The 144,179-nt window shown below is 44.8% G+C and overlaps 2 protein-coding genes and 1 pseudogene across 5 annotated transcripts; 1 reads left to right on the top strand and 2 right to left on the bottom strand.

Annotated features, from left to right (window-relative positions):
* Positions 1–22,979: 22,979 nt before the first annotated feature.
* On the bottom strand, positions 22,980–81,300 carry LOC121269797 (butyrophilin-like protein 8). 4 transcript variants are annotated; one of them, XM_041174757.1, is made up of 6 exons: positions 81,242–81,300; positions 43,533–43,695; positions 40,663–41,010; positions 35,911–36,195; positions 34,111–34,225; positions 22,980–23,435 (listed from the first exon to the last, which is right to left on the bottom strand). In XM_041174757.1, exons 2-5 carry the CDS (start codon positions 43,600–43,602, stop codon positions 34,134–34,136), a joined length of 795 nt encoding a protein of 264 aa, XP_041030691.1. In that variant the 5' UTR covers positions 43,603–43,695; positions 81,242–81,300; the 3' UTR covers positions 22,980–23,435; positions 34,111–34,133. The 4 variants fall into 4 exon arrangements, with proteins under 4 accessions (XP_041030691.1, XP_041030678.1, XP_041030681.1 ...); XM_041174744.1 differs by having other exon boundaries at positions 34,121–34,225; XM_041174747.1 differs by lacking the exon at positions 22,980–23,435 and adding an exon at positions 26,124–29,727.
* LOC121275582 lies at positions 80,315–80,494 on the bottom strand (annotated as a pseudogene).
* Positions 81,301–111,277: 29,977 nt separating the features above from the next.
* LOC121288940 (V-set domain-containing T-cell activation inhibitor 1-like) lies at positions 111,278–143,698 on the top strand. The gene is made up of 6 exons (XM_041207810.1): positions 111,278–111,390; positions 116,777–116,835; positions 128,869–129,216; positions 132,988–133,269; positions 134,856–134,979; positions 139,302–143,698. The coding sequence occupies exons 1-5, from the start codon at positions 111,278–111,280 to the stop codon at positions 134,948–134,950; spliced, it is 897 nt and encodes a 298-aa protein (XP_041063744.1). The 3' UTR covers positions 134,951–134,979; positions 139,302–143,698.
* Positions 143,699–144,179: the final 481 nt, after the last annotated feature.

The raw sequence follows: 144,179 nt of genomic DNA, 5'->3' as shown, positions 1-144,179 counted from the left end.
ACCCAGACTCACTACAGACTGTGTAATACCCAGACTCACTACAGACTGTGTAATACCCAGACTCACTACAGACTGTGTAATACCCAGACTCACTACAGACTGTGTAATACCCAGACTCACTACAGACTGTGTAATACCCAGACTCGCTACAGACTGTGTAATACCCAGACTCACTACAGACTGTGTAATACCCAGATACACTACAGACTGTGTAATACCCAGACTCACTACAGACTGTGTAATACCCAGACTCACTACAGACTGTGTAATACCCAGACTCACTACAGACTGTGTAATACCCAGACTCACTACAGACTGTGTAATACCCAGACTCACTTCAGACTGTGTAATACCCAGACTCAATACAGACTGTGTAATACCCAGACTCACTACAGACTGTGTAATACCCAGACTCACTACAGTCTGTGTAATACCCAGACTCACTACAGACTGTGTAATACACAGACTCGCTACAGACTGTGTAATACCCAGACTCGCTACAGACTGTGTAATACCCAGAATCACTACAGACTGTGTAATACCCAGACTCACTACAGACTGTGTAACACCCAGACTCACTACAGACTGTGTGATACCCAGAATCACTACAGACTGTGTAATACCCAGACTCACTACAGACTGTGTAATACCCAGACTCACTACAGACTGTGTAATACCCAGACTCACTACAGACTGTGTAATACCCAGACTCACTACAGACTGTGTAATACCCAGACTCACTACAGACTGTGTAATACCCAGACTCACTACAGACTGTGTAATACCCAGACTCACTACAGACTGTGTAATACCCAGACTCACTACAGACTGTGTAATACCCAGACTCACTACAGACTGTGTAATACCCAGACTCACTACAGACTGTGTAATACCCAGACTGACTACAGACTGTGTAATACCCAGACTCACTACAGACTGTGTAATACCCAGACTCACTACAGACTGTGTAATACCCAGACTCACTACAGACTGTGTAATACCCAGACTCGCTACAGACTGTGTAATACCCAGACTCACTACAGACTGTGTAATACCCAGACTCACTACAGACTGTGTAATACCCAGACTCACTACAGACTGTGTAATACCCAGACTCACTACAGACTGTGTAATACCCAGACTCACTACAGACTGTGTAATACCCAGACTCGCTACAGACTGTGTAATACCCAGACTCACTACAGACTGTGTAATACCCAGACTCACTACAGACTGTGTAATACCCAGACTCACTACAGACTGTGTAATACCCAGACTCACTACAGACTGTGTAATACCCAGACTCACTACAGACTGTGTAATACCCAGACTCACTAAGACTGTCTAATACCCAGACTCACTACAGACTGTGTAACACCCAAACTCACTACAGACTGTGTAATACCCAGTCTGACTACAGACTGTGTAATACCCAGACCCTCTACAGACTGTGTAATACCCAGACTAACTACAGACCGTGTAACACCCAGACTCACTACACACTGTGTAATACCCAGACTGTCTACAGACTGTGTAATACCCAGACTCACTACAGACTGTGTAATACCCAGACTCACTACAGACTGTGTAATGCCCAGACTCACTACAGACTGTGTAATACCCAGACTCACTACAGACTGTGTAATAACCAGACCTACTACAGACTGTGTAATACCCAGACTCACTACAGACTGTGTAATACCCAGACTCACTACAGACTGTGTAATAACCAGACGACAGACTGTGTGATACCCAGACTCGCTACAGACTGTGTAATACCCAGACTCACTACAGACTGTGTAATACCCAGACTCGCTACAGACTGTGTAATACCCAGACTCACTACAGACTGTGTAATACCCAGACTCACTACAGACTGTGTAATACCCAGACTGACTACAGACTGTGTAATTCCCAGACTCACTACAGACTGTGTAATACCCAGATACACTACAGACTGTGTAATACCCAGACTCACTACAGACTGTGTAATACCCAGACTCACTACAGACTGTGTAATACCCAGACTCACTACAGACTGTGTAATACCCAGACTGACTACAGAGAGTGTAATACCCAGACTCGCTACAGACTGTGTAATACCCAGACTCACTACAGACTGTGTAATACCCAGACTGACTACAGACTGTGAAATACCCAGACTCACTACAGACTGTGTAATACCCAGACTCACTACAGACTGTGTAATACCCAGACGACAGACTGTGTGATACCCAGACTCGCTACAGACTGTGTAATACCCAGACTCACTACAGACTGTGTAATACGCAGACTCGCTACAGACTGTGTAATACCCAGACTCACTACAGACTGTGTAATACCCAGACTCACTACAGACTGTGTAATAGCCAGACTGACTACAGACTGTGTAATTCCCAGACTCACTACAGACTGTGTAATATCCAGACTCACTACAGACTGTGTAATACCCAGACTGACTACAGACTGTTTAGTACCCCGACTCTCTACAGACTGTGTAATGCACAGACTCGCTACAGACTGTGTAATACCCAGACTCACTACAGACTGTGTAATAACCAGACTCACTACAGACTGTGTAATACCCAGACAAGCTGCAGACTGTGCAATAACCAGACTCACTACAGACTGTGTAACACCCAGACTCACTACAGACTGTGTAATACCCAGACTCACTACAGACTGTGTAATACCCAGACTCACTACAGACTGTGTAATACCCAGACTCACTACAGACTGTGTAATACCCAGACTCACTACAGACTGTGTAATACCCAGACTCACTACAGACTGTGTAATACCCAGACTCACTACAGACTGTGTAATACCCAGACTCACTACAGACTGTGTAATAACCAGACTCACTACAGACTGTGTAATACCCAGACTCCACTACAGACTGTGTAATACCCAGACTCACTACAGACTGTGTAATACCCAGTTACACTACAGACTGTGTAGTACCCAGACTCACTACAGACTGTGTAATACCCAGACTCACTACAGACTGTGTAATACCCAGACTCACTACAGACTGTGTAATACCCAGACTCGCTACAGACTGTGTAATACCCAGACTCACTACAGACTGTGTAATACCCAGACTCGCTACAGACTGTGTAATACCCAGACTCACTACAGACTGTGTAATACCCAGACTCACTACAGACTGTGTAATACCCAGACTCACTACAGACTGTGTAATACCCAGACTCACTACAGACTGTGTAATACCCAGACTCACTACAGACTGTGTAATACCCAGATACACTCCAGACTGTGTAATACCCAGACACAATACAGACTGTGTAATACCCAGACTCGCTACAGACTGTGTAATACCCAGACTCACTACAGACTGTGTAATACCCAGACTCACTACAGACTGTGTAATACCCAGACTCACTACAGACTGTGTAATACCCAGACTCACTACAGACTGTGTAATACCCAGACTGACTACAGACTGTGTAATACCCAGACTCACTACAGACTGTGTAATACCCAGACTCACTACAGACTGTGTAATACCCAGACTCACTACAGACTGTGTAATACCCAGACTCACTACAGACTGTGTAATACCCAGACTCACTACAGACTGTGTAATACCCAGACTCACTACAGACTGTGTAATACCCAGACTGACTACAGACTGTGTAATTCCCAGACTCACTACAGACTGTGTAATATCCAGACTCACTACAGACTGTGTAATACCCAGACTGACTACAGACTGTGTAATACCCAGACTCACTACAGACTGTGTAATACACAGACTCGCTACAGACTGTGTAATACCCAGACTCACTACAGACTGTGTAATAACCAGACACTCTACAGACTGTGTAATACCCAGACAAGCTGCAGACTGTGTAATATCCAGACTCACTACAGACTGTGTAACACCCAGACTCACTACAGACTGTGTAATACCCAGACTCACTACAGACTGTGTAACACCCAGACTCACTACAGACTGTGTAATACCCAGACTCACTACAGACTGTGTAATACCCAGATGCACTACAGACTGTGTAATACTCAGACACAATACAGACTGTGTAATACCCAGACTCACTACAGACTGTGTAATACCCAGACTCACTACAGACTGTGTAATATCCAGACTCACTACAGACTGTGTAATACCCAGACTCACTACAGACTGTGTAATACCCAGACTCACTACAGACTGTGTAATACCCAGACTCACTACAGACTGTGTAATACCCAGACTCGCTACAGACTGTTTAATACCCAGACTCACAACAGACTGTTTAATACCCAGACTGACTATGACTGTGTAATACCCAGACTCACTACAGACAGTGTAATACCCAGACTCACAACAGACTGTGTAATACCCAGACTACAGACTGTGTAGTACCGAGACTCGCTACAGACTTTGTAATACCCAGACTCACTACAGACTGTGTAAGACCCAGACTCGCTACAGACTGTGTAATACCCAGACTCACTACAGACTGTGTAATACCCAGACTCACTACATACTGTGTAATAGCCAGACTGACTACAGACTGTTTAATACCAAGACTCACTACAGACTGTGTAATACCCAGACTCACTACAGACTGTGTAATACCCAGACTGACTACAGACTGTGTAATACCCAGACTCACTACAGACTGTGTAATACCCAGACTCGCTACAGACTGTGTAATACCCAGACTCACTACAGACTGTGTAATAACCAGACTCGCTACAGACTGTGTAACATCCAGACTCACTACAGACTGTGTAATACCCAGACTCACTACAGACTGTGTAATACCCAGACTGACGACAGACTGTGTAATACCCAGACTCACTACAGACAGTGTAATACCAAGACTGACTACAGACTGTGTAATACCCAGAATCACTACAGTCTGTGTAATACCCAGACTCACTACAGACTGTGTAATACACAGACTGACTACAGACTGTGTATTACCCAGACTCACTGCAGTCTGTGTAATACCCAGACTCACTACAGACTGTGTTATACCCAGACTCACTACAGACTGTGTAATACCCATACTCACTACAGACTGTGTGACACCCAGACTCACTACAGTCTGTGTAATACCCAGACTCACTACAGACAGTGTAATACCCAGACTCACTACAGTCTGTGTAATACCCAGACTCACTACAGACTCTGTAACACCCATACTCGCTACAGACTGTGTAATACCCAGACTCACTACAGACTGTGTAACACCCAGACTCACAACAGACTGTGTAATACCCATATACACTACACACTGTGTAATACCCAGATACACTACAGACGGTGTAATACCCAGACTCACTACAGACTGTGTAATACCCAGACTGACTACAGACTGTGTAATACCCAGACTCACTACAGACTGTGTAAAATCCAGACTGACTTCAGACTGTGTAATACCCAGACTCTTTACAGACTGTGTAATACCCAGACTCGCTACAGACTGTGTAATACCCAGACTCACTACAGACTGTGTAATACCCAGATACACTACAGGCTGTGTTATACCCAGAAACACTACAGACTGTGTAATACCCAGACTCACTACAGACTGTGTAATACCCAGACTCACTACAGACTGTGTAAAAACCAGACTCACTAAAGACTGTTTAATACCCAGACTCACTTCAGACACTGTAATACCCAGACTCAATACAGACTGTGTAATACCCAGACTCACTACAGAATGTGTAATACCCAGACTCACTACAGTCTGTGTAATACCCAGACTCACTACAGACTGTGTAATACACCGACTCGCTACAGACTGTGTAATACCCAGACTCGCTACAGACTGTGTAATACCCAGACTTGCTACAGACTGTGTAGTACCCAGACTCACTACAGACTGTGTAATACCCAGACTCACTACACACTGTCTAATACCCAGAATCACTACAGACTGTGTAATGCCCAGACTCACTACAGACTGTGTAATACCCAGACTCACTGCAGACTGTGTAACACCCAGTCTGACTACAGACTGTGTAATACCCAGACTCACTACAGACTGTGTAATACCCAGACTCACTGCAGTCTGTGTAATACCCTGACTCGCTACAGACTGTGTAATACCCAGACTCACTACAGAATGTGTAATACCCAGACTCACTACAGACTGTGTAATACCCAGATACACTACAGTCTGTGTAATACCCAGAATCACTACAGACTGTGTAATACCCAGACTGACTTCAGACTGTGTAATACCCAGACTCACTACAGACTGTGTAATACCCAGACTCACTACAGACTGTGTAATACCCAGACTCACTACAGACTGTGTAATGCCCAGACTCGCTACAGACTGTGTAATACCCAGACTCAGTACATACTGTGTAATACCCAGACTCACTACAGACTGTGTAACACCCAGACTGTCTACAGACTGTGTAATACCCAGACTCACTACAGACTGTGTAATACCCAGACTCACTACAGTCTGTGTAATACCCTGACTCGCTACAGACTGTGTAATACCCAGACTCACTACAGAATGTGTAATACCCAGACTCACTACAGACTGTGTAATACCCAGATACACTACAGACTGTGTAATACCCAGAATCACTACAGACTGTGTAATACCCAGACTGACTACAGACTGTGTAATACCCAGACTCACTACAGACTGTGTAATACCCAGACTCACTACAGACTGTGTAATACCCAGACTCACTACAGACTGTGTAATACCCAGACTCGCTACAGACTGTGTAATACCCAGACTCAATACATACTGTGTAATACCCAGACTAACTACAGACTGTGTAATACCCAGACTCACTACAGTCTGTGTGAAACCCAGACTCACTCCAGACTGTGTAATAAACAGACTCACTACAGACTGTAATACCCAGACTCGCTACAGACTGTGTAATACCCAGACTCACTACAGACTGTGTAATACCCAGACTCACTACAGACTGTGTAATACCCAGATACACTACAGACTGTGTAATACCCAGACTCACTACAGACTGTGTAAAATCCAGACTGACTTCAGACTGTGTAATACCCAGACTCTTTACAGACTGTGTAATACCCAGACTCGCTACAGACTGTGTAATACCCAGACTCACTACAGACTGTGTAATACCCAGATACACTACAGGCTGTGTTATACGCAGAAACACTACAGACTGTGTAATACCCAGACTCACTACAGACTGTGTAATACCCAGACTCACTACAGACTGTGTAAAAACCAGACTCACTAAAGACTGTTTAATACCCAGACTCACTTCAGACAGTGTAATACCCAGACTCAATACAGACTGTGTAATACCCAGACTCACTAAAGACTGTGTAATACCCAGACTCACTACAGACTGTGTAATACCCAGACTCACTACAGACTGTGTAATACACCGACTCGCTACAGACTGTGTAATACCCAGACTCGCTACAGACTGTGTAATACCCAGACTTGCTACAGACTGTGTAATACCCAGACTCACTACAGACTGTGTAATACCCAGACTCACTACACACTGTCTAATACCCAGACTCACTACAGACTGTGTAATGCCCAGACTCACTACAGACTGTGTAATACCCAGACTCACTGCAGACTGTGTAACACCCAGTCTGACTGCAGACTGTGTAATACCCAGACTCACTACAGACTGTGTAATACCCAGACTCACTGCAGTCTGTGTAATACCCTGACTCGCTACAGACTGTGTAATACCCAGACTCACTACAGAATGTGTAATACCCAGACTCACTACAGACTGTGTAATACCCAGATACACTACAGACTGTGTAATACCCAGAATCACTACAGACTGTGTAATACCCAGACTGACTTCAGACTGTGTAATACCCAGACTCACTACAGACTGTGTAATACCCAGACTCACTACAGACTGTGTAATACCCAGACTCACTACAGGCTGTGTAATACCCAGACTCGCTACAGACTGTGTAATACCCAGACTCAATACATACTGTGTAATACCCAGACTAACTACAGACTGTGTAATACCCAGACTCACTACAGTCTGTGTGATACCCAGACTCACTCCAGACTGTGTAATACCCAGACTCACTACAGACTGTGTAATACCCAGACTCGCTACAGACTGTGTAATACCCAGACTCACTACAGACTGTGTAATACCCAGACTCACTACAGACTGTGTAATACCCAGATACACTACAGACTGTGTAATACCCAGACTCAATACAGACTGTTTAATACCCAGACTGACTTCAGACTGTGTAATACCCAGACTCACTACAGACTGTGTAATACCCTGACTCGCTACAGACTGTGTAATACCCAGACTCACTACAGACTGTGTAATACCCAGACACACTACAGACTGTGTAATACCCAGACTTAATACAGACTGTGTAATACCCAGACTGACTACAGACTGTGTAATACCCAGACTCACTACAGACTGTGTAATAACCAGACTCACTACAGACTCTGTAATACCCAGACTCACTACAGACTGAGTAATACCCAGACTGACTACAGACTGTGTAATACCCAGACACACTACAGACTGTGTAATACCCAGACTCACTACAGACTGTGTAATACCCAGACTCACTACAGATGGTGTAATACCCAGGTATACTACAGACTGTGTAACACCCAGAATCACTACAGTCTGTGTAATACCCAGACTCACTACAGACTGTGTAATACCCAGACTCACTACAGACTGTGTAATACCCAGCCTCGCTACAGACTGTGTAATACCCAGACTCACTACAGACTGTGTAATACCCAGATACACTACAGACTGTGTAATACCCAGACTCACTACAGACTGTGTAATACCCAGACTCACTACAGACTGTGTAATACCCAGACTGACTTCAGACTGTGTAATACCCAGACTCACTACAGACTGTGTAATACCCAGACTCGCTACAGACTTTGTAATACCCAGACTCACTACAGACTGTGTAATACCCAGATACACTACAGACTGTGTAATACCCATACTCACTACAGACTGTGTAATACCCAGACTGACTACATACTGTGTAATACCCAGATACACTACAGACTGTGTAACAACTAGACTCACTACAGACTGTGTAATACCCAGACTGACTACAGACTGTGTAATACCCAGACTCACTACAGACTGTGTAATACCCAGACACACTACAGACTGTGTAATACCCAGACGCCCTACAGACTGTGTAATACCCAGACTCACTACAGACTGTGTAATACCCAGACTCACTACAGACTGTGTAATACCCAGACTCACTACAGACTGTGTAATAAGCAGAATGACTACAGACTGTGTAATACCCAGACTCACTACAGACCGTGTAACACCCAGACTAAATACAGACTGTGTAATACCCAGACTGTCTACAGACTGTCTAATACCCAGACTCACTACAGACTGTGTAATACCCAGACTCACTACAGACTGTGTAATACCCATACTCACTACAGACTTTGTAATACCCAGACTCACTACGAACTGTCTAATACCCAGACTCACTACAGACTGTGTAATACCCAGACTCACTACAGACTGTGTAATACCCAGACTGACTACAGACTGTGTAACACCCAGACTCACTACAGACTGTGTAATACCCAGACTGACTACAGACTGTGTAATACCCAGACTGACTACAGACTGTGTAATACCCAGACTCACTACAGACTGTGTAATACCCAGACTGACTACAGACTGTGTAACACCCAGACTCACTACAGACTGTGTAATACCCAGACTCACTACAGACTGTGTAATACCCAGACTCACTACAGTCTGTGTAATACCCAGACTCACTACAGACTGTGTAATACCCAGACTCACTACAGACTGTCTAATACCCAGAATCACTACAGACTGTGTAATACCCAGACTCACTACAGACTGTGTAATACCCAGACTGACTACAGACTGTGTAATACCCAGACTCACTACAGACTGTGTAATACCCAGACTCACTACAGACTGTGTAACACCCAGACTCGCTACAGACTGTGTAATACCCAGACTCACTACAGACTGTGTAATACCCAGACTCACTACAGACTGTGTAATACCCAGACTCACTACAGACTGTGTAATACCCAGACTCACTACAGACTGTGTAACACCCAGACTCACTACAGACTGTGTAATACCCTGACTGACTACAGACTGTGTAATACCCAGAATCACTACAGACTGTGTAATACCCAGACTCGCTACAGTGTGTTTAATACCCAGACTCACTACAGACTGTGTTATACCCTGACTCACTACAGACTGTGTAATACCCAGACTCACTGCCGACTGTGTAATACCCAGACTGACTACAGACTGTGTAACACCCAGACTGACTACAGACTGTGTAACACCCAGACTGACTACAGACTGTGTAATACCCAGACTCGTTACAGACTGTGTAATACCCAGACTCACTACAGACTGTGTGATACCCAGACTCGCTACAGACTGTGTAATACCCAGGCTCACTACAGACTGTCTAATACCCAGACTGACTACAGACTGTGTAATACCCAGATACACTACAGACTGTGTAATACCCAGACTCACTACAGCATGTGTAATACCCAGACTCACTACAGACTGTGTAATACCCAGACTCACAACAGACTGTGTAATTCCCAGACTCGCTACAGACTGTGTAACACCCAGACTCACTACAGACTGTGTAATACCCAGAATCACTACAGACTGTGTAATACCCAGACTCACTACAGACTGTTTAATACCCAGACTCGCTACAGACTGTGTAATACCCAGACTGACTACAGACTGTGTAATACCCAGACTGACTACAGACTTTGTGATACCCAGACTGGCTACAGACTGTGTAATACCCAGACTCACTACAGACTGTGTAATACCCAGACTGACTACAGACTGTGTAATACCCAGACTCACTACAGACTGTGTAATAACCAGACTCACTACAGACTGTGTAATACCCAGACTCACTACAGACTGTGTGATACCCGGACTCACTACAGACTGTGTAATACCCAGACTCACTACAGACTGTGTAATACCCAGACTCACTACAGACTGTGTAATACCCAGACTCACTACAGACTGTGTAATACCCAGACTGGCTACAGACTGTGTAATACCCAGACTGACTACTGACTGTGTAATACCCAGACTCACTACAGACTGTGTAATACCCAGACTCACTACAGACTGTGTAACACCCAGACTGACTACAGACTGTGTAATACCCAGACTCACTACAGACTGTGTAATACCCAGACTCACTACAGACTGTGTAATACCCAGGCTCTTTCACTTTCTCAGTGATTCTTTTTCTCGACATCTGCTCTGCATTCTGATATATAGAATAACAGATACCTCTGAGTGAGCTACAGATTGGAATCTAAACTAGTGGTTCATGTGGTTTATATTTGCAGGAACAACAACTTACGTTTTAATAGCTCCTTTATATTCCACAAACGATCTTATGATTCTCTCTCCATTAGAGTTAAAGAATTGGTTCTCCATAGCTTGATTGTCATCGCGCTGCAAGCCTGGAGTAGACAGGCCTCCAAGAACTACCACAGCTTCTGAGTGGATTAAACCTACACCCTTGTTTTCATTCTGCACCACACTCTAACCATCTTGTCAACTGAGCTAAACTGGCCTAAAATGCAAAGTGCTTCCCAGGAGTGATTATCAAACAAAGTTTAAAACCAAATCACATCAGATGTTACAAGGGAAGGTAACCAAAAGTGTGGTCAAAGGAGCATCTTAAAGGAGGCTGAGAGTTTTAGGGAGGAAATTCCAGAATTTAGCTCCCAGACTAAAGGCACAGGCACCAGTTGTAGAGCAATGGAAGCTGGTACTTCACAAGAGTCCAGGACTGGAGGAGCAAAGACATCTCGTAGGTCTGTGGTGCTGGAGGAGATTACAACATTAGGGACAGGCAAGGCCATGGAGTCATTTGAAAACAAAGGTGAGTGGTTGCAGAGGACATTTACCAGGATGTTGCCTGGGCTGGATGGTCTGATCTATGAGGAAAGATTGGAAAGGCTGGGGTTGTTTTCCTTGGAGCAGCGAAGGTTGAGAGGGGACCTGATAGAGGTGTGTAAGATTATGAGGGGCATAGATAGGGTGGTTGGGAAGGCACTTTTTCCTTTCGTAGAGGGGTCTATAACCCAGGAGCATAGATTTAAGGTAAGAGGTTGAAGGCTGAGAGGGGAGTTGAGGAGAAACTTTTCCACCCAGAGGGTGTTGGGAGTCTGGAACTCACTGCCTGAAAGGGTGGTTGAGTCAGAAACTCTCGTAACATTTAAGAAGTATTTAGATATTCACTTGCGTTGCCATTGCCTTCAGGACTATGGACCAAGTGCTGGGAAATGGGATTAGTGTAGCCAGATCTTTGTTGACCGGTGTGGACATGATGAGCTGAATGGCCTCCTTCTTTGCTGTAAATGTCTATGAGCCTATGAGAATTTTGAAGTCAAGATGTTGCTGGACCAGGAGCCAATGTAGTTCAGCGGGTCAAGAAGGCAGCTCACCACCACCTTCTCAAAGACAACTAGTGATGGGCAATAAATGCTGGCCCAGCCAGCGAAGCCCACACCTCATGAATGAATTAAAAAAAAGAGCACAAGGGTGATCAGTAAATAGGACTTGGTGCAAGATCAAATACAACAATAAAAGCAAAATACTGCACATTCTGGAAATCTGAAATAAAAACAGAAAATGCTGCAAAAACTCAGCAGGTCTGGCAGCCTCTGTGGAGAGAGAAACAGAGTTAACGTTCTGAGTCCATATGACTGTTCTTCAGAGCTGAAGAGAGGTATAAATGTGGCAGATTACAGGTTATAAAGCCTATCACATTTCTACTTTTCTTCGAATCTGAAGAAGATACAAGAAGCAGTGTTTGGATGAGCTCAATTTATTGGACACTGGAAGGTGGGAGGCTGGACATTAAAATAGTCAAGAGTAGATAAAGAAGAGTTTCAGCAGCAGACAAAATAATAGAGTTGCCAAGATGGTAATGTTGAATTGCTCACTCTGTCTTTACCTATGGGACCCTAGGTTTGAATCAGGTAAAGGAGGAGTGAAATAAAAATAGTAAGTGCTGGAAAAACTCAGCAGGTCTGGCAGCAGCGGGGGAGAGAGAAATAGGGTTAACCTTAACAGGGTTCAGCTTCCGATGAAGTGTCGTATTGAAATCAAAATGTTAACTCTGTTTCTCTCTCCACAGAGGCTGCCAGACCCGCTGAGATTTTTCAGCATTTTCTGTTTTTATTTCAGATCTCCAGCATCCGCAGCGTTTTATTTTTAAATGATGAGATGATTTGGAATTATGTGAAATGTAATTAGACTATTTCAAGTCTGTTCCTCATCCTTACTAATTTCACAAATGCTGACAAACAGTTTTTATAGAGCTGAGGCTGCACCTCCTCCCAGAAAAAAAGCTGAGAATTCAAAAGTCAACATGGAACTAAAAACTTTGCTGAATAAAGGGTTATGACAGAAGAGACAGTTTCATAGTGACTTAATATTGTTATCGCTTTCTGTTCCATTAGATCACAGGATTCCTATTGGTGTTTTTGCAGCATATTCTGCAGCTCAGTTTTTCCTGTGGTAACTGAAAGGTAAATGATCTCACTTTAGGGGAAGAATAATAATTAGTTACATTGGGAGCGCAGTGGGACATGAAGTTGTCATGGTATCAGCTGGAGTAACAGCAATAAACCTGCAGTTAAAACACCCTATGGAAACAAAACCTGAGCCATATTCCGTTAAAAGGGGCAGTAAGTTCTGAAGATGCAACAATTATATTCTATTGGGGGTTGAGGCTGTCCCACTCCATCAAGAAAATGGTGATACTTTTGGAGTACCATTTTTTAACAAATTGAAGTGTATCGCACATCAGCATTTGAAGGCTCATTGATGGTGAGAAAAATGCATTGGATCCACATGCCAATCTGTCGACTGTGAAAAGAAGTAATTTCAGAGATGCTCAGCACAATACATCCTTTACAACTGGATTTAACACATCATGGGTGAAGATACTGTTGTGAACATTTGATTTCATAATTCATAAGTTTTAGGGAATAACCTTTAGTTCAGGAATTGAATTTTAAAGGTGGATAAGTGGGATTGCAGGAAGGTCTTGTGGTGCAGTGGGTAGTGGCCCTGCCTTTGAGCCAGAAGCTCTGGCTTCAAATCCCACTGAAGGAAGGTGAGTGCATAATGTGCATCCAGACAAGTTGAATATCAAATTGTGTAAATCCTTCCAACACGTGCTAATGGCAGGTGGTAAGAGTGGGGAAAATTCCTGGTCAGCCACTCGGTGGAAAGCAATTGGAGCCTTCTACATTGCTACCTATAGCTCCAGACGACAACATACATGTAAAACTGTATTTTGCTGCAGCAACTGGGATTCCTGGGGGCAGGGATGATGGTGTATGTTGACTGGATGACTGGTGTGGGCCAGGTTGGCGCTAACAGCATGGAGTTCACTCCCCCTTCCGGCTGGGGTGGATTAGGGACCTGTCTCCTTGCCCTGCCTGTGTTAGAGATTGTGGCACTGTGGGTCAGACCTGCCTTCATGCAGAGAACTCAAGATGATGAAACGGAAATATGAAAGCAAAAAAACTGCGGATGCTGGAAATCCAAAACAAAAATAAAAATAGCTGGAAAAACTCAGCAGGTCTGGCAGCATCTGCGGAGAGGGACGCAGTTAACGTTTCGAGTCCGTATGACTCTTCAACGGAGCTAATGAAAAATAGAGAAGAGGTGAAACATAAGCTGGTTTTATGGGGGCACTGTATTCCTCTCTGCAGATGCTGCCAGGCCTGCTGAGTTTTTCCAGCTATTTTTATTTTTGTTTTATGATGAAGCAGAAAACCCTGTTCAAGAAACTGATAAACAGACTTGCAGCAATTAAAGTTCAAAGTGTCACCTGTGCTTATTTAATCAGGTCAGAGTTGAGTGTCAGAAAACTGAAACAATGGATGACACATCTCTGAGCATTGGTAGTGACAGGATGTTTCCAGGACTGTCACTGACCTCATCTCCTCTGGGGATCTCCCTCCCACAGCTTCCAACCTGATAGTCGCCCAACCTCGGACGGCCCGCTTCTATCTCCTACCCAAAATCCACAAACAGAACTGCCCCGGTAGACCGATCATCTCAGCTTGCTCCTGCCCCACAGAACTCATTTCTCGTTATCTTGACTCCCTTCTCTCTCCCCTTGTCCAGTCCCTTCTCACCTACATCCGTGATTCCTCTGACACCTTACGTCACATCAACAATTTCCAGTTCCCTGGCCCCTACCGCTTCCTCTTCACCATGGACATCCAATCCCTCTACACCTCCATCCCCCACCAGGATGGTCTGAGGGCCCTTAGCTTCTTCCTCGAACAGAGGCCCGAACAATCCCCATCCACCACTACTCTCCTCCGTCTGGCTGAACTTGTTCTCACGCTGAACAATTTCTCCTTCAACTCCTCTCACTTCCTCCTAATAAAAGGTGTGGCTATGGGTACCCACATGGGCCCCAGCTATGCCTGTCTCTTTATGGGGTATGTGGAACATTCCTTGTTCCAGTCCTACTCCGGCCCCCTTCCACAACTCTTTCTCCGGTACATCAATGATTACTTCGGTGCCGCTTCATGCTCTCGTCAGGACTTGGAAAAATTTATTAATTTTGCTTCCAATCTCCACCCCTCCATCATTTTCACGTGGTCCATCTCTGACACTTCCCTTCCCTTCCTTGACCTCTCTGTCTCAATCTCTGGTGATAGACTGTCCACCAATATCCATTACAAACCCATCGGCTCCCACAGCTATCTTGACTACAGCTCCTCACACCCCGCTTCCTGTAAGGACTCCAACCCATTCTCTCAGTTCCTTCGCCTCCGTCGCATCTGTTCCGATGATGCTACATTCAAAAACAGTTCCTCTGACATGTCCTCCTTCTTCCTTAACCGAGGTTTTCCACCCACGGTCGTTGACAGGACCCTCAACCGTGTCCGGCCCATCTCCCGCGCATCCGCCCTCACGCCTTCTCCTCCCTCCCAGAAACATGATAGGGTCCCCCTTGTCCTCACTTATCACCCCACCAGCCTCCGCATTCAAAGGATCATCCTCCGCCATTTCCGCCAACTCCAGCATGATGCCACCACCAAACACATCTTCCCTTCACCCCCCTTATCGGCATTCCGTAGGGATCGCTCCCTCCGGGACACCCTGGTCCACTCCTCCATCACCCCCTACTCCTCAACCCCCTCCTATGGCACAACTCCATGCCCACGCAAAAGATGCAACACCTGTCCCTTCACTTCCTCTCTCCTCACCGTCCAAGGACCCAAACACTCCTTTCAAGTGAAGCAGCATTTCACTTGCATTTCCCCCAACTTAGTCTACTGCATTCGTTGCTCCCAATGTGGTCTCCTCAACATTGGAGAGACCAAACGTAAACTGGGCGACCGCTTTGCAGAACACCTGCGGTCTGTCCGCAAGAATGACCCAAACCTCCCTATCGCTTGCCATTTTAATACTCCACCCTGCTCTCTTGCCCACATGTCTGTCCTTGGCTTGCTGCATTGTTCCAGTGAAGCCCAGCGCAAACTGGAGGAACAACACCTCATCTTCCGACTAGGGACTTTACAGCCTTCCGGACTGAATATTGAATTCAACAACTTTAGGTCGTGAGCTCCCTCCCCCATCCCCACCCCCTTTCTGTTTCCCCCTTCCTTTTTTTTTCCAATAAATTATAAAGATTTTCCTTTTCCCACCTATTTCCATTATAAAAAAAACCCCACTAGAGCTATACCTTGAGTGCCCTACCATCCATTCTTAATTAGCACATTCGTTTAGATAATATCACCGACTTTAACTTTAACACCTATGTGTTCTATTGTACTATTGTCGTTGACATCTTTTGATGATCTGCTTCTATCACTGCTTGTTTGTCCCTACAACCACACCACCCCCCCTCCACCTCTCTGTCTCTCTATCTCTCCGCCCCCCACACACACACCTTAAACCAGCTTATATTTCAGCTCTTTCTTGGACTCGAACTCAAGTTCTGTCGAAGGGTCATGAGGACTCGAAACGTCAACTCTTTTCTTCTCCGCCGATGCTGCCAGACCTGCTGAGTTTTTCCAGGTAATTCTGTTTTTGTTTTGGATTTCCAGCATCCGCAGTTTTTTTGTTTTTATAACAGGATGTTTATCGCTATTTCAGTGAGGCATTTAGATTATTCAAGTAGTCCCCAGATCAAAGAAGGTAAAAGCACCTTTGTAAACAAGGGTGGTTTCTATGTGGAACCAGCAGGTCTGGAAAGAGGACCGTTAACTTCATTAGAAATATAAATTAATCATGCGGGTCACAGAATCACAGTTTGTTTTGAAGGTAAAAGATAATTCATTTACATTTTTGCTTGGACCATGCCATATTGCCATGGAGATGGGCTTTTCAGTGGGTGGGGGGTGATAGGGTGAGGTGGAACCGGGTTAGGAATTTTCCTTTTTCTCAATTCATTGGTGAGCATTTGCTCACAGAAACAGATAGTCAGCAATCAGCATGGTTGGAGCTTGGAGAAGGCAGAGAGTCTGTCAGAAACTGTAAAGTAGCTGTGGGATCCAGAGCAGTACAGGAGCTGTGGGAGCAGACTGGGACAACACAGCTGCTGTCTATCTATAGCAAGAGACAAGGGGCCCAGAGGTCGCCAGGAACCAGGGGTATCCATGATTTTTAAATCACTGAGGGTGAAAGCAGTGAGGCCCAATCTCGGACCTGAGGAGCCCACAGCTGTCAGGTTTTGTTGGAAAGCTGGGGGGGGGAGTCACTTATTCAAAAGCTAATGGAAGAATCCCTGTGAAATCTTGTATCTCAGAGAATAGCTGGAACACTGAGGAGAAATCAAAGTGAATTCCAAAAAAGAGAAGCGAATGAACCCTTGTGATGTATTAAGTGAAATCGTGGGTGGTATCAGGAAATAAAAAGAGAACTGGATTTATACTCTAAGTTTTGATAAATTATACTAGTGTCCTTGCTTTGCTTATTTTTTTGTATAAAGTTTATTTTTGTGTAAAAATGTAAAAATCTTGTGTTGCAGCTTATTGGTTAATCGCAGGCTGTTTGAATTTCTTTTTAAAAGTTAATGGTCTCCCTTGAGATCATAACAATACCAGATAGGATGGATGATGACAAGTTAGGCAATCTTGTTAGACTCCTCTTTTGAATGAGTTAGGAGCAGTTGAGACTCACATACAGATCTGGGAGCTAGAATACATCGGCTGAATAAAATCCAATAGTTGGGCACATATTCCCATAGCTTTCCACTTCCCCATTCTGAAAGCCTTACAACAACTGGCTTACAAGTGTCTCTATAACTTTATAACATTCTGCAATTGTGTAAAACAACAATCTGGCACACAGGAACAGAACGTGGACTATACAGAATTTATAACATCTGAAGCCCTCACAGTTCCTACTGTGTTTTGGTCCAAATATTCAATAACATCCCTAGCTGTGTCACTCTTTTTAAAAATTCTCACCCTTGTTTACAAATCCCTCAGAGATCTCACTTCTCCAACCTCTGTAATTTCCTCCAGCCCCTACTAGAGATCTGTGCTTCTCCAACTCTGGCCTCTTCTAAATCATTCATTTCTATCACTCCAACATTGGTGACCATGGCTTCAGCTGCTGAGGCCCAAAGATCTGCAATTCCCTCCCCAAACATCTCTGCCTCTCTTGCCTCCTTTAAGATGTTCCTTAAAACGCATCTTGTTGACCCAAGCTTTAGGTCATCTGACTTAATATCACCTCATGTGTCTTGGTGTTAAATTTTGTTTTATAATACTCCTGTGAAGAACTTTAGGATGTTTAACTATGTTTTTTGCTATATAAACAGAAGTTGTTTCAATGTTATGGGTAAGATTGTGCTAATGTTGCTTTGCAGGGTTCTCTAACTGCACTTCATCCGTTTACTGATAGGGGTTCAGACTATGTTCTCCCTTCACTTACTGCTGTGAACATGTGTACTGAGCCCTCCACGGGGATACCCTGTTTATCCTGGCTTTACTGCTTGTTGGTCAGTTAATGAACACATCACCTGCCTGCAGCATGTCGAGTTCTGACCATAGTTAACAACACAGCTACCATTGAGCCCTGGGCACAATATAGGAACTGAACTCTGCATGTATGTGTTCAAAATGTTATACCATCAGCATCAGCATCAATCCAACCACCCTTCTGTCAGCCTTGGTGTCTACTTGGAGTACTGATGCACGTATTGAACTCTGTGCCCAGCTGAATCACAGAATTGTTATAGTGCAAAAGCAGGCCATTCAGCCCATTGTGTCTGCACTGGCTCTCCAATGAGCAATTCACCTCGTTTCATTCTCCTGCACCCCGCCCCTCCCCACCCCATAACCCTGCACGTTCTTCCTTTTCAGATAACAGTCTAATTCCCTTTTGAATGTTTCAGTTGAGCCTGCCTCCACCACATTGGCAGGCAACACACTCCAGACCTTAACCACTCGCTGTTGTGAAAAAGTTCTTTTGCATATCACTTTTGTTCTTTTACCAATTAGTTTAAATCTGTGCCCTCTCATTTCCGAACCTTTCATGAGTGGGAACAGTTTCTCCCTATCTACTCTGTCCAGACCCCCATGATTTTGAATACTTCTACCAAATCTCCTCTCAACCTTGGCTTCTCCAAGGAAAATTGTCCCAACTTCTCCAATTCCCTGGAACCATTCTTGCAAATCTTTTCTGCACTCTCTCCGATGCCTTCACATCTTACCTAAAGTGTGGTGCCCAGAACTGGACGCAATACTCCAGCTGGAGCTGAACTAGTGTCTTGTACAAGTTCAACATAACCACTTTGCTCCATGCCCCTATTAATAATAAAATGTGAGGTCATGCACTTTGTTAGGAAGAATAGAGGCATAGACTATTTTCTAAATGGGGAGAGAATTCAGAAATCTGGAGTGTAAAGGCACTTGGGAGTCCTAGTCCAGGATTCTCTTAAGATTAACTTGCAGGTTGAGTCGGTAGTTAGGAAGGCAAATGTAATATTGGCATTTATTTCGAGAGGACTAGAATATAAAAGCAGGGATGTGCTGCTGAGGCTTTATAAGGCTCTGGTCAGACCACATTTAGAATATTGTGAGCAATTTTGGGCCCCGTATCTCAGGAAGGATGTGCTGGCCTTGGAGGGGGTCCAGAGGAGGTTCTCGAGAACAATCCCAGGAATGAAAGGCTTAACGTATTAGGAACGTTTGAGGACTCTGGGTCTATACTCGATGGAGTTTAGAAGGATGAGGGGGCTCTGATTGAAACTTACAGAATACTGAAAGGCCTGGATAGAGTGGACGTGGGGAAGATGTTTTCATTAGTAGGAGAGACTAGGACCCGAGGGCACAGCCTCAGAGTAAAGGGAAGACCTTTTAGAACAGAGATGAGGAGAAATTTCTTTAGCCAGAGAATGGTGAATCTATGGAATTCATTGCCACAGAAGGCTGTGGAGGCCAGGTCATTGAGTGTATTTAAGACCGAGGTAGATAAGTTCTTGATTGGTAAGGGGATCAAAGGTTACGGGGAGAAGGCGGGAGAATGGGGTTGAGAAACTTATCAGCCATGATGAATGGCGGAGCAGACTCGATGGGCCAAATGGCCTAATTTCTGCTCCTATGTCTTATGGTCTTATGGTCTAATAAAGGCCAGGATACTGTATGCTTTATTAGCCGCTCTCTACTAGCATATCCTGGCATCTTCAATGCCTCATGCACATATACACTCAGGTCCCTCTGCTCCTGCACCCCCTTTAGAGCTGTACTCTTTATTTTATATTGTCTCTCCATGTTCTTCCTACCAAAACGAATCATTTCACATTTCTCTGCATTGAACTTCATCTGTCACCTGTCTGCTCATTCCACCAACTTGTCTATGTCCTTTTGAAGTTCTACACTGTCCTCTTCACAGTTCATAATACTTCCAAATTTTATGCCAGCCACAAATTTTGAAATTGTGTTCTATGCTAAGATTGAGATCATTAATATATCATGAAAGGCAAGGGTCCAAAACTGACCCCTGGTGAACTTCACTACAAACTTTCCTCCAGCCCAAAAAATATCCGTTAGCCACTACTCTATTTCCTGTCACTCAGCCAATTTCATATCCACGTTGCTCCTGTCCCTTTTATTCCACGAGCTATAACTTTGTTCACAAGTCTGTTGTGTGGCACGGTATCAAATGCCTTTTGGAAGACCATGTACACCCACATCAACAACTCCGTTACCTCTTCAAAAAAGTCCAGATGTTAAATATGAGTTTCCCTTAAGGAATCCATATCAGCTTTCCTTAATTGACCCCCCATTTGTCCATGTGACTATTAATTTTGTCTCAAATTATTGTTTCTAGAAGTTTCCCCACCACCTAAGTCAAACTCACTGGCCTTTAGTTGTTGGATTTATCCTTACACCCTTTTTTGAACAAGGGTGTAACATTTACAATTCTCCAGTCCTCTGGCACCACCCCTGAATCTAAGGAGGGCTGGAAAATTATGGCCAGTGCCTCTGCAATTTCCACTCTCACTCCCCTCAGTATCCTTGGATGCATCTCATCCAGTCCTGGTGCCTTATCAACTTTTAAGTACAGACTAGCCTATCCAACACCTGCTCCCTATCTCCCTTCTAGTGTCTGAATTATGTCCTCTTTTACCATGGTCTGGGTAGCATCTTCTTCCTTGGTAAAGACGGATTTAAAGTATTCATTTACTATCTTAGCTATGCCCTCTGCCTCCACATGTGAATACCTCTTTTGGTCCCTAATCCAACATACTCCCCCTTCTATCAACTTATATTTATGTGCCTATAGAAGACTTTGAGATTCCATTTTATGGTAGTTGCCAGTCACTTTTCATACTCCCTCTTTGTGACCCCCCCACCCCCACCTAGGAAGCTCTGGATTTGTTCAGCCTACCTTTCCCTTTTAAGGGAACATACCTTGACTGATGTCAGGATCTGATCATAGTGTCAACATGGGTATCAAACTATGCTTCTGATCCCTAGTTGTAAGCATTTTTAAAATTTGTTGCTGGTGTTACTGGCTGGGCCAGCATTTATTGCCCATGAGCATTTAAGAGTCAACTACATTGCTATGGGTCTGGAATCACATTAAGGCCAGACCAGACCAGGGTAAGAATGGCAGATTTCCTTCCCAAAAGGGAGGGCATTAGTGAACCAGGTGGGATTTTTCAACAATGGTTTCATGGTCATCATTAGGCTTTTCATTCAAGGTTTATTATTGAATTCAAGTTCCACCGTCTGCCGTGGTGAGATTCACCCGGGCTCCCCCAGAGCATTACCCTGGGTCACTGGATTACCAGTCCAGTGACAATACCATTATGTCACCGCCTCCCTTCTGGAAACAATAATTTGAGACAAAATTAATAGTCACATGGACAAATAGGGGTCAATTAAGGAAAGCTGATATGGATTTCTTAAGGGAATCAAGCTCTCTGCCAGTGAATATCATGTCGACTTTTCAGTCATACATCCAGATTCAGCAAATGGAATCATAGTTTGATACCCAACATGATCAGACCCCAGTCTCAAGGAGATAGATGGGCGGATAGCTCATTTACTATTGCATTCAACTAATCAGAAGAACACTGCAGAAACTCAAGTTATTGGGACAGTAGAGGGAGCTTTAAGCTGTATTTCACCTATTGTGTGAGGGAGTTTGATGCAGCAAAGTGCGGGGAACCTTTTAGTACAGTAGGACAAAGTTCTGAAAGGACTTCTTAACCACATGATTGAGCCCCACTAGACTTTGTTGATTCTAAACCATTGACATATAAGCTCAGGCTAAATGATAGCTAAATACCCAGATGCAGATTGAAGACTTGAGAACTGGAAAAACTCTGCAATGGATGATAAAACTATAAAATTCACCTTCTGCAACAAGGTTCTGGAACCAATGCACCCCATAAAAACTGGGACCAGGAATCGATTGATAGTATTTTATTATTATTCATAAATAATTTAAAACAGTTTGATTTTTACACATTAAATTGGTTTTAGTACAATTCAACAACCGGTGCTGACTTATAACTTATTTCAAGGCACAACAGGTTAGATTTAAAGACAATGAATAAATCTGGTCATGGTGGCTGAGAATATTGGGAGATATCATCCAGTAACCAGAGGGGAAAAAAGGGGTTGCTCTGTTATAGATGACTCTCCAGCAAAGGGTGAGCTACCTTCACCTCCTTCACAGATTCTCTTGATTCTGGTCTTGACTACCTCCAGGTGAGACGACTCTGCAAATAGAGCTACAGCATTTCGCCAGCTTGAGGGCTCTCTGAATTGCTTAGTGTTGAGTAGTTCAGCTTTCTTCAATATTCCTAATCTTGCAGCTTTTCCAATCATTGCTTGGCCTATTATAACTTGGAGCCAAGGCCCCTAATACAAAAAAATTTGGCACTTGTAGAGAGTTGAGGAATACACAGAACGTCATGTTCAACCTTTCAACAATCATTGACGTGATCTCCTCAGGATGGAGCACAACACACCACTGATCTTCCAGCACTCAGTTTATAGCTGCCTGCTGTTATTTGGCTGCTACTCAGTGTACAGATTACTCATATCTATCATATTATGTCTAAGATCAATGTGTATGTGTGTGTTGGACTGACAAAGCAAACTATTTCCTGTGGAATTGTATTGGAAGCCAAATTCCCCAAAACTAGGATTGAAATGTTGGAAGATCTGTTCAGTCACTGCGGTTTTCATGACGTTAATCACAATTAGGAACTCTTTAGTTAATCGGGATATGACTCTAATCTGATTCAGTAATATTGCCTAATTTTTAAAAATTCATTCATGGGATGTGAGCGTTGCTGGCTAGGCCAGCAATCATTGCCCATCCCTAATTACCCTTGAATGCAATGCCACCATGAAAGCACCCTATAACAGACAAGGAAAGGATTCAATCCCTAGGCCTGTCCAGTACTGGAGCATTAACCCAACCCATACTATTTGTGCTTAATTGTGTTCATGGGCACTTAAGTGAAGCCATGAATTTAAAATAGTTTAAGTTTATATGGCCATTAACAACAACACCTTTGTCATGTAGCATGTGACAACAGTCTCCAAGAAAAGCCTCGACAGTGCTGGTATGGCAGTTCTAGTAAATCTATGGAACAGCAAAAGTAAACTAGTTTCCTCTGACAAAATAGCAGGATTATCATGAAATCAAGGAACAGGGAGGAGAGGAAAATTGAAACTAATCGGCCTTGGATTAGATTAACCTTCCTATTCCTCACCAGCCAGAGAGCCCTTAATATAAGAATCTTGTCCTATGATTGACCATTAAATTGTTTAAGGCAGCTCCATGATTAATGTGAAACAAGAACTCTTCAAACCAAACCACATAGACGTATCCTCAGTTAACACACAGTTGGTTCAAAGCAAGTACCTGTTCTGAAAGGACAGTCAGGGTCAGATTATCATAGAAAAGATCCAGCAACACTGGGTGTAGATGGCGAATGTCTGTCCAGAAAAATACTCACTACACTGCTGTGAGTTCAGGGTACGTCCTTTGTTCAAGCAGGCAACTACATTTACAGTAACACCTTCATCTCCACATAGTGAGGGGGCCTGTGCATTCTTTGCACTCCAGTCTTCATCGCATTCTACTGGTGATGATGGGTGGTGTTCAAAATCTTTGGTTTGATTGAAAGGCCTTTACATAGGAGCAGAAGGAGGCCGATGTGCCCCTTACAAAAGCAAAATACTGCAGATGCTAGAAATTTGAAATAAACACAGTGACCTGAACAGTTAACTCTGTTTTAGATGCTACTTGACCTGCTGAGTTTTCCCAGCATTTTCTATACTTATTTCATTTAGCCCCTTGAGCTTGTTCCACAGCCTAGCTCCATATATCCCTCAATACATGTGGTTAGCAAAAATCTATCAATCTCAGGTTTAAAATTAACAATTGACCTACCATCAATTGCAGTTTGTGGGAAAGTGTTCCAAACTCTGACCACCCTTAGTATGAAGAAGTGTTTCCTAATTTCACTCCAGGAAGGTCTGGCATTAATTTTAGAATATTCCCCTAATCCTAGTCTTCCCAACCAACAAAAATTGTTTCTCTCCATCTGTGCTCCTGAATATCTTGAACACTTTGATCAAATAACTATTTAAACTTCTAAATTCCAGCAAACACAACCCTAGTTTGTATAATCTCACCTTGTAATGTAACATTTGGAATCCAGATGTTGTTCTGGTAAATCTACGCTGCACTCCCTCCAAGACCAATATATCCCACCCACCCACCCCCTCCCCTCCTTCCCCCCACACCCACCCCCCCCACCAACCCCCCCACCCCCCTCCACCCCCCACCATGGTGTGGTGCCCAGAATCACTCACTAATTCTAAGTGCGATCTAACTGGAGTTTCTTTACAGCTGAAGCATGGCCTCTACCCCCTCCCTTGTATTCTAGCTCTCTAGATATAAATGCCAGCATTCTGTCAGCCTTTATTATTACCTCTGTCACTGAAGGTGGGCAGAGATAATGTTTTCATCACCATTTGTAAACAATATATCTCAAAAACTAATGGACAAATTTCAGCAAAACTTGGCGCACAGATAGGGTATGGACCAAGGAAGAACTGATTCATTTTTGGCAAAGATGTGGATCAGGATCTTGAAATGTCTTAAAGGATCCTTTAACAATGGGAGATTGGGGAAAATTGACTTTTCTTTTAAGAATGCTGCAGGCTGTTTTATTTAGAATGTTGAATGCTTGTTTTGGAATCTTCTGGATTGTCTCAGCTGCTGTGATGCAATTTGTCACAGCTGTCAAAATGTGAGCAGAGTTTTCAAAGCAGGTTGTTGGGTGTGAATTGGCCTGAAGCTGCCTCAGTGAGTTGGAAGCTTCCTAAAACAAAGAGTTCTTTTTTCAGCTTTGTAGTTACAAAGCATCAACCAACCCAGGGAAGAGCCTCGAAGAAGAGCTGCATAATTGTAATAATGTTGAGTTAACATAGCATGGCGGAGGTGTGCACTCTACTAATGCCTTCTTCACTTGTTATTTCCTGTATCTGTTCATGACATTTTAATTATCAAATCTCTTTGGACTGCCATTTTTTCACCATTTTTATTTTATTTGGCTCCAAAGTGGATGACTTCTCATTTACCTACATTGAAACCCATTTGCCACAGTTTTGCCTATTCACTTAATCTATCACTGTCTCTTTGTAATTTTATGTTTCCATACATAAAATGTCACTTAGCTTTATGCCATCAGCAAATTTGGATTTGCGGATTTTTATTCCACCATCTAAATCATTAATAAATATGGAGAATCACTGTGGCCACAGCACAGATCCTTGTGGGACACCACTAGTTGCCTGCTGCAAATTGGAGTACTTGTCCGTTATCTCTACTGTCTGTCTCCTGCCACTTAGCTAATTTTGTAACCAGGTCAATAATTTACCTTCAATTGCATGAGCTTCAACTTGAGCTAACGGTCTCTTATGAGAGGCTTTATCAAATGCCTTCTGGAAGTCAAAATAAATAACATTTTTGACTCAATTATCTGTCCCTGGTTCTGATATAAGGTGCCATGACCCTGGTGTGAACTCCTGCACTCATAGCCTAACCCTAGGATGCAGGCATTTATACAGCATAAACAGGGAGGGTTTAAATTAGCATTCAGTGGAGTGAGCACCTACAGAATAATGAGATTAGAAATTACAACAGAAAGAAAGAAAGAGAACTGATTGGCTTCACAGTATAAAGCGTATAAAAAACTGCAGCGTTCAAATTGCCTATAAAAGCACAGTGAGACAGCCCTAGGCATATGAAAAGATGCTATCCTGATAGTATGCAAAGTGCAAAACAGCACAGTGACACTTGCGCCACACAACATGCAATAGCACATGGCAAGTTAATGAGCTCGAAGTTACTAAAGATCCTTACACAGTAAATCCAAATTAACCAAATGCTTATTTACTGCAGAACAGAAATACAATCTATAAAACAGCCAGAAGTAAACGGAAGAGGACAAGGAATGAAGCAACACTGAAGAGAGCTATGGAACGAGGCTTCAAGGCCAGTACAGCCAATTGCTCCCATTCCCAACAGCGTAGAACATGTGGGCACAGTCTCAGGATAAGGGGTTGACTATTTATTTTTGAGATGAGAAAGGCTTTCTCGCAAAGGGCTGTAAATTTTTGGAATTCCCTACTCCAGAGGATTCAGCCATTGAGCATATGCAAGTCTGAGAGTGATAGATTTCTGGACACCAAGAGATATGGGGATAGCATATGATTCAGCCGTGTCTTATTGAGTAGTGGAGCAGGGCCGTATGGTTCTATTTCATATCTATTTAACAGCAGGACAGTTATAGCAGTGTTTAACATTCCCTGCTCTTCATTTCCAACAATGGACTGTTACAGCAGCATATGGCAAAGTGAAGCTTGCATTTCAGATACGAACGTTACAAAGAACACAAAAACAGAGCGCAGTCCTTCAGGGATTCTTTTGCAATCTACACAAATTCACTCCCCCTCTTCACAGTAAAATGTACAAAGTGGAAAGTCACACTTTAAACATGTCATTTGCACGATGTGGACCCAGCACCCCGTTTTAAGACCTACAGCTTCACACACCATCAAAACAAATTAGTGACCTAGAGGCTTTTAATGGTATGTTAATTATATTGTTTAAGATACACAAGTGAAGGCCATTCTTTAATTAAATATCTAGAGCACTTATGAACAGAGGCTGCCCCTTTAAGGAGCTATCATTTTTAAATTGATTTGTTTATTTGCCCATTTGTTAAAGTTGTACTCAAAAGGGTATAAAGGGAGTGGAGGCTGCTAATTTATTCATTAGTTTATTTGTTATTTATTTTTATTGGTACTCAAAACAAAAGTATAAACAGAGACTACCCCTTTAAGGGGCTATCGCTTTGATTTGTTTATTTGCCTACTTATTTGTTTATATCTGTTAAAGGTGAGCTCAAAAAACTATAAACAGAGACTGGCTTTCCGTGGCCAATGGACATCGCAGGGGCTGAAGTGCTTCCTCAGTCCCCAATTCGATAAGGTTCCTTTAAAATTTTTCTCTTTTGTTACAGTACCCCTTTAAGAAGCTGTCACTTTAATTTGATTTGTTTATTTGCCTACTTGTTAAAGGTATGCTCAAAAGAACGGAGACTGTTGGGACACTGGGGTGGTAGGTAGGAAGCAGACATATTTAATGCTGCATTCTGTAAATAAACCTATTATCAAGAAAAGTATTAGTGTCTGGTTTCATGTTTCACCAACTGGCTTGAGATTGAATTATCAGAAGTGCATGAAAACAGGGATTGAAGGTTACGAATGCTAGATAATACAAGATAATGGACTAGGGAAGGAGAATATAAACTAAACAGTTCTAGTCTGCATGACAAAACATAGAAAGAGGACGTGATGTATTGACAGGTAGCTCACAAAACCAAAAGCAGCGTGCAATATTGATAAGGAAAACGAATCAGATCTTGGAATACAGCCTAAATCTCAGGAACCAGTAAAACTTTCTGGACAGTTCTTCTACATTAAATTATTGCTGCACAGGGACTAGTACAGCCACACTTGGAGCACTGGGCCAATTCTATAATTGGTGGAATTGGGTGAGAAAACTAACTCAATGCCAGCAATCAGAAGGAGATCTCAGCTCCTCCTTCCACTTCATAACAGGACAAAAGTAATACATTTTTAAAAAAAAAATGTTCTGCAGGCTGAGTTGGAGAAAAACTATTACCTCTGGCCGAGCAGCGATCAATTAGAATAGTCACTGAGAGTAAGAAGAGATGTTAAGAAAATACTACTTCACTCTGAATTGGTGTTTAGCTGCAGGATGCTTTCTAGGTTGAAACCATTGTACCTTTCTGGGGAATGGTAGATCTGAAGCAGAGAAAGTTGTAAGGTTTTAGGAAGAACAGGAGAGCGGGGTTTGATATAGATTGGCGTAGCATATACTGACTGCCTCCTGTGTTAGAAAAACTTAGCAGCAAGTCCCACAGAATGGAAAGATGACGCTAATCTAACATTTACAGAGTTAAGCACCATGACTCTTGTATGAGTAGAAAATGAAACACTGAAAACTGAACACGATGCTGTCCTGGGGCTTGTCAGGGTAACTGGGGCCAAGGGAAATGAATTTTCTACGCTACTTTATTTAGATTTTGACAAGCTTATATCATGTCCCAAGGGAAGGGGATAAGTTCTGTAGAGTCCACAACAGTGCAAACTCTGCAAAGCCCACTGTGACTCGGATGATTCAAACTGAGCTCTCAGCATACTAAACAGGATGCCAGTTATAAAGCAGAAATTCAGCAGTTAGTGCAAATCACAATCTTTCAAGCTGCCGAATTCCTGATTGAGAGTTAGTTAGATTTGAACTTCACTGTGATAAGCAAGGTTAATGTTGAAACTGTTAGACACAGTGTTGAGACCAGACTGTAAGGTGCAAAATCAAGTTATTTTTTTAAAAAGGCACTAATTTCTCTGAAGAACTGCACTCAGGAAGGTCGAGCGCTGAAACTCTGTTGGCTCTGGTGTCTTCCAATAGGAAAGAGAACAAGTCCTTGTGTAGAGGGTAGAAAAATTTTCCTTTCACCCGCTGCAGTTCCTCTTGCGCTCACACCAGGTTTATCCTTTAAACCAACAGAGTCTTCAGTGACAGTCACACAGGAACAACCTGGCAATGAGAACAGGGTTTAATAGTCATTCCATTTCATGCAAGCACAACATGTGGAGTTGGGTAGTGTCCCAATATAGGGAATCGGAATACGGATTATTCCAATTATATTAAGTCTATATAACTATATCAAGTCCTTCATGGAACATTCACGATATGTAAAATTTGGTTTCATGTATACAATAAATCACTGGTTACTGCGCAAAGTAAGAGCTCAAGGTATAGGGGATAATAACAAAAAAACTGCGGATGCTGGAAATCCAAAACAAAAACAGAATTACCTGGAAAAACTCAGCAAGTCTGGCAGCATCGGCGGAGAAGAAAAGAGTTGACGTTTCGAGTCCTCATGACCCTTCGACAGAACTTGAGTTCGAGTCCAGGAAAGAGCTGAAATATAAGCTGGTTTAAGGTGTGTGTGTGGGGGGCGGAGAGATAGAGAGACAGAGAGGTGGAGGGGGGGGGTGTGGTTGTAGGGACAAACAAGCAGTGATAGAAGCAGATCATCAAAAGATGTCAACGACAATAGTACAAAAGAACACATAGGTGTTAAAGTTAAAGTTGGTGATATTATCTAAACGAATGTGCTAATTAAAAATGGATGGTAGGGCACTCAAGGTATAGCTCTAGTGGGTTTTTTTTTATAATGGAAATAGGTGGGAAAAGGAAAATCTTTATAATTTATTGGAAAAAAAAGGAAGGGGGAAACAGAAAGGGGGTGGGGTTGGGGGAGGGAGCTCACGACCTAAAGTTGTTGAATTCAATATTCAGTCCGGAAGGCTGTAAAGTCCCTAGTCGGAAAATGAGGTGTTGTTCCTCCAGTTTGCGTTGGGCTTCACTGGAACAATGTAGCAAGCCAAGGACAGACATGTGGGCAAGAGAGCAGGGTGGAGTATTAAAATGGCAAGCGACAGGGAGGTTTGGGTCATTCTTGCGGACAGACCGCAGGTGTTCTGCAAAGCGGTCGCCCAGTTTACGTTTGGTCTCTCCAATGTAGAGGAGACCACATTGGGAGCAACGAATGCAGTAGACTAAGTTGGGGGAAATGCAAGTGAAATGCTGCTTCACTTGAAAGGAGTGTTTGGGTCCTTGGACGGTGAGGAGAGAGGAAGTGAAGGGGCAGGTGTTGCATCTTTTGCGTGGGCATGGGGTTGTGCCATAGGAGGGGGTTGAGGAGTAGGGGGTGATGGAGGAGTGGACCAGGGTGTCCCGGAGGGAGCGATCCCTACGGAATGCCGATAAGGGGGGTGAAGGGAAGATGTGTTTGGTGGTGGCATCATGCTGGAGTTGGCGGAAATGGCGGAGGATGATCCTTTGAATGCGGAGGCTGGTGGGGTGATAAGTGAGGACAAGGGGGACCCTATCATGTTTCTGGGAGGGAGGAGAAGGCGTGAGGGCGGATGCGCGTGAGATGCTTGTTTGTCCCTACAACCACACCCCCCCCCCTCCACCTCTCTGTCTCTCTATCTCTCCGCCCCCCACACACACACCTTAAACCAGCTTATGTTTCAGCTCTTTCCTGGACTCGAACTCAAGTTCTGTCGAAGGGTCATGAGGACTCAAAACGTCAACTCTTTTCTTCTCCGCCGATGCTGCCAGACCTGCTGAGCTTTTCCAGGTAATTCTGTTTTTGTATAGGGGATAATATATTAGCATGCATTGAGGATTGGTTAGCTAAAATATTAGCATGCATAGAACACTTATTAGCTAAAATATTAGCATGCATAGAGGGCTGATTAGCTAAATATTAACATGCATAGAGGGCTGATTAGCTAAATATTAACATGCATAGAGGGCTGATTAGCTAAAATATTAACATGCATAGAGGGCTGATTAGCTAACAGGAAGCAGAGAGTAGGGATAAATGGCTCTGTTTTGGGTTGGCAAGATGTGATGAGCAGAGTGTCACAGGGATCAGTGTTGGGGCCTTGACTATTTACAATTTATCCCAATGACCTGGATGAAGGGGCGGAATGCATGGTTGCTAACTTTGCTAATGACACAAAGACAGGTAGGAAAATAAGTTGTGCAGAGGACATGAGTGGTCTGCAAAGGGATATAAACAGGTTAAGTGAGTGGGCAAAAAATTTGGCAGATGGATTATAATGTGGGAAAATGTGAACTTGTTCACTTTGGCAGGAAGAATAGAAAAGCAGCAAATTATTTAAATGGAGAGAGATTGAAGAACTCTTGAGGTACAGAGGGATCTGGGTGTCCTGGTACACGAATCACAAAAAGTTGGTATGCAGGTGCAGCAAGTGATTAGGAAGGCAAATGAAATGTTGTCCTTTATTGCAAATGGAATGGAATATAAAACTAGGGATGTTTTGCTACAGTTGTACTGTGTACAGTTTTGGTCTCCTTATTTAAGAAAGGGTATAAATGCATTAGAAGCAGTTCAGGGAAGGTTCACTTGACTGATACCTCGGATGTGGTGGTGAGGGAGGGGGATTATCTTATGAGAAAAGGTTGAACAGGCTGGGCCTGTATCCATTTAGAAGGATGAGAGGTGGCCTGATTGAAACCTATAAGATCCTGAGGGGACTTGACAGGGTGGATGTTAAAAGGATGTTTCCCCGGGAGGGACCGGATCCAGGGGGACACAGGCCAGGATTTTCCCGTCGGCGATTTGGAGTTGGGGCCCGCTCGCCAAGAGGAAAATGATGCAGGATGAGGTCTGGAGAAATCCCCAACGTCATCCCGATCCCTTTAAATGCTCAGGAAGGCGGGCGGACAGCGAAATCAACTGTCCGCCCACTGACCCGGCAATGACCAATTGAGGCCATTGACAGGCTAATTAAAGACCTGCCCGTCCAACCTTAAGGCTGGCGGGGGGGGGCCAGGAACCCCAGCGGGATTCAGATTATTCATGAAACTTCATCCACCGGTGGGATGAAGTCTCAGGTCCGTTTTTTAAAAAATTAATAAAGTTTATGTGTTTTGTATTAACATGTCCCATCTCGTGTGACATAGTCACATGAGGGGGGCATGTTAATAATTTTATAATGTTTCTATTTTTACACTTCACTTACCTGTCACGAATCTCCCTGAGACAGGACTTTGCCTCAGGGAGCAGTGCGCATGCACGAGAGAGCGCACTTTGACAGCTGGGGAACCCCTCCCCACCCCCCCCCCCAGCACAGGGAGCGCATAGCGTTTCCTGTCGGGGACGCCGCTGGGCAGGCCTTAATTGGCCCACCCACTCAAAATGGTGGCGGGCCCTGTTTCGGCGGCAGGGGGTTGGCTGCCCGCCCACCACCAAGCCGGTGGGGCCCACCCAGCATCCGAGGGCAAGATTCTGCCCACAGTTTAAAATAAGGGGCCTCCTATTTAAGTGGGGGGGGGTGGGGGGGTGAGAAGATTTTTTTTTTTCTCTCAGGGGGCTGTGAATCTTTGGAACTCTGCCCCACCGAGTGGCAGAGGCAGGGTCATTGAGTATTTTTAAGGATTCTTAGCTCCCTGAACTTCAAGGGAGTCAAAGGTTATCAGGGGTAGCTGGGATGTGAAGCTGAGGCCACAATCAGATCAGCCATGATCTTATTGAATGGCAGAGCAGGCTCGAGGGGCTGAATGGCCTATTCCTGCTCCTAATTCATATGTTGATAGTTACAGGAATCCAAGAGAAACAGCCAAGTGCCCAAGAGCAATACAATGAGAACACAATGCTAATCAGTTCTGCTCTAACCATAGACCTAATACTGGATCCCACCCACTTAGTATCATGACAGACACCTCACCACAAGTACTCCAGGGTGTCTCAAGGTGAATGCAATAAATATCTACTAAATTGTGCAACAAGTTTAACATTTTTCAAGAAATTACTGTATTCAGTTCCGGGAGCTACACCTCAGGAAGGGTATATTGGGCCTGGAGAGGCTGCAACACAGATTCACCAGAACGATACCGGTGCTAAAACGGATTAAATGCATAGACTAAGCTTGTATTCCCTTGAGTTTAGTGGGTTGTGGTGTTTAAAATGATAAAGGGATTTGGTCAGGGTAGATGGAGGAGAAACAATTTTCTCTGGTAGGGGGGAGATCCAGAACACGGGGACAAAACTTTACTATTAGAGCCAAGCTCTACAGGAGTGATGTCTCCTCACAAACTGTGGTGGCAACTTGGAACTCTCTCCCACAAAGGGCTGTGGCTGCTGAGGGGGCAATTAACATTTTCAAGGCCAAGTTTGATAAATTTTTGTTTCTTAAGCATATCAGGGGATATGGACCCCCTTAAATGGGATATGAAGCTGGTAAATAGATTTGGGATACATATCTGACTGAATGGTAGAATAAGTTCAAGGGGCTGAATAGCTTCCTTCTGCTGCTGTGAACAGCTCATGTTACTGGACAGGTGACTGGCAGGGCTTGGAATAGTCACTGCACATACCCACACGCACCTTTTCCATCTGATCACCAACTCCAGTAAATTGAAACAGCCAAAATCACAGAAAAGACAATGGTCCCAGCCGTACCAATTACGATATTCCAAGGTGAGCCTGCAACTGGGAGAGGGGCGGGGGGGAAAGAAAAAGTATTCTTATGTCATTTCAGCAGTTAAACAGAAGCAACAGCTAAACATTGAATACCTGTTGTTTGCTAAATCAGGAACTACTGTGACCTGAGAGCTGCAGCGTTATAACCTTAGCCCAACTCCATATCCCTGGGTTAACCACCACTCAGTTTCCATGCCAGTTGGACTGAGGAATATTTTTTAAAGTGTACCTGGGGTTGAATTTCCTCCAGGACGTTCCAGCTGTATTGCTGTAGCTTCAGCAGAACGCTGGACTAAGCATGGTAGCGAGAGAGAATTTACTCCACCCTTTGTTTCACTCACCACCTCAAACTGCTGTTCTCTTTTCCTCACTTAATCCTTATTTCCTCGCCCCATCAGCAGCTTTTGTTTTAATATTCATTTAATATTTTAAAACCACACCCGAAACTCCAGCTGTCCATATCCTAACTCCCGCCAAGTCCCTTTCACTCATCGCTCCTGTGCTCACTGACTTACATTGACTCCTGGTCCGGAAACAGCTCGAGTTTAAAATTCTAATCCTGGTTTTCAAACCCCACTCTGGCCCTCTCTACTCCCTATCTCTGTAACCACCGCCCCCCCCCCCACACACACCCACTCCACAATGCTCCAAGATCTCTGCACCCCTCCAATTCTTGGACTCCTGTCCTATCCCCAAACTCTTTCAGTCATCCATGGCAGCTGTGCTGTCAGCTGACAAGGCCCTATGCTCTCTAAGCCTCTCCGTCTTTTATACCTCTCTCCCTCCTCCTTAAAACAGCTAAGCTTTTGATCGCCTGACTTAACGCCTCATTCCATGGATGCATGTTAAATGTTGTTGGACGGCCCTCCTGTGAAGATCTGCCACAACCCCACGTCAATCATGGCTGCTTTCCAACTATTTTCAGCTTCCTTCTCTGCATTTCTCCCTCCACCGGTCTGTCCCAATAGGAGAAAGCAGGACCCCTGGCAGAGACCTGCTGCCCACTCCCATTGTCCCTGACAATCAAGCCTGAAGCTGGAACCCAACCACTGCTTGAGTACAGACATGCACCAAGCTCCCATTGTGTCCACTCCCCTCTCTTCTCCCTCTTTCCTTTTTCCTTCTCTAAGACAAGATTGGTGGGATTGAGACAATTACTGGGGGCAAAAATATCGCTTTCAACACTGCTCCTTTCCCACACAAAAAACACCCTTGGTTACTGTCATTTATGCCCAGTGACTATGCTATAGGAACATAAGATGGCCATTCAGCTCCACAATTCAATTAAATCACAACTGTTCTATACCTTTAACTATCTTTCTGACTTTTCTCCATATCCCTTGCTATCCCTCAACTTTCTTGAACACACTTCCCAATGTTGAATTCCATCAGCAGTTATTTTACTCACTGAATTGGACTGTGTAACTTTGTCTCTACTCACATGGTTTTACTGTAGCTTCTTAGATTTGTCAGCAAACTCAGATACATAATGTTCTTGTTGAGTATTTGTACCTCGAATAATAAACAGGAGGCTCCTCACACACGTAATGGGGACCAACAAGCAGTGAACAGACTGCGCTTTGATGCAATCTTCACTTAATGGGACTACAGCTGCTGAATAGAAGCGTACAGGAGTAGACACACCTTGGTTATAGCATTTCAGACACTGTTAAAGACATCTCTTCTATACTTACTCAGAACTACAAAGACAAATGAGACCACTTCGCCCAAGTGTTGGTCCATCATGGTGCAGGTGTAATTGCTGACAGATCCATGGTCTAACCTGATTGTACTCCTCATGTGGATAATCCCATCTGTACTGTTGATTCTCTCCGTCTGCGCATTTTTGGTTAGCTGCATCCCATGTCCATTTTCCCAGAGAACAGTTGGCTCTGGGAACCATCCGGATGATTCACAGACCAACATGGGGACGCCCTGGTCAGTGACGTAGGAGTGGATGACTGGCTGCTCACCAACAGCTGTGAGGGAAAAGAAAACATCTATAATGGAGCACACGCTAACCAGGGAAACCCCTATCTCCCAGGACCCCTTTAAGCCTGGCTTCGCCCAGCCCCGGGATACTTCTAACATGGTCCCACACCCCCAACCTCGGGACCCTCCAACACGATCCCATTCCAACCAAGGGCTCCACGACGGCCTCCAACACCCCTACGCCACATTAATATGTCACCGCACTACCCGAAGATCCCTTTAACATGGCCTGTCCCCCACCCCAAGGGTCCTTTCAAAATGAGATCTGTCCCCCAATTACTTTAAGGGGCCTTAGGAAACTGGCCACATTCAAAGTCCACATCCTAGTGACCTCTTTAAAACAAGGACCCCCACCACCACCTCCCCCCCATGACCTCAAACACAGGCAACACCAGGCAATACCCGCTGACCCCTTTAATACAGGCAGTGCCCATGGCTGGCAATGTGTGTCATCTCTATGGTTGATATACAAGAAATACCAGAGACTGTCACAGTAATGCTGCAAACTGGATCGAAATTTTTCAGTCTTGTCTTTCATCCCAAATGCCAGTAACAAAACATAGGAGGTGGCCATTCAGTCCATCGTGCCTGTGCTAGCTCTTTGAAAGGACAACCAATTTGTCCCACTCTCCCTTCCGTTCCTCATAGCTTTGCAAATTTTTCACTTTTCAAGTGTTTATCCAATTTCCTTTTGAAATGTGAAATTAAATCTGCTTCCACTGTTCTTTCAGGCAGCAGAATCCAAATCACAATAACTCGCTGTGTAAAAAATTCCTCCTCACCTCTGCAGTCACACTGAGCAGTTCAGCCAAATTTTTAGTCGGATTAAAGGACCATACGTTTTAAACCTCTGATGGAATGTAGCAGCAAAATGGATTAAGCAAAGAATGAAGGGGCTGAACAGTGGGATATATCCTGTCTCAATGTAACCCCATGGATGGAGACTTACATGTACTAACACAGCCACCAGCACTAATCGGCAACTTAACATTCTATCCAATAAGTTTTATCTTTTCAGTTGCAGGTTTAGGAACCGAAAATGCAGCTGGTGCTTTAGTATAATACTAAGAACTGCATAGTAATGCAATGAAAAATTCCCAGATAAAAGCTACTTGTGACATCAAGCATCCTTCTGTGTACTTACACCAACTTAAATAACTTCTCCCAGCACCAGGCGCTAGCGTGTATAGAAATAGGAGGATAAAGCAGACTGAATGTATGGCCATTAAGATGGTGCAAGAGGGAGGGTTTTACACTAGTGGGACATTGGGAACTGCTCTGGGGGAGATGGGATCTGTAGAGGCCGCACAGGTTGTACCCAAACAGAGCCAGGACCGAGTTCCTTGCAGGGTCATTTGCTCGTGCTATTAGGTTTAAGCTAACTCGGCAGGGGTATGGGAACCTGGAGGTAATATCAGAGAGGAATACCAAAGTGCACAGAGTACAGTGAGAGCTAGATAGCACCAGAGTAGGAAATAGCAAGGGGAAAGTAATAAAGTCTACATCAGGATTACTGTCCACGCATGTGAATGTGTGGAGTGTGGGACATAAGATTGGTGAGTTACAGGTGCAGGTTGCATTAGGAAATATGATATCATAGCTCTCCCAGGCCCAAAGATGGCAGGACTGGATATTAAATATTCCTGGTTCTAAGGTGTTTAGGAAAGGAAGAGAAGAAAAGGGGGAGGCAGTGGGGGGAAATGGCAGGATTGATTAAGGAGAATATTACAGTGCTGTAGAGAGAGAGAGAGGATGTCCCACAGAGGTCAAGGACAGAATCGATTTGGCTAGAGCTAAGGAACAAAAAGGGTGCAATTACATTGCTCAGTGTAGTCTATAGGCCACCAACTAATGGGAAGGATGTAGGGGAATGAATCTGCAGGGAAATTACAGGGAGGTACAAAAATTCTGAAGTAATTATATTGGGGGACTTTAATAATCCCAATATACATTGGGATAGTAACAGTGTAAAGGGCAGAGAGGGGCTAGAGTTCTGGAGGAAGGTTTAAGGTGGAGCTCATCAAGGGTCAGTGTTAAGACCCCTGCTCTTCCTGATATATTTTAATGACCTCAACCTTGGTGTACAGGACACAGTTTCAAAGTTGTGGACAATACAAGACTTGGAAGCACTATGAATTGTGAGGAGGGTAGTGTAGAAACTTCACCCTCTTGCTTATCAAGAATCTACCTCCTTCTGCCTTACAAGTATTCAAAGATTCTTCTTCCACCACCATTTGAGGAAGAGTTGCAAAGACTCACGATCCTGAGAGAAAGATTTTTTCCTCATCTCTGTCTTAAATGAGCAACACCTTATTTTTAAATAGTGACCTCAGTTCTAGGTTCTCACACAAGAAGAAACATCCTCTCCACATCCACCTTGTCAAAGCACCTCAGGATCTTGTATGTTTCAAAACAAGTCACCTCTTACTCTTCTAAACTCCAGTGGATACAAGCCTAACCTGTCCAACCTTTCTTCATAAGACAACCCACCCATTCTTGATATTAGTCTAGTAAACTTTCTCTGAACTGCTTCCAATGCATTTACATCCTCCTTAAATAAGGAGACCAGTACTGTGCACAATACTCCAGATGTGGTCTCACCAGTGCCCTGTACAACTGAAGCATAACCTTCCTACTTTTGTATTCAATTCCCCTCACAATAAATGATAACATTCTATTAGCTTTCCTAATTACTTGCTGTACTTGCATATTAACCTTTCGTGATTCATGCACTAGGACACCTAGATCCCTCTGAATCTCAGAGCTCTGCAATTTCTCACCATTTAGAAGATAATATGCTTCTTATTTCTTTTTCTGGCCAAAATGGACAATTACACATTTGCCCACATTATACTTAATTTCCCAGATCTTTGCCCATTAAGTTATCCTATCTATATCCTTTTGTAGCCTCTTTATGTCCTCTTCACATCTTACCTTCCTATCTATCTTTGTGTCACCAGCAAATTTAGCAATCATACCATCGGTCCCTTCATTCTCTGATCCTCTGACAGTGCAGCACTCCCTCAGTGCTGCACTGGGAGTGTTAACTTGGATCTTATGCTTAATTCTGCAACTCAAAGTCATGATCTTTCAATTCAAAGTGCTGTCTGTAGCATAATGGGTTAATAGCTATGGTAATGAGATAATGTTGTATAACATGATGTAACAGCTGCATCAGCAGTCATGTGTTAGAGACTCGGTAGAGAAGATGGAAGACAAGAGAGATGTACTTACCTAGTAGTTTATTATGTATATAGTGTAAATAAAGTGGTTTTGAAGAAAACTAATTGAATCAGACCTATGTCACTCACGAGTAGAGGGAAACCTTCCCAGTGTAGATTAGATCACAAGATAGAACATAGAAAGTTTAAGGCACAGAAAGAGGCCACTTGGCCCATTATGTCTATGCTGGCCAAAATAAGAGCCACTCAGCCTAATCCCATTTTCCAGCATTTGGTCTGTAACCCTGCAAGTTATGGCACTTGAGGTGCATTTAATGCCCATCCCTAGTTGCCCTTGAGAAGGTGGTGGTGAGCTGCCTTCTTGAGCCGCTGCAGTCCATGTGGTGTAGGTACATCTACAGTGCTCTCAGGGAGGGAATTCCAGGATTTTGACCCAGTGACAGTGAAGGAACGGCTGATATATTTCCAGATCAGGATGGTGAGTGACTTGGAGGGGAACTTCCAGGTGCAGGTGTCCCCATGCATCCACTTCCCTTGTTCTTCTAGGTGGTAGAGGTTGTGGGTTGGGAAGTGCTGTTGAAGGAGCCTTAGTAAGTTGCTGAGGTGCATCTTGTAGATGGTACACACTGTTGCCACTGTGCATCGGTGGTGGATGGGGTGCCGATCAAGCGGGCTGCTTTGTCCTGCATGGTGTCAAGCTTCTTGAGTGTTGTTGGAGCTGCACTCATCTAGGCAAGTGGAGAATATTCCATCACACCCCTGACTTGGGCCTTGTAGATAATGGATAGGCTTTGGGGAAATCAGGAGGTGAGTTACTCATCGCAGGAGTCCCAGCCTCTGGCCTGCTCTTGTAGTCACAATATTTACATGGCTGGTCCAGTTCAGTTTCTGGTCATCGGTAACCCCCAGGATGTTGATAAGGGGGATTCAGTGATGGAATTGAATGTCAAGGGGCGATGACTAGATTCTTGCTTGTTGGAGATGGTCATTGCCTGGCACTTGTGTGGCACGAATGTTACTTTCCATTTGTCAGCCCAAGCGATATTTGTGGCATAAAAGTTCCAAGCAATGACCAGAGTGAGCAAAGAAGCTGGAGGGCCTTTCTAGACAGGTGTGGTCAGCCTGAGTTAGGTATAAATGTTAAGTACAGACCAGGTACCATTCAGTACAGATCACACACTTCTGGTTATTGGACTGGAATCCAGTTTCTGTTTACTACAAGAGTATATAACCATGTATACAATAGGATTGAGAATATTTGCTTCTCCCTACCTCTTACTCCCACTGTAACCATAATCTCATGACTTTGGGATTGGTTGGTGACAGAGAGTCTGTAGATTCCTGAATCAGACAGAGTCACATTCTTCAATTTCAGGGACACATTCCCTTTCGGGATTTCATTATCACAGACTTCAGCTCTGTCCTGGTAGCTGGGGTTCTGCTCTCCCACACTGCTATGGCTCACTGTGTAATTGTAGATTATCCCCATAGTCTCCATCTTCATCCAGTTGAAAGCAATGGCACTCGGTTCATCTGCAGGATGGTAATGGCAGCTAATAACAAGATCTTCTCCAGCCTTCACTGTGATTTCATCCTCAAGACAATTAACCTTCAAATCACCTGTAACAAACATGACACAGGATCACTGCCCAGCATCTCAGATATTAATAAGTGTCAGGGAGCTGGATTAACATCAGTAGAGATACAGACAGTAACACAAGGCGCTGGGGGAGAGGGGTTACTGAGTGACAGTGTGAGGGAGCTGGATTAACATCAGTAGAGATACAGTCAGTAACACAAGGCACTGGGGTGAGGGATTACTGAGTGACAGTGTGAGAGAGCTGGATTAACATCAGTAGAGATACAGTCAGTAACACAGGGGACTGGGGGAGAGGGGTTACTGAGTGACAGTGAGAGGAGCTGGATTAACATCAGTAGAGATACAGTCAGTAACACAGGGCGCTGGGGGGAGAGGGGTTACTGAGTGACAGTGTGAAGGGGCCGGATTAACATCAGTAGAGATACAGACAGTAACACAAGGCGCTGGGGGAGAGGGGTTACTGAGTGACAGTGTGAGGGAGCTGGATTAACATCAGTAGAGATACAGTCAGTAACACAAGGCACTGGGGTGAGGGATTACTGAGTGACAGTGTGAGAGAGCTGGATTAACATCAGTAGAGATACAGTCAGTAACACAGGGGACTGGGGTAGAGGGGTTACTGAGTGACAGTGAGAGGAGCTGGATTAACATCAGTAGAGATACAGTCAGTAACACAGGGTGCTGGAGGTGAAGGGTTACTGAGTGACAGAGTGAGGGGTCTGGATTAACATCAGTAGAGATACAGTCAGTAACACAGGGCGCTGGGGGGAGAGGGATTACTGAGTGACAGTGTGAGGGAGCTGGATTAACATCAGTTGAGATACAGTCAGTAACACAAGGCACTGGGGTGAGGGGTTACTGAGTGACAGTGTGAGAGAGCTGGATTAACATCAGTAGAGATACAGTCAGTAACACAGGGGACTGGGGGAGAGGGGTTACTGAGTGACAGTGAGAGGAGCTGGATTAACATCAGTAGAGATACAGTCAGTAACACAGGGGACTGGGGGAGAGGGGTTACTGAGTGACAGTGTGAGGGAGCTGGATTAACATCAGTAGAGATACAGTCAGTAACACAGGGCGCTGGGGGGAGAGGGATTACTGAGTGACAGTGTGAGGGGTTTGGATTAACATCAGCAGAGATACAGTCAGTAACACAGGGCGCTGGGGGGAGAGGGATTACTGAGTGACAGTGTGAGGGGTTTGGATTAACATCAGTAGAGATACAGTCAGTAACACAGGGTGCTGGGGGGAGAGGGATTACTGAGTGACAGTTTGAGGGAGCTGGATTAACATCAGTTGAGATACAGTCAGTAACACAGGGAGCTGGGGGGAGAGGGGTTACTGAGTGACAGTGAGAGGAGCTGGATTAACATCAGTCGAGATACAGTCAGTAACACAGGGCGCTGGGGGAGAGGGGTTACTGAGTGTCAGTGTGAGGGAGCTGGATTAACATCAGTAGAGATACAGTCAGTAGCACAGGGCGCTGGGGGGAGAGGGATTACTGAGTGACAGTGTGAGGGAGCTGGATTAACATCAATAGAGATACAGTCAGTAACACAGGGCGCTGGGGTGAGGGGTTACTGAGTGACAGTGTGAGGGAGCTGGATTGACATCAGTAGAAATACAGGGCACTGTAGGGGTGGTGGGGTGGGGGGAGAAGTTACTTTGTATGAGGGAGCTGGATTAAAATAAATAGAAATAGTCAGTTGCACAGTGATCCCTGAAATCCTATACATTTTGGAGACTTGGACAAGCTACAACAGGCACCCTGAAGCACTGGAGGAGAATCACCACCAGTTGGGCCTTCACAAGATCCTCCAAATCCACTGGCAAAAAAGGTCCAGCATCGAGGGGCTAATCGCAAAACCAGCTCCGCAGGGTGGGATGTGTTGCTTGTGTGCCTGACACCAAACTCCCAAAGCAAATGCACTGCTCAGAACACCATCGTGACAGGGGACTCCCAGGAGAGCAGTGGAAATGCTTTGGGATGTCCTCAAAACACCCCTGAAGAGGTCAAACCCACTGACTCATGGGAGCCCCTGGGTGGTGACTGACCAAAATGGAGACGGTTTAATCGGGAAGGCACTGATTGTAGGTTAACCAGACAGATTAATCCACCGCCCCTGAGGGCATTTCTTTAAAAGCAAATAAAAGACTAAACCCTCGAGCAACTTCGTCAGGAACATGCAGAGACGAAGTCGAGGTGTTGGAAGATGAGCACAAACTCCGATTGACCGATCGACCCAACCCTTCAAACACCACCTTCCCTATATGTGGCAGGTCACACATTGGACTTATCAACCATCTCAGAACCCGTCAAACTGGACTGGAAGCAAGTCATCCTCGATCCCAAGAGACTGTCTAAGAAGCTAAGAACAACAACGCAGGGTTGTGGGTGGGGGGGTGTGCGGGGGTGGGGGGGGGGAGGGCATACTGAGTAACAGTGTGACAGGCAGAAGCTGGCAGACAGGCAAGCGCTGACAGGCAGACAGAAGCTGACGGGCAGACAGGCGCTGACAGGCAGACAGAGCCACATACTCACCATCTGTAAAGCCCTGAGCAGCAGCCAGTATTATGATGAAATGAACGAGTGAAACAAAGAGCCGACTCATTCTGCTACAAGGGATGAAATGTTAACAAAACAAAAAAACATAGGTTCAGAGTCACCGTGATACCAGCACATGTCACCAATATTCCTGCTCCATCTGCAATAGAAATGAGAGTGAGTTCAGTTTTCCATTTAATTAACAGGAATGATCACAAGCAGAAGGCTGTAAGAATCATTTATATTAAATAAAGGACATACAGACAAATACTAAAGGAGAAGGGTTAGATTGGGAAATGTTCAACGTCATAAACAGAACTATTTTAATTTTAAATAGAATCATTTAGCAATTTCAATTTTCCTCCCTCACCGTGTGTTCTCTCTAGTCATCTCGATTCACTGCCATCCTCTATATTATTATTTAAAAAAAAGTGGGAAACGTGATCGATTGTTAACAGTCCTCTGGAATGGCCACTTCATTGTATAAGACCTCAACGAAAGGTTCAGGAAGATGTCATGTAAACATAATAATTCTCATAAAATTGTGATTTATTGTAAAGGTAGGCTAATAGTGGGGTTTGGATAGTTTCTCTGTGTGTGTGTGTCTGTGTGTGTGTGTGTGTGTGTGTGTGTGATTTAATGGAATTGGAGACAGCTGGTCTGGAGGCTTTGTTGCATCAAAAAGAAACTAGGTTTTAAATGCTAAATATTCAAACATGGCTGAAGTTTTAGATCGCGAGGTGTAAGAAAAATTTGCATTTTTAGATAAATTAGGTTGGTTTGAATTTCAAAGAGATGGTAAGATGTTACACATAGCCAACAGAGGCTAAGCCAAACAGTGTGTTCATTTTTCCCAAAGCTTACTGATAATATGAGCACTATGAAAGATTTATATTATGAGAAAGGTAAAGTTCCAAAGACATATGGAACAATGGAATTTGCAATAAAAGAGGAAAACATGTGTAAAGGAGAATGAGGTTGTGTGTCAAGGAGGAGAAGGCATTCTTAGAATTGACACAAGCATGAAAAGTCTCCAGCCTCTGTGCATCAAGTTGCTGTCTACAGGAGCCGAAGCTGAGAAAACTCACTTTGAATTCCACTGTCCAGGGTATCGTGTTACTTTGCCTAGTCTGTTTAAATCTGCTTTTTACTGTTTCTTTAACAGAGGTGTAACCGGGACTCAGATTAATTTGGGGTTTTAGGAGTTATTATAGTGGTAATTTGTAGATCTACGTATGTGCTTGAAATCTTTTGTTAATAAATGTTTAATTTGGTTTTCAAAAAACCTCTGAAGTCATGGAAGTCTTATTACTTCTGAATTCAAGGCAAGCATCTTGAAATAAAATAAATTGCGAAACAGCTGTGATTGCGTGATCAGGTTTCCCACGTGGATTTGATCCAACTGGCACACGTCATCTGCCACATCATAACAAAAGTGACTGCCATCTTCTCAGGGGTGGGCAATAAAAACCAGCCTTGCCAGTAACACCCTGATCCTCAGAATGAATATATCAATTGTGTTCTCTTAGCTAACTAATGGGCCAGTTCTGGGAAGAGAACTGCATGAGCCCAGTACCCAGGACTGCCCATAGTCCACAGGATGTTTGGAATAGACTGCTTGTTGCTGAAGGCAGAATGTCATAGCCTTTTTATGTAGCGATCAAGTGAAGCACACACAGACTATCTCTATGGATATAAACAGTTTGTACTTTCTGAAGGCATTTGGCAAGAGGATTGTGTATCAGAGTTCATCAGCTAAAGGCTCATAGAACTGACAGGAAGTTGGCTCGCTGGGATGTGGGGAATACATTTGTTTATTACAGATTAGTCATTCCCACACACCAGTGGTCATCATAAAACCAAATGTCCAAGCTGACCCTACTCAACAGCACATATTCAAAATCGCATCATGGCATTTTTGGTGGCATTTAAATTTAATTAATGAATTTAAAATATAATAAACTTGGAATATAAAGCTAGTCTCAGTAATGGTAACCATGACAACTATCACCGATTGTTGTAAAAACCTATCTGGTTCATTAATCCTCTTTAGGGAAGGAAATCTGCCATCCTTACCTGTTCTGGCTTACATGTGACTCCAGACCCAGGGCAATGTGGTTAACTCTTAACTTCCCTCTGAAATGGCCAAGCAAGCCACTTAGTTCAAGGGAAATTAGGGATGGGCAACAAATGCTGGTCCTGTCAGTGGTATCTTGTTGTAATATGCTTTTAAGCATGTCAGCATGACATAACCAGAAGGGAAATGTGTCATACGATGGGGCTTGGGACTAGCTGAGCTGCTCTTCCACATCCACCCTGTCAAGTCCCCTCAGGATCTTACATGTTTCAATCAAATCGCCTCTTACTCTTCTAAACTCCAGTGGACACAATGGGTCAAATGGTCTCTTTCTGTACAGTGATCATTCTATGATTCTAGGTTTACTTGACATTCCACACCAAGAGAGATAAAGGAAATGGCCTGTATTTTACATATCACTTTTCGCAACATTCCGAAAAGCTACATTGTCAAAGAACTATCAAAGTTTCGCGATTTGAGATTCAGGATAACACGACTACCAGGCGATGCACAGCAAGATCCCAAAAACAGCACCAAGATAAATGACCAGATAATTTGTTTTGCTTGAGGAAAGTAATAGTCAGTAAACTGGGCAAACTCTCCTTTTCTTCAAATAGTGCCTTGGGATCTTTTATATCCACCTGAGGGGGCAGAAAAAACCTTTGTACTCAGCTGCGAACCCAACTCTGCGTCACTTTGCAAATGCTCCCCATTGGGATGGGACCAATGTAGCTTTCAAGGTCAAACCCAGTTCAAATGCCATTTGGTGACATATGTTTGCAGATACCAAGGGTTTGAAAGTGACTGTCTCAAAAGAGGTTTTACGAACATATGAACAAGGAGGAGTAGGCCATTCAGCCCCTCGAGCCTGTTCAGCCATTTAATAAGATCATGACTGATCTGATAGAAACCTCAAACCTGCATCCTGCCTACTCCCGATAACCTATCACCCCTTGCTTACCAAGAATCTCTCCACCTCTGCCTTAATATTCAAAGACTCTGCTTCCACCATCTTTTCAGGAAGAGAATTCCAAAGACTCACGACCCTCAGAGAAAAAAAATTTGCCTTATCTCTGTTTTAAATGAGCGACCCCTTATTTTTAAACAGTGACCCCTAGTTCTAGATTCTCCCACAAGAGGAAACATCCTCTCCATATCCACCCTGTCAAGTCCCCTCAGGATCTTACATGTTTCAGTCAAATCACCTCTTACTCTTCTAAACTCCAGTGGATACAAGCCCAGTCTGACCAACCTTTCCTCATAAGACAACCCAGCCATTCCAGGTATTAGTCTGCTAAGCCTTCTCTTAACTGCTTCTAATGAATTTACATCCTTTCTTAAATAAGGTGACCAATTCTGTACACAGTATTCCAGATGTGGTCTCACTGGTGCCCTGTATAACAGAAGCTTAACCTCCCTACTTTTGTATTCAATTCCCCTCACAATAAATGCTAACATTCTATTAGCTTCCCTAATTACTTGCTGTATCTGTATACTCGCCTTTTGTGATTCATGCACTAAGACACCCAGGTCCCTCTGCATCTTCTCACCATTTGGATAATATGCCTCTCTTTTATTCTTCCTGCTAAAATTGGCAATTTCACATTTGCCCACATTATACTCCTTTTGCCAGAACTTTGCCCACTCACTTAACCTATCTATATCTTTTTGTAGCTTCCTTATGTCCTCTTCACAACTTACTTTCCTACCTATCTTTGTGTCATCAACAAATTTGGCAACCATCCCTTCGTCCAGGTAATTTATATAAACTGTAAACAGTTGAGATCCCAGCACTGATCCCTGTGGCACACCACTCATTAAATCCTGCCAACCAGAAAAAGACCCGTTTATGCCTACTCTCTGCTTCCTGTTAGACAGCCAGTCTTCTATCCATGCCAATATATTACTCCCTATACCATAAGCTTTTATTTTCCACAATAACCTTTGCTGTGGCACTTTATCAAATGCTTTCTGGAAATCTAAGTACAGTATACCTACTAGTCCCCTTTATCCAGAGCACGTTACTTCCTCAAAGAACTCCAGTAAGTTGGTTAAACGCGATTTCCCTTTCACAAAACCATGTTAGCTCTGCTTGATTACCTTGAACTTATCCAAATGCCCTGCTATAGCTTTTTTAATAATAGCTTCTAACATATTCCTTATGACAGATGTTAAGCTAACTGGCCTGTAGTTTCCCGCTTTCTGTCTCCCTCCCTTTTTGAATAATGGAATTGTATTTACTATCTTCCAATCTAATTGAGTCTTTCCTGAATCTAGGGAGTTTGGAAAGTTAAAACCAATGCATCAACTATCTCACTAGCCACTTTTTTTAAGACAGTAGGATGAAGTCCATCAGGACTCAGGCACTTGTCAGCCCACAGCTCCAGCAATTTACTCAGTACCGCTTCCCTGGTGATTGTAATTTTCCTGAGTTCCTCCCTCCTTTCCCTGATTTATTTCCTGATTTATAGCTGCTTCTAGGATGTTACTTGTATCTTCTAATATGAAGACTGATGCATAATTCCTGTTCAATTCATCTGCCATCTCCTTGTTTTCCATTATCAATTCTCCAGACTCACTTTCTATAGGAAAGAACGCTCACTTTGTTAACTCGTTTCTTTTGAACATATTTATAGAAATTCTATCTGTTTTTATATTTCTGGCTAGTTTTCTCTTGTGCTCTAATTTTTCCCTCCTTATTAATCTTTTAGTCATCCCTTGCTGTTCCTTATATTCTGTCCAATCCTCGGGCCTTTCACCTGTCTTTGCATAATTATATATTTTTTCTTTAAGTTTGATACTATCTTTGTCCTCTCTAGTTAACCATGGACTATGTGAATGTCCCTTGGACCTTTATTTACTTGTTGGAATGTATCTATTCTGTGCATTTTGAAATATCCCGTTAAATGTTTGCAACTGCATCTCTATAGATCTATCCCTTAAATTAATTTGCCAATTCACTTTAGCCTGCTCTGCTTTCATGCCCTCATAATTGCCCTTATTTAAGTTTAAAAACATAGTCTTGGACCCCTCTCCCTCAAACTGAATGTAAAATTCAAGCTGCTACCTAGGGGCACCTTCGCTATGAGATCATTAATTAATCCCTTTTTTTCCCTTACTTACATTATTCTAAATATCCCAAAAGTCAGTGAATAACAATCTCAAAATTGGCTACAATCAGGACTATCTTACAATCAGTTGCCAGGCACAATGTTAAAGTTTGGGATAAAAATAAAGCCAAGTCAGCTAGAAAATCCACTTAACAAGGATGAATGGTCATACCTAACCCCCCAACCCAATTTCAGCACAACTTTCATATGTTGCATTTTTCCCCACACTTAAAGCTAACAAGGTCAAATGGTAATTAAGCATAAAATCCAGGCTGACACTCCCAGTGAATTACTGGGGGAGTGCTGTACTATTGGGGTGCCAACCCACAGAGTCCCAAAGTGCTTAACAGCCAATGAAGAGCAATGTGATGATCTGTATTTTTAGTGATGTTGACTGGGGGATAAATATTGGCCAGAACACCAGGGACAACTCTCCTGCCCTTCTTCGAAATAGCACCCTGAGATCTTTAATATCCACTTGAAAGAGCAGATAGAAGTAAAAAGGAAAAAATGGCAAATTAAAACCATGGATTTCAACTTGCAGAATCCCAATTTGTCTCCCACCGCCTCTTCCAGATAACAAGAGTTAAAAACCCATCACAGGGAGTTTGAGAATTGCTATTCAGTTAAAAGGAAATCTGGCAATAAACAGCAGCATCAATGAAGGTAAAAATTCAACTGGTTCACTAATGTCCGATTGGGAAGGAAACCTACCGTCCTTACCCAGTCTGAGCCTTCATGGGACCCCAGTCCCACATTGACACTGTTGGCCCTTAGTTGCCCCCTGAAGTGGCCTAGCAAGTCACTCAGCTCACAGAATTACACAATTGTTACAGAAAAATTGCAGAAAGAGGCCATTCAGTCCTTCGAGTCTGCACCAGCTCACTGAATGAGCAATTCACTTACTGCCATTCTCCTGCCTTCACTCTGTAACCCTGCATATCATTTCTTGTCAAATAATCATCTAATTCCCTCTTGAATGCATCAGTTGAACCTGCCTCCACCACAGTCTCAAGCACTGCATTCCAGACCTTAACCACTCATTGTGTTAAAAAGCTTTTCCTCATTTCGCTTTTGCTTCTTTTGCCATTTACTTTAAACCGTTGCCCTCTGATTCCTGATCCTTTCATCAATGGGAACAGTTTCTCCCTATCTACTCTCTCCAGACCCCTCATGATTTTGAATACCTCTTCCAAATCTGCTCTTAGTCTTCTCTTCTCCAAGGAAAACAGTACCAACTTCCCCAAAACATCTAGGTATCTGAAGTTCCTCATCCCTGGAACTATTCTCGTGAATCTTTTCTGCACTCTCTCCAATGAGTGCAATCCTCCAAAAGTGTGGTATCAAAACTGGATGCAATACTCCAGCTGAGGCTGAACTAGTGCCTTATACAAGTTCAACATAACCTCCTTGCTTTTATCTACTCTATGCCCCTATGAATAAAGTCTAGAATACTGTATGCTTTATTAATCATACACTCAACCTAATTAAACTCTCAACCTGTCCTGCCACCTTCAATCCACATATACATCTAGGTCCCTCTGCTCCTGCACCTCCTTTAGAGTTGTACCCTTCTTCCTAACAAAATGAATCACCTCACATTTTTCCACATTGAACTTCATCTGCCACTTGTCCGCCCACTCCACCAACTTGTCTGTGTCCTTTTGAAGTTCTAAATTATCCTCCTCACAGTTTACGATGCCTTCAAGTTTTGTATCATCCTCTAATTTTGAAACTGTGCCCACTATACCAAGGTGCAGATCATTCATATATATCAGGAAAAGCAAGGGTCCCAACACTGATCCCCTGGGGAACTCCACTACAAATGTTCCCCCAGCTCGAAAAACATCCATTAACCACTCCTCTCTGTTTCCTGTCACTTAGCCAATTTTGTATCCACATTGCTCCTGTCGGTTTTAGTCCACGAGCTATAATTTTGCTCACAATACGGCACTGTATCAAATGCCTTCTGGAAGTCCATGTACACCACATCAACAGCATCACCTTTATCAACCCTCTCTGTTACCTCTTCAGGAAACACCAGCAAATTAGTTGAATACAATTTTCCCTTAATAAATCCATGCTGACTTTCCTGTGACTTAATTATGTCCCAAATTATTGTTTCTAAATGTCTTCCTGAAGTTAAACTGACTGGCTTGTTGCTGCCGGGCTGATCATTACAACTTCTTTTGAAGATGGGTAACTTTAGCAATTCTCCAATTCTTTGGCACTGCCCCTGAGTCTAAGGAAGACTGAAAAATTTTGGCCAGCAGCTACACAATTTCCACTCTCACTTCCCTCATTATCCTTGGATGTATGTGATCCAGTCCTGGTGCCTTATCAACTTTAAGTAGAGACAGCCCATCCAATACCTCCTCCATATCAACTGTAAACCCTTCTAGTGTCTGAGTTGCCTCTTCTCTCTCGCCATGGCCTGAGTAACATCTTCTTCCTTGGTAAAGACAGGTGCAAAGCATTAATTTAAGTCTTCAACTTTGGCCCCTGCCTCCATCTGTAAATCCCCTTTTTGGTCCCCTAATCAGCCCTGTTTCTTCCTTTTACCACCCTTTTACTATTTATATACTGATAGAAAACTTTGGGGTTCCCTTTTGTGTTAGCTGCCGGTCTCTTTTCATACTCCCTCTTTGCTTCTCTTATTTGCCTTTTCACCTTCCCTCTGAACTGTCTATATTCAGCCTAGTTCACAATTGTATTTTTTACCTGACACCTGTCATAAGCCACTTTTTCTTCTTTATCTTAATTTCTATCTCTTTTGTCATCCAGGAAGCTCTGGGTTTGTTTACCCTACCTTTCCCTTTTGAGGAAATATACCATGGCTGTGTCCGAACCATCTCTAGTTTGAAGGTAGCCCATTACTTAGATACCATTTTCCCTGCCAAACTTTGACTCCAGTTTATTCAGCCCAGATCTGCTCTTACCGCATTGAAGTTGGCTTTCCCCCAGTTAATTACTCTTACTCTGGATTTTCTTTTGTCCTTTTCCATAGTCAGCCTAAACCCTTATGATACAATGATCACTGTCTCCTAAATGTTCTTCCACTGACAATTGATCTAATCGGCCCACCTTATTTTCAAGAATCTGGTCTAGCAGTGCCTCCTTTCTCGTTGGACTGGAAGCATTCTGCTGCAGAAGATTTTCTTGAACACACTCTGGGAACTCTTGCCCATCTCTGTCCTTTACGCTAAGACCATCCCAGCCTATATTTGGATAATTCGAGTTCCTCATTATAACTACTCTATAATTTTTGCACTTCTATGTAATCTCCTTGCAAATTTGTTCCTCAACATCCTTCCCATTAGTAGGCGGCTAAGAGACGACACCGAGCAATGTAATTGTACCTTTTTTGTTTCTTATCTCTAGCCAAATTGATTCTGTCCTTGATTCCTCTGGGGATACTCTTTCTCCAGCATTGCAATGCTCTCCTTAATCACTACTGCCACCTCCCTCCATCTCCTTCCTTCCCTATCTTTTTTGAACACCTTGTATCCCCAGGAATGTTTGGCACCCAGTCCTACCCTTCTTTGAGCCAGGTCTCTGTTATCGCCATCATATTTCTGCACGGCAAGCTGCACCGATAACTCACCAGTCTTATTTACCAAATTCCATGCATTCACATACATGCACATTAACCCTGATTTAGACTTGATTACTTTCTCCCTTACTCTGATCCCACCCAATAAGTTACTATTTGTCATTTGGTAGTACAGAACTTGAGTATTGCTGAAAAAAGAGAAACATGTCAATGCTTTTCGTCTTGCACTCATCAGGACACTTCGCAAGAATACAAATATATGGGGACTACAACAATTTATACTGTATGAGAAGAGAATGTTGATTGGTTGGCAAGTGGACTCTAATTTGGTAGAGACAGTTGTTATTGAGAATGCACCAGTTGATGGTGACAGGCAGTTAACTGCCAAGCAATGCCAATCAGGGTCAAGCTGCCTGGTTTAAATTTCAAACAATGCTTGGCAGTTAACTGTCAGTCGCAATCAATTGCTGCAGTGTCCATGATAACACCTCTAGTCCACTTGCCAACCAATCAGCACTCTCTGCTCACACAATATAAATTGCTGTTTTCCTCTAATATTAGTATTCTTGCAAAGTGTCCTGATAAGTGCAGGACAAAAAGCTTTGACATGTCTCTCTCTTTTTTCAGCAAGTTACTATTCCCTACTCTAGTGTGACCAATCTTCCAGTGGTGTGTGTTACTTGGTATTCTGCTCTGATACCATCTCCTGGCTCCCACATCTCTGCCAAATTAGTTTAAAACCTCCCCAGTAGCAGTAGCAAAATGCCTTGTAAGGAACTCAATCTCAGCTCCGCCTGGCCTGTACAGGTCCCATTTTCCCCACAGCCAGTCCCAATGTCTCAAGAATCTAAAGCCCTCCCTCCTGTATCTTTTTAGCCGTGCATTCAAATGGCTTAATCCTCCTGTTTCTACAGTCACCTGCCTGTGGCACTGGGAGTAATTGGAGATTATGAACGTTGAGGTCCTGCTTGCTGATTTCCTACCTAGCTCCCTCAATTCTGACTTCAGCACCACGTCCCTCTTTCTGGCTATGTCGCTGGTATGAATGTGGGCTACGACCATTGGCTGTTCACCCTCTCCCTCCATAGGAAGCTCTGTAGCTGTTCAATGACATCCTTAGTCCCTGGTGCCAGGGAGGCGACACACTTTTCTGGCGTCACGTCAGTAGCCGCAGAAAGGCCTATATGTTCCCAATTATCAAATCACCAATCACTATTGCTTTTCCTGACTTCCACCTGTGCATCTGAGTCACTCGTGGTGTCATGGACCAGGCTCTGGCTGCACTCGCCAGGTGAACCATCACTCTCATCAGAATTCAGAACTGAATACTGTTTGGAGAGTCAGATGCCCCAATAGTGGGACACTCATTTAAAACTGAGCTGCAAAGGAATTTCTTCTCTCAGACGGCAGTGAATGTCTGGAATTCTCTACCCCAGAGGGTTGTGGAGGTTGGATCACTGAACACATTTAAAGAGGAGGTAGATAGATTTTTGAAATATCAGGGAGTTGAAGGCTATGAGGTGCTGGCACGAAAGAGGAGTTGAGGCCTGGGTTGGATCAGTCATAATCTTATTGAATGGTGGGGCAGGCTTGAGGGGCTGAATGGCCTACTCCTGCTCCTGTTTCTTATGCTCTCACCAGAGCCGCTCGGCTCCTGCCTTCATTATACCCTTAGTCCAAACAAAAGAGTTGAACTCAAGAAAAGATGTGGGAGTGACTGCCCTTGACATCAAAGCTGCATTTGACTGACTTTGGCATCAAGGAGCCCCAGCAAAACTGAAGTCACCATTGATCAGAATCTTAACTGAACCAGCCATATAAATACTGTGGCTACAAGAGCAGGTCAGAGGCTGGGAATTCTACAGAGAGCAACTCACCTCCTGTCTATCCAAAACCTGCCCATCATCTATAAGGCACAGATCAGGAGTGTGATGGAATATTTCCCACTTGCCTGGATGAGTGCAGCTCCAACACTCAAGAAGCTTGACACCAACCAAGACAAAGCAGCCCACTTGAACAACAGCCAATCCACCACCTTCAACATCCACTCCCTCCACCACCGACGCACAGTGGCAGCAGTGTGTACCATCTACAAGATGCACTGCAGCAAGGCTCCTTCAACAGCACCTTCTGAACCCATGACCTTTACCATCCAGAAGGACAAAGGCAGCAGACACATGGGAACACCACCACCTGCAAGTTCCCTTCCAAGCCACACACCATCCTGACTTGGAAATATATCGCTGTTCTTTCACTGTCGTTGGGTCAAAATCCTGGAACTCCCTCCCTAACAGCACTGTGGGTGTACCTACACCACATGGACTGCAGCGGTTCGAGAAGGCAGCTCACCACCACCTTCTCAAGGGCAATTAAGGATGGGCAATAAAGATGCTGGCCTATCCACAATCTTTGAAAGAATAAAAAACTCAGGGGACTCCTGCACGACCTGCCTGTTTCTTTCTTGGCTGTCTGGTGCTCACCCATTCCTTCTCATCCTGCATACTCTTAAGATGTGGGATGACCACACCTATAAATGTGCTATCAATGAAGCTCCCAACCTAATGGATGCTCTGCCTTGATGCCAGCTGTTGCTCAAGTTCCAACATCTGGTCTCCCGTCTTCCAATCCCAGCCCCAGCCGTGTATTCACTATACCCCCTGACCTTCCCCTCTCTAACGCTGAACGTTCAGTGCTCAGCAAAGGACCTAGTTTCATAGCCTTACGCCCTCATCTCAATAAATTTCGGGCTCGGCACGATGCTGAACTCTTCTTCCACCGTCTTCGTCTCCGTGCTCATTTCTTTGGGCAGGAGTCCTCTCCCCGTTCAACGGATCCTTTCACCCACCTCCAATATTCTCCCTCCACCTGGACCCCTCCCTCTGGATTCTTACCTTCTCTTGATCCTTTCATTGAGAACTGTCGGCACAACATTAGTCATCTCAATTTCTCTGCTCTTCTCACCCATTCTAATCTCTCTGAACTTGCTGCATTCCGTTCTCTCAGGTCCAACCCTGACATTGTCATCAAACCCGCTGACAAGGATGGTGCTGTTGTTGTCTGGCGCACTGACCTCTACCTCGCAGAGGCTGAGCGTCAACTCGCAGATACTTCCTCCTACCTCTCCCTGGACCATGACCCCACCACTGAACATCAAGTCATTGTTTCCAGGACTGTCAATGACCTCATCTCCTCTGGAGATCTTCCTCCCACAACTTCCAACCTGATAGTCGCCCAACCTCGGACGGCCCGCTTCTACCTCCTACCCAAAATCCACAAACAGGACTGTCCCAGCAGACTGATTGTGTCAGCCTGTTCCTGCCCCACGGAACTCATTTCTCGTTATCTTGACTCCCTTCTCTCTCCCCTTGTCCAGTCCCTTCCCACCTACATCCATGATTCCTCTGACACCTTACGTCACATCAACTATTTCCAGTTCCCTGGCACCAAACACCTCCTCTTCACCATGGACTTCCAAACCCTCTACACCTCCATCCCCCACCAGGGTGATCTGAGGGCCCTTAGCTTCTTCCTCAAACAGAGGCCCGAACAATCCGCATCCACCACTACTCTCCTCCATCTGGCTGAACTTGTTCTCACACTGAACAATTTCTCCTTTAACTCCTCTCACTTCCTCCAAATAAAAGGTGTGGCTATGGGTACCCACATGGGCCCCAGCTATGCCTGTCTCTTTATGGGGTATGTGGAACATTCCTTGTTGCAGTCCTACTCCGGCCCCCTTCCACAAATCTTTCTCTGGTACATCGATGATTGCTTCGGTGCTGCTTCATGCTCTCGTCGGGACTTGGAAAAATTTATTAATTTTGCTTCCAATCTCCACCCCTCCATCATTTTCACATGGCCCATCTCTGACACTTCCCTTCCCTTCCTTGACCTCTCTGTCTCAATCTCTGGTGATAGACTGTCCACCAATATCCATTACAAGCCTACCGACTCCCACAGCTACCTCGACTACAGCTCCTCACACCCCACTTCCTGTAAGGACTCCATCCCATTCTCTCAGTTCCTTCGCCTCCGTCGCATCTGTTCTGATGATGCTACCTTCAAAAACAGTTCCTCTGACATGTCCTCCTTCTTCCTTAACAGAGGTTTTCCACCCACGGTGGTTGACAGGGCCCTCAGCTGTGTCCAGCCCATCTCCTGCACATCCACTTTCACACCTTCCTCTCCCTCCCAGAAACATGATAGGCTCCCCCTTGTCCTCACTTATCACCCCACTAGCCTTCGCATTCAAAGGATCATCCTCCGCCATTTCCGCCAACTCCAGCATGATGCCACCACCAAACACATCTTCCCTTCACCCCCCCCGGCGGCATTCCGTAGGGATCGTTCCCTCTGTAACACCCTTGTTCACTCCTCCATCACCCCCTACTCCTCAACCCCCTCCCACGGCACCACCCCATGCCCACGCAAAAGATGCAATACCTGCCCCTTCACTTCCCTTCTCCTCACCGTCCAAGAGCCCAAACACCCCTTTCAAGTGAAGCAGCATTTCACTTGCACTTCCCTCAATTTAGTCTACTGCATTCATTGCTCCCAATGCGGTTTCCTCTACATTGGAGAGACCAAACACAGACTGGGTGACCGCTTTGCAGAACACCTGTGGTCTGTCCGCAAGCGTTACCCAGACCTCCCTGTCGTTTGCCATTTCAACACTCCACCCTGCTCTCATGCCCACATGTCTGTCCTTGGCCTGCTGCAATGTTCCAGTGAAGCTCAACGCAAACTGGAGGAACAGCACCTCATCTTCCGACCAGGCACTTTACAGCCTTCCGGACTGAATATTGAGTTCAACAATTTTACATCATGAACTCTCTCCTCTATCCACACCCCCTCTACGATTTTCCCCCTCCTTTTTGTTTTTTCCAATAATTTATATAGATTTTTCTCTTCCCACCTATTTCCATTATTTTTAAATGTATTTCCATCCATTGTTTTATCTCTACCTTTTAGCCTTTTTAGATTCCTTCACCCCACCCCACCCCTACTAGGGCTATCTGTACCTTGCTTGTCCTGCTTTCTACCCTTAATTAGCACATTCCGTAGATAATATCACCACCTTCAACACCTCTTTGTCCTTTTGTCTGTGACATCTTTTGGTTATCTCCACCTATCACTGGCCCTTTACCAAGCCCTTCTTGTCCTACCACCCCACCCCCCCCCCAACCACCCAAACCAGCTTATATTTCACCCCTTTCCTATTTTTACTTAGTACTGTTGAAGGGTCTTGAGGACTCGAAACGTCAACTCTTTTCTTCTCCACTGATGCTGCCAGACCTGCTGAGTTTTTCCAGGTATTTTTGTTTTTGTCCAAAATCTGGAACTCATGTTGCTGCTGCTGATGATACTTCTTGCACAATTGGTCATCCAGAACATGGGAAGCATCCTGGAGGTCCCACATAGCACAGGTTGTGCACGCTCAAGATTGGAGCAGCATGTCATTTCTCTGTTAGTTAATAAAGTTGCAACTACTAATAAATCTTACAACTGTGAATAAACCTTTATCAAGACTAATAAGCTTTATTATTAATAAACCTTACCAATTCTAATAAACCTTACTAATTCTTATAATTCCTACTAACTGTCTACTAGTAGTAATAAGCCCTACTTTGAAAAACAAGATCAGGCTCACCAGTTTATTCCCTGGATTAGATCGGAAACACCCACCAGCCATTCACCTACTTGCTTCCCTGTGGCGTCACACCTCAATTTTTCTTTCCATGTCCAGACTGACAGGAAACTGCCAAGCCGCACTGTTCTCACTGCTTGGAGCGAGCTCTCACCTTCCCTCCCTACGTTGTTTGTAGCCCCGCCGTTTCTTACCTCTCAGGCTGAGCTCTTGCCTTCTCTCCCTGCGCTGATTGTAGACCCGGTGCTCTCGCCAGTTCTCACCTCTCGAAGTGAGCTCTCACCTCCCCTCTGGGCAGTTATATGAAGGCCATTACAAAAAGGGCACAGAGACTCCAGAAGTTCGGTTCACCGACTCAAAGGTGAGCAATAAATGCCAACAGCACTAGTGATGCCACATTCTGAGAAGGACTTGGGGGGAAAAAACATGACTCCTTTCTACCCACTTAGAATATTCCAAACTCCTGAAACGTGGCAGTGCTGATACCAGGAGGAGTATCCTAAATCACAAATCGCCAGAACAAATTGTACAGATTCGAGACAGAGATCTTTTGGGCATCAAGGCAAACTGCAAAACAACCTGACTCAGCTAAAGAAACTCCCAGTGATTTGTTCCAACTAGCTGGACTTGGATCGCCATAAAATAAAATCACAAGTCATTGCACAATCATTGTCACGCTCTTAATCACAGATGGAGTGCTGAACACTCACCAAACAAAACAATCTATTCAGTGCACAGCAAGTCACACATTCAGTCTTAAGAGATTAATTCGTCAATCTTTTATACTTCATATAACATGTCAGCAAATTTTTAAAATGCTAATGCATTCCTCCAAAAACAACTCTATTATTGCACGAGGAGGTCTTCTGATAGAGTGGGTCGTGTCCCTCCCTCTGAGCCAGAAACTCCAGGTTCAAGTCCTGCGCCAGGACTTGTTGTTCATGGAAGGAGCGTTCGTGATGTGGTTCAAGGGGTTGATAATCAGTCCGACAGTCCTTCCACCACCTCCTCACTATTCCCCAAAGGGAAAAGAAAATGTTTGTGAAGGTACACTAAAACAATTGTTGTTTGGTAGCACAGAACTTGAGTATTGCTGAAAAAAGACATTTTGTCAAAGCTTATTGTCTTGCACTCATCAGGACAATCGTAAGAATATCATTTTTAGGGGAAGCAGCAACTTTATGCAGTACGAGGAGAGAGTGTTGATTGGTTGGCAAATGGTCACTAGATTGGTAGAGACTTTGATATGGAGAATTCACCAGTTAATGGTGACTGACAGTTAACTACCAAGAACAAAGAACATAGAACAAAGAAAAGTGCAGCACATGAACAGGCCCTTCGGCCCTCCAAGGCTGCGCCGATCATATTGCCCATCAACTAAAACATTTTGCACTTCTGGGGTCTGTATCCCTCTATTCCCATGCTATTCATGTATTTGCCAAGCTGCCTCTTAAACACCACTATCGTACCTGCTTCCACCACCTCCTCTGGCAGCAAATTCCAGACACTCACTATCCTCTGTGTAAAAAACTTGCCCCGCACATCTCTTCTACAGTTTTCTCCTCTCACCTTAAATCTATGTCCCCCTAGTAATTGACTCTTCCACCCCGGGAAAAAGCTTCTGACTATCTACTCTGTCCATGCCACTCATAATTTTGTAAACTTCTATCAAGTCGCCCCTCAATCTCCGTCGCTCTAGTGAGAACAATCCGAGTTTCTCCAACCTCTCCTCATAGCTAATAACCTCCAGACCAGGCAGCATCCTGGTAAACCTCCTCTGCACCTTCTCCAATGCCTCCATATCCTTCTGATAATGTGGCGACCAGAATTACACGCAATATTCTAAGTGTGGCCTAACCAAGGTTCTATACAGCTGCAGCATGACTTCCCAGCTTTTATATTCAATACCCCTGCCAATGAAGGCAAGCATGCCATATGCCTTCCTGACAACCTTATCCACCTGCGTTGCCACTTTCAGTGACCTGTGGATCTGTACACCCAGATCCCTCTGCCTGTTGATGCACTTAAGGGTTCTGTCATTTACTGTATAATTCCTGCCTGTATTAGACCTTCCAAAATGCATTACCTCACATTTGTCCGGATTAAACTCCACCTGCCATTTCTTCGCCCAAGTCTCCAACCAATCTATATCCCATTATATCCTTTCACAATCCTCTTCACTATCTGCAACTCCTCCAACCTTAGTGTTGTCTGCAAACTTACTAATTAGCCCAGTTACATTTTCCTCCAAATCATTTATGTATACTACAAACAGCAAAGGTCCCAGCACTGATCCCTGCGGAACTCCACTAGTCACAGCTCTCCATTCAGAAAAGCACCCTTCCACCGCTACCCTTTGTCTTCTATGACCAAGCCAATTCTGTATCCATCTTGCCAGCTCACCTCTGATCCCGTGTGACTTTACCTTCTGTACCAGTCTGCCATGAGGGACCTTGTCAAAGGCCTTACTGAAATCCATGTAGATAACATCCACTGCCCTTCCATCGTTGATTATCTCTGTCACTTCCTCAAGAAACTTTATCAAGTTAGTGAGACACGATCTCCCCTTCACAAAACCATGCTGCCTCTCACTAATATGCCCATTTTCTTCCAAATGGTAGTAAATCCTGTCACGAAGAATCTTCTCCAATAATTTCCCTACCACTGACGTAAGGCTCACCGGCCTGTAATTTCCTGGATTATCCCTGCTACCCTTCTTAAACAATGGAACAACATTGGCCATTCTCCAGTCCTCTGGGACCTCACCCATAGCCAGTGAGGATACAAAGATTTCTGTCAAGGCCCCAGCAATCTCCTCCCTTGCCTCCCTCAGTACTCTGGGGTAGATCCCATCTGGCCCTGGGGTCTTATCCACCTTAATATTCTTCAAGACGTCTAACACTTCCTCTTTTTTTGATCTCAACATGATCCAGGCTATCTACATACTCTTCCCTAGACAAATCAACCGCTAAGTCCTTCTCTTTGGTGAATACTGATGAGAAGTATTCATTTAGTATCTCTTCCATTTCTTCACACAGATTCCCACCTCTGTCCCTGAGTGGGCCCACCCTTTCCCTGGCTACCCTCTTGCTTTTCACATATGTATAAAAGGCCTTGGAATTTTCCTTAATCCTGTTTGCCAGTGACTTTTCATGACACCTTTTAGCCCTCCTGACTCCTTGCTTAAGTTTCTTCCTACCTACTTTATATTCTCCACAGGCTTCATCTGTTCCCAGCCTTCTAGCCCTTCTGAATGCTTCCCTTTTCTTTTTGACTAATCTCACAATAACAAGCATTGTTTGAAATTTAAACCAGGCAGCTTGACCCCGATTGGTCGAGGTATTGCCTTGAGGAATGATCTTGCGAATGGCTGTCACTTATTTTGTTTAACTGAAACAGGCACAATTTGTGTACATGTTCCTTCTGTCTGCAAAGAACAGGGCCCTGTGTATTAATATATGTGGCTTCTAGTACATGCAAATACCCCACACTGCGACTCCAGCTGACAATCTTCAATTGGTTGTCAGCATAATTTTTAACACATTGAGGATTATTTTGCAAATGTTGTCCAATCGTGGAATCACATCTAATGTTGGACACTGTGTTTTGAGTTTTGCAAGCACAGGCTGATTGGCTACTGTCTGTACCTTGCCCGTAGCGAACAGCATAAAGTTGTTGCTTCCCCCGACATTGGTACCCTTGTGATTGTCCTGATGAGTGCAAGATGAAAAGCTTCGACAAAATGAAATTATTGTGCTACCAGGATGGTAAAAGGTGAACCAGATGGATCTTGGATTTTGTGTTTAGCAACTTCAGCATTCCCAGAACATCAGCCAAGTAAACAGCATCATCAGAGTTTCTTCCTTCCCCTCCAATCTTTGTTGTCACACCAGGGCTGGCAGAAGGAAATTTTAAACTAATGAGCATCAAAACACTACGCTTATACCAAATTCACACCTGCATAACCATACCACTGTAACTCATCATCCACACAGTATCACTTTACAACATGTGTCATATGTCTCAGTGTAACCAGGCCAGCTCCAAATAAACTGGTCTCAAACGATGTTCTTCTCTCAAGCATGCACACACTCATGGCAGGCTCTGACTTAATACGGAGATAAAAACAAAAAAACTGCGGATGCTGGAAATCCAAAACAAAAACAGAATTACCTGGAAAAACTCAGCAGGTCTGGCAGCATCGGCGGAGAAGAAAAGAGTTGACGTTTCGAGTCCTCATGACCCTTCGACAGTCCAAGTTCTGTCGAAGGGTCACGAGGACTCGAAACGTCAACTCTTTTCTTCTCCGCCGATGCTGCCAGACCTGCTGAGTTTTTCCAGGTAATTCTGTTTTTGTTCTGACTTAACACCATGCTGTTCAGCACCCTTTTTTAAAACTTGGCTCGCTAGGGATAGAAATGATTAAATGCTGCAGGGAACAACGCTATTTCTGTGCTGCTAGGTTCACCCATGGGTCTCATCTATGAAATACAACCAGTCAAAGTCGACTCACGGAGGCAAAGTTTTGCTGCAGCCTCGGTGAGTTTCACCAGGAAGGAGCTGTGAGATTGAGGGCAGAAAGATCCGAGGTTTGATGCTCAATCTGTGCTGTGTTGCCATAATGTACAGTGGGAAGGACACTCTTTCAGGAGGTCAGTTCCAGAGTAAAGTGACAAAGGCAACAGCATCATGTTTGCATCCTTGACAATCAAGGCTAAATCTCACAAACCTTTATGGGCAGAATTTTCTGCCTGTCAGGCAGGCAGAGTGGGAGCGGGTGCGGGCGCAGGACCGATGGCTGCCTGCGATTGAGTCCATGTTGCCATTTTACGCGGGAGAACCAATTAAGGCCCACCCAGCATGAACCGTGGCTCCTGAGGCCGGCGGCACTGTGCCCCTCGTTGTTCTGACGATTGCCTTGCTGCCCTCCTCCAGGGGGTGGCAGCACAGCGGGAGGTCCTCGTACCCGAGGGTGGGAGGAGAAGGCCCCCCCCCACAGGGTGAAACGTGCCTGGGAGGAGGTGGCGGAGGTGGTGAGCTCCTGTCATGTGGTGCGGAGCAGCTGGATCCAGTGTCGCAAGCGCTTCAATAACCTCTTGTGCTCAGGAAGGGTGAGGACCATGTTGGCATTGGTCACTTAACCCAGCAGGTAGGCTTTCCCCCCCGGTCCCCCCTCCTTCCTCACTTCCCCCCTCCTCCCTCCCCCATCCTCCCTCACTCCTCCCCCCTGGCCACCTCCACACCTCCTCCCCCACACACCTCCCTCCCCCCCCTCCCTCCCCCCTTCCCTCCTCCCTCACTCCTCCCTCCCCCGGCCACCCCCCCACACCTCCTCCCCCCCTCCCCCCTGGCCACCCTCCACACATCCTCCCCCTGCCACACCACCCCTCCACCCCTCCCCCCTCCTCCAGCGCCCCCCCTCGTCCACCCCGCCCCACCCCCCCCACAGCCCAACCCCCACACCTCCCTCCTCCCCCACCACCCACCCCCCCACAGCCCAACCCCCACCCCTCCCCCACCCCCCCCTACAGCCCACCCCTCCCCCACCCCGTGCCCCCCATGCCCCACCCTTCCACAACCCATCCCCCCACCACCCACCCCGCCGCCAAGTCTGAGTGTAGGGACTACATTGAATCATTGACGCCATGTGTCCTTCGCTGGGTGGACCAGCAGATATTGCCCATGCCGAGGTCACCCTGAGAGGGTGGTGAAGAGATGGGTTCTGCACCCGCAGCATGTGGTACACTGAGACCCACATGAGTGTTTTCGGGGTAACCTGGAGGAGCTGCACCTGGGCACAGAGCTGGAACTCCTGGACATGTCAAAGTCAGGGTGATGAGATGCTGGGAGGAGAGCTTCAAGGTGGCGTTGGCACCGATCGATCTGCTCTCCTCTGCGCTCCACTTGCTTGTGCCTACTTGCTATGTAGTGCCTAATGTGGTGTCGGCAGCATTTGGCCAAGGGGTTGGGGGGACAGGACTAGCATCTTTGTGTGAGTGTTCAGCAGCTGCAGGGTGAGGAGACACTGGAGCCCTGCAATGTCCCACTCTGGAGATTCCAGGTACAAGTTGCACTAATCAATGCTCTTCCCTCCTTTTCAGGAGAAGAATGTACATAATGCCACCGAGTGGGTGAGGACTGGTGGAGGGCCGGCACAGTTGGCGATTCTCAGCCGGTTTGTGCAGGAGGCCCTGGATCTGGAGAGGCCCCATGCTCCCAGGTCCACCAGTGTCGGTGAGGCTGGGGTACCACGGGCAGGTTTGTCCAGCACTGAGGTCACCATTGTTCTCCCAGCAGCCATGGCAGTGCTGAATGTTCAGTGATTGGAGTTTGCAACATGACTTGACCATTGTTTATGGAAGGATGAGCGTGTAATGATCTGGGGGACAGGGATTCACGTTGTCATTGTCTCCACGTTAACTGATCCAATGTCCTTGTTCTTCCTTTCAGCATCATCAGAGCAGGGCCGGGAGGAGGAGAAGCAGAGACCCCCCTCTCACACCTGAGGGGCCTGAATTCTCACCAGCATCACACCATCTCTGCCAGGCAGGCACCAGCACAGATACTAGCATCTCGGTGGGAATTTGAACATCGGCTAGTGTCCTGGGGCACAGCGGTGAGGGCACTTCACAGTCACTGGAGGAGCTGGCAGAGACAGAGAGTACCCATGGTGCCAGCAGTTGGAGGATAGCAGGGGACCAGGTACATGCTCAGTCGGTGCCTGATGATGAGCCTCTGGAATCGTCCGCGATGCAGCAGGTGCAGGAAATGCGGCCGGGTGCGCGGGAGCATCTGGGGGAGATACATGAGGCTGTGCTTGGCTTGGTCTCCGTGGTGGAGGAGTCTACGCAGACGATTGCCGAAGCAATGAGCCACATGTCCGAGTGCCATGCGTCCTCCACGGAGAGCGTGGCGACTCTCGTGGAGAGTCTCCTCCAGAAGACCCATCAGGGCTTCCTGGGGATGTGCTCGGACCAGCAAGTATCTCACATCGGCATTGACCTCAGCTGGTCAGTGCCAGTGTAGGAAATGGTCTGGGTACCAAGTTTCCCAGCTCGGTGCCCATCCATCTACGGTGAGCAGGGAGGTCCAATGTGACCTCACGTTGATGCAGCAGCTGCCTGGCATCTCTGCGGGCTCCTATCAGGACGCTCCAGATGAGGGCAGCAGCTCCTCTGCCCCTCTGCCAGTGACTGTTACAGCCAGTGAGTCTGCGATGACTGGGGAGGTGCCAGCTGTGGAACTGGCAGCTCCCTCCCAGGCGGGGCCAGCACAGGCTCCACGGGCCAGACGACGTCCGCCAAGGTCATCGAGGCCGACAGGACAGCAGGGTCAGCAGGCTGTCTCAGATGCCAGTGCCAGCGACGGGACAGCACCAAGACATAGCACCCATCAGCGTAAATTTAAGGCATCTTAGGCGCACCACGGGTTTCTCACTGGTGTTTTTACATTGGCCATAGCAGGTTATTGAAGACTGGATGTGATGTGCAACACCTTTTTTTTGTTTATGAAGTTACATTTGTTCTCTCAATAAATGTTGACATGTTGCCCTGCCTCAGGGTGATTCCTTACTTCTGCAAGTGGACGGGAACCCATGATGTTAAGAGTGAGTTGTTTGACATTGAGATTTATTGGCAAGGGCTTTAGTTAATGTTAGTATTCAAGCTGATTTAGCACTCTGGTATCGAGCTTGGAGCCTGAAGCCCTGGCGTGGGTTGGAGTTCTATTTGTGCTGTGCTAGCTGAAGGTTCTTTGGATTAAAGCCTCCCAGGTGTCCCTGCCTCCCTGGAGTATGCCCAGGTCAACATCTACCCCCTCAGCATTTCCCTGTGTGTGCTCATCCTCGGACTCACTGCTGGACTCATCGTGTGCAGCTGCAGTCACTGCGTCAACATCTTCATCGTCCACTGTGTCCCCCCTTTCCAGCGCAAGATTGTGGAGAGTGCAGCATGCAACCACTATCACCAACACATGCTCTGGGGGGTACTGGAGTGCACCCCCTGAATGGTCCAGGCATCAGAAGCGCATCTTGAGGACACCGATGGTTCTCTTGTGGCGCTGTGGTTCCTCTTGTACCGCTGCTCAGCTTCTGTTCTTGGATGGTGGAGAGGCGTCATGAGCCACCTTTTGAGGGGATAGCCCTTGTCACCCAGCAGCCATCCATCAAGCCGGGCTGGAGCACTGAAGAGCCCCGGCACCTGGGAGTGTCTGAGGATGTAGGCATCGTGGGAGCTGCCTGGGTACCTTGCACAGACTTGTAGAATCAGCATCCTGTGATCACACACTATCTGCACGTTCATGGAGTGGAAGCCCTTCCTGTTGACGAAGGCACCGGGCTCACCTGCTGGCGCCTTGATGGCCACATGTGTACAGTCTATAGCACCCTGGACAAGGGGGAAGCCAGCAATGGCCGTGAAGCCTCTGGCTCGCTGTGTCTGACTGGCCTGGTCACAGCGGAGGTGGATGAAGGTCAATCCCCACCTGAACAGAGCGTCTGTAACCTGCTTGACACAATTGTGGACAGCTGATTGGGAGACACCGCAAAGATCACCCACCGAGCCCTGGAAGGAGCCAGAGGCATAGAAGTGGAGGGCAACTGTGACCTTCAGAGCCGCTGGCATGGGGTGTCCACCCACACAGTTAGGGGAGATCTCAGGCCCAATCATCTGACAGATATAGTTGACTGTCTCCCTTGAGAGATAGAGCCTCCTTCATCACTGCACCTCAGTCATATTGAGGTAGCTGCTTCGCTGCCTGTAAACCCTGGCAGCAGGATAGTGGTGTCTTCTGCAGCCCCTTCCGCCTTGGATTACCTCTTGGCCCTGCACCCCTTATGCCTGCAGCTCTGCTCCCAAAGGTGGCTCCCCTGGAGGCTGAATGTGCACTCCTGGCCTCCTCCCCCTTCTGGCCCTCCCTTCCTCCTCAGAGGAGGTGCCTCCAGTGGTGAGCACAACTCCCATTCCCAGGCTAAGGGAAGGCTTCCTGAAACCTACAGGCTCCAAAAAGAATCTTCACGGTCGAGTCCTGACCTGAGGGCTGAGTCTTGTCCAAACAGCTGGTATGAGTTTTGAAGTATTTCTGCTCCCACAGGCAAGTATCAATTACTCTTCAAATTAAATATCTGACCGACCCCTCCCACCCATGGATGAGGTTTAAAGAAATGTCTACTACCCGCCTGTCCATGGCGCCCATGTGACGACCTGAAGATTGCACGGGCCCTGGAAAATCGCTGTCAATTGGCGCCTCAAAGGCCTTAAGTGGCCCGTCAATTAATAGCGGGTACACACCGGAGACCACTGTGCACCCGGCCACCGAAATATCGCCATGGCGCGCCGTGACGTTGGGACGCTCGCCCGATGTCACCACCCACCATTTTATGCGTCGGCGTGCGGGTCCCACCCCCATACGTCAACGGGAAAATTCTGCCCTCTGTTCCCTCTCGTCACACCAACTTCCTTAACTCCACCACTGGCAGCCTTGCTCTCAGCTGACTAGGCTGCGAGCTCTCAAATTTTCTCCTTAAATTTTGCCACCTCTTACCCGCTTTTAAGATGCTCCTTAAAACCTACCTCTTCGACTGAGTTTTTGGTCGCCTGCTCTAACCTCTCCTTGTGTAGTGTGCTGTTAACTTTGGTTTGATAAAGCACTTTGGGATGTTTTACAATGTTAAAGGGACCATATCAATGCAAATTGTTGTACATAGCTCCAAGAATCCCTGTTGTAACTTTCTTACGTTAATATAAATAGGAATTACAACACAGAGGCAGTCAAAGAGTTATTATAACACAGGAGGAGACCATTCTTTTATTTATTTGTTCATGGGATGTGGGCGTCACTGGCTAGGCCAGCATTTATTGCCCATCCTTAATTGCCCTTGTTCAGAGGGCATTTAAGAGTCAATCACATTGTTGTGGTCCTGGAGTCACATGTATGCCAGACCAGGTAAAGATAGCAGATTCACTTCCCTAAAGGACATTAGTGAGCCAGATGGGTTTTTACAACAATCAGCAATGATTTCATGGTCATTGTCGGACTTTTAATTCCAGATTTTTTACTGAATTCAAATTCAAATTTCACCATCTGCCATGGTGAGATTCAAACCTGGGTCCCCAGAGCATTACCCTGGGTCTCTGGATTATGAGTTCATTGACAATCCCTGTCAGCTCATTGAGCCCATGCTGGCTCTCTGTAGGGCAATCCAATTTGTCCCATTGCCCACTGTATTACCATAGCCCTGCAAGTTTATTTCTCTCAAGCATCCACTCTATTTTTAGTAGTGACCTTCCCAAGGGAGAGTTCTCCATGCCTCAGTCTTGTGATTACTCATCATAGGAGCCTCTCAGTTTTAATTTCAAGTTAACTAACATCTTTCTCCCTCTTGGTTTACATCCCTCTAATCTTCCTTCAATCACTTCCTTCAGCAAGTTCTCATAGAATATGGCCAATCCAACTTTGTTGCCTTGTCTTGACGATATGCAATCACAATCTTTCCTCCTCCACCATCCTAAGAACTTCCCTCCAACTGATCCGCTCTATTCATCTCCAGAACCGCATGTCACAACTTTCCTGTCTTGGAATGTCTGTTTGTCTTAAGGTCCATGTTTCAGTTCTGTACAACCAGGAACTCCAAATCACAGTCTTGATAATTCTTTTCTTAAGTTCACTACTCATTCCTATGCTGAGTAATTCTTTATGTTTGGAGAACGCATTCTTTGCCATTGCCTTTCTAACTCTGATTTTTTTCTGGCAGTAACCATCTTCTGATATGATGCTTCACAGGTCCCTATATTGTAAAAGCAAAATACTGCGGATGCTGGAAATCTAAAACAAAAACAAAAATAGCTGGAAAAACTCAGCAGGTCTGACAGCATCTGCGGAGAGGGATACAGTTAACATTTCAAGTCCGTATGACTCTTTGTCAGAACTAAGGAAAAATAGAAATGAGATGAAATATAAGCTGGTTGAGGAGGGTGGGACAGGTGGAGCAGGGTAGAGGGCCAGTGTATTGTAATACCTGTTCCAGCTGTTGGCCATTTATTTTGACCTCCACTTTCCCACCATTATTTATTTCAATCTTCAGAACTTTTGTCTTTTTTCCATTAATTTTCATTGCTTAAGCATCATCCAATCTCCTTTTAAAATCATTCATTGTCGCCATTTCATGGGCAACAAGTTGAAGGTCACTACCATTTGCTGCATAAAAAAGTTCTCCCTCCCATTCATCCTGTATCTCTTGCCCAAACCCTTAAATCTGTGTCCCTGAGTCATTGCATCCTCAGCTAAAGGGAGGACTTTTTCTTTGTCTATCGCATCTAAACCTGTCATAATCACGTACACCCCTATCAAATCTCCCCTCGATTTCCTTTGCCTCAAGGAGAACAACCAAGCTTCTCCAATCTAACCTTGCAACAAAAATTCCCCAACGCTGGAACCATTCTGGTAAACCTCCTCTGCGCCCTCCCAATGACCCTCACATCCTTCCTAAAGTGTGGTGACCAGAACTAGTGCAATGCTCTAGTTGTGGCATAATCAGAGCTTTACAAAGGTTCCGCATTACTTCCCTGCTTTTGCACTCAACACCTCTATTTATGAAGCTCAAAATCCCATTTAGCTTTGCTAATTTTTAAAACTATTTATTCATGGGCTATGGGTGTCGCTGGCTAGGCCAGCATTTTCATGGCCTGTCCCTAATTGCCCTTGAGAAGGTGGTGGTGAGCTGCCTTCTTGAACCGCTGCAGTCCCTGTGGTGCAGGTACACCCACAGCACTGTTAGGGAGGGAGTTCCAGGACTTTGACCCAGTGACAGTGAAGGAACAGTGATATATTTCCAAGTCAGGGTGGTCAGTAGCTTGGAGGGGAACTCCCAGCAGGTGGTGTTCCCATGTGTCTTATGCTCTTGGCCTTGTGCTGTCTAAAGAGCCTTGGTGAGTTCCTGCAGTGCATCTTGTAGACGGTTCACACTGATGCTACTGTGTGGAAGGAGTGAATGTTTGCAGATGGGGTGCCAATCAAGCGGGCTGCTTTGTCCTGGATGGTGTCAAGCTTTTGAGTGTTGTGGGAGCTGCACTCATCCAGGCAAGTGGAGACTATTCCAACACACTCCTGACTTGTACCTTGAAGATGGTGGATGATGGCTTTGGAGAGTCAGAAGGTGAGTTACTCGTCACATGATTCCTAGCCTCTGACCTGCTCTCGTAGCCACAGTGGCTAGTCCAGTTCAGTTTCTGGTTAATAACTACTATCTCAACATGTCCTGCCACTCCCAAAGAACATACTTCCAAACACAGAGAGCCATAGAAAAGCTAAGGTGCAAAAAGAGGCCGTTCAGCCCATCATGTCTGCAATGGCCAAAAAGAGAAAAAAAATAGCCGCTTATTTTAATCCCATTTTCCAGCCCCTAATCCGTAGCCTTGCAGGTTACAGCACTTCAGGTGCAGATCCAGGTACCTTTTAAATGAATTGAGCATTTCAGCCTCAACCACTAACTTAGGCAGTGAATCCCAGAAGCCCACCACCCTCTGGGTGAAAAAGCTTTTCCTCATGTCCCCTCTAATCCTTCTACCAATCACCTTAAATCTATTCCCCCTGGTAATTGACCCCTCAGCTAGGGGAAACAAGTCTTTCCTGTCTACCCTATCTTGGCCCGCCATATTTTTGTACACCCTCAATTAGGTCACCCCTTAGCCTCCTCTATTCTAAGCAAAACAAACCCTGGCCTATCCAACCTTTCTCCATAACTGCAATTTTCAAGCCCTGGTAACATTCTTATAAATCTCCTCTGCATTCTCTCCAGAGCAATTATGTCCTTCCGTTAATGTGGTGACCAGAACTGTACACAAAATTCCAGCTGTGGCCTAACTAGCGTTTTATACAGTTGCAGCATTACATCCCTGCTTTTGTATTCAATATCTCATCCAATAAAGGAAAGCATTCCATATGTTTGCTTGACCACCTTATCAACCTGTCGTGCCACCTTCAGGGACCTGTGGACATGCACTCCAAGGTGTCTCACTTCCTCAACCCCTCTCAATATCTTCCCATTTATTGAGTATTCCTTTGTTTTACTTTCCCTCCTCAAATGCATTACCTCACACTTCTCCGGATTGAATTCCATTTGCCACTTTTCCACCTACTCAACCAAACCATTGATCTCATTCTGGAGACAACAGCTATTCTCTTCACTATTAACAACATGGCCAATTTTTGTGTCATCCGCAAATTTCCCGATCATGCCTCCCAAACTTAATAACGTACACAACAAACAGCAAGGGCCCCAACACAGAGCCCTGTGGAACACCACTGGAACCCGCTTTCCATTTGCAAAAACATCCATCAACCATTACCCTTTGTTTCCTGTCGCTGAGTCAATTTTGGATCCAACTCGCCACCTTCCCCTGTATCCCCTGAGATCTCACTTTTCTGACCAGTCTGTCATGTGCGACCTTGTCAAATGCCTTACTGAAATCCACGCAGACAACATCCACCACACTACCCTCATCAATCCTCCTTGTTACTTCCTCAAAAAATTCCATTAAGTTACTAAGACATGGTCTTCCCCTAACAAACCCATGCTGACTATCCCTGATCAATCTGCCTTTCTAAGCGACAGTTTATCCTGTCTCTCAGAATTGATTCCAACAATTTGCCCACCACCGAAGTCAGACTGACCGGTCTATAATTTTCAGGCCTATCCCTCGCACCCTTTTAAATATTGGCACAATGCTCCAATCCTCTGGGACCTCGCCGGAATCTAGTGAGGATTGGAAAATGATCCTCAGTGCATCCGTTATTTCCTCCCTGGCTTCCTCTAACAGCCTGGGATACAATCCATCCGGCCCTGGTGACTTATCCACCTTCAAGAATTGAGCAATCATTGTCACCTTTGACCTCCGCACAAGCAAACAGTCCAAAGTAGACTGATCTGCCCTATTCCCATATACCCTCATCCAGCTACCCAGTCTAATCTGGCATGTTGACAAAATGGTGGAGATAGAATCTAACCCTGAAAATGAAACTCTCAGCCTCATAATTCTCTGCATTTTCTTCTCAAAGTCATTTACAATTAATATGGCCCCTCAATAACTGGAAAGTCTGCATCGATCTACCCTGTCCCATCCTTCCTACAGTGGAACTCAATACTACACACGGTACTCAAACAGAGGTCTCAAAAGTTTTACAAAGACTCACCAACAGAACATATCATCTAAGACTTTTTGGCTTATATCCCCATCCTATCAATGGCCTGGATTTTAGCCTTGCCCTTCAGCAGCCTTGAGGGTGGGGTGGGGGGAGGGGTGGTGGGGGGGTGGTGGATGCTGAGGGGGAGCTCATAAAATGCAGCACAAGGCCCGCCCACCTCCAATCTGCCTCATATGTTACTGGGGGCGCCAGTGGAGGTGTTGGACCACCCATCCACCCTCGCGGCTATTGAGGTCCTTAAGTGGCTGGTAAATTTTTTAAAAATCCATTTATGGAATGTGGGCATCGCTGGCTAGGCCAGCATTTATTGTCCATCCCTAATTGCCCTTCAGAAGGTGGTGGTGAGCAATTAGGGATGGGCAATAAATGCTGGCCTAGCCAGCGATGCCCACATCCCATAAGTGGATTTTTAAAAAGTCCACTTAAGTGCCTCATCCCACCCCCGCTGCTAGTTTACCTGTGGCGAGGGAGGCAATTTTTAATGTGCAGGCTGGTGTTGGGCAAGAGGGGGGGGAAACCTCCTTTGCGGATCCCTATTGGTGACACCCCTCCCCCAAGGTCATACCCACACCTCCCCCCCCACCACTACCGCCTGCCACCTGCCCCTCCGCCCTCCACCCTGGCCACCCACCCACTTCATCCCCTTGCTGGGGCCAGCCGTCCAGGACCTGCCAATACCCAGATGTGCCTTCAGTCTGTCCATAAACCTCCTCTTCTTTGGGGACTGCCTGTCATCCCAGCAGTGGCCACTGCTTGAACTTGGCGCTGCAGAGCTGCCAGCCATCCAAATGGCCAGTGGCTCCAAGGTGAGGCTTTCTCTCCAAAAGGGGCCAGCAGTCTCAGTTTGAACCAAATGGCACAGCAGCCAGCTTCTTTGTTCGTGGGCATGCTCCCAAACGACTTTTTAATCCGGTGGGGGGGGGGGGGGGGGGGCGGTGGTTGGGTTGGGGGGGTTGGGGGTTGGGGGGGGGGGGGTGGTGGTGTCGGTGGTGGAGAGACGGTGCTCCATAAAATCCAGCTCCATATCCAAATGCAGTTTCCTTTGGCCTTCCAAAGAATTACAGATTATAGACAGATACTTCAACTACAGGAGAGTCAAGAGTTATGGGGAAAAGGCATGATCTTAATAAATGGCGGATCAGGTTTGAGAGGCTGAATGGCCCACTCTTGCTGCTTTTTTTTTTGTTCTTTAATTACCTAAGCCTTCTATTTTTACATTTTCTACAAATCAAACCCATCCCCCCAGCCTATATCTAGGGTAAACTGGAATGTTCCCAAAACAGAACCGTGGGAACCATGGGTAACAGTTGCTTCCAGCCACCCAAACTAAAATTCCTTTAATTCCTACTTTTCACTGCCTTCTAACTGATTTTTAAATGCAGTTTGCTATTCTCCCACTAATTTCATACCCCTTAATCCACTCTAGTAATTTACCATGTGGTGCCTTGCCAAACGCTTTCCTGAAATCCACCGCATTTCCCAATCTACTAAACCCTGACCTACCTCCTCAAAGAAATCCACGTGGCTCCACAAGCACAACTGCCCCTTTAGAGAACCTTTACTCTTAAAGACACTGAGTTTTTCCTCCCACAGATGTTAAGATAACTGGCCTGAAATTATCCAATTTACCCAACTCTCATTTCTTAAAAAGAAATTGCATGGTTTTTCAGTTTCCTCAGGAAATGTCACAAGGGCCACAGTGTGACAGACTGTACACGTACTGGGTGAGAAGGCCATTAGAGTGGTCACACTCTTGCCGTGGTGTGAGAAAATCATGAGTTCAAGCTCCACTCCAGGGGCATGGGCTATAATCCAGGGTGAGATTCCCAGTGCTGAGGGAGTGCAGCACCTTCGTAGAGGCTATCTTTCGTTTGTCCTTTCAGATGGGTGTAAAAAGATCCTTTGGCACTGTTTCAAAGACCACCAAAGGAGTTCTCCGCCTTTTGTATAAGGACATACATAATCTAGGTTGGCACACCAATGCCATTAATTGAGGGTCATCGCCCTTAGTCAGCATCACTTTAACACAAATTTTCTGGCCCCAGTTCTTACAGTATTATAAGGGACAAAAACAGACTATACCTTGCAAAGTTGAAAGGTACAATCACGCTGTAAACAAAGTGCTCCACAGTTATGTAAATACAACATGCAAAGTAAATAGAATGAAGCAGAAAGTGAACTGAAATCCATGGGAATTCAGGGTTGCACTGCAAGCTCTGAGATGATGGATTTCCTGCAAGAATGTGCAGGAAGAGGTACAATGACATTTTTTTTCCAGTTACTATGTTAGAAATAGTATTGTTTTAGTTACTGAGAAAATAAAAGTGACATTTTTAGACAATATTTTCTGACATCATTGACCATTTCTAGACTTACACAGAAACTACAATATGATACAGGCCACTGGATCAAAGCAGCCTTGGTGCTTTTTTTTTGATTGAGCAGTATCTTAAATCCCTTCCAGTTCCCATATCATTTATGCTCATAGCCACTATCTAATCTATTCTTAAATATTGACCAAACCTACAACTCCACATAACCTTGTGATACAAAAATGCCACTCCCACTCTGTCCCAAATTTTACATTTAATCTTATACCTATGACCCCTCATTCTAGACCCCTCAACCACTGGAAATAGACTATGTGCAGTTTTGGGCTCCACACAATGTTCGAACTGTGGTCTTATTAATATTCTCTACAGATTCACCATTATATCTTGACTTATATATTCTATAGCTCTTGCCACAAAACCCAGTGCCCCATTGGCATTTTTGAATGACCTTGCTCGATTGAGGTGAGGTACAGTGAGTGTAGGATGAAAACCTTCTAGAATTATAGTTGTTATTCCCAAGAATCTCCCTTAGTTCTTCTCCATTTCATTCCCAAAGTTGGGGGACTTCAGTACACTGATGTAATAATCCCTCTTTTCCCATATAGGCTATCTAAACCCATTTAATTATTTAAACCAATCCTCACTACAGCATGTTTAGATACAGGGTGGCACCAGAGGACTTGAGGATTGCAAATATTACAAGGTTTCCAAGAAAGGGTGTATGTACCAATAAGCTCAGCAACTACAGGCCAGTCAGTTTAACCTTGATTGTGGGGAAGCTTTTAGAAACAATAATTCAGGATAAAATTAACAGTCACTTGGGGACATGCAGCCCAATTAAGGAAAGCCAGCAAGGCTGTGTTCAGGGCAAATTGTGTTTAACTAATTTGCTTGAGTTTTTCAATGAGGTAACAGAGGGGGCAGATGAAGGTAATGCAACTGATGTGGCATACATGGACTTCCAAAAGGTATTTGACAAAGTGCCATATAACATGTTTGCGAGCAATATTAGAGCCCATGGGAAAAGGTAGAATAGCAGCATGGATACAAAAATGGCTGTATGACAGGAAACAGAGAGCAGTGGTGAACAAATGTATTTTGGACTGGAGGAAGGTTTGTAGTGGAGCCTCCCTTAGCTAAGGCCCTTTGCTTTTCCTGATACGTATTAATGATGTTGACTTGGACGTACAGGCCCACAATTTCAACATTTACAGATAATACAGAACTTGGCAGTATTGTGAACTGATTGTTAACTAATGTGGTAAACTTAAAAAGGACATAGACAGACTGGTGGAATGGACAGAAACGTAGCAGGTGAAATTTAATGTAGAGAGACGTGAAGTGATTCATTTTGGTAGGAAGGACGAGGAGGGTATTATAAAACATAAAGAGAACAATTCTAAAGGGAGTGCAGGAGCAGAGATACCTGGGTATGTATGTGCACAAAGCATTGAAGGTGGCAGGGCAGGTTGAAAAAGCGGTTCAAAAGGCATACAGGACCCTGGGCTTTATTCATAGGGACATCAAATTCAAAAGCAAGGATGTTATGTCAAACCTGTAAAAAAACACTAGTTCGGAGTCAACTGGAGTATTGCGTCCTTTTCTGAGCATCACACTTTGGGAGGATGTGAAGGCATTGGAGAAAGGACAGAAAAGATTTATGAAAATGATTCCAGGGATGAGGAACATCAGTTATGTAAATAGCTTGGAGAAGTTGGAACTATTCTCCTTGGAGAAGAGAAGATTGAGAGGAGATTTGATAGAAGTGTTCAAAATCATGAGAGGTCTGGACAAAGCACTGGTGCCATTGGTGGAAGGGTCGAGAACCAGAGGAAACCGATTGAAGGTGATTGCAAAAAGAAGTAACGGCAATTTGAGGAAAAACATTTTTTAAGCAACAAATGGTTAGGATGTGGAATGCACTGTGTGTGGTGGAGGCAGGGTCAATCAAGGCATTCAAAAGAAAATTAGACAGATATTGGAAAGAAAAAAATTGCAGGCGTACAGAGAAAAGGACTAGTTGAGTTGCTCTATTTGAGAGCCAGCATTGACCAGAGGGGCCAAATGGCCTCCTTTTGTACTCTAACCATTCTATGATTTTAGGCATTCACTCATTTGGTGATTCACCACAACTGCTCTTCTTTTCTCACCTATTCTGACTCCTTTAAAAAATATTCTAACCTGTTACAATTATTTTCCGCTCCTACTCAGTCAATAATCATGTAAAGATTAAAGCTGTTATTTCTATATCCTGTGATATAATTACTTCTAATTCCCCCGTTCGTTTCTCACACTGAGCACTGCATTTTTTCTGCTGGTATCTGACCCCATTATGGTTTGATGTCCCTCTTCAAATCCCTTTATTTCTCCTGTGTTCTATCCTTTTTACTAATTTCTTCGTACATACATATTTATTTAATCTATTTCCAACTTCTCTATTTGATCACTCCATGTTTTTATTTTCTCTCAACGTCTTTCCTACTTCAAATGACTTTTCACTGCATTGTTTATCTGTTTTGCTGTTCATTCCCTCACTGTTTCCTGTTTCCATTCCTGTAGAATATCTACCCCAGCTCCAGTGTCAATGCCTCGAGAAAGGATGTATTTAAGGAATGTAAATGTATTGGGGGTGGTTCAGAGGAGGTTTACTGGTTTGATACCTGGAACACACGGTATGAGGAGACAGAGTAGGGATGTTGGGCAGGTGCTGTAAATTGTAGGATGTAATCAGTGGTATCCCACAAGGATCTGTGTTGGAACCTCAGGCAGTCTAAACATTCATAAATGACCAAGGCGATGGGATAAAAAAACCACAGCTCAATTTGCAGACACAAAGATAAGCAGCATTGTAAGAATGTAGATGGAAGCACAAAATTACAAAGATATGAATTGATTAAGTAATTAATGGCCAAAACTGTAGCAAATGGATTTCAACATAGATGAATGTGAAGTTATCCACTTTGGACCCAAAAGAGGACAGAACAGGGGACATCCTAAAGAGCGAAAAGCTAGAAACAGTGGAAGTCCAAAGAGACTTGGGGGTCCACTTATATAGATCATTAAACTGTCATGAACAGGCACAGAAGCTGTAGGAAATTTGTTCCCTTGAGCCCACTCTGCCATTCAATAAGATCATGACTGATCTGTATGTGGACACAACTCCACTCTCCTGCCTGACCCCCATAAAGCTGAACTCCCTTGTAGTTCAAAAATCTGTCTAACTCAGCCTCCACCGCTCTCTGCGGCAGAGAATTCCAAAGTTTAACAACCTTCAGAGAAGAAATGCCTCCTCATTTCCATTTTAAATGGGAAATACTTTAATCAGATGTAATCAAAAATGCCATTGGAATGTTGGCCTTTATATTCAAGAGCATCAGAATACAAGGAAGTAAAAGTCACACTTCAGCTATACAAAGCCCTGGTTATATCATATCCAGAGTTACTGTGAGCAGCACTAGGCACCAGAGTTTGGGAAGGATATACTGGCCTTTAGGAGTGCAGTGTAGATCTACTGGAATAATGCCTCACTCTAAGGGTTAAGCTGCAAGGTGAGATTTAAAAAAACTAGAGTTATGTTCCCTGGAATTTAGAAAGTTAAGGGTGATTTGATCCAAGTTTTCAAGATATTAAGAGGAACAGATAGAGAGAAACTACTTCCACCAGTTGGGAAGACCAGTTGTGGGGCATAGTCCAAAAAAATAGAGCCAGATCTTTCAGGGTGAAATTTGTTAGCCAAAGATACTAAGGGATATGGGCCATAGGCATAAGGAGTTAGGGTGCAGATCAGCCATGATCTCACTGTGTAGCGGAACAGGCTTAACTGGACCAGCCATATAAATACTGTGATACAACACCAGATCAGAAGCTATGAATTCTGTGCTGAGTAACTCCCCAAAGCCTGTCCATTGTCCAACAAGACACAAGTTGGGAGTTTGATGGAATATCCTCCAATTGCCTGGAAGAGTGCAGCTCCAACAACACTGAAGAATTTTGACACCTTCCAAGGCAAAGCAGCCCACTTGATTGACACCCTATCCAGTACATTCAACATTCACTCCGTCGATCACTGAAATACACTGCATCTACATGTACCATCTAATGGAACTCACCAAGCTTCCTTCGACAGCACCTTCCAAACCCGCAACCTCTACCACCTAGAAGGACAAGGGCAGCAGATGCATGGGAACACCACCAGCTGCAAGTTCCCCTCCAAGTCACTCACCAGCCTGATTTGGAAATATGTTCCCATTCTTTCACTGCCACTGGATCAAAATCTTGGAACTCCCTTACAGCACTGTTGGCATATCTACACCACACACACAAAAAATGCAGGTTTAAGGGGTAAATGGCCTACTCCTGTCCCTATGCTCTAGATATCCCTCCTCACTTTCCCTGACTTGTGTACAGTCACCACATTGTCCTTTAAAACTGCCAGCCACCTATCCCTCACTGAGGAGACCAACCTCGAGAGTGTTTGCTGCTGAAACCCCTGTTCCTCCCTGACCCATCCTATAATCTCTCAAACTCTCTTATCTTCCAGAGGGCTTTTGAGCTAGTGTTTGGGTTGGGAGGGGGGGGGGGGGCAGAATAAAGAATACAAGCCTTTGACCAATGCCACAGCTCCCAGCACGGCCAATTGGCTGAACACTTCACAGAATTGTAACAGCGCAGAAGTAGGCCATTCAGCCCATTGTATCTGCACCAACTCTCTGAATGAGCATTTTACCTATTCTTACATTCTCTTGTCTTCACCCCATAACCCTGCACATTATTTCTTTTCAAATAATCATCTAATTCCCTCTTGGAATGCCTCGATTGAACCTGCCTCCACCACACTCTCAGGCAGTGCATTCCAGATCCTAACCACTCACTATTTGAAAATGTTTTTTTCTCATATCACTTTTGTTTCTTTTAACAGTTACCTTAACTCTGTGCACCCCGGTTCTTGATCCTACCACCAATGGGAATAGTTTCTCCCTATCTACCCTATCCAGGTCCTCATGATTTTGAATACTTCTATCAAATCTCCCCTTGGCTTTCTTTCCTCAAAGGAAAGGAGTCCCAACTTCCCCAATCCACCCTCATCACTGAAGTTTCTCATCACCGTTCCCACGTGACCATTCCCAGAATGATGCCTCATTCCATCCCATCATTCACAGAATGATACCTCTAACCTGATGATAGGTGCAATCATAGAAACTTTAGAAAATAGCAGGAGTAGGTCATTCACCCCTTCCAGCCTGCTCTGCCATTCAATCTGACCATGGCTGATCCTCTATCTCAATGCCATACTCCTGCTCTCTCCCTATACCCCACAATGCCGTTAGAGTCCAGAAATTGCACTATTTCCTTCTTAAACATATTCAGTGACTTGGCCCCCACAGCCTTCTATGATAGAGAATTCCACAAGTTCACTACCTTCTGAGTGAAGAAGTTTCCCCTCATCTCAGTCCTAAATGATCTACCCCATATCCTGAGGCTGTGACCCCCTTGCTCTAGACCCCCCCAGCCAGAGAAAATATCAGCCCTGTATCCAGTCTGTCCTTCTCTAATCTCTCATACGACAATCCTGCCATCCCAGGAATTAGTCTGGTGAACCTTCGCTGCACTCCCTCTATAGCAACTATATCCTTTCTTAGGTAAGGAGACCAAAACTGCACACAATACTCCAGGTGTGGTCTCATCAAGGCCCTGTACAGCTGCAGTAAGACATCCTTGCTCCTGTACTCAAGTCCTCTCACAATGAATGCCAACATACCATTTGCCTTCTTAACTACTTGCTGCATCTGCTTGCTTGCTTTCAGTGATTGGTGTACAGGGACACCCAGGTCCCTTTTTTTTCATTTTCACCCCAAAGAGGAGCAACTGCACCATGCCTGGAGACACTGCAATACCAGGTTGATGTGCGGAGTTGAATGGGCAAGCCCCTGTTCCAGCTCCCTGTCCCAAAAATCAATTTAATATTTGGCCCCCAGGTAGGAGAACATATCAAATATTAAACTGATAAAACATTTCCAATCTATCACTATTTAGATACTCTACCATTCTGTTTCTCCTACCAAAGTGGATAGCTTCACACTTATCCACGTTATACTGCATCGGTCGTGTCTTTGCCCACTCACTCAACCTGTCTAAAGCCTCTTGACACAATTCTCATCACTCACATTCCCACCAAGTTCCATGTCCTCAGCAAACTGGGAAGTATTATTACATGTGGTTCCCTCATCCAAATTACAACTCCTGTTAATCCCCCAACCACCCACCCCCGGATTAAACAAAGTTTCCTCCCCTTGAAGGTAGGGACACTTGCTCTCGCTCAGTGACATTCAATGTCACATTGAGAACCGAATTGTTGCAAAAGCGGACGGGAATGTAGCCTCCCTGCTTGTTCACCCCACACTCACACATCTAAAAATCGCCATAGTGTTCCACTGTCTCCAGCCTTGACCTCAATCCACTAACATTCTGTCCTTGAGGAACAGAGGTGCCGTTATTGTGTTTCTCTGCACAGAAACAATTCAAGGATACAAAGCGTCTGATCTGTAACAGTATTGAGTATCCGCTCTGTAAAAAAGAGGCAGGGGGAAGGTTCACGCTGTGCAACATCGCAGCAGCAAAGCCGCACACTGGAGCTCTCAAGCAGCGGAACCCTACAGCATCGGCAAACCCAGTAAGGAGAAGGCTGAGGACGCAGCCGTTCATATATAAATGCAGCCAATTCCGTGCAGAGCCCCCCTACCCAGCAGCTTCAGCACGTCTGCAGCCTACCGCCCGCGCTGCCACTCACCTGGAACCCAGCCCCTCGTGCACGCGCGGGCCACTCAGCGGCCGCGCGCCCACCGCGGCCGCGCACTTGCGGCCCCCTTCCCCCCCCCCCCCGCCGCCGGAGGGAGGGGGGGGGGGTAGGGAGAGTGGTGGGCCAGCTAACCAATCAGCGGTGTCGGAACCGTGTTCATCTGCATACGATCCCCGCCTCCTTTTCCCCCCCCCTTGTGTTGCGTCATTGTTTAAACCTTCAAACGCCCATTGGCCAGAGCCTGACGTCAGTCAAACTGGAAAGTGACCAATAGGACTAGAGTGTTGAGTCCAGCGGATAGCCCCCCCCCGCCCCCCCCCCCCCTCTCCTCCAAACCCCCTCCCGACTGCTGACTGTCTCTATCACGGGCTGGTCCTTTAACGCTGTTTTCAGCTGCTTTGTGTTTACGGTTTCAGGTAAATGTTTTCAAATTTCTTCTCTGGAGTTTAACAGATGTGCGTGCAGTTGTTTCATTGGTAATATTGGTGAATCCACAAAGAGGGAGAGGGGAAGAGCCTGGGCAGGTTGCATCTATTGAATGCAGTCTGTGTCTAACTGGTTCCAGCCTGTTCACCCTGGCTGGATCAGCAAAGCCCTGGGAGGCTGATCGATACTCGATAGAGCGGCTGGCCATCAGAAATCCAAACAGAAAGCACCGCCCGTGTTCGGTAGGCTGGGGATCATCTGTGCAGAGCAAGTCAAAGTTCTGTTACTTTTTATTAAAGGAAAGGTGGAAAGAAGCTGCATTTTAACGACACCTTTCATGACCACAGGATGTTCCAGTGCTATTTTACAGCCGGTAATGTGCTTCTGAAGCGTTATGCAGAAAACGCAGGAAGATTTCCACAAGCAAATGTTTGACTTTCCTAATTTTATCGTGCGATAAATATTGGTCAGAGCACTGGGGAGAACTCGCCTGTTTTTCTGCAAATTAAGGGATGATTTTTTTTTTTGCATCCACTTGAGGGGAGAAAATGGTGTCTTGGGTTTAATGTCTCATCCGAAAGATGGCACCTCCGACAGCTCACACGCCCTTCCTTATACTTTACTTCACTGGAGTGTCAGCCTTGATGTGAGCTTAATGTTTCAGATCGATGGCTTTTCATCAGAACTTGAAAATGTTGGAGATGTTGCAGGTTTTAAGTGCAGAGGCAGAGAGAGGGGGAAGAGTATGGAAAGGAAGTAAAGCAGGATAGATTAACTGACAAAGGAGTGATGGTATAAGGCAGAATGGGACAAGAATATATTTAATACCGAGGTCGATAGATTTTTGGATGCAACCATATGTATTTGTATAGCTCACAAATGTGGTAGAACATCCACAAATATGCTTCACAGGAGTGGTATAAAAGAAAATATGACAGTGCCACATTATGGCAAATGGCTAAAAGTTTAGTCAAAATGGAATGTTTTAAGGAGTGCCTTAAAGAAGGAAAGAGAGCGGTAGAGAGGCTGAGAAGTTTGGGAAGAGAATTCTAGGGCTTATCTATAGGGCCCAGGCAGTTGAAAACACAATTTCTTGGATAACTTACGGAATCAATTCCCTGACCAGTTTCCTTATTTCCTCAAATTGTTCTTTTTAATTTTTTTCTCTCCTCTGTCTTTCAGGAAGAAAAATCCTGTCTGTTCAATTGATTGGTCATTTGATGATGTATCAGATTCTGGGATGACTCGCACACCATATTTTTGAATTACTTGACTTTTTTTTATATAGGAAAATTGGATAAAGAAATTTAGGAAAAACAAAAAGTATTGGGTAATACCAAGTGTCAACCAAAGGGGCACTCTTCCTTCTGAATCAGAAGGCTGTGCGTTCAAGTTGCATTTAATGGACTTGAACCCAAAATCTAGGCAGACTCTCCAGTGCAGTGCTGAGGTGCTGTCTTTTGGACTGGGACATTACATCATCTGCCTATCCCAATAGAACTTTTTCCCAAAGAACATCAAGGAAGAAGTGAGGGCCCTCATGCCAGCAGAGACCCAACAGCCCTCATCAACCACCAGCATCTTTCACCCAGCTATATTTCTGCATTGACTCTATTCACTTTCTCCAAGAAAGAGGTGTTCCTATGGGAACCCATATGGATCCTAGCTATAAAAACAAAAAACTCCGGATGCTGGAAATCCAAAACAAAAACAGAATTACCTCGAAAAACTCAGCAGGTCTGGCAGCATCGGCGGAGAAGAAAAGAGTTGACGTTTCGAGTCCTCATGACCCTTCTGTTGAAGGATTATGAGGACTCGAAACGTCAACTCTTTTCTTCTCCGCCGATGCTGCCAGACCTGCTGAGTTTTTCCAGGTAATTCTGGATCCTAGCTATGCCTGCCCTTTTCATGGAATATGTGGAACATTCCTTGTTCCAGTCCTACTCTGGTCCCCTCTATCATCTCTCTTTCCAGAACGTTGATGACTCCATCAGTGCTATTTCCTGTTCTCACCCTGAAATGGAAAATTTCAGTGACTTTGCTTCCAATTTCCACTGTTCTCTTGCCTTCCTCTACTTCTCTGTATCCACTTTGGGGGATAGGTGGTTGACCAATATCCACTATAAGCCAATTGACTTCCACAGTTATCTTGACTATGCTTCCAGACATCTTCGGTATGAAATTCTCCCAGTTTCTGAGTCTCTGTCGCATCTGTATGGATGATGCAACCTTTGCATATTAGTGCTTCTGAAATGCCTGCCTTTTTCTTCAACCAAGGTTTCCCCCAATGTGATTGACAGGGTCCTCCACTCTGCCCCACACTCCTGCTTTTGTCCCTTCTCCCTCCCTCCCTCCCCGAATCACAATAGGATTTCTCTTATCCTCGCCTTTCAACTCACCAGCCTCCACAGATTATCCTCCACCATTTCAGCCAACTCCAGCTGAATATCACCATCGAACACATCTTCCCCTCCCCACCCCTTTCACCATTCTGAAGGAATCATTTCCTCAAGATGCCATGATTCATTCCTTGGTCACCCACAACAGCCCCTCCCCTCCCCAAGGCAATTTTTATGCAAGCACAGGAGATGCTACATCTGCCTACTTAACTCCCTTCCCGCCATCCAAGGCCCCAGGTGCTCCTTTCAGGTGAAGCAGTGACTAACTTGTACTTCTTTCAATTTAGTCTCTGTATTCACTGTTCAGGATGCAGTCTGCTCTCCACTGGGAAGGCCAAGTGCAGATTGGATGACTGCTTTGTGGAACCCCTCTGTTCAGTCCATAAGCATGGCCCTGAGCTCCTGGTCAATCCTCCACCCCACTACCACTCCCACCTCTGTCTCCTACACTCTTTCAATGCAAGCCTGAGGAACAGCACTTTACAGCCTTCCAGGCTCAACATTGAGTTCAACAATTTCAGATCATAAGCATTTTTTTGGCAGACAACTGGTGGTGATTTTCTGTGATTTGCATTTCCGCCTCCTAGATCTTTCTACAGTCGAGTATCCATTATCTGAAATCCTTGGGGCCGATTGCGTTTTGGATTTCGGATAATTTTGGATTTTGGATACAGCATATAGGACTTGGCCTGCTTGCATTGCAATAGATTAACCCTAGGCTAGCTATAGTCTAAAGTCAATAAAATGGCTAGAAAAGTAAGATGTACCACTGAATAATAAATACAGGGTACCTGTAATAAGTTCACACTCATGCGCCATCTGTGATTCTGCTTGTAGGAGAGGTTTCAGAATGTTGATGTACTCTGTTGGGAGGCATTCTTGAATAGTTGCAGCTTCAGCTGCCTCATCAACATGGGTTTTTGTTTCATAAGTTTGTCTTTTATAGATTGACATAACTTCTTGCTCACTTATAAATTGATGACAAATTATGCTTCCTTTTCCTTTTCTCACTGTTAGCCATAAGGGTATCTGATGGTCTTTTTGACGTGTTTACCACAAAAATCGTAAGTAAACAGTATAGACAAACAGCTAGACTTCCTGCGCTAAAGGTCAGGTGTGGCCAGCGAAGTTCCTGTCAGCTCAGGTCAGGGTCTTCCTGCACTAAAGTCGATGAAGTTCAAAGAAAGTGCGGCTTTTGGATTCATGGATAAAGGATACTCAACCTGCATCAAAAATAGAAGCTGGAGTCGGCTATTCTGCCCTTCCACTTTGCTCCACCATTCAATATGATAATGGCTGATCTTCTACTTCAATTCCACTTTCCTGCACAATCCCTAAATCCCATAATTCCCTTAGTATCATCCTGCACCATAGCACCAAAGCGGCTCTTAAATTGACAAATGACATCCTCTGTGACTGTGACAAAAATAAACTATCTCACTTTGTCCTTCTTGAACTGTCATTTTGACACAGTTGATCACAACATCCTCCAATGCCTCTCCACTGTCTTCCAGCTGGGTGAGATTGCATTCACCTGGTTCCACATTTATCTGTCTAATTGTATACACAGAATTACCTGAAATGGTTCCTCTTCCCACTCCCACACACTTCCCTCTGGTATCATCCCAAGGACCTATTCTTGATCTTCTATTTCTCATCTACACTGCCTCTTGGCGATGTTATCCAAAAACATTAGCTTCGCTGATGACAGCCAGCTCCACCTCCCCACAACTCGTTTTGATCCCTCCACAGCCCCTAATTTGCAGACCGATTGACATTCAGCACTGATGGACATAAATCTCCTCCAGTTAAGTATTGGGAAGAGTGAAGCCATTGTCTTTTGCCCCTGTCACAAACTCTGTTCCTTATTGCCCAACTCCATCCTCTCTCTGGCTACTGACAGAGGCTGAACCAGACTGTTAATCTTGGTGCCATATTAAACCCCGTGATTATCTCTCAACTACATTCATGCCATTCCTAAGACTGCCTATTTCCAGCTCTATAAGATTGCCTGACTTCATCCTGCTGAAACCTTCATCAATGCCTTTGTTACCTCCAGATTCATCTTTTCTAAAGCACCCCTGACAGGTCTCCCACATTCTATCCTCCGTAATTTTGAGGTTATCCAAAACTATGTTGCTGGCACCCTAGCATGCACCAAATCTTATTTACCCAGCACCACTGGTTCATTACGTACAATGGCTTCTGGTAATTCAATGCCTCAATTTTAGAATCTGTTCCTTGTTTTCAAATCCTTTTACCACCTCTCCCTTCCCGATATCTGTTGCCAACTCTGGCATCATCCCACCTTCAGAGATCTCTCTATTCCTCCAATTCTGACTTAACATCATTCTTGCTTTCAGCTAATTTAGCCCAAAACCCTGGAATTCTCTCCCTAAGTCTCTCTGTCTCTCAAACTCTTTTTCTCTTTTCCTTCAAACCACTCCTTTAAAAGCTACCTCTCAGACAAATCTTTTGGCTATCTGTTCTAACGTTACTTTTTCTTTTTGGCGCAATGCCAACATTTGCTTACTAGCACCTTGGGATTTGTTTAGTGTGTTAAAGACAATAATTAAACACTAGTTGTTCATACTATCATGTCATGGAGAGTTTCAAAAAGGTTATTTTTTTAAAAATTAAATAAAGATAACGAGGCAGGAACGGAAGAACGTGCGCAAAATATAATCCAGTGCAGTCCCGTTTGTCAGTAAAGTTTGAGAAATCCCACACTAGAGTAAGTGAACACACATGAAACCCAATGTCGTTGCACTGGAAAGTACAAGCTCAGCACAGAGACTGTCCGACAGTGCATTGAAATATTTGTGTGGCATTGGTGTGTTACAGATCACTCTGAGTCCAATTTACTTTGACAACATGCACTTTTACATGCATGTTGCAGTCTGAAGTTGTCAACTGTGATGAGAGAGTCTCCAACTTTCTTTCCATCATATGGCTGACCAGGAGCCTCTCCCACTCTTACCGCCTGTTGTAGGTGTATTGGAAGGATTTACAAATTGATAATCAACTGCTTGGCCATGTTATGAACACACCTTCCTTGGCCATCAAGTTGTGGAGCGGAACTCGAGCCCAGAGCTTCTGGGTCAGAGGTAGGGATGCTACCCACTGTACCACGAGTCCTCCTATTTAAATGTGTAGTAAAACTAAAATAAACGGCAAATACTGAGACTCAAATAAAAATAGATGCACACAGCAGATGAGTCAGTGTTTGTAACGAGAAGGAAACAGGTTTTTTTTTGAATGTTGAATCCTTTCATTAGAGTTGCAAGTTGAAAATCTAGACATGGCATTTTAAAGCTAGACAGGTGAAATTACAGTCTTTAGAAAAAACACAGAGAAAGGAAGATGAAGATGGGCAGGTGAATGGGTTTGTTAACTGAGAAGAGAGAAAAAGATCAACACTAACATCCTTGAGGGAAGGAAACCTGTCATCCTTACCTAGTCTGTCTATATGTGACTCTAGACCCAAATCAATGTGGTTGACTCTTGATTCCCCTCTGATGTTGTCCAACAAGGCACTTAGTTGTATCAAAATCCACCACCAGTGTTTAAGAAGACTCAGGGCAGTGGGGGATGGGCAATAAAATGCTTGCCATAATGCTATGTCCGCTGAATGAATTCTTGGATATATACCAGAGCATCATCATTAGTCAGCTATCACAAAGATTTGGTGATTGTTGAGCTCACCTTCTTCAGGCAGGAAGCTAAACCCTGTGTTTTGAACTGTTGCCACTCACTCTTATTGACCTGTTATGTGTGTCAGTTTGCAGGTGGTCCCACAGCTTCCAACCTGATATTCGCCCAACCTCGGACGGCCTGCTTCTACCTCCTATCCAAAATCCACAAACAGAAGTGTCCTGGTAGACCGATCGTGTCAGCCTGTTCCTGCCCCGCGGAACTCATTTCTCATTATCTTGACTCCCTTCTCTCTCCCCTTGTCCAGTCCCTTCCCACCTACATCCATGATTCCTCTGACACCTTACGTCACATCAACAATTTTGAGTTCCCTGGCCCCAACCGCTTCCTCTTCACCATGGACGTCCAATCCCTCTACACCTCCGTCCCCCACCAGGATGGTCTGAGGGGCCTTAGCTTCTTCCTCGAACAGAGGCCCGAACAATCCCCATCCACCACTACTTTCCGTCTGGCTGAACTTGTTCTCACACTGAACAATTTCTCCTTTAACTCCTCTCGCTTCCTCCAAATAAAATGTGTGGCTATGGGTACCCGCATGGGCCCCAGCTATGCCTGTCTCTTTATGGGGTATGTGGAACATTCCTTGTTCCTGTCCTACTCCGGCCCCCTCCCACAACTCTTTCTCCAGTACATTGATGATTACTTCGGTGCCGCTTCATGGTCTCGTCGGGACTTGGAAAAATTTATTAATTTTGCTTCCAATTTCCACCCCTCCATCATTTTCATGTGGTCCATCTCTGACACTTCCCTTCCCTTCCTTGACCTCTCTGTCTCAATCTCTGGTGATAGACTGTCCACCAATATCCATTACAAGCCTACCGACTCCCACAGCTACCTCGACTACAGCTCCTCACACCCCGCTTCCTGTAAGGACTCCATTCCATTTTCTCAGTTCCTTTGCCTCCGTCGCATCTGTTCTGATGATGCTACCTTCAAAAACAGTTCCTCTGACATGTCCTCCTTTTTCCTTAACCAAGGTTTTCCACCCACGGTCGTTGACAGGGCCCTCAACCATGTCCGGCCCATCTCCTGCGCATTCGCCCTCACGCCTTCTCCTCCATCCCAGAAACATGACAGGGTCCCCCTTGTCCTCACTTATCACCCCATCAGCCTCTGCATTCAAAGGATCATCCTCCGCCATTTCTGCCAACTCCAGCATGTTGCCACCACCAAACACATCTTCCTTTCACCTCCCCCGGCGGCATTCCGTAGGGATCGTTTCCTCTGGGCCACTCCTCCATCACCACCTACTCCTCAACCCCCACCAATGGTACCTCCCCATGCCCACGCAAATGATGCAACACCTGCCCCTTCACTTCCTCTCTCCTCACCTTCCAAAGGCCCAAACACTCCTTTCAAGTGAAGCAGCATTTCACTTGCATTTCCCCCAACTTAGTCTACTGCATTCGTTGCTCCCAATGCGGTCTCCTCTACGTTGGAGAGACCAAATGTAAACTGGGCGACCGCTTTGCAGAACACCTGTGGTCTGTCCGCAAGAAAGACCCAAACCTCCCTGTCGCTTGCCATTTTAACACTCCACCCTGCTCTCTTGCCCACATGTCTGTCCTTGGCTTGCTACATTGTTCCAGTGAAGCCCAACGCAAACTGGAGGAACAGCACCTCATCTTCCGACTATGCACTTTACAGCCTTCCGGACTGAATATTGAATTCAACAACTTTACATCTTGAACTCCCTCCTCCATCCCCACCCCCTTTCCGTTTCTTCCCCCTTCCTTTTGTTTTTTCCAATAATTTATATAGATTTTTCTTTTCCTACCTATTTCCATTATTTTTAAATCTTGTATGCCCTGCTAGTCTTTCCACCTCATCCCCACGAGAGCTGTACCTTGAGTGCCCTACCATCCATTCTTAATTAGCACATTCATTTAGATAATATCACCACCTTCAACACCTCTTTGTTCATTTGTCTGTGACATCTTTTGATTATCTGCTCCTATCACTGCTTGCTTGTCCATACAACCACACCACCCTCCCTCCACCTTAAACCAGCTTATATTTCACCCCTTTCCTCATATTCACTCAGTTCTCTTGAAGGGTCATGAGGACTCGAAACGTCAACTCTTTTCTTCTCCGCCGATGCTGCCAGACCTGCTGAGTTTTTCCAGGTAATTCTGTTTTTGTTTTGGATTTCCAGTGTCCGCAGTTTTTTGTTTTTACATTTTGATGGCATTTCCTCTGCTGAGTGTGACACTGCCTGCGCACAGCCCCTCCTCCACCCCCTCCAGGTAGTTGTCTGGCCAAAGCTATTGGCATTTTCTGGAAGAGTCCAGGTTACCTCCTGGCACTCAGTGATGACTAGCCAGAGACAATCATGTGAATGTTACCAGAGCTGAAATCTTATAGCCATCAGGAAAGCCTGAACAGTCTGGGACCCTTTTCCCCAGAGAAGGGAAGGCTAAGGGTGACCTATAGATGTCTTTAAAATTCTAAAAGAGTCCAACGGGATAGAGAGTAACAATAATAACAACTTGCATTTATACAGATAAAAGCAAAATACTGCAGATGCTAGAAATCTGAAACAATAACAAAAATTGCTGGAAAAACTCAGCAGGTCTGACAGCATCTGTGGAGAAGAGCACAGTTAACGTTTTGAGTCTGTATGAACAGTCATACCAACTCGAAACGTTAACTCTGTCTTCCTCACCACAGATGCTGTCAGATCTCCTGAGTTTTTCCAGCGATTTTTGTTTTTGTTGCACTTATATAGCCTCTTTTAAAGTAGTAAGGTTCTTCACAGGAGTGTTCATAAACAAAATATGATACCAATCCACATAAGGAGCTATAAGGGCTGATAACCAAAACTTGGTCAAAGATGGAGATTCTAAAGAGCATCTTAAGGGAGAAGAGATTTAGAAAGGGAATGCCAAGGCTTGGGGCCCAGACAGCTCAAGGTATGAATGGTGAAGCCATTAAAATAGGGGATGTATGAGAAGCCAGGATTGGAGGAGCACAGATATTTCAGAGGTTTGTTGAGCTGAAGGAAGTTAAAGATAGGGATGGGAGAACCATAGAGATTTGGAAACCAGACTTTGAATTTTAAAATCGAGGTGCTACTTAATCTGGAGCCAAGTTAGGTCAGTGATCAAAGGGTGAACAGGACTTCGATGCGAGTGAGGATACAGGCAGCAGAATTTTGGAAAAGCTTAATTTTATGGAGGGATGAAGACGGGAGGCAGGAACGCAACGCAGTAGTTGAATCTAGAGATAGTAAAGGCATGAATGAGGGTTTTAGCAGCAGATGAGACAGGAACAAAAGGGAAAATAGGCAGTCTTGGTGATAGCCTGGATATGTGTTTTCAAATATGACACCAAGACTATGAACAGTCTGGTTCAGCCACCAGGCAGTTGTCTGAGAATTGGTTGGTGTGGGTTGCTAGGGAACAGAGTTTGTGGTGGGGACTGAAAACAATGGCTTTAGTCTTTCCATAGTTAGTTGGAGGAACTTTCTGCTGATCCAGTAGTGGAAGTCAAATAAGCAGCCTAACAATTTATAGACAGAGGAGGGGTCAAGAGAGGTGTTGGTGAGGTAGGACTGAGTTCCATGAATGTACGCGTGGAATGTGCCACTGTGGCTTTTGATGATTCTCATGGACCTACATGAGAAAAGACGTGGAGTACACTAGTAATTGAGTCTGGAGGGCAGAGGAAACATAGGCTAGATAAGAAAGAAGTGAGTTTAGCAAGGCTAAATGGAATATATTTTAATGCAAGGGGCCTGAAGAATAAGACAGATGAGTTGAGGGCACAGACAGGCACATGGGAGTATAATATCGTAGCTATGACCGAGACTTGGCTAAAAGAAGGGCAGGATTGGTAGCTCAGCATTCCTGGTTAAAGGGTATTCAGATGAGATAGAGAGGGGGATAGTAGAGGAAGGGATGTCGCAATATTGATCAAGGAATCAATTATAACAATGAGAAGAGAGATGATATCTTGGAAAGATGGCATCAAATTAAGCCATGTGGGTAGAAATAAAAAATACAAAAGGGGAAAACACACTGTTGGGTGTGTACTATAGGCCCCCAAACAGTCAAGAAGGGATAGAGGATCAAATATGTGATCAAATTTCAGGGAAGTGTAAGAATAATGCAGTAATATTCGGGGATTTTAACTACCCAAATATTAACTGGGATAGTTGTAGTGTGGCAAGGTAGGGAGGGAGCAAAATTCTTAAGTTGCATCCAGGAGAACTTTGTTAGCCAGTATGTGGAAAGCCCAACAAGGGAGGGGGCAGTTCTGGGCCTAATATTCGGAAATGAGCCTGGGCAGATGGAAAGTGGATCAGTAGGGGAGCATTTTGGAGATAGTGACCATAACTCAGTTAGATTTAGGACACTTACGGAAAAGGATAAGGTTGGGCCAGGAATAAAGTTCTGAATTGGGGAAAGGCTAATTTTACTAAGATGGGATACGGTTTGGCCCAAGTGGACTGGGAGTAGCTACTTGCAGATAAAACTGTGTCAGAGCAGTGGGAGGCATTCAAGGAGGAAATAGCGAGAGTACAGGGCAAATAGGTTCCCGTAAAGAGAAAGGGGGGACCAAGTCCGGAGAACCCTGGATGTCCAGGGACATAAAGGTTAGGATTTTTTAAAAAAAAATAAGTTTATGGCAGATACCGAAGGCTCAATATAGCAGAGGCCCTGGAGGAGTACAAAGAGTGCAGGGAGGAACTTAGAAAGGAAATTAAGAAAGCTAAGAGAGTGCATGAGAAAGCATTGGTGGGTAGAAAAAAAGAAAACCCAAAAGGTTTTTTTTTAAATATATAAAGAGCAAGAGAATAACTAGGGAACGAGGAGGTCCATTTAGGGACCATAGAGATAATCTGTGTTTGGACCCGGAAGTTGTGGGTACAGTCCACAATGAATACTTTGCATCGGTCTTCACGATGGAAAAGGATGACGCAGATATAGACATCAGGGTGGAAGACTGTGAAATATTAGAGGAAACTAACATAGAGAGAGGAGGCACTAGCAGGTTTAGCAGCCTTTAGAAATCTGCAGGCTGGATGAGATGTATCCCAGGCTGTGGAGAGAAGCAAGGGAAGAGATATCAGGGCCCCTGGCAGTAATTTTCAAATCCTCTCTGGCCACAGGTGAGGTGCCAGAGGACTGCTAAAGTTGTTCCATTATTAAAAAATGGGGGAAGGGATAGACCAGGAAATTACAGACCAGTCAGTCTAACCTTGATGGTGGGGAAGTTACTGGAAAGTTCTGAGGGACAGAATATATCTGCACTTGGAGAAACTTGGATTAGTCAGGGATCGTCATGTTTGACAAATTTGATCAAATGTTTGAGGAGGTAACCAGGAATGTTGATGAGGGTAATGCATTTGATGTGGTCTACATGGACTTTAGTAAGGCTTTTGATAAGGTGCCTCATGGCAGACTGGTCAAGAAAGTAAGAACCCACGTGCTAGTCAGAGTAGAAATAGCAGGATATATCGGATAAATATGTGGCTGAAGAGATGAATGAGAGGGAGGGTTTCAGATTCCTGGGACATTGGGACGGGCTCTGGGAGAAGTGGGACCAGTCCAAACTGGATGGGTTACACCTGGGCAGGACCAGGACTGATTTCCGAGGGGGAGTATTTGCTAGAGTGTTTGAGGAGGGTTTAAATTAAAATATCAGGGGGGTGGGAACCTATGCAAGGAGTCAGAGGAGGGGGAATCAAGCACAAGAACAAAAGACAAAAAGTGGAATAAGAAAAGTAATAGCGAAATCAAGGGCAAGGGTGTTAATGAAAAATAGTGAGAACGGGACAAGTAATGTTAAAAAGACAAGCCTTAAGGCTTTGTGCCTTAACGCGAGGAGCATTCGCAATAAAGTAGATGAATTAATCACGCAAATAGATGTAAACAGGTATAATATAGTCAGGATTACTGAGACATGGTTGCAGGGTGACCAGAGATGGGAACTGAACACCCAGGATTTAGGAAGGACAGACAAAAAGGAAAAGGCAGTGGAGTTGCATTGCTGGTTAAAGAGGAAGTTAACGCAATAGTGAGGAAAGGTATTATCTCTGACAATGTGGAGTCTGTATGGGTGGAGCTGAGAGACACTAAAGGGCCAAAAATGTCAGTAGGGGTTGTATGTGGACCCCCCAGACTGTAGTGGTGATGGTTGGGATTGGTATTAAACAGGAAATTAGAGACGCGTGCAATAAAGGAACATCTATAATTATAGGTGACTCTAATCTGTATATAGATTGGACAAATCAAGTGAGGAGGAATTCCTGGAGTGTTCCTGGTGTTTTTCTGGACCAATACATTGAGGAACCAACTAAAGAACAGGCCATCCTAAACTGGGTATTGTGTAATGAGAAAGGAATAATTGGCAATCTAGTTGTGCGAGGCCCCTTGGGGGTGAGCGACCATAATATGATAGGATTCTTCATCAAGATGGAGAGTGACGTAGTTGATTCTGAGACTAGGGTCCTGAATCTCAATAAAGGAAACTACGATGGTATGAGGTGCGAGTTGGCTATGATGGATTGGGAAACATTATTTAAAGGGATGACGGTGGATAGGCAATGGCAAACATTCAAAGAGCGCATGGATGAACTGCAACAATTGTTTATTCCTGTCTGGCGCAAAAGTAAAACAGGAAAGGTGGCCAAACCATGGCTTACAAGGGAAATTAGAGATAGTATTAGATGCAAGGAAGAGGCATACAAATTGGCCAGAAGAAACAACAGACCTGAGGATTGTGAGCAGCTTAGAATTCAGCAAAGGAGGGCCAAGGAATTGATTAAGAAGGGGAAAATAGAGTATGAGAGTAAGCTTGCAGGGAACATAAAAACTGGCTGTAAAAGTTTCCATAGGTCTGTGAAGAGAAAAAGATTGGTGAAGACAAATGTAGGTCCCTTACAGTCAGAAACAGGGGAATTTATAATGGGGAACAAGGAAATGGCTACCCAACTAAATACATACTTTTGGTTCTGTCTTCACAAAGGAGGACACAAATAACATATCAGAAATGTTGGGGAACACAGGGTTTAGCGAGAGGGAAGAACTGAAAGAAATCAGTATTAGTAGGGAAATGGTGTTGAAGAGATTGATGGAATTGAAGGCCGATAAATCCCCAGGGCCTGATAATCTACATCCCAGAGTATTTAAGGAAGTGGCCCTAGAAATAGTGGATGCATTGGTGGTCATATTCTGGGATTCTGTAGACTCTGAAACAGTTCCTACAGATTGGAGGGTAACTAATGTAACCCCACTATTTAAAAAGGGTGGTAGAGAGAAAACAAGTAATTATAGACCAGTCAGCCTAATGTTGGTAATGGGGAAAATTCTAGGGTCTGTTATAAAAAGATTTAATAGCTGAGCACATGGAAAACAGTTGCAGAATCAGACAGAGTCAGCATGGATTTATGAAAGGGAAATCATGCGTGACAAATCTACTGCAATTTTTCAGGGATGTAACTATTGGAGTTGACGAGGGGGAGCCAGTGGATGTGATTTATTTTGACTTTCAGAAGGCTTTCGACAAAGTCCCACATAAGAGATTGGCGTGTAAAATTAAAGCACATGGGATTGGAGGTAGTGTATTGCGATGGATAGAAAACTGGTTGGCAGACAGGAAACAGAGTAGGAATAAATGGGTTTTGTTTTGAATGGCAGGCAGTGACTAGTGGGGTACCGCAGGGATCGGTGCTGGGACCCCAGCTATTCATAATATACATCAGTTATTTAGATGAGGGAACTAAATATAATACCACTAAATTTGCTGATGACACAAAGCTAGGTAGGAGGGTGAGCTGTGAGGAGGATGCAGAGATGCTTCCAATGTGATTTGGACAAGCTGTGTGAGTGAGCAAATGCATGGCAGATGCAGTATAATGTGGATAAATGTGAGGTTATCCACTTTGGTAGCAAAAACATGAAGGTGATTATTATCTGAATGGCTATTAATTGAGAGAGGGGAACGTGCAATGAGACCTGGGTGTCCTCATGCACCAGTTGCTGAAGATAAGTGTGCAGGTGCAGCAGGCGGTAAAGAAGGCAAATGGTATGATGTCCTTCATAGCCAGAGGATTCGAGTACAGGAACAGGGTTATCTTGCTGCAATTATACAGAGCCTTGGTGAGACCACTCCTGGAATATTGTGTGCAGTTTTGGTCTCCTTATCTGAGAAAGGATGCTCTTGCTATAGAGGGAGTGCAGTGAAGGTTTACCCAACTGATTCCTGGGATGGCGGGACTGACATTTGAGGAGAGATTGAGTCGGTTAGGATTATATTCGCTGGAGCTCAGAAGAATGAGGGGGGATCTCATCGAAACCTAAAAAATTCTAACAGGACTAGACACGGTAGATTCAGGAAAGATGTTCCCGATGATGAGGGAGTCCAGAACCAGGGGTCACAGTCTGAGGATACGGGGTAGACCATTTAGGACTGAGATGAGAAATTTCTTCACCCAGAGAGTGGTGAGCCTATGGTAGTGGGATTCACTACCATAGAAAGTAGTTGAGGCCAAAACATCGTATGTTTTCAAGAAGCAGTTAAATATAGCTCTTGGCGCAAAAGGGATCAAAGGATATGGGGAGAAAGCGGGAGCAGGCTATTGAGTTGGATGATCAGCCATGATCATAATGAATGGTGGCCTACTGCTGCTCCTTTTTTCTATATTTTTATGTTTCTATTCAAAAAAGGAGACAAAAAATAGGTAACTATAGGCCAGTTAGTTTTAACACCTGTCATTGGGAAAATGTAAAGAGTCTATTATGTAGGATGTAATAGTAGAGCATTTAGAGTTACATAACCTAATCAAGCAGAGTCATCATGGCTTCATGAAGGGGAAATCATGCCTGATAAATTCCTTGATGAGGTAACGAGTATGATAGATAAAGGGGAACCAGTAGATGTAATATATTTGGATTTCCAAAAGACGTTTGGTAAGGTACCGCACGTAAGGCTACTTAATAAGATAAGAGCCCATGGTGTTTGGGGTAGTATATTAGCATGGATAGAGGATTGGCTACCTAATAGAAGACAGAGAGTTGGGATAAGGGGGGCATTTTCTGGATGGCAACCTGCAACTAGTGGAGTGCCGCAGGGATCAGTGCTGGCGTCTCAATTATTTACAATGTATATTAATGACTTAGGTGAGGAAAGTGAATGTACTATTGCTAAATTTGCAGATGATACAAAAATAGGTGGGAAGGCAAGTGGTGAGGATGATACAAGTCGATGACAGAGGGATATAGACAGGTTAAGAGAGTGGGCAAAAACTTGGCAGATGGAATATAATGTAGAAAAATGTGCATTATGCTCTTTGGTAGGAAGAATAGAGGAGCTGAATATTATTTAAATGGAAAGAGACTGCAGAAAGCTACAGCACAGAGGGATTTGGGAGTCCTTGTGCATGTATATCAAAAAGCTAACATACAAGTTCAGCAGTTAATAGGTAAGGCAAATGGAATGTTGGCCTTTATTTCAAAGGGATTGAAATATAAAGGTAGGAAAGTCTTGCTAAAACTATGCAAGGCACTAGTTAGACAACACCTAGAATGCTGTGAACAGTTCTGGTCCCCTTATCTAAGGAAAGTACTGGCATTGGAGGCAGTCGAGAGAAGGTTCACCAGGTTGATCCAGGGTATGGAGGGATTTTCTTATGAGGAGAGGTTGAGTAGATTGTGCCTGTACTCAATGGAGTTTGGAAGAATGAGAGGCAATCTTTTCGAAACATAAGATTCTTAGGGGTAGATGCTGAGAGGTTGTTTCCCCTTGTGGGAGAGTCTAGGACCAGAGGGCATAATCTCAGAGTAAGGGGGTGCCATTTGAGACAGAGACGAGGAGGAATTTCTTCTCTCAGGTAATTAATCTGTGGAATTCTTTACCGCAGAGGGTTGTGGAGGCTGGGTTATTAAGTATATTCAAGGCGAAGATAGACAGATTTTTAATCAGTTATTGGGAAAGGGCAGGAAAGTGGAGTTGAGGATTATCAGATCAGCCATGACCTCATTGAATGACGGAGCAGACTCGATGGGCCAAATGGCCTACTTCTGCCCCTACATCTTATGGCCTTATGGGGAGGGCTAACAAGGCAAAGGGATTACACTAAAGAACGTTAGGACTCTGAAAAGTACTGAAGATTAGAGGGACCTTGGTGCACACATCCACAGATCCCTGAGGGTAGCAGGGCAGGTAGATAAGGTGGTTAAGAAGGCATATGGGATAATTGCCTTCATTAGCCAAGGCATAGAATACAAGAGCAGAGAGGTTATGCTGGAACTGTAAAAACTGCTGGTCAGCCCACAACTGTAGTGCTATGTGCAGTTCTGGTCACCACATTATAGGAAGGATGTGATTGCACTGGGGGGGGTGCAGAGGAGATTTACCAGGATGCTGCCTGGGCTGGAGGGTCTGAGCTATAAGGAAAGATTGGAAAGGCTGGGGTTGTTCTCCTTAGAGCAGCGAAGGTTGAGAGGGGACCTGATAGAGGTGTGTATGATTATGGGGGACATGGTGTGGATAGGAGGGTACTTTTCCATTAGTAGAGGGGTCAATAATCAGGGGGCATAGATTTAAGATAAGAAGTAGAAAGCTAAGGGGGGAGTTGAGGAGAAATATTTTCACCCTGAGGGTGGTGGGAGTCTGGAGTTCACTGCCTGAAAAGGTGGTTGAGTCGGAAAACTCGTAACAGTTAAGAAGTATTTAGATATTCACTTGCGTTGCCATAGCCTCCAGGGCTATGTGCCAAGCGCTGGAAAATGGGATTAGTGTAGTCAGATCTTTGATGTCTGGCATGGACACAATGGGCCGAACAGCCACCTCCTGTGCTGTAAATGTCTGAGTCTAGATCTGTTAACTCTGTTTCTCTCTCCACAGATGCTGCTGGACCTGCTGAGTTTTATCAGCATTTTTGGTTTTTATTTCAGATTTCCAGCATCTGTAGTATTTTGCTGTAATATTATGGAGTAGATCTTTGCACTTATGCGGAAGGCCTGAACCAGGGCCATTAGTTATGAAGACACCAGTAAATTCAGGAGAAACCTCTTAACCCAGCAAGTAATTAGAACGTGGAATTCTTTATCACAAGGAGTGGTTCAGATGAATAGATAAAAACAAAAAACTGCGGATGCTGGAAATCCAAAACAAAAACAGAATTACCTGGAAAAACTCAGCAGGTCTGGCAGCATCAGCGGAGAAGAAAAGAGTTGATGTTTCGAGTCCTCATGACCCTTCAGCAGAACTAGGAATCCAAGGAGAGAGGTGAAATATAAGCTGGTTTAAGGTGGGGAGGGGGAGTTGGGTGGGGGGAGAGAAGTGGAGGGGGGTGGTGTGATTGTAGGGACAAACATCAGTGATAGGAGCAGATCATCAAAAGATGTCACAGACAGAAGAACAAAAGAACACAGGTGTTGAAGTTGGTGATATTATCTAAACGAATGTGCTAATTAAGAATGGATGGTAGGGCACTCAAGGTACAGCTCTAGTAGGGATGGGGGGGACATAAAAGATTTAAAAATAGTGGAAATAGGTGGGGAAAAAAATCTATATAAATTATTGGAAAAAACAAAAGGAAGGGGGAAGAAACAGAAAGGGGGTGGGGATGGAGGAGGGAGTTCAAGACCTAAAGTTGTTGAATTCAATATTCAGTCCGGAAGGCTGTAAAGTGCCTAGTCGGAAGATGAGGTGCTGTTCCTCCAGTTTGCGTTGGGCTTCAATGGAACAATGCAGCAGGCCAAGGACAGACATGTGGGCAAGAGAGCAGGGTGGAGTGTTAAAATGGCAAGTGACAGGGAGGTTTGGGTCATTCTTGCGGTCTGTCCGGGATACTGGCACGAACTCCCCTGCTGTTCTTCAAAGCAATGACCATGGGATCATTTACGTTCACCTGAGAGCACAGACAGGGCCTCAATTTAACATTTCACCTGAAAGATGGCAGCCCTGATAGTGGAGCACACTTCTTTTTTCCCTACCCTAGGATTGCCAGTCTAGATTGTGTGCTTGAGTCTCTGGTGTAGAACTTGAACCCATAGCCTTCTGGCTCGGAGGGGAGAGAGCTATCCGTTGACCTGCAGCTGACACCTTGTCCTCAAAAGTCTTCTATTAGCAGTTTCTAATTAAGTGCCTCCTCTATCTATTTTTATCCTAGCCAATATCTCCACGACCACCTCCTTTACTGAGACCTTGGCAGCGTCCTCTTCTCTAGTGAAGACAGATAAGCAGTTACCTAATTAATTTAAATTCAATTAAACCTTGGAATTAAAAGCTAGCCTCAGTAATGGTGGCCGTGCGATTGCTGGATTGTCATTAAAAACCTAACTGGTTCACTGGTGTCCTTTAGGGAAGGAAATCTGTTGGCCTCAGCCAGTTTAGCCTGTATGTGACTCCAGACCCACAGCAATGTAGTTGACTTTGAACTGCCCTCTGAAGTATTCCACAAGGGAATTAGGGATGGGCAATAAATGTTGGCTTTGCCAGTGACTCCTGCGAGTGAACAAATTTTTTAAAAATGCTTTCACCCTGCTTATTCTGTCACCATTGGTTCTTCCTGTCCTTTTTCTCGTGTTCTATTTTTCCAAACTTACTAAAAGCAACCGTTAATTACAGTTTAGATTTCAGTCACGATGAAGAGCTGCACAGCAAAATGTCAATTATAGGCCACTTCTCTTTATAGACACTGACTCACCTGCTGTATATTTCCAATTTTTTTTTTGTTTTATTTATACATGCACACAGCAGGCTGAGAGGTTTTGTTAGTTCAGTTAAGAAATCATTTAGAATGGAGGTGGTCAGGTCCCAGCTTCTGATTGTGAAAGGCAGAGAGTTTCCCCGTTATTTTCAAGTTTAAAACATGTTAATGTTCCGGCAGATAAATGTGTAGATGCACGTCTGCGTAGGTGTGATTTTTTAAAAATTATTCGCATCTAGCTTTTAGGGTAAACAATGTGGAGGAGAGTAACAAACTTCAGGATTAATGAAACAGGCAAACACAATGCAAGATGAAACTTAACAGCGAGAAGTGTGAAATTAGGTGTTTTGGTGGGAGGAATGAGGAGGAACAATATAAAAACTAAATGGTACAATTTTAAAGGGGATGCAGAGAGCTGGGGACATATGTACACAAATCTTTGAAGACAGCAGGGCAAGTTAAGAAAGTTTTTTAAAAAAAAAACTTATGAAAATCTTGGCTTTATTAATAGAAGCGTAGACAAAACCAAGTTATTTTAACCCTTTATAAAGACACATGGAGTAATGTGGTCAATTCTGGGCACCACCTTTCAAGAAAAATGCCAGGGCCTTGAAAATGGTTTAGGAGATATATTTTAGTGATACCAGGAATGAGAAACTTCAGTTCAGTGAGAAGATTGGAGAAGCTGTGATTGTTCTGAGGAGAGCAATGGGGAAAGGGGCTGGGCCGAGGAGAGCAATGGGGAAAGGGGCTGGGCCGAGGAGAGCAATGGGGAAAGGGGCTGGGCCCTGGGGAACAATGGGGAAAGGGGCTGGGCCGAGGAGAGCAATGGGGAAAGGGGCTGGGCTATGGGGAAAGGGGTTTGGTTCTAGGGAAGTGAGCATTGCTGGCACATCTGACATTTATTGCCCGTTTGCAGTTGCCTTGAGAAGGTGTGCGTTCTATCTTTGCAACAGCTTTGGAACAAATGGGTGACCTTGCCAAGCCATTTATATAGATGCTGAGAGGCTGTTTCCTCCTGGCTGTGCAGTTCAGACTTAAAGGTCATAGTATCAAGGTAAGGGGTCAGCTAGTTAGGACTGAGATGAGAGGAAAGCTCTTCCTTCAAAAGGGCTGCGAATCTTTGGAACTCTCTATCCCAGAGAGCTAAGGATGTTCAGTCATTGAGTATATTCGAGACTGAAATTGATAGATTTTGGGCACCAAGGGTGGAATTTTATGGCCCCTCCCAATGGCAGGACCATCCGATCTAACTAAAGCCAGCGGACTTGAGTGGCTTGTCACATTTTCCAGCCCTGCCCCCACTGCGATGGGGCCATAAAATTCTGCTCTTAAGGGAATCGAGGGATATAGGGATAGTGTAGGAAAGAGGAATTGATGGAAAAGTTCAGCCATTGTCTTTATGGCTTACTCCTGTTTCTATTTCTTGTGTACTTATGTTCAGACTGGGTAAGGACAGGAGTGAACAGGTTTTTGTTTTAATGACAATCTAATAGTTTCACTGCTACTTTCACTGATGCCAGCTTTTTATTTCCAAATTCTTTAGGCTGAATGGAATTCTCAAACTGCCCATGGTGGGATTTGAATTCTTGTTCTCTAGGATTATTAACCCAAAAACAACCACTGGGCTACCGTATCCATGAAATGGCTAGGGAGTAAATGCAACAGGAAAGGTTAATCACTGTTCTAAAGTTACACCCTAACTTTAAGACAAGTTCTGATCTGAGATCAGGAAGTTCCTTTTCACACACACTGGTTAACACTTAAATTAGCCTCTGGGTGAATGAGGGATGGTAAAAGCTATGGAGTTAGTCAGCAAATAATTGGATGCAATGGTGAGAGATTGTTAAGGTTCTGTGGAGGGATGACTTACATGAGTTGAATGGTGTCCTTCATCTGGAATTAACCACGTGATATCTATTAACCTGATGTAAACAAATTAACCTGATTTCATTAGGTTTTTCAACAGTAATAATTTGCATTAATATAGTGCCTTTAATATGTTAAAACATCCATAACAGGAGCATTATCAGGCAATATTTGACACCAAACCACAAAAGATGATATTAGAGCAGATGTCCTCAAGCTTGAGGTAGGTTTTCAGAGACCTAGAGAGGCAGTGAAGTTTAGGGAGGGAATTCCAGTTAAGTGATGACCAACAATGGTAAGCAAAGGAAATCAAACAAGTGCAAGAGGCCAATGTTGGAAGAGCTCAGAGATCTTGCAGGACTTAATGCTGAAAGTGGTTACAAAGATAGGGAGGGGTGAGGCCATTGAGGGATTTGAACATATGGATGGGAGCTTTCAAGTTGAGGTGATGCTGTGCTGGGAACAATGTCTGTGGATCATCGGGGGTCTGGTCAGAGTAGTTGGGGACAAACTGTTCCCATTCGTGAAAGGATAGAGAATGAGAGGGATGAGGAATGAGAGAATGAGAGCTTTAATGTAATTTGCAAAAGAAGCGAAAACGATATGAAACAAAAACTTCTTCATGTGAGTGGTTAAGGTCTTGAATGTACTGCCTGAGGGTGGAGGTAGGTTCAATCGAAAGGAAATTAGACTCTTATTTGAAAAGAACGTACATGGTTACAGGGCGAAGGTGGAAGAATGGCATTAAGTGAATTGCTCATTTGGAGAGCTAGTGCAGACATGATGGGCCAAATGGCCATCTCCTGCACTGTAACAATTCTGAGATCAGTGAGCATGGGGAGAAGGTATGGCCTCTCCCATTGTTTCGAGGTTTGATCATGTCAGCATTGAAAAGAGAGCCTGAACCATAAAACTCACCCATATGGTGATGCTTTATCCACAGACATTTTTCTACAGTAAGTATGAATGAAGAATACACATTCATGGAACAATGCAGCGCAAAAGGAGGCCATGTGGACAAATGTGCCTGTGCCACTCTTTGAAAGAGTTACCTAAGTGTAGTTAAAGATAAAAGAAAACAAATTAAATCTCCTTCTGTTGATAGCATTTACTCAGAATCATTTATTCTATTAACTGTCGGGAGAAGTTCAGAGGTCCTGGGGGTCTAGTAGATTGGCTGACTTTAGCATAGTCAGGTGCTTGCACAAAAATCCTTGTTGGTTTATTAGCATATAGAATGTGACCCAAGCTGCCTCGTGATCATCTAACCTTCAGAAAATGGAAGAATAACACTTTCTTACCAGACTGTAGCTTAGACTTTAAATCAAAGAACACATTTATTAAAAGTAACAGATAAGCAGTAGCCAAGCAACGTACAGAAGGTCATACACTTGTTGCAGAACTTTAAACTTGCTCCCTTCATGAACAGGAAAAATAATAATACTTTGCTAGCTCTGTTAATGATCCTAAGCTGGGCTAGGATGGTAAGAATGCACTCCTAGCCAGCCTGCCACCTTGCAGAATCTAAAGTTTATCCAAAATTCTGCTGCTGTATCCAGACTCAGATCAAATTCTGTTCACCCATTACTGGTTCCCACTCTAGCAATGCTTCAATTTTAAAATTCTCATCCATGTGTTCAAATGTCCCCATGACTTCACTGCTCCCTATCTCTAATCTCATCCAACCCTACAGCCCTCCAATATATCTGCATTCCTTTAAACCTAGCCTCTTGCACATCTTCAGCTGCCTAGGGCCTAAGCTCTGGAGCTCAACGCACCCCCGCAGCCCCCAATTTCTCTACTTCTCCTTCTTAAGATGCAGCTTAAATCCTATTTATTTCAGAGATAAAATGGGACTGACTAGATTGCGCTACTGAGTCCTGGCAAGGACTCGATGGGCTGATTGGCCTTCAGTGCTGGAATGACTCCATAACTCTAAGTTGAATGGAGCCATCCAGAAGGAACATTTAAACTAAACTATTGTGGGCTGATAGCTCAGTAGGTTACTAAGCAAGTTCTTTTTCAAGTCACACCATCGTGACTTGGAAATATATCACCGTTTCTTCACTGTCACTGGGTCAAAATCCTGGAACCCCCTCTCTAACAGCACTGTGGGTGTACCTACACCACATGGACTGCAGCGGTTCAAGAAGGCAGCTCATCACCACCTTCTCAAGGGCAATTAGGGGTGGGCAATAAAAATGCTGGCCCAGCCAGTGTGACATTCACATCCCGTAAAAGGATTTTTTTTAAAAGGCTTTGTACTGGGACTAGTAACACATTAAACTCTAGATGCCTGATTCAATTAGTTAGTTACAGAGAAAGCAAGTAAACAAGGCTAGGAAAAAGCTCCTTATCATCATATCAGGTTTCTGAATGTCCTGATAATATTCTAGCTGCTGCTGTGATATTAACTTAAAGTGACCAAGCATTCAAAATGCTACAACTCATTACAGAAAACTTTAGATTGATTTCAATTGTTGTAAATGGGGCTAACTAATTCACAATGCATAGAGAGAGTTTAAAAGACAGTGGAAAGAGTAAATATTTGTAATGTCTAGCAGCATTTGTGGAGAGAGAGACAGAGTTCACATTTCAGGTCAATTTTGTTATGAACCATTCTGATGAAAGGTCATAGGCTTGAAACATTAACTCTGTTTCTCCAAAGATACTGCTTAACCTGCTGAGTATTTCGAGCACTTTGTGCATTTATTTCAGATTTCCGGCATCTACGGTATTTTTCTTTTGAAATGTTCACAAGGTTCTGGAGTAAGAAGGAAGAGATCCTTAAGGAATTTTTGCACCTCTATGGATTAATTCCTAAAAAGAAAGAACTTGCATTTATAATTGATGTCAAAAGATCCCAAAGCATTTTACAACCAAAGGAGTGCCTTTGAAAGAATGGTAACCAATTTGTGTACAGTAAACTCCCACAAATACCAAGGTGGTAATCTGCTTTAATAATGTTGGTTGAGAGGGATACATGTTAGAACAAAGAAAAGTACAGCACAGGAACAGGCCCTTTGGCCCTCCAAGCCTGCGCCGATCATATTGCCTGTTAAACTAAAACATTTTGCACTTCCAGGGTCCTTATCCCTCTACTCCCATCCTATACGTGTATTTGTCAAGCTGCCTCTTAAACACCACTATCGTACCTGCTTCCACCACCTCCTCTGGCAGTGAATTCCAGACACTCACTACCCTCTGCATAAAAAAAACTTGCCCCGCACATCTGCTTTATAGTTTTCTCCTCTCACCTTAAATCTATGTCCCCTAGTAATTGACTCTTCCACCCTGGGAAAAAGCTTCTGATTATCTACTCTGTCCATGCCACTCATAATTTTGTAAACTTCTATCAAGTCGCCCCTCAATCTCCATCGCTCTAGTGAGAACAATCTGAGTTTCTCCAACCTCTCCTCATAGCTAATAATGTCCAGACCAGGCAGCATCCTGGTAAACCTCCTCTGCACCTTCTCCAATGCCTCCATATCCTTCAGGTAATGTGATGACCAGAATTGCATGCAATGTTCCAAGTATGGCCTAACCAAGGTTCTATACAGCTACAGCATGACTTCCCAGCTTTTATATTCATTACCCTTGCCGAAGAAGGCAAGCATGCCATATACCTTCCTGACTACCTTATCCACCTGCGTTGTCACTTTGTGACCTGTGGACCTGTACACACAGATCCCTCTGCCTGCCGATGCACTTAAGGGTTCTGCCATTTACTGTATAATTCCTACCTGTATTAGACCTTCCAAAATGCATTACCTCACATTTGTCCGGATTAAACTCCATCTGCCATTTCTCCAACCAATCTATACCCCGTTGTATCCTTTGACAATCCTCTTCACCATCTGCACCTCCTCCAACCTTAGTGTCATCTGCAAACTTACTAATTAGCCCAGTTACATTTTCCTCCAAATCATTTATGTATACTACAAACAGCAAAGGTCCCAGCACTGATCCCTGCGGAACTCCATTAGTCACAGCTCTCCATTCAGAAAAGCACCCTTCCACTCACTGCTACCTTCTGTCTTCTATGACCAAGCCAATTCTGTATCCATCTTGCCAGCTCACCTCTGATCCCATGTGACTTTACCTTCTGTACCAGTCTGCCATGAGGGACCTTGTCAAAGGCCTTACTGAAATCCATGTTAACCAGGACAGTGGAGAAAAACTGCCCTGCTACCCTACAAAATAGAAGCCCTGGGATCTCTTGAATCCACCTGAGAAGATAGATGGGCCCTCAGTTTAAACCCTCATCACAATGATGGCACTTCTGATAGTACAGCACTCCCTCAGTACTGCATTGGAGTGTCAGCCTAGGAGTGAAACATAGTAAGTGTTCCAGTTCCCTATTTCCCTGGTTAGGATAAAAACACTTGAAACTTGATAAAACACAAGTGCTTGTTTTGTGAAAGCCCAAGTTGAGTAGATTCCTCATTGCTGGGGAGTTTAAATATTTTGTCTAATCTCCTTGTCCAGCATTCCTTTGAACAAACAAGGCTGCATTGACCTCTTTAGTGCATTGGACATGGCTCAGTGAGTAGCACTCTCATCTTTGGGTTGGAAGATCTTTTTAACCCTTTTCACGGGTCATGGGCATCGTTGGCTGGGCCAGCATTTTTATTGCCCATTCCTACTTGCCCTTGAGAAGATAGTGGTGAGCTGCCATCTTGAACCGCTGCAGCCCATGTGGTGTAGGTACTCCCACCGTGCTGTTAGGGAGTGAGTTCCAGGATTTTGACCCAGTGACAGTGAAGGAACGGTGATATATTTCCAAGTCAGGATGGTGAGTGGTTTGGAGGGGAACTTGCAGGTGGTGACATTCCCCTGTGCCTGCTGTCCATGGCCTTCTGGGTGATAGGAGTTGCAGGTTTGAAAGATTGAGAGTTCAAGTCCTACTTCAAAGACCTGAACACACAATCCAGGCTGACACTCCCAGTGTAGTACTGACAGAGTGCTACACTGTCAGAGATGCCTTCCTTTGTTAAATTGTGTTAAATAAGATGTTAAAATGGGCTGCTATTTGCCCTCTCAGATGGACATAAAGGATTCCATAGTATGATTTCAAGGAGTTCTCCTTGGTCAGCTTTCTGAATGTCCCGATAATATTCCAACAGTTGCAGTGAGGTTAATTTAAATTGACCAAAGATTCATATGATCATCAAGAGCAGGAGTAGGCCATTCAGCTCCTTGACCCTGCTTCACCATTCAATAAGATCATGGCTGACCTGATTGTGGCCTCAACTCCACATTCATGCCTACCCCCAAAGAACCTACCTACCTGTGCCTTAAAAAATATTCAGTGACCCTCTGTACCACTGTCTGGGGAAGAGTTCCACAAACTCATGATGCTCTGTAAAGGAAATATCACTTTTTTCCTAATATTACTGTAAGATACTGAAGTGTGTGTGTGCATGACAGTCAGACTGCAAGGTTTAAATCACCAAAGGGTTAGGTATAAAACCAAAGTTTTGAAATGGAGATGAGTAAGCTGGATGAAGCGCTAGCAGACACAGCGTTAATACAATTTGCATTTGGAGAAGTTGGGAGGTTGTTTGTTTGATTTTCAAAGGGACATGATAAGATGTTTACAACTGTCAAGATAAATAAGGCAAAGTTATTAAGTTTATTTTCCCTAAAGTGCTGGCCATAATGATAATATGAAAGATTTTTATAGTCTAGGAAAAGTAACTTCCAACGAAAGGGTTTATAGATCAAGAGGGAGAAAATTTATTTAAAGAAAGATGAAAAGCTGTATGGAGAGTGACCATGTGAATTTTATCTGTGTAAAACAGATCTGTGAAGAAGCAGCCTCTAGCCATCCCAGAGAAGTGCTTGCTTGTTCTGGGGTGCATGGTTTTGTTAGAAGCCTTCGAATTCCTTGTCAAATGAGAAGGAGAGAGATGACGTGAAGTACCTCCCTTGTAGCAAAAGTGGGTGCTTGTGGTAATATTGCTGGATGTTTTGTAGATTAAAAATCTATTTAGATTAATGCCTGAAAGGGGTGTGTATTTGGGAGCCTAGTTAAGTAGAAATCCTGTGGGAACTGTTACAGGGCTAAATGTAATAGTAGTCTTGTATGTTTGTTTTCTTTAATGTTTTGATTTAGTTTTTAAAATCTCTAAAGTTGATAGTGGACCTTTAGTGTACAAACCTTATAATAAATACAAATTACAAAATCATTGTTGATAGCTTGGCTAAGTTTCCCTTTGGGATTTGGTCAACTTGGCAAATACCCCCTGCCATGTCATATAATACCTCCTGAGAGAAAATATTTCTCCTCATCTCTGTCTTAAATGGGAGATCCTGTATTTTTAAACTGTCTCTCCTAGTTCTAGTCTCCCTCAAGGGGAAGCATTCTTTCAGCGTCCACCTTGTCAGGTCCCCTCAGGATCTTTTATATTTCAATAAGATCACTTCTCAACCTTCTAAACTCCAATGGATACAGGCCCAGTCAGCACAACTTTTCCTCATAAGATGACTGATCCCAGGAAAAAGGGGGTTTAGTGGGCTGGTGTTGAGTGAACCTTATCTGAATTATTTTTGATGCACTTATATCCTGTCTTAAATAAAGAGACCAAAAACTGTACACAATACTCCAGATGTTGTCTCACCAAGTGTAGAACTGTAGCAAAACACCCCTACTTTTATATTCCATTCCCCTTGCAATAAGCAACATTCCATTTGCCTTCCTAATCACTTGCTGTATCTGCATACTAACTTATTGTGATTCATGTGCCAGGACACCCAGATCCCTCTGTACCTCAAAGTTCTACAATCTCTCTCCATTTAAATAATTTGCTGCTTTTCTATTCTTCCTGCCAAAGTGGACAAGTTCACATTTTCCCACATTTTACTCCATCTGCCAAATTTTTGCCCACTCGATTAACCTATTTAAATCTCTCTGCAGACACCTTGTGTCCTCTTCACAACTTACTTTCCTATCTATCTTTGTGTGATCAGCAAATTTAGCAACAGTACATTCGGTCCCTTCATCCAAGTCATTGAGATAAATTGTAAATAGTTGAGGCCCCAACACTGATCCCTGTGGCATGCCATTGGTCACTTGCCAACCCAAAAATGATCCATTTATGCCTACTTTCTGTTCCTGTTAGATAACCAACTCTCTATCCATGCTAACATGTTAACCCCTACACCATGAGCTCTTATTTTGTGTAGTTTCAAAATGTGACATGCCCAAGGCAGGATTTGAACTCTTGTTCTCTCAGATTATTAGCCCAAAAACAACCACTGGGTTACTGTAAGTGGATTAGAGGGTAAATGGAACACAAGGTTAATCGCTGTTATAAGTTACACTCTAACTGCAAGATAAGTTTTGATCTGGAATCAGGAAGTTTATTTTCATACACAATTATTAATTCTTGAATTATCCTCTGGGTGAATGAGGGGCGGTAGAAGCTATGGAACCTGTCGGGAAACAATTGGATACAGTGAAGGGAGATTGTAGGGATTCTGTGGAGGGATAAGTTACATGAGCTAAATGGTGTCCTTCATCTGGAATTAACCACCTGATACCCATGAATTGCAAACAAATTAACTGGATTTAATTGATTGAAATTATCATGTATCTATTTGTGGGATCTTGCTGTGCGTAAATTGGCTGCTGCGTTTCCTGCATTACAACAGTGACTACACTTCATCAGTGCTTTGAGGCATCCTGAGGTTTTGAGAGACTATAGAAATGTATGTTCTTTCTTTACTATATACACACTATAGACACACACACACACACACACAGTAACACATTATACATACACTCTATACACACCAACACAATGTGTACACATACAAACTCTTTAGTGCACGCCCTGTAACACACATACACACACACACATACACACACACACAGTCTGAGCGACAATTTTTAAGTGAGCAGCTGTCGAATTGTGTATTGGAATGTCAGAGTGAGTTGCCTCTGATGTTCTGTGCAGGAATTTTCGAAAACATAATTTACGGGTCAGGCTCTGCGGATTCTTGCGTTGGGAACATTAACCTTGAATATTTAGTTTGTACAAAACCAAATCCGCTTTTAGGAAGTTCAACAACAGTAAAAAAAAAAATGGGAACGGAAGGGGCGAAACGGCTCCTCGTGCTTTTGGGCTGCAGTTTTTGTGTGTGTGTGTGTGTGTTTTCTATTGTTGATATTGTTTCTGGGGTTGTTTTGTGATGCGGTGATTTTCAAACTGGGATTACATTGAAGTCGATAAACTGTCAGGGCCGCTTGGCACGGGAATGATCTGCTGAAGAGCGAAAACAACTCGTGCAAACCTGAGATAAAAACAAAAAAACTGCGGATGCTGGAAATCCAAAACAAAAACAGAATTACCTGGAAAAGCTCAACAGGTCTGGCAGCATCGGCGGAGAAGAAAAGAGTTGACGTTTCGTCAACTCTTTTCTTCTCCGCCGATGCTGCCAGACCTGTTGAGCTTTTCCAGGTAATTCTGTTTTTGTCCTGCAAACCTGACCCAGGCAGCACCTAAAGATGATCTGGGGAATTAGAGCTCCGTAGAATATGCAGATACACATCACGGACAAATTTAACACAATACAGAGCGAGTTCTTGAAAGATTAAAGGCAACAGAATTGTGCTTCGATTGATCGATGTAATAGAACAATGACCGCAGGTACCAGCCCAACAACCGAGCTTTAAAAAGAAGCTGGCTTTTCAGTTAGCTGCAAGTTACCAATGAAAGAGGGTTTTGTTTTTTCTATAATCTGAACTTTCGGGGGTAGCAGTATGTTTTGTTCAAGTCTCTGTAAATTAGACACGGCCGGCATTAAAAAGGCTGATATTTAACATTTTCAAAGATATCCGCAAATTTGAAGATTGGCCCGGAGGCCATGTTTGAAAAGAGTTCCGCACTTTGTGGAGGTGGGGCCAGGCTGATTGACATCCTACCTGGCCAATGAGGGGCTAGGGCTAGTGTGATGGACGGGATAGCGGCTCCATTCATAAGCCCCAGGATTGGATACAAGGACCGATACATTGTAGCTGAAAGCAACAACCGATACAGTGTAACCAGCAGCGGCTACCGCAGCGGGTGAGTTAGAGACCGGGCCCAGACCCCTCCACAGGGTGAGTTAGAGACCGGGCCCAGACCCCTCCACAGGGTGAGTTAGAGACCGGGCCCAGACCCCTCCACAGGGTGAGTTAGAGACCGGGCCCAGACCCCTCCACAGGGTGAGTTAGAGACCGGGCCCAGACCCCTCCACAGGGTGAGTTAGAGACCGGGCCCAGACCCCTCCACAGGGTGAGTTAGAGACCGGGCCCAGACCCCTCCACAGGGTGAGTTAGAGACCGGGCCCAGACCCCTCCACAGGGTGAGTTAGAGACCGGGCCCAGACCCCCCCACCCCACAGGGTGAGTTAGAGACCGGGCCCAGACCCCTCCACAGGGTGAGTTAGAGACCGGGCCCAGACCCCCTCCACAGGGTGAGTTAGAGACCGGGCCCAGACCCCTCCACAGGGTGAGTTAGAGACCGGGCCCAGACCCCTCCACAGGGTGAGTTAGAGACCGGGCCCAGACCCCCCCACCCCACAGGGTGAGTTAGAGACCGGGCCCAGACCCCCCCACCCCACAGGGTGAGTTAGAGACCGGGCCCAGACCCCTCCACAGGGTGAGTTAGAGACCGGGCCCAGACCCCTCCACAGGGTGAGTTAGAGACCGGGCCCAGACCCCTCCACAGGGTGAGTTAGAGACCGGGCCCAGACCCCTCCACAGGGTGAGTTAGAGACCGGGCCCAGACCCCTCCACAGGGTGAGTTAGAGACCGGGCCCAGACCCCTCCACAGGGTGAGTTAGAGACCGGGCCCAGACCCCCCCACCCCACAGGGTGAGTTAGAGACCGGGCCCAGACCCCTCCACAGGGTGAGTTAGAGACCGGGCCCAGACCCCCTCCACAGGGTGAGTTAGAGACCGGGCCCAGACCCCCCCCACAGGGTGAGTTAGAGACCGGGCCCAGACCCCCCCACAGGGTGAGTTAGAGACCGGGCCCAGACCCCTCCACAGGGTGAGTTAGAGACCGGGCCCAGACCCCCCCCACAGGGTGAGTTAGAGACCGGGCCCAGACCCCCCCACAGGGTGAGTTAGAGACCGGGCCCAGACCCCTCCACAGGGTGAGTTAGAGACCGGGCCCAGACCCCTCCACAGGGTGAGTTAGAGACCGGGCCCAGACCCCTCCACAGGGTGAGTTAGAGACCGGGCCCAGACCCCTCCACAGGGTGAGTTAGAGACCGGGCCCAGACCCCTCCACAGGGTGAGTTAGAGACCGGGCCCAGACCCCTCCACAGGGTGAGTTAGAGACCGGGCCCAGACCCCTCCACAGGGTGAGTTAGAGACCGGGCCCAGACCCCCCCACCCCACAGGGTGAGTTAGAGACCGGGCCCAGACCCCCCCACCCCACAGGGTGAGTTAGAGACCGGGCCCAGACCCCCCCACCCCACAGGGTGAGTTAGAGACCGGGCCCAGACCCCCCCACCCCACAGGGTGAGTTAGAGACCGGGCCCAGACCCCCCCACCCCACAGGGTGAGTTAGAGACCGGGCCCAGACCCCCCCACCCCACAGGGTGAGTTAGAGACCGGGCCCAGACCCCCCCACCCCACAGGGTGAGTTAGAGACCGGGCCCAGACCCCCCCACCCCACAGGGTGAGTTAGAGACCGGGCCCAGACCCCCCCACCCCACAGGGTGAGTTAGAGACCGGGCCCAGACCCCCCCACCCCACAGGGTGAGTTAGAGACCGGGCCCAGACCCCCCCACCCCACAGGGTGAGTTAGAGACCGGGCCCAGACCCCCCCACCCCACAGGGTGAGTTAGAGACCGGGCCCAGACCCCCCCACCCCACAGGGTGAGTTAGAGACCGGGCCCAGACCCCCCCACCCCACAGGGTGAGTTAGAGACCGGGCCCAGACCCCCCCACCCCACAGGGTGAGTTAGAGACCGGGCCCAGACCCCTCCACAGGGTGAGTTAGAGACCGGGCCCAGACCCCTCCACAGGGTGAGTTAGAGACCGGGCCCAGACCCCTCCACAGGGTGAGTTAGAGACCGGGCCCAGACCCCTCCACAGGGTGAGTTAGAGACCGGGCCCAGACCCCTCCACAGGGTGAGTTAGAGACCGGGCCCAGACCCCTCCACAGGGTGAGTTAGAGACCGGGCCCAGACCCCTCCACAGGGTGAGTTAGAGACCGGGCCCAGACCCCTCCACAGGGTGAGTTAGAGACCGGGCCCAGACCCCTCCACAGGGTGAGTTAGAGACCGGGCCCAGACCCCTCCACAGGGTGAGTTAGAGACCGGGCCCAGACCCCTCCACAGGGTGAGTTAGAGACCGGGCCCAGACCCCTCCACAGGGTGAGTTAGAGACCGGGCCCAGACCCCTCCACAGGGTGAGTTAGAGACCGGGCCCAGACCCCTCCACAGGGTGAGTTAGAGACCGGGCCCAGACCCCTCCACAGGGTGAGTTAGAGACCGGGCCCAGACCCCTCCACAGGGTGAGTTAGAGACCGGGCCCAGACCCCTCCACAGGGTGAGTTAGAGACCGGGCCCAGACCCCTCCACAGGGTGAGTTAGAGACCGGGCCCAGACCCCTCCACAGGGTGAGTTAGAGACCGGGCCCAGACCCCTCCACAGGGTGAGTTAGAGACCGGGCCCAGACCCCTCCACAGGGTGAGTTAGAGACCGGGCCCAGACCCCTCCACAGGGTGAGTTAGAGACCGGGCCCAGACCCCTCCACAGGGTGAGTTAGAGACCGGGCCCAGACCCCTCCACAGGGTGAGTTAGAGACCGGGCCCAGACCCCTCCACAGGGTGAGTTAGAGACCGGGCCCAGACCCCTCCACAGGGTGAGTTAGAGACCGGGCCCAGACCCCTCCACAGGGTGAGTTAGAGACCGGGCCCAGACCCCTCCACAGGGTGAGTTAGAGACCGGGCCCAGACCCCTCCACAGGGTGAGTTAGAGACCGGGCCCAGACCCCTCCACAGGGTGAGTTAGAGACCGGGCCCAGACCCCTCCACAGGGTGAGTTAGAGACCGGGCCCAGACCCCTCCACAGGGTGAGTTAGAGACCGGGCCCAGACCCCTCCACAGGGTGAGTTAGAGACCGGGCCCAGACCCCTCCACAGGGTGAGTTAGAGACCGGGCCCAGACCCCTCCACAGGGTGAGTTAGAGACCGGGCCCAGACCCCTCCACAGGGTGAGTTAGAGACCGGGCCCAGACCCCTCCACAGGGTGAGTTAGAGACCGGGCCCAGACCCCTCCACAGGGTGAGTTAGAGACCGGGCCCAGACCCCTCCACAGGGTGAGTTAGAGACCGGGCCCAGACCCCTCCACAGGGTGAGTTAGAGACCGGGCCCAGACCCCTCCACAGGGTGAGTTAGAGACCGGGCCCAGACCCCTCCACAGGGTGAGTTAGAGACCGGGCCCAGACCCCTCCACAGGGTGAGTTAGAGACCGGGCCCAGACCCCTCCACAGGGTGAGTTAGAGACCGGGCCCAGACCCCTCCACAGGGTGAGTTAGAGACCGGGCCCAGACCCCTCCACAGGGTGAGTTAGAGACCGGGCCCAGACCCCTCCACAGGGTGAGTTAGAGACCGGGCCCAGACCCCTCCACAGGGTGAGTTAGAGACCGGGCCCAGACCCCTCCACAGGGTGAGTTAGAGACCGGGCCCAGACCCCTCCACAGGGTGAGTTAGAGACCGGGCCCAGACCCCTCCACAGGGTGAGTTAGAGACCGGGCCCAGACCCCTCCACAGGGTGAGTTAGAGACCGGGCCCAGACCCCTCCACAGGGTGAGTTAGAGACCGGGCCCAGACCCCTCCACAGGGTGAGTTAGAGACCGGGCCCAGACCCCTCCACAGGGTGAGTTAGAGACCGGGCCCAGACCCCTCCACAGGGTGAGTTACAGACCGGGCCCAGACCCCACCCCAGGGTGAGTGTGAAACCGGGCCCAGTTCCCCCCACAAGGTGAGTTACCAACCAGTCACAGCGAGAGTTTCACCGGCTTCCTTCCTTCCCTCCCTCCCTCTGTCGTTTCCTGTGTCTGTTTTTGATGTTGCAATCCCAGCATCGGATGACAGGCAGGATGTGCCTGTGTCCTGCTGATTCATTTTGGTGGTTATGTAAATATAAAATTATAAAACCTCCTGTTCGTCCCTGGGAAATTCAGGCACTTGTTGCTCAACTACCCCTCCCTCTTATCGAGATGTTTCAAACGATAAAGGGATTTGATAAGTTGCATAGAAACTAATTCCTCTGGTAGAGGCAGAGGCACAATCCTTAAAATTAGAGTTAGACTGTCCAGGAGTGATAGTGGGAAACATTCCCACACACACACACAAAGGGCAGTTGAAATCTGAGATCTTTTACTCCACCCCAAAATAATGTGAATATTGGGCATTGATTAGAGTTTGACTGAGACTGATAGATTGTTATGTAAGGGATAGGAATGAAAAGCAGGTTAAATCGAGTTGAGATGGATTTGGAGGTGCATGTTTTGTGCAGTACCGGTCGCTGTTCAATCCTTCACTGTCCGGATGTCTAGAATCAAACAGAATACTCTGGAAATTTCTCTCTCAGCCCATCAAGGTGATTGAAACCAGTTTGGGAGATCAGGTAGACCATGTGTTATCTGTTCCTAGACTGGAATCTGGGGGTGATGTGGAGGGGCTGTTGTGTACTTGCCTTCTACATCCTTCATCCTTAGCGTGGAAGATTGTTTTGTTACATTTGTCGATGCGTAGATCAGTGGAAATGTGGATCATAGAGTTATACAGCACAGAAACAGGCCCTTTGCACCTATCTATTCTAATCCCATTTTCCAGCACTTGGCCCATAGCCATTGCTGAGGTGTTTCAAGTGCTCATCTAAATACTTAAATGTTGTGAGGGTTCCTGCCTCTACCACCCCCTCAGGCAGTGTGTTCCAGATTCCAACTACCCTCTAGGTGAATAAAACCTTTCCTCAAATCCCCTCTAAGCCTCCTGACCCTTAACTTAAATCGATGCCTCCTAGTTATTGACACCTCCACTAAGGGGAAAAGTTTCTTCCTATCTATGCCCCTCATAATTTGGTACAGCTCTATCAGGTCCCCCCTCAGGCTTCTCTGCTCTAAGGAAAACAACTGCAGCCTATCCAGGGGGGTGAGTTTCAAGGGATTTGGAGCAGTGAATCTTCAAGGAGCAAAAGTCAGTGGTGCATGTTTGGAGTGAGTGTTTCCTCCCCCCTACCTCCCCCCCTTTGCATGGGGAAGGGGGAATTGTACACAGCCTGGGATGTCTGAAGAGGGTGGAAGTACAGTTATTCTAACAAATGTGCACATGCTGTTGTGAGCTTTCTGTGTAAAGAAAAGTAGAGAATCATCTGCCTGCGTGTCAGTCACATTTAGTTTCCTGGAAAATTCAGTTTCTAACTCTTTTTTGCTATGTATTTTTCTTTAGAATGAATTACCTGCTCCACACGCTCATTCTACTGGCTGCTGCTGAAATGATCGCAGCAGGTAAGTGCTTTCCTTTTCAAGACTTTACCCTCCCCCACCTCAATGCGCCTGGTGGCTGATTGTAAACACTTGGGTACACAGATGTAGTGTGCATGGTTGTTGTATGTGTGCACGTGGGCACTGCGTAAGATTGTATACAGCTGATTTTGATAGCGTTGCTATCTGATAACATGGTTAGAAATATTTCAAGTATACTGGAATGTTTGGGGAAAGAGCAAGAGGCCTGGGATGAATTAGGTAGTTCTTTCAAAGAGTCAGCACAGGTGTAATGGGCCAAATGGCCTCCTCCTGTGCTACACAATTCGACATCAAATTTTGCAGCACAGAAGCAGGCCAGTTGAGCTATCTTGCCTATTCCAGTGTTCACGCTCTACACTATTTGACTTCATCTCACCTTATCAACACAGCTTTCTGTTCCTTTCTCTCTTGTGTTTACCTAGATTCCTCTTAAATGCACCTGTTCTATTCTCCTCAAACACTCCCTGGGGTAGGGATTCTTCACCAGGATGAATTCATCTTTTCCTAATAGTGGAATTAATTCCTCATTTAGTTCTCTCTCTTCTCCCACGTTTGGAATTATATTCACCTACCAATTGCAGTTGAACCCCTTATTCATGTTAATTTTCTTTCACTCATAGTTTATTCTTGTAATGTTCAGAGAAGCTAACTTTGCTGAATCACTTGTTTTGTTCTAGTTTGTGGCAGGTTCTCTTTGAGGGACAGGCAGCACGAAAGGGATCGAGCAAAGGTTCCTTTACTTAGCTGAGTAAATGTATTTAACCCGTGCTTGGATCACAAGACCAGTCTGGCAGTGAAAACAGAAAGATAATCAACCTGTATTCGTGGCCACAGTATAAGGTTCATTTCACGTTAAGCATGTAGCAAAGGAACTCCCTGGCAGCTGGATGCATTTTCATGGCACCATGATGTGTCAACCCAGAAACATTAGAGTCTTCATATCTGGTCTGTACCAGCTCAGAAATCTGGTAGGACATCCAAATTGTAACACCAGTAGCACCCCCCCCCCCCCCCCCACACACACACACACACACACACACACACACACACACACACACACACACACACACACACACACACACACACACCGGCTGAGCCCTCACAATCCATCTCTCCTGGGAACACGACTTCATTTGTGCTGGTGTGCTTCTCACTCTCTGAATTTTGTGGATGTTTGAGGTTTTGAACAGTTTTGAATGCTGTTGTATCATTTGTGGGGAAAATTCTAAATCAGAACCGCAACTCTTTTGGAATAAACCATGTGAGATGCACCCAAAGAGAGCATGGATTTAAACTTTATACAAAGCTAGGCAGCTTACCCTGGGAGTGTATTATGGTTGCCTTTTATTTCAGGGAAGGAAGGGACGATAACTAGCTAGATAACCTACGCTGATTACTCTCACACTGAGGCATTGGGCAGCACCAGCTGAGGGCAGAATAGAGGCAACGGCTGTTCAATAGCCTGCCAGTACTTCCCTTTGGTCAGATGCACAAAGAATGCAAAAGGGACTCACCAAAGTACTGAGGAATCCACACAAGTAGATTTTCTGATCCAAAAGCAATGTACAGCGGCTGCTGGAAACCTGAAAAGAAAACAGCAAAAGCTGGAAATACTCAGCAGGTCAGGGAGTGTCTGTGGAGGGAGAATGTTTCCAGTCATTTTCTGTTTGCCTGATGAGTTCACGTTTTGCCTTGGCCCAGAGTTCTTGGGAATTTGGGGGTGTTGAGCGTAACATGCCAGGAACAGGTGACTCTGGACCTGTGGCTCCCAAAGCTCCCCAATACTGGAGGTTTTCTCATCTCATGTTTGGATCTGTTTTAGACTCATTTTTAAAGATTGGTTCCATTAATGGTGTATTGTGTGACTCCCAGGACAGTAGGAGGTGAAATAGATGGACCTTACTCTTTCTTCAGCCACCAATTCCTATGTTGTGATGAAGCTTAATCAGCTAATATGTTTGGGAGAGTGACAGTATTTACACTGCTGGTCTAATCTGTGCCAGAGCACTTGGAGGTTTTTGGGAAGAATTACATCGGAGTCTCTAATTGGCCAGGCTGACTGGACAGTCATCAGTTGTTCTGGAGTATTAGCAGGTCTGCCTATCTCAGATTTGTGATCAGTGATCCTCCAGTCCTCCGTCACCAGCCACATCTCCTTAAAGCCAAGGCAGTTCCACTGGGCTTCCCTCATCTCCAGCAGGAGGATGGTCATCAGATTATCAGTGGCTGATACAACTCACAATTAAAACATACGGGAACAGTGCCACAGCATGAGCTACCCCCATGTATGGGAACAGGAAGAGACCATTAATCTACTTGAGCCTGTTCTCCCCTCAATCAGATCATAGTGATCTCTTTCTTGGCTGCACTCATCTGCTTTGCTCTATATCCCTCGTTACTCATAGTCAACAAGCATCTATCAACCTCAATTGTGAAATTTTCAAAATCCTCAACACCTTTTTTGAGAAGAAAGTTTCAGATTTTCACTACCCTTTGTGTGAAGAAATTCTCCCTGACATCACCCCGAACGGCCTATCTCTAATTTTAATGTTGTGCCCTGTTGCTCAGGATTGCCCCACCAGAGAAAATAGTTTCTGTTTGCTTACCCTATCAACTCTTTAAATCACCTTAAAGATGTCTCAAACACCCCATCAAATGGTCATTCCTATTGAGTAGCAATAAATGCCAGCGGCCACTAAGGCAAGATGCAGCAGGAGCTTGGTCTGTGGCACGAGACCATTGTATATGGAACATCCGACTGCAGTCCTTTAAGGAGGTTTATCCTGATCTGTTGGATCCCACATTGTCTCCCTTCACTGTGTTCTACCTCCCCCCAGCACTTGTGATCTGTGAGTGCAGAAAGCACTCACTAGCAAAGACTTGTCTCTCACCTCACTTAAGTTGTGCCTATTTCTTTAACTGGCAGCTAATATAGTCACCTACAGTGGAGAGGGATAAGTGCAGTGGAAAATTCCATTTGAGATGATAAATTAATTTCAGTGATTACTTCATATTATGAGTCGTTTCAACTACTTGTGAACAGCAGGTTGAAACTGGCTACCTAAACTGCACTCACACAGTAATGTGGGGAAAATGTGACACAGCCTCTCCTCGGAGCTGATTAATTAGGGAATTAAATAAATCAGATAAAACTTCGCAAGTTATTTACTTCCTTCACCTACAAATTCCCCTCCAAGTCACTCACCATCCTGACTTGGAAGTATGTCACCATTCCTTCACTGTCACTGGGTCAATATCCTGGCGCTCCCTCCCTAACAGCAGTGTGGGTGTACCTACACCACATGGACTGCAGCGGTTCAAGAAGGCGGCTCACCACCACCTTCTCAAGGGCAATTAGAGATGGGCAACAAATGCTGGCCCAGCCAGCGATGCCCACATCTCAGGAATGGATATAAAAGAAGTCTGAAATTTCTCCCAAGATTACATGAAACTATCCTTGTAATAATTTAGCTACAATCCCAAAGAAGGTCTGGAATTATTTCTCCAGGATGGGGATGATGTGAGACCTTAGCCTCGCCCTTTTCCTGGGACTTTTAGATTCTGTAAATAAGTTTGTGCCAATTTTTGTTCCCTTCCTCCTCATCTTCTGAGATGACCATGTCATCATGACCGTAGCATTAACCCACACATTTAGTGTTCATTATGGAGCAAATCCTGGACCATGCAAACTGGTGAAAGTAGTTTATTCCCAAACTAAAATGGTTCACAAGTCAGGTTCAGATTAAATGCTGGGGAAAGTATAAAAAAAAGGACTTCCAAAGACAACACCAGAACCAAGAGATTTTATCTATTAGGTCAGACTAACTGCACTGGTGTGCTTTTCTCCAGAAAAGAGAAAGCTGAGCTTTAATCTTTAAAATTATGATGGGGTTCCTTAGGGTAGATTTGGAGAGGATTTTTCCAATTGTAGGGACTAAAAATGTAATATAGACCAATAGAATTGGGGAAAATTCTTTACTCAGTGGGCTAGCTCATGGAACTTTCTAGCCTGGAGTAATTGAGGTGATTATCGTGGATTCATTTGAGAGGCAGCTAAATCTGCACAAGGGAGAGAGGAATGAAAGGGTTTGTCGATGTGGGGCAATTGGAGTCATGTGGGTGGAGGCTTGTGTGGAGCATAAATCCCAGTATTGACAGGTGGGCAGAATGGCCTGAGCTGTATATTGTCAAAGCACCTTCTTGCATAGAAACATTCAATGTCTTTTCTCTGCAGAATTCTCACCCTGCTACCCTCCCATTTGTACCATATAACTGCTTCTTAAACCTGACATCAATGCCTTACTTTGATGAACCTCCTTGGTAAATTATTCAAGTCGTTGATCATCCCCCCCTGTGATAAGAGGTACATCAAGTGCCTGGCCTAAACAACCCCTTTGTCATTCTGAACTTTGACTTTTGCATTGCCTCTGATTTACCTACCCTATTCATTTAAATATCTTATATGCCTCCATTAAATCACTTTGTACATCTTTTATGGTTAACTAACATTAGCCTTGTTCATGGCTTATTCATCACTTCCCATGGAGTCAGTTGTGTGGGCGAGATGTGGTCTGGCTATGGTGTCACTCTCTTCCTTCTAGACATACAGTTGCAATTTTCCAATCCATAAGCACAATTCCTGAATTTGATTAGCTTTGGAAAATGCATCTATAATTATCTATATTTCCTAGGGTGGGAACCATCTGATCCCATAAATTTAAATAGAATTCTAGAATGGTTACAGCGCAGGAGGCCATTCAGTCTGTTATGTCCATGCTGGCTTTTTGCAAGAGCAACTTTGCTAGCTCCACTCTACCCTACTTAACATGCATTAAGTCCCATTTATCACTTTTATTTTACTTGTATTAATTTCCTGACTTCCTCCTTATTTTAAGGTTGCCTTGTACCATTGCTACTTTGTCCTCTTTCTCTACTGTGAAGATGGATATGAAGTGCTTATTTAGCAAGTCTATCATTTCCTCATTGTCCATTCTAATCTCGCCTCCATCTGTCTTTAATGGGTCCGCAATGGACTCTTTCTCCTACTCTGATATCTTTTGCAAGCCTTTACTCAATTTTTTGCACCTTTTTTTATTACTTTTCTGTTGCTTTTTATAGCTATCAGCCCACTGGATTTGCACTTGTCCTTGTATTTGTGTAATCCACTTCATTTAGCTCAATTACTAGCTCTGACCCTGTTTGTTAACGTTGCTATTTAAATACACAAGTGGAGCCTTTTCCTTTTGGTGGTGGGTACCAAACCAAATACTCTAAATTATTTACCACTGTCCATAGCTTTACAATATTCATTAACTGTTTAATCAACTTTACTGTGGACAATTTTTTTTTTTTTTGCAAAAACATACTTTATTCATAAATCTTCAAAAACATTTCGAACCATTTCAAAATCACCATTACAAAAATACAATCAGGTTCAACTTTTACAACATGAATCACAATGTGTATCAGTACAAACAATGAATATTACAATCATTGGCAGACATTCATTTTAAGCTGTACAGCCTGAGGGGCTCTTTACAGTTCCCAGCCCCCCAGTGCACTGTGGCAGAAAGGTCTTAGGCAGCGACCCTTCCCCATTGTGCCTTTGTGGCAGCTGCCCCAAGCTTAACTGTGTCCCTCAGCACGTAGTCCTGGACCTTGGAATGTGCCAGTCTGTGACACTCGGTCGGGGACAACTCTTTACGCTGGAAAACCAACAAGTTTCGGGCAGACCAAAGAGCGTCTTTCACTGAGTTGATGATCCTCCAGCTGCAGTTGATGTTTGTCTCGGTGTGTGTCCCTGGGAACAGCCCATAGAGCACAGAGTCCTGTGTCACAGAACTGCTCGGGATGAACCTCGACAGAAACCACTGCATCTCTCTCCAGACCTCCTTCGCAAAGACACAATCTACAGGGAGGTGAACAACGGTCTCTTCCCCACCACAGCCACCTCGAGGGCAACGTGCAGAGGGGGTGAGACTCCTGGCGTGTAGGAAGGATCTTACAGGGAGGGCCTTTCTCACCACCAGCCAAGCTACATCTTGGTGTTTGTTGGAAAGTTCTGGTGATGAGGCATTCTGCCAAATGACTTTGTCAGTCTGCTCAGGGAACCATCCCACAGGATCCACCCTCTCCTTTTCCATCAGGGCCTCTAAGACGTTACGTGCCGACCACTGCCTGATGGACTTGTGGTCAAAGGTGTTTCTCTGCATAAATTTTCCCACGAGGGACAGGTGGTACAGCAAGGTCCAACTACTTGGAGCGTTCTGCGGCATCGTGGCCAGACCCATCCTTCACAACACCGGGGACAGGTAGAACCTCAGCATGTAGTGACACTTGGTGTTTGCATACTGAGGGTCTACGCACCGCTTGATGCAGCCACACACAAAGGTGGCCATCAGTATGAGGGCGATGTTGGGCACGTTTTTTCCCCCTTTATCTAGAGGCTTGTACATCGTGTCCCTGCGGACACGATCCATTTTCGACCTCCAGATAAAGCGGAAGATGGCTTGGGTAATCGCCACCACGCAGCAGTGTGGAATGGGCCAGACCTGCGCCACATACAGCAACAGCGAGAGTGCCTCACACCTGATGACCAGGTTCTTACCCACAATGGAGAGGGAGCGTCGCTCCCACATGCCCAGTTTTCTTTTCACCATAGACACTTGCTCCTTCCAGTTTCTAACGCAGGCCCTGGTCCCTCCGAACCATATCCCCAGCACCTTCAGGCCATCAGCCCTGACAGTGAAGGGGACAAAGGATCGGTCAGCCCAGTTCCCAAAGAACATGGCCTCGCTCTTCCCACGATTTACCTTGGCTCCCGAGGCCAGTTCGAACTGGTCACAGATGTGGATAAGTCTGTGCACCGACAGCGGATCCGAGCAGAAGACGGCGACATCGTCCATGTACAGGGAGACTTTGAACAATTTATTTCTCATCCCTTCAAAGTCCACCTTGCAAGTTTAAAATCTTGTTTGTGGTTCTTGGTTCTCCTCAATATCGAATTCAGTCACATTATGGTTGCTATTTGTGATATTCTTGCTTACTGTCAGGGATGGGGGATATGTATATTGAGTAACTGTAATAGTAGATTTTGAGGTGTTCATAAATAGTTGCAAAGATTAGATTCATGTGCATTATATAGATTGCTGACTGCTAATTATAGCAATGTAAATAGGTTTATATTCTGAGCTGGGTGGTACGGTACTGCCTTGCAGTCAGTTTTTGTTTAGGTACAAAATAACATAGCTTAGATCCAGAACAAGTGAGACCAGCCAAGCACAGATGTAACTTACACTCAGTTATCTGGGAGAGGTTAACTATAATGAGCTGTACTTACAGTCACGAGTGGTAATTAACTTTCAGCTTGGGTTGTTGTGCTCTGTAGGGTAGATTTTACACATTGGAGGTGAGTGACCATATCTCTACTATATGGTCTCATCATACTGTCAGGAAGGGAGCAGTTCCTGGAGACAAAGGTCATAAAAAATAGGAGCAGGATTAGGCCACTCAGCTCATCAAGTGGTCAAAAAACTCTAGCTTCCGCAAATACAGGAAAGAACTTTCATTTATTTCAAGCCTTTCACAATCTTGGGACAGCCCAAGGTGCTCTGCAGCCAGTGAAGTTCATTTGAAATGGGGTCACTTTTGTAATCCCAGGATACGCAGCAGCCAATTCGCTCACAGGAAGTTCCCACAAGCACTAATGCCATGTGATCAGATCTGTTTTGACGATGTTGGTCGAGGGATAAATGTTGGCCAGGCTAGTGGGGACTTTTCTTCAAAATAGTGCTCAAGCAGGCAAGGGAAGCCTTCCGTTTAACTTCTTGTCCGGAAGATGGTACCTCTGACAGTACAGCACTCCCTCAGTACTGCAGTGGGAGTGTCAGTCTGGATTTTGTGCTTTAGTCTCTGGAATGGGACTTGAGCCCCTGACCTGTGAGAGTGCTACCCATTGATCCATAGCTGAAGCCTGCCAGTCCTGTCTCAGTTCGGCTGCTTGCTGACCTGTTTCATCTGAAAATTCTTCTGTAAGAAGACTAGCTGGTCTGGGTGCTGGAATAGCAGCAATGATACCTGGACAAGATATTCTCATGGTATCCAGGGCTCCTTGACTGGCATTCTTTATGGTACCAAAAGAATGGGTATTGTCTGAATTATGGAAGCACAAGGTGTGAATTTCTATCTTTTTTTAAATTATATAATGTAATTTGCATATAAATGATCAGAACAGGCTGCCTAGCTTGTTTTGTTTTTCTCCCCTCCTGTTTTTTTTGAGACTGTCCATTGATTTTGGCATCAGGTTGTCTAACCTGCTGATGTTACCTGTCACTTTTTAACCCCCTTGCTGGATTGAGGCTGTGCTGTTCCATCAGCCTGGAGCACAGTGACACACCTTGTGCCATGGAAGCTGGGAGATCTATAGTTTCATTTCCCATTCTCTTTGACTCACTCCCAGTAGAGTTAAGTATATGCAGAGGGAAGGGGCTATATCTAATAATCCTGAGAATAACTTTAAACATTTTCCAGATGGTGAAGTTGCTTTTTTTTTCATTTCCCCTCTGTTCCTGTATACATGTCACTCTTTAGTGCTCTTTTTCCCTTCTGTCCTAAGGCTGCTGGTAGGAAAGTAGAAGCAATCAGAATTCACAGGAATATAATACATAGGAGCAGGAGTAGGCCATTTGGCCCTTCGAGGCTGCACAGCCATTCAGTAAGATCATGGCTGATCTGGTTGTGGTCTCGACTCCACTTTCCTGCCTGCCCCCATAACCTTTGACTCCCTTGCCCATCAAAAATCTGTCTAACTCAGCCTTGAATCAATTCAATGACCCGGCCTCCACTGCTTTCTTGGGGAGAGAATTCCGCAGATTTCTCAATCATCAGAGAAGAAATTTCTCCTCATCTCCACCTTAAAATGGAGACCTCTTATTTTTAAACCAGGTCTAGTCTCCCCCACGAGAGGAAACACCCTCCCAGTATCCACCCTGTCAAGTTCCTTCAGGATCTTATATGTTCCAATAAGATCACCTCTCATTCTTCTAAACTCCAAAGGATATAGGAACAATCTGTTAACACAAGCCCTTTACCCCAGGAATGAATCCAGTGAACTTTCTCTGAACTACTTCTAAAGCAATTATATATTTTTTTCAAATAAGAGGCAGAAACTGTACACAGGGAGCAGATACATTGGAACAACACCACCTGAGAGTCGTGTGCCCCCCCCCCCCGCCCTCAACACTCACCATCCTGACTTGGAAATATGTAGCTGTCTCTTCACTGTCACTGGGTCAAAATCCTGAAACTCCCTTCCTTCCTAACAGCACTGTAGGTGTACCTGCACCACATGGACTGCAGTGTTTCAAAAGGCATCTCACCCCCACCTTCTCAAGGGCACTTGGGGATGGGCAATAAATGCTGGCCCAGCCAACAAAGCTCACATCCCTTGAACGAATTTTTAAAAAAGTACTTCAGATGTGGTCTAACCAAGGTCCTTACAGCTGTAATAAAACTTGCCTACTTTTATATTCCATTCCCCTTGCAATAAACGGCAATATGCCATTTACCTTCCTAATCGCTTGCTGTACTTGTGTACTAGCATTTTGTTACTCATGTTCCAGGGCACCCAGATGCCTCTGAACCGTTAATTAAGTGAAGTGGATAAATAATTGGAAAAAAATAAACATTTCAACGTTTGGTGGGGGCTGATGCGGGGTGGGGGAAGCAGCAGAAATAGATGGTTATTTGAGGGCCGACGGTGACACAATGGGTGGAATGACTTCGTGTGGGTAAAATTCCACGCTTTATAAACCAGATAACCAGTGATTTCTTAATCAGTTGCTTTGCTGTGATGCCACGAATCTCTGCTCTATCTCTAACCGCTCTCAACATTATCTTAACAAGTATCAGTGCTGGAGGAATTGGCTGTCAGCTTGCTTTGTTCCAAATCTTGCTTAATAAAATGAAAAAGCAAGTGTTGGGCAACAATAACAACTTGCATTTATATAGCAACTTTAACATAGTAAAACATTATAAGATGCTTTATAGGAGGATGTTCAAATTAAAATTGGACATTGAGCCATGTAAGGAGATATGAGGAAAGGTGACCTTGGTCAAGGAGGTAGTTTTAAGTACTAAAATCTTTGCCTAGATTCCCTTGACCCACTCAGAATTTTAGTTTGGAATTTTGATAGCATCGTGTGCAAATAAAATCACCAAAGAGATTTTTAAAAATTATTCTTTTAGGGGATGTGAGCGTTGCTGGCAGTGAGGTTTGATCCAAGAGGCAAAGTAAAGCCTCTTGGAACCAACCTCGAGCACCAAACACATCATTGACATTTAGATAAAAGCAAAAAACCGCGGATGCTAGAAATCCAAAACAAAAATACCTGGAAAAACTCAGCAGGTCTGACAGCATCTGCGAAGAGGAATACAGTTAACGTTTCGAGTCCGGATGACTCTTCTTCAGAACTAAGAACTATAGAAATGAGGTGAAATATAGGCTGGTTGAAGGGGGGTGGGACAGGTAGAGCTGGATAGAGGACCAGTGATAGGTGGAGGTAAAGGAGAGATTGCCAAAGTTGTCTTGGACAAAAGGACAAAGGGGTGTTGACGGTGGTGATATTAGCTAAGGAATGTGCTAATGGTGACATTAAGGGTAGAAAGGACAAGCTAGTGGCAGATAGCCCTAGTGGGGGTGGGGGGGAAGGGATCATAATAGGCTAAAAGGTAGACATAAAACAATGCATGGAAATACATTTAAAAATAATGGAAATAGGCGGGAAAAAAATATATTTTTTAAAAATTGTAAATTATTGGAGAAAGGGGGTGGGGATGGAGGAGAGAGTTCATGATCTGAAGTTGTTGAACTCAGTGTTAAGTCCGGAAGGCTGTAAAGTGCCTAGTCAGCAGGTATGGTGCTGTTCAATAAAAGTCTCAAAGTTGTTGGACATTTGAGCTGTTGTTTATTTGTCCTTTTTCTGTTTGGAGGGTGTGGCAGGTGAAAGCAAATCGTTGAAGTATTCTCCCCGATGTCCTGGCATCTGCGTTTCTCCACCCTTGTGTGGAGCTAATGACGTGATATCAACATTCTGGTTTTGATCGAGACTAGCCCTCTGCATTTTGAATATTCCAAAAGCAGACAGTTTCCAACTGCATCAGCTGACTGATGCTAAAAGGGGAATTAACCAATTCGGAACATTGCCATTAACCAGCGCTCATAGATCAAAGAATAAACACAGAGTATATAATGACACAGCCCTGGGTCAGTACTGAACCACACAGATCATAACAGTCCCACCTTTCTCTGGGTGTCACAGTTATCCCTGGGCAGTGGAAAAGACTATTAACTAAGGTTCCTTATCCTGATTGGAATCCAGTCATTTTCAGAATATTAATTGTGGGAATTTGAGGTGAGTTCAGGAGTAAAAGGTGGGGTAAGGGGGTGGTGAAAATTATTACTGATGAAAGCAGGAGACTCTGCACTTCAGGCATGGTGTGTTCCAAGATTGGCTATTTAAAGCCTAAAGTTTTCTCTGCCCCTTCAAAAGACTCCCCATATCAGTTTTAGCATATTTCAATGCAAAATAAAGCCTCTTGGACCCAACCTCAAGCACCAAACATATCACTAACATTTCCATTTCTCAGAGATACTAATTAGCATTGTTCATGTGGGCGCACACCAAATTGGACCCCTGCACTAGCAGTGATATTCTGGCCCTCACTCCGAGCTTGATTCCAATTCCCATCCCAGGGTTTGAAAGGACATTGTCCAACTCACTGTATCATTGTTCCCTGAAAGGGGCCTTTGCCCAGGGGGATGGGGCAGAGGTGAGTAAATTGAGTTGAGTTGCATACCTGTTAAAAGAATGATGGAATAAGCCCAAGGGGCTTGAGGCTTCCACAAGTTCCTGTTGAGAGTTTTGAACACATTGCAACATATTGGGAAAAGTGGTTCAGAGCTGGCATGTTGACCATAGTAATGAGGTAATCCTCCTTTGAATATGTTGATTCCAGGTCGTTTTAAAGTGAAGTGTAAGGAAGAGCAGATCACGGCCAAGGCCGGAGAAGATGACGTTATCCAGTGTCGGTTTTATTCTGGAAATAAGGCTGGCAGTGTGGCTTTCGTTTGGAAGAAGGAGGATGCTATGGGGATAATCTACAATTACACAATAGGCCATGGCAGCCTGGGCAAGCAGAACCCCAGCTACCGAGACAGAGCCGAGGTCTTTGACAACGAGGTCCCAAAAGGGAATGTGTCCCTGAGATTGAAGAACGTGACTCTGTCTGATTCTGGAACCTACAGACTCTCTGTCGCCAGCCGATCACAAAGCACTGAGACACAGGTCTTCCTCAGTATAAGAGGTAGGAATAGGAGACGCTCGTTTCATTGACTAAAATAAAATGGATTAATTGCTTCTTTCAGAAACTCTTGTACAGGTGTCAATCTGATCATGATTGGAGAAAAGCAGTATTTAAACTTGGATACTAAAAGCATTTATTATACAGATATATACATATTTTTTTAAAATCAAAATTAAATCCTGTCCTGGGCTTTGTTTGTGTTCCTTCCCTCAATCTGCGCCCAGCATCTTTCCACAGCAGCCCAGGCGAGTCCAGGAAATCATCGTGTGTGGGATTGGGATCATGGCTTGAGACTCTTTGCTATTACTTGTGGTCGTATGTCAGAGCTCTAACACAATGTGCCACATTGCTGCCTCCTTATTCATCAGTGCTTTTTAAAAGCAGAAGGGATCTGGAGAGGAGTACTTTCAACTGGAAGTACTGCTGCTCCCATCTGGACAAGGTAATTTAAAATGTGTATGATGCCTCTGCCTTGGAATGCGTTGTGTCTGTCGTCTCGTTGGACTGATAAAAGTAAAGTATAATCCATAATGGTCTTACTGATTGTCATAAGGTGCACTTATGATCTGAAAGGTTTTATTTTTATTGCAGAATGTTAACAATCCCTGGTTAACACCAGGCCAAGGGGTATGGCTGTTCTCTGGCTAGACTTTGTTTTTATTGTCTTCTCCATTCTCGGGATGTGGATTTCGCTGGCAAGTTGACTTTTATTACCCATCCCCTTGTTGCCCTGAGATTGGGTTGTTAACTGGCTTACCAGGCCACTCCAGAGGGCAGTGAATAGTCAGCCACGTTTGTGTGGGACTGGAGTCACACATAGACCCAGGTTTCCTTCTCCAAAAGGGTAATCGGTGAACGAGACTTGGCCTTAGCTAGGATTTTGCCAGTGGAGTTTTGGGTGTGCTGAAGCTAATGAAATTTGGGAGGCCAGCCAAAATAGCTTTGGACAGATTAACCTGGAGGTAACAAGAGCATGAATAAGGGCTTCAGTAGCAGATGGGCTGAGTTGGGGGAGGATGATTAGGTAGTTAGTCATAGTTCACAAGGGAGCACAGGCATCTCTGTTAGAGAGAGACAAATGGTTAAATAGTTAGATAGCTTGAAGAGCACCACTCCACATCCAAGCATGGGGCAAGGCCAGGAGGTAGGCCTCCATGAACTACTGTGGCTGGTACGGGGATTGAATCCATGTCATTCTGTAGCACAATCTAGCCATTTCATGAACGGAGCTAAGGGGTGGAGATGGGCAATATTGTGGAGGCAGAAGTAGACAGATTTGGCTGCTGGTGAGGATTTTGGGATCAGCAGCTCAGCTTGGGATCAGATTTGTGCAGCTTATTTATTCTGCCTTTTGCACTCTGTAGTAATTGTATTAATTCCCTTCTTCCAATGGCCTCATGTTCTAAGCCTTCCCTCTCCCTTGGAGCACAGGACAGTATCTCCTGTGAATCAGGCTCCTTTTATGGCTTTAGATACTGATCAGAGGCTTCAAACCAGGGCAGGCCCAGTGGCTGAGTACCAGGTAGTTACCCGGCAGCACTGAGATTCTCCAGTCAACATTCAGAGCTTGGCTGGATGTGGGGTTGAGATGCACACTGGTCCTCCAATGAGTTAGATGTGTAGCTCCCTGTGGATAGAGAATTTCCACGTTCCATCAGAGCCAAGTGAGAAAGAATTTACATAGCATCTTTCATGATGAACAAAGCACTTTACAGCCAATGAAGTACTTTTGAAGTGTAGTCACTGTTGTAATGTGGAATCGTAACAGCCAATTTGCATGCAGCAAGCTCCCACAAACAGCAATATGATGACCAGGATAATGTAGGGTTGAGGTTTTGGCCAAGACACCAGGCAGAATTTCGTCCTCCTCTTCGAAAATTGTGGCCATAGGATTTTTTTTACAACCACCTGAAAGGGCAGGTGGGGCCATGGTTTAATGTCTAATCTGAAAGATGGCACCTCTGACAGTGTAACACTGTCATCCTACTTTAGTGCTCAAGTCTCTGAAGTGGGGGTTCAAACTCATAATTTTCTGACTGTGAGGCAAGTGGACATGCTACCCACTGAACCATGGCTGAAAGCTGCAAGTACTCCCTCTGAAACAAGAGCTTTTATAAAACCTCTTCCCAAACTACTTCCCAAATTCAATGAAGGAGGTAAAAGGGGACAACAGAGCTTAACATAAGGAGGTGTTGATTTGTAGGGCTAAGTGTTGTGGAGTATTTGGATTGAGAGAGCACTGAGTGAAGCTTCTGCCAACTCCCTGCCAGGATCAGTGAAATTTTAGGGGAGAGTGACGCTATATGAGGGGCATTATGGTGACTGGATGCTTTGGGGGAAGGAGGGTCAGTGATGGTGGGAAACTGATGGTGCCTGTCTGCTCCTTAGGCAGTGCAGTCAGGCTGGTGAATAAAGTATAAAAATAGCCAGCTTCATAGCCAAAGGAATTTATTTCCCATTAAGTTTTAACTGTGAAAGGTCAATGATTTACTATCAATGAATGGAAAGTGTTTGGATGGACTTTATATACTGGAACTCTAAGGTATAGATATTTTCACCAGATCATGTCCATACTGGCTCTTGGGTTTCTGACTTGGAGACGCGAGTTGTCCCTAAGCTAAGGCCGATAACCTTAAAGATTCAAAAGGCCAGTTTTCAGAGCACGATTAAGAGAGCAGGACCTGGGCGAGAGAACATTATCGAACAATAAATGGTAGCCTCAATGTCAAAAATTTATTTTGCTGGACATTCACCGGAAAGTACGACAAAATGGTATCTTTCTTTTTAACCTTTCGTTTGCTGCTTCAGACTGCCTGGTGTTTTACACCTCATGGAATTTAATTTGACCAGAAGATCAGCCAAACATGTGGTGCCATGTATTAGAAACTTTGCGAGAATAAAGAAATACTATACTGAAGAATATTCAACTTGAATTGACACATCCACCAGTGTTACTGCCTTTTACATACACAAATTATATTGAATCACAGGAGGTGGCTATTCGTCCCATTATACCTGTTCCAGTTCTTTGACAAACTATCCAATTAGTCCCACTCCCCTGTTCTTTCCCACAAGGACCTGTAACTCTTTTCCCCTTCAAAGTCAGTTAGGGATGGGTGATAAGTGCTGGCCTAGCCAGCAATGCCCACATCCCATGAAGGATTTTTGTTTTAATTCAACCTATGTTCTCTGACCCTGCTGCCACTGGAAGCAGTATCTCGTTACTTATTCCAAACACTTAATGATTTTGAAAAACTGTTAATTTACCCCTTTTAATCTTCTCTACTCAAAGGAGAACAGCCCTCGTTTCTCCACATAACTGAAGTCTGTCATCCCTGGTCTCATTAGAGTAAATTTCCTCTGCACTTTCTCCAAGATCTTTGCATCCTTCCTAAAGAGTCATTACCCGAATTAGACACATTACCCGAATTGAGGTTTATCTTATGTTTTATTAAGGTTAACCGTTATTTCCTTTCCTTTGTTTCTGCTTGTAAAGCCCAAGATCACACAAACTTTAACCACAAGTTGATGTACCATTGCTGAAACCAGTTCAACCTCAACAAGATTCAACTTCCATCCCTTTCTCTTCTCAGCTTCCCTACCCTATTCCCACTCTGTAAATCTAGCCATAAAGTGGGTCATCAATTCCCAAGCAGTTGTTCTCTGAAAGCCCAAATCAACAGCAGTGCTGGTGTCAGAAGAAGAGCCAGGGAGGTAAGATTTCATCTGTCTTGGTAACTCAGTTCAAATTGTTTGCTTTTTGCTTTGCAGCTATTGGCACGCAGCCCGTCATTCATTCACCTTCCGATGACCTGGGCCTGTTGGTGCTGGTCTGCGAGTCCTCTGGGTGGTACCCGGCTCCTAGCGTGACCTGGGAAAATGGACTAGGGGAGAATCTGACCCGATACTCGCACACAGAGCTAACTAACTGCACGGGTGGCAGTGTCTGTGTGAAGAGCACGCTAGAAATGGATAACTGGCCCACCGGCAACTACACATGCACGATGTGGGACCAGGAGTTGGATGAGGGATTGTCGTCGACTTTCATCCTGAGTGAGTATGGCAAACGATGTTCCAGTAAAGCTGTGGAATGGGTATACTCATTGGCACTGTCTAATGACGCCTGAAAGTTAAATCTGGCTTTTGTTCAGTGGGGGGTCTCTTTTTTTATAGGAGTTTGTTTTGGGATCAATTTTCACAGCTTTAAGATATTTGACAGTAGGACACGATGAGAAGATAATTTTTTTGCACACCAAGTTATGATGACCTGGAATGCACTGCCTGAATAAGTGGTGGAAGCAAAGTGAATTGGCTGAGTACTTGAAGAGGAAACAGTCATAGGGCTATGGGGAAAGAACAAAGGAGAGGCACTAATTTGTCAGCTCGTTCAAAGAGCCAGCACAGGCATGATGGGCTGAATGACCTCCTGCGTTCTGTCATTCTAATGAATTGCATCTAATTTTGTTCCATTCAAAGCCATTATTTAGTGGGCAGCCTTGAATTTAATGTAGCCTCTGAAGAGAAGTATCTGGAATATGACCAACTTCCAGGAGTAACTGTAATCCCATTCCAATACAGTGGAAGCTGAGTTAATCTCTGATTTCATTGGATGGTTACCTCTCTTGGTGCTGCCATTGACGGCTGAATGAGTCAGAGGCCAGAGAACTAACAAAATTGATGCGGGGTTGGGGGGGGGGGAGGAGGTGTTGATGCAGATGTGAAACTCCTCTCCAAAAAACCCGCCATGCTTGACTTCTGCCACCTGGAGAGTCTTGGTACTCCATCCGGAGGGGAGCAGCAACTATGCAGTACTTCCTTTTATATTGTTTTTGGGACAGTATTTATTACTTATCCCTTCCCTGAAGGATATTGGTGAACTGGTTGGATTTTTACAACAGCGTCAGCAACTTTTGCGAGGAAGTGGGGAGGGGAAGAAAAAGTGTAAGGATCAACAATATTTCCAGATCCCTCCAGCCAATCCTGACTTGCGATCAAGTCCAGATGAAGCACATTCTCCTACTGTGAGGAGCTGCACCTTGTAGTCAGGCCACAGACTGAGGTATCTGATTCCAGCAGCAGTGAAGATGGGTTAAGTCTTGAACTTTAGTTTATCTGGTTCACCTATAACAACTTGCATTTACATAGTGTCTTTAATGTAGTAAAACATCCCAAGACACTTCACAGAAGCCTTATCAAGCAAAGTTTGACACTGAGACACATGGAGATATGCAGACAGGTGAGCAAAAGCTTGGTCAAATCAGTAGGGGAGGATTTTGAGGAGAGAGCGAGAGAGGCAGTGAGGGAGGGAATTCCAGAACTCCGTGTCTAGGCATTGGAAGAAAAGGTCACCAATGGTGGTGCAATTAAAATCAGGGATGCCCAAGTTGCCAGGATTGGAGGAGCACAGAGATCTGAGTTGTAGGGCTGGAGGAGGTTACAGGGATAGGGAGGGGTAAGGACCTTGGAGCAATTTTAAAAAACGGGTGAGAATCCTTGTCATTGAGATTCAACAGAATACATTGTGGTTGCTTAAAGAGGTAAATGCTTTAATGCACTGATCAGAAAGTCATCCTGAGATTCTTTCATTGCGGTACTGAAACTACACATGAATGTGACAGCAATGTCTGAATGTTTTGCAGTTCACAGAGTACCGTTGGGTACAGTGATCGGTGCAACTGGCGCAAGTGTTTGTGCTTTCATTCTGATTGTCGCTGTCTGTTGGAGTTGGTGGTAACGAGCAAGAGATACAATTGGGGTTCTGTGGTAAGTAGCTGAACCATCTCAACATTATGTAAATAGGTCATGACTCATTGACTAATCTGGGCTCGAAACAATAGATATGTTCTCCTCATTCTGTGTTTGTTAATTTGGAGAATGGCTGATTTCTTCTGTGATATTTTAAAACTCTTGTCTTTAAGAATGTAATAAATAGGAACAGTAGGCTTGAGCCTTCTCTGTTTTTCAATATGATGATGGCTGATCCTTAACCAACTTCACCTTCCTGCCCTATTCCCACATCCTTGATTCCTTAGTAGGCAAAAATCTATTGATCCCAATCTTAAGTATACTCATCAATTAAACAGCAATATTTCTTTGGAGTAGAGAACTCTAAAGACACATGGCCCTCTGATTGAAGAGATTGCTCCTCATCTCAGTCCTGATCCCTTATTGTGAGACTGTGATCCTTCATTCAAGACTCTCCAGCCGGGGAACTATCCTCTCAGCATCTGTCATGTCAAGCTGTCTAAGAACTTTATACATTTCAATGAGTTCACCTTGCTTCTAAATTCCATACGGTATAGACCCATTCTCCTCGATCCTTCCTCATAGGATAGCCCTCTCAATCCAGGTCTCAGTCAAATGATCTTTTTGTTGCACCCTCTCTTTAGGCAATTGTATCATTCCTCGAGTGAGACCAAAATTGTACAAAGTATGTACTCCAGTTGTGACCAAAGTCCAGCACAATTACAGCAAGACTTCTTATTCATTATCTTTCTAATTGCTTGCTGTATTTGCATATTTACTATGTTTTGTGTACATGGACCCCCAAATCTATCTGCCAACAATTTTCTAGTCTCTTTAGTTTTTCCTTCATTCCACCCATACTTTGAAGGCACTGACTCAGTACAGTGGTGTGGATCCACGGGTGAAGAGTAAATGCCCTCTGGTATCCTGCCCGATTGGCCTTGCTCATGCGATTACTGACCTGCTGTTGGACCTGGGCATATGTGTGATGAGAGAATAAGAACCAAGCTTGATCCTGTTCTCGTTTTGACATATGGGCTTTTGAGCTGAGAGCATTAGCTGGAACTCTGTCTACCTCTTGTTTTTAATTAGCCCCTCCCCTCCCCAAAACAAATTGAAGCCAATGTGGCACAACAGTTCTGTCACCTCACTGGAATAAGCTATCTCAAACATACTGAAGACTGAGCCCATGATCTTTCTGGTTTGTATGGTCCAGTCCTACATGTATGGTGGGATTATCCATCCTACCTTCTCAGCAGTCCTGATGGAAGATTCTAACCCTGCTCCTGCAGTTCAATACTTTGAACGTGGCTACTCACTGTGAAGTCCAGTTCCCCAAGTACCATGTACAAGTTAAAATTGCTGGGCATGCTGATAAACTTTTTGACAGAGGGGAGTAATGATTCACTGACTTGTACTGACCAGATGTCACTGATAGCGACTAAACTAAGAACGAAAATAAATTTACAAGGACGATCCGAACAAAATATAAGGTTGCAGTTATCGGGAAAGGATGAACCACCATGGTCTCTTTTCTCTTAGAAACATAGAAAATAGGAGCAGGAGTAAGTCATTTGGCCCTTCGAGCCTGCTCCACCATTCAGTATGATCATGGCTGATCCTCTATCTCAACACCGTACTCCCACTCTCTCTCCATACCTCTTGACGCCTTTAGGGTCCGGAAATCTATTTCCTTCTTACACATGTTCAGTGACTTGGCCTCCACAGCCTCTGTGGTAGAGAATTCCACAGCTTCACCACCCGCTGAGTGAAGGAGTTTCTCCTCATCTCAGTCTCAAATGATCTACCCTATATCCTGAGATTATGACCCTTTGTTCTAGAACCCCCCCTCACCTCCCCCCCCCCCCCCCCCCCCCCCCCCCCCCCCAGCCTGAGGAAGTATCATCCATACGTCCAGTCTGTCCATCCCTGTCAGAATTTTACATGTTTCAATGAGGTCCCTGCTCATTCTTCTAAACTCCAGTAAATACAGGTCTCATTGGCCCAATCTCTTCCCATACGACAATCCTGCCATTCCTGGAATCAGTCTGGTGAACCTTCGCTGCTGCACTCCCTCTATGGCAAGTATATCCTTTCTTAGATAAGGAGACTAAAAGTTAGGTAAGAAGACAAGACTCCAGGTGTGGTCTCACCAAGGCCCTGTACAGCTGCAGTGATTCATTCTGGCTCCTGTACTCAATAGTCCTTTCGCAATGAAGGCCAATATACCAGTTTCTTAACTGCTGGCTGCACCTTGCTTACTTTCAGTGATTGGTGTACAAGGACACCCAGGTCCCTTTGTACATCGACATTTCCCAACCTGTCACAGTTTAAATGACTGCCATTCTCTTTTTTGCTGCTGAAGTGGATAACTTCACACTTATCCATGTTATACTGCATCTGCAATGTATTTGCCCACTCACTCAACCTGTCCAAATCACCTTGAAGCCTCTTAACACCCTCCTCACCGTTCATATTCCCACCAATTAAGTTTTGTGTTGTCAGCAAACTTGGAAATATTACATTTGGTTCCCTCATCCAAATCATTGATAAATATTGTGAATAGCTGGGGCCCAAGCACTGATCCCTGTGGTACCCCACCAGTCACTGCCTGCCACACTGACAAAGACCCATTTATTCCTACTCTCCGTTTCATGTCTGCTTTCCAGTTCTCATTCCATGCCAATATATTACCCCCAATCCCATGTGCTTCAACTTTGCACACTAACCTCTTATGTGGGACTTTATGAAAAGCTTTCTGAAAATCCAAATAACCACATCCACTGGTTCTCCCTTATCCATTCTGCTAGTTGCGTCCTCAAAAAAACTCCAGTAGATTGTCAAACACGATTTCCCTTTCATAAAACCAGGGGATTTAATCCATAAAGGATGACCTAGTCAATGTCTTGAAAATTAAGAAAGGTTTTGTCAGAATAGACAGAGAATGTTTCCTCTTGTGGGGAAGAGCTAAAGTAGAGGCCATCCATATAAGATAGATACCAAGAAATTCAATAGGGAATTTGGAAGAAACTTATTTCCCAGAGAATAGTGGGAATGTGGAACTTGCTACCACAGGGAGGAGTTGATTTGAATAGTACAGGTGCATTTAAGGGGAGGCTGGATTAACACATGAAAGAGAAGAGGGTTATGCTAATAGAGTTAAATAAGGAAAGATGAGTTTTGAGTGGAGTATGAATACTAGTGATGTCTGGTTGGCCAAACAGGCTGTTTCTGTGCTGTAGATTCTCATTAATTCTATGAAAAATGAGGGCCACTGGTTCACACTTTTCCTCCCTCCACCTTCCAGAGAGAGACTGAATTCGGAACACCTGACAGCCAGTCTTTTGATGAGCCCTCCTCATGTTCTGGACAGATCACTCCTTAATCTTCTAAACTCAAAATACAAGTCCAGTTTATGCAAACTGTCCTCATAATTTAACTCATTCAGTCCCCTGATATAATCCAGTGAATCTGCAGTGCAACCCCACCAGGGCCAGTATAGGCTTCCGAGGTGCAGTGCCTAGGTCCGAATGTAAATCCAAGGCCCTGTACAACTGAAACATTATGTCCTTGTTTTTGTATTCCAGTCCCTTGTGATTGTACAACAACCTATATGACACCTTTAATTTGAGGGGCTAGCAATGTTCCCCCCAACTTCTGGTTCCTGTGCACGACCAGCATGCTGCACTCTACCATCCTTTTAAAATTGTTTTTTAATATTCTTTTCATGGGATGTGGGTGTCACTGGCTGGGCCAACATTTATTACCCATCCCTCACTGCCCTTGAGAAGGTGGTGGTGGTGGTGAGCTGTCGCTTAAACCACTGCAGTCCATCTGGTGCAGGTGCACCCATGGTGACGGGGCTCGTTGTGCCTTCGTCATTTCTGGCGCCTAAGTTGATGCCGGGTGACGCCCTGTTTTATTCCTTTTCGGCTTTTCTGCAGTGATTTGGTGTAACTGATTGCGTGTTTGGTCATTTCCAAGGGCAGGTAAGTGTCAACCACATTGTAGTGGCTCTGTTACTGAGAAGTGCTTTCAATTCCAGATTTTAATTAATTAATTGAATTTTTTAATTAATTGAATTAAAATGCTGTGGTGGGATTTGAACCCATGCCCCCTCAGACATTAGCCTGAGCTTTTGGATTACTCATCCAGTGACATTACCACTACACCAGTATCAGCACAGTCTAAAGGGAACATTGCTTGTGGATGGCCCATTTGTTCCCTGTGCATCAAATTCCGATTGCTGCACAGTTTCGAGGAACATTGGAAGCTGCCAAACCCCATGTGTTTTACTCGCATGAAATGGAATGACTATTCAACTCTGTTCTCATTGCCAGGTTCCCCTGTGTGATTTATCTCTGAAGACTCTGTTGGTTTAAAGGTATAAATGCAGGACGAGCTGGAGTGGGTGAAAAAGACTTTGTTCCACCCTGTGTACGACAAAGACTAGTTCTGTTTCCTATTAGACACCAGAGCCAACCGAGTTCCAGCGCTTGACTTTCCTGGAGTGCAGCTGTTGTTATATTTTGCTCTGCACAGGCTATGATGCAGTCAGAAAGGAACAAAAAAGACTGGTTCTATTTTAATGGGTTTGTTTTTGCACTTTACAGTGTGGTCCTTGCGCTGTGTGTCAAGAGTTCAATGGTAAACCTGTGTATTGCTGCAAAAGAAAAAAAAAACTGACTGACTTTACAATCAGGGATTCTGTAGATCAAGAATATAATTTAACCGGTGAATTCTCACTTTATATCTAGCATGCTGTATAGCAATGGCTTTACCATTTCCTTTGAACAACAACTGTTAAGTACACTGACGAAAGTCTATCTATACCACTGAGTCACCCATTTCCAAGGGGCCATGTACTGTCTGCACTGTATCCTAGCCAGCTTCATACTCTGAGGAAGGTTAAACTGGTACAATCCTTCGAAGTAATCCAGCAAAACCCCTTAAGATGTTGCTGTGATGTCAGAATCTGTATCAGTGGCATGGATGGGTCCCATGATGCCAACAGGACCAGAATTGAGCTGATCACTTCTCTCTGCGATTGTCACACTTTCCCTTGTATTCTTCGGTCCCGCTTCACTCCCATCCATACAAAAATGTTTGTGTTTTTGGTGTTTACTTGCCAAAAAACCCATTGTTCTTCTGGTTGATCTGTCTTGCCTTTCTGCTACATTTTGGGAGTGAGAATTCTTGTGAACTTTATTTTTATATACGGGTATTATCTGGTTCCATGATCACAGATTATGTTATGCAAGCTATGTGCACCTACTACATCGGTCTGTTCCTCGCGTTGTGATGAGTTTCTGTGTAGGAACCTTGGAGGTTTCAGGTCAGGAGGAGGCCATTAATCCCATTCTGTCTACCATGCTGTTTTCTAGTACGTTCCAAAACTAATCCCACTTCCCTAACCTCTCTCCTTAGCCCTGTATCTTCCTTTGCTTCTAATAATTATCCAGCTATCTCTTTTTTTAAAAGAAGTGCCAGTCATTCGCTATAGCATAGCATCTACTCTCGAACAAAGAACCCCTCTCGCTGTCTCTGAAAATTTTAACTAATCAATAATGTTCCAACCAGTGTTAACTGCCTTTCCCCTGTGACCTTATTAGAACCTTTTTTATAATTAACAACAATCCTGTTAGATGTCCCCTTTGTGCTACAGTGGAAACAGTCTCAGAAACAGGAGTAGGCCATTTAGCCTCTTGAACCTGTACCATCATTCAGTGTAGTCATGGCTGATCAGTAATTATGGAGACAGACTGCATAGACTAGGCCTGTATTCCGGCGAGTATAGAAGATTATGTGATGATCTAAGTGAATGTTTAAGTTGATTAAAGGGTAGATAGAATCTCTCTTATCTTCCCTCTTGGGGGAGTCCAGAACAAGGGAGCATAACCTTAAAATTAGTAATGGGTTGTTTGAGGATAATGTTTCAAGCACTTCTTCAAACAAAGGTTAGTGAAAATCTGGACATATTCCCCAAAATGCTGTTGAGGCAGAGAGTCAATTGAAAATTTCAAAACTGACATTGATAGTTTTGCGTTAAGTAGACGTTTTATGGTTTATGGAACCAAGGTGGTTAGATGGAGTTAAGATACAGATCAGCAATGATCTATTGAGGAATAAAGGAACAGGTGTATGCCAATTAGTCCCTCGAATCTGTTCCACCCTTCAATGTGGCTGTGGTTGATCTGTGGCCAAAGTATATTTATCTACCTTTGCTCCATTTACCTTAATTTTTTGCTTTTTGTTAACCAGACTTAGTAATATTTCAAAAATTAGTGAAAAATTTGTATCTGAAGTCTCTCCTTATAGCAGTGGTTTCCCATCACCACGTATCATCCTGATAAATTACACGGCCCACCACTTTAATATCCTATAAAAAGGCCCCAAAACTAAACACAGTACTTGAACTTTAGCTTATCAAATTTATCACTAAACTAAGAAAATTATTTTTCCTTCTTGAGACGTAGGTGTTTCTGGCAAGGCCAGCATATATTGCCATCTGTAGTTGCATTGAGAAGGTGGCAGTGGGGCCACATACCAGTCTTATTACAACTGCATTGCTTGCGAGGCTACTTCAGAGAACTGTTTGAGTCAATCACATTCTTGTGGGTCTGCAGTAGGCAGAATGGGTAAGGACGACAGGTTTTCTTCCCTAAAGGACTTGAGTCAATCACTCGGGTTTTTATGCTAATCTGATAACTTCATGGTGGCTTTTACTGATGTAACTTTTTATTTCCAGATATAATGTGTTTTCTGGATTAATCGTCCAGTATATAACCACTGCACAACTGTACAGTTGTACTCTATGCCACTAATTTTAAAGCCCCAAATTCTATTACCTCCTGTTCTGGTTTATCTACCAGCGCTATCACTTTCAGGATATTATGCATTTGTACTTCTGGATCTCTCTGATCTGCTCTCTGAAAAGTCACTCTGTTGAGTGTTCACTCCCATTCCATACTTGTCCTCCTCTAAAGTATATTCCTGCACACTTATTCAAACTAAATTGTATCTGTCTGTCCATTCCACTAACCTGTCCATGGCTTCCTGAAGTTATTTCGCAGCCTACCTCACTGTTTTTAGCAAGCCTCCTACTTGTGTGCTCTGTGAATTTTGAGATGATGTTCCATGCTCACATCCAAATAATCACCTATATAAAAGAATTTGTGTTTACAACTATCAACAGTGGCTCAGTGCATAGCACTCTTGCCCCTGAGACAGCAAGGTTTTGGGTTAAAATCCCATTATGAGCACATAATCCAGGTTGACATTCCAGTCCAGTACTGAGGGAGTGCTGCTGTGTCTGAGGTGTCAGCCTTTGGATGACATGGTAAACCAAGGTTTCATCCTCCCTTTCAAGTGGAGGTAAAGGATCCCAGGCACAATTTGAAGAAAAGAAGGGGAGTTGTCCCCAGTGTTCCAGCCAACATTATCTCTCAATCACCTTCTCTTAACACGGGTTATATATTCAGTTATTTCATTTCTGTTTCTGGGACCTTGAGTGTAAATTAGCAGCCACGTTCCTGACATTACAAAAGTGATTACATTTCAGAAGAGTTTCATTGGCTGTGAAGTGGTTTGTGATGTTCTGAGCCCTTAATGGCGCTCTATAAATGCAGGCTTTTGAGAGAACAAAGGTGAACTCAGCACTGACTTGTGGGTCCATCACTCCCAAACCAACTCCATCAACTGAAGGTCAATTCAATGATTTGGGTCTCACTACATAGCTTAAAGGTTAAGTTCATGAATCATGTTTATAATTTAAACTTTGACAACTCCAACCCATTTGATATCCTTTTATAGGAAAAGAGTGGCCAGTAACTTGATTGTTCTCCTGATACGAATGGGTAGGTTTTGCAATCTGGAGAGGCAGCAGAAACTTGCGGGTGCAGTGAATGTAATGCACTGAGCTTCACACCGGGAGTTGCTCCTTGTAGAATTTTTTTTATTCATTCATGGGATGTGGGTGTCGCTGGCTAGTCCAGCAACTAATGCCCATCCCTAATTGCAAGTGGCTTGCTAAGCCATTTCAGAGTCAACCACATTGCTGTGGGTCTGGAGTCACATGTAAGCCAGACCAGGTAAGGACAGCAGATTTCCTTCTCTAAAGGACATTAGTCAACCAGATGTGTTTTTATGACAATCATCAATGTTCATGGTCAGGGTTAGACTGTTTAATTCCAAAGTTTTTAAACTCAATTCAAATTCCACCATCTGCCATGGTGGGATTCGAACCTGGTCCCCAGAGCGTTACCCTGGGTCTCTGGATTACTAGCCCAGTGACAATACCATTACACCAGCTCTCCTCCATTTACCCAATAGAGTAATTGAAGATTTTGTTAACAGCCTCTTATTGAATGCAGACCTGCACCTGTTCTTTTTTTGAAAAGAAACATATCCTGGCCCCAATCTCCATGACTGACCCATTATGTTAAGTGAACAGCTTTACATTTGATTATGTATTCGCTTCATTACAATTAAACTTAACTCATTTAGTTTTAGTCGCCAAAGCCCAGACATTGTCAATGTCCTTGGTCAAGTGATTAGGGCTGCAATCAGAAGTTGTCGGTTTGGAGACCTCAGTTGCCTGGCCCTTTGGTTGTTTGCTCAGGTGAAGCTATAAAAAAAAATGTCGAATATTGACCCTCTCACCATTGTACATACTTGTTTTGACGTCCACTGTTAATATTCATTATAACATCTATAAAAATGAAAATTTCTGAGCAAACCATATGACTGGTGTGTTTCACTGTGATTGGTCCTTGTATTCCTGGTAGGATTGCCAACTCTGGATGTTCCATCCCATGACTATCCTCCTCCAATGGCCCCACCTCATGCTCCTGTCATTGGCCACCAGAGACATCAATCCTCTGGCCCATCTTCCCCTAGCCATTTGGAAAGCAAGCTAAGTTTTCATCACCTGATTGACCAACAGTAAAAAAATCATCCAAACACCTTCTCAAAACTCTTCCCAATATTATCATGAATAAAAACTTTCAAAAGGCAAAAGAAAATATTTTCTTAATATCTGTGTTCTCTCCCAGGTTTTACTTGCAGCATTGTACTAGAGAACATTAATTTCTGGGGACTCCAGGAAAATCCTGGAGGGTTGACGACCCTATTTGTTGTTAACATGCTTTCCGGAGGCTGTACATTACATATGTGCTGTCATTCTCTCAGTCTCCTCCTGAGGTCCTAACCATCGCAGC

This window comes from Carcharodon carcharias, chromosome 2 (assembly GCF_017639515.1).
Source record: "Carcharodon carcharias isolate sCarCar2 chromosome 2, sCarCar2.pri, whole genome shotgun sequence".
Classification (NCBI taxonomy): domain Eukaryota; kingdom Metazoa; phylum Chordata; class Chondrichthyes; order Lamniformes; family Lamnidae; genus Carcharodon; species Carcharodon carcharias.
This window is presented reverse-complemented; position numbering and strand designations above follow the sequence as displayed.

Coding starts and splice junctions, on each gene's coding strand:
- LOC121269797 (XM_041174757.1), bottom strand. CDS start 43,602: ATGAGTCGGCTCTTTGTTTCACTCGTTCATTTCATCATAATACTGGCT. Junction 41,011..43,532: donor TGCTCAGGGCTTTACAGATG/GTGAGTATGTGG, acceptor TGTTTGTTACAG/GTGATTTGAAGGTTAATTGT. Junction 36,196..40,662: donor GGTTACAGTGGGAGTAAGAG/GTAGGGAGAAGC, acceptor TTTCCCTCACAG/CTGTTGGTGAGCAGCCAGTC.
- LOC121288940 (XM_041207810.1), top strand. CDS start 111,278: ATGGACGGGATAGCGGCTCCATTCATAAGCCCCAGGATTGGATACAAG. Junction 111,391..116,776: donor AGCAGCGGCTACCGCAGCGG/GTGAGTTAGAGA, acceptor ATTTTTCTTTAG/AATGAATTACCTGCTCCACA. Junction 116,836..128,868: donor TGCTGAAATGATCGCAGCAG/GTAAGTGCTTTC, acceptor TGTTGATTCCAG/GTCGTTTTAAAGTGAAGTGT.